We start from the raw sequence: 125,450 nt of genomic DNA on the forward strand, positions 1-125,450 counted from the left end.
GCACACCTGAGCAGAGCTGCTGTTGGGGTTTTGTACACTGTTCAAAATGTATATAAATGACTGTATATTGTAATTGTCATATGTACAGTGCTTTTGCTACATTGTATTTTGTTATGTTTGTACCAATAAAGCTGTTTGAATTTGGAAAAGAAAAAGGAGGAGAGAGGCCAGCCAAGCTGTAGTGATGTAGCTAACATAGCATTCCTGAGGACACTGCTGCTGCTGCTGGTAAGCAGCTGATGGAAAGTGTGCCTAAATGATTTCTGCATGGTTTGGCTTAAAAAGTACTTTACACTGAGGAACAAATTAACACTGACTGTAGGCAGGTTTCTGCAGCTAGCTTTTTAGTGTGATCTCACTCAAAAAAAGAAAAAAAAAAAGAATGGAAATAAGTTACCTTAAGGAGATCAACTTGCCTGGTGGTGAGTTGATAAATCCACTTTTGTGCCTTGTGAAAATGTTCCTCCTGTATTGTACACTTTGCTTTTGAAGAGTGGTATATTTTGCATCAACAGATTATCTTTTGATCTGAATTCCCCATGTGCATCATTCATGCATGTAGTTGTATGGTTGTGCATACATAGGTGAGATTGCTCACCATGTCTCAATCTCCACATTTTGGGCAAATTCAAAGTCTCATATACACTTACTGAATGTCTCTGTTTGGGGTAATTTCCAGCCTTTAACGTTATGAAACTTAAAATATATCTCTGTCATTGTAAATCTGGCTCACTTGAGTCAGTTCATGACATCTGTTTAGTGTTTCGATGAAGCTTTTTGAAGTCCTTAATGGAACAGGACGCTTTTACATGCATATTAAAGAAATACATATAAGCGTACCTACAGAACCAATGAAATGAAGGTCACTGTGCATGAGATCGACTGTCACCAGTTGTAAATACGCAGTTGTGATGTGTTTGAGTGTTAAACATAATCCCTAATGACCTCCACTCCCCTCCAGGCTTTCAACATCAATAACAGAACCAGGGTGTATAAATAGCATTAAAAGGCATCAGTGAGTGTCAGCATGCTTGATTAAGCTGGACTCCTGGCCAATGAACAAAACCAGTTGACTTAATCATTAAAAATACATTTGCATGGCATGTGAGAGTATGGGTGTGCACCTGAGATTTGGCACCAGGCTCAAAGGTAAATGAGTGTCAGTCTTTTGATCAAAAGAGATCACAGCCTGCAGAAACATAAAAAAACAGTATTAAATCATCCATCTTTTATTTGACAAGGAAATTGAACTCAGTGGAATGATCACTTTGACTAACAGTGATAGACTCAGCCATTTCGAATAATGATACCGGTATCTGCTTCAGGCACAGCTACTGGCAGCTGGGAACAAGTTTGAACAGCAGCAGGAGAACAGAAGACAAAAAAAGCATGTTGACTGAGGAGAAGACAGGGATACTGAAAAACTACACCGAGACCAGAAGAAAGGATGACAATGAATGAAAATGAAATATACAGACAAAATTATTTTCTTTTGCAGCAAGGCAAGTAAATGCAAAGTTGGCCTGTTGATCAGTCAGTCCAGCCACTTTGGTCCCAGTTAAAATAGCTACAGAACTACTGTCATGGGTTCAATAAAGCCATTCATGGTTTCCAGCGGATTAATTTCAGTGACATTGGGGATCCACTTACTTACATTAGGGATTTCAGCACAACAAAGTTGATATTTGTGGTTTTTAAGTCTTTCAATTTTGGCACAAACATTCATGTTGCCCTCAGGATGGATTGTGATTGTCATTTAGGTGATATTTAACTAAGGTTTAATCAACAGTATTGGATCCAATACAGTTGCTTTATCCAAGCGGCAGTCTCTAAGGCTAAAAAATGAAGACAGTGCCGGAGTTTCACAAAACTGCAGTTCCTCTAATGGCCACTTGAGGCAGATACCAAAAGTGAATCAATCCCTGTAGACGCCCATGTTAAACTGCCCATCTTTACAGAAGAAATTAATATATTTACAGTCCGCTACAGTTACAGTTTTGGTCTCTATAGATAATTTCTGCATTCATAACAACAGTACGGGGGCTGAATTTTTATACAATTCACATGTTTATATTTTACTAAAGCCTATAGTTATGCATTTAAGGTCAGGACTGCCTTGAATGACAGACTGACCTTGGCTTCTTAGTCATATCCACAGCCCCAACATCCAAATATGGTCACTCCTGGCCTCAAAAAAAAAAAAAAAAAGAAAAAAAAAAGGCAACAGCTACAGTGCGGAACTCAAGGCTTTAATTAAAACAACATGAACCAATGGGTGACATTATGGTAGCTTTGTCCACTATTTTGCAGTCTGTTGTTTAATCCAGTACCAACAGATATAATGACATGCCCATCAGACTCAGCTATACTTTGTGTTTAGTGCCAATTAGCAGATGTTAGCATGCTAATACTCTCCCAGACCTGCTAGCATGATTGTAATATGTAGCTTTGCTTGACTCTGCAGCACCACCTGTATCGGTATCTCCTAGTGACAACAGCTATCCAAAGGAATTGCTTATTTTGTAAATAGGAAAAAAAAAATCAGTATTTTCATTGTGCATTATAAAGTCATCACTTGTCTTTTAATTTAATGGTATAAAGTGGAAACAAACCACTTTGGGTTTTATGAGAAAATTCCTGATCACAATTACAGCAGCCACATGTCAGGTCTCTATAATGTCATGTCATGTTAACAAAGTAAGGATAAAAGAAATATGTTCACATTTTTCTCGAGCAACAAATGTCCCTTGCCAGGCCCTCTATGATAAACATTTGACATTGCCACAGTGTCACCAACAAAAACACCTTTAAATAGACAGTGATTAATCCATATGTCTATAAAAAGGTCAAATGACTTGAACTCTCCATCTGCCGTAACATATGGAATTGCGAGGACGTGTCTTCAGCCCAAACACACATCACTGTTTTTACTGGAATTAAATGAGAGGGATGTACACAGACACAAGGACCATTAGTGTGCTGATATATACCACTAATAGAGCCTCAGATACACAGCTACTGGTGGTCCCTTTCCACCGATTAAGACTTTACACTTTTACTCCGCCACATTTCACAGGGAAATATTGCATTTTTATACTCCATATTAATCTGACATCTGTGGCTCCTGCAGTGATTAAGATTATGATTTCTCATTCAGTATAGATATAGAAGCATAAATGTTAATGTGCAAAATCTATTATGTCCAAAATGTCATGACCTTTCCAGCTTGATGAACATGCATGTTTATATGACATTATTATATCTAGAAGAATTTGAAACAGAGAAAGAGGTTAGATGAATTCCTCCAGTCTGTAGAGGAGCGTGTAATCCTTCAACTAAGCATAAAAATCCCTTAAATTGCAGGTTTTTACATGACAGCAACAATATGCATTGCAGCAGTTTAATCTTCCTAACTGGAATGAAGTACCCACACTCACTTGGACCCTGTCCATTCATCCATCCATTATCTATACCTGCTAAAGCTTTGCAGGGTTACTGGGGGCTGGAGCCTGTCCCAGCTTATTCTGAGCGAGAGGCAGTTTACACCCTGAACAGTCTGCAAGTCGATCACGGAGCTATAAGTAGTCTGATATAGCTTAATGTGTCAGTTAAAAAAATAATTACTGACACTTAAAGCCAATGCCGTAGCATGGATAAAACACCATTAAATTATTAGCTTTTATCAACATGAATAACAAATAAATTCCTAAATGATAACACGTACGTGGAGTCTGACTTTGTTTGTTATGGACTCCCTCACTTTTTTTGTCTTTTTTTTTTTTGCTTTTTGCACTTGAAAAAATGTTAAATAAATATGCTTAGGCCAAGTTGCACAAATAAAACATGCTGTGCTTTTAATGCATGGTGATCTGTTGACCCATTTTAAATAAACTGACACCAAAAAGGTATAATATTAAGAAGATTAGACAAGAAAAAAAATCATGGCAACTAAGCGAAATTCAAAAAGATTTTAAGCAATAATGTGCTGTAATACAAGTTGGTATAATTTATTTTATACAGTGAATTGAACTTATTTTTATCCAGAAATTTAGTAAGATTATATCAATTTCTATGGAGCCCCTAAAGGGACATGGGTGAGAAAAAAATGATAGCAGAAAATTTCAACTTGATAATTACTTACTTTAAACTAGTTTTACTGTTACTTAGTAAATCTAAATTAATTCGGCTTAGATATAGTAAATGCCAACTAGTTTTGCTCATATATTTTGTTAATATTAATTAGTTTTGCTCAGAAATTTTGTAAATATAAATAAGCTCTGCTCAGATACTTGTTAAAATTGATTTAATTTATGATATAATTAAAGTTGTTGTACTTAAAATCTATTCGATTACAATACATTTGACTTTGTTGCCATAATAAATAACCATTGGTCACACCTTTTATGGTGTACTTGGACCCTTTGCAACATTAAAATGAAGCTATGAAACTGACAGTTTCAGTAGTTGATTATTGGCTGAAAGCTGTTGTAAAATACTTTAGGATTATTGCCCAAATTAATCACCAATCATTTTTAGTCATCTGTCATTTGCCAGGACGTGGATGTCAGAAGTACACAACAGTGTCATTCAATAAATGCAGAAAAAACAACACAAAACAAAAAGATGCTGTTTGGAATTGTTGAAATCTGATACAAATGGCAATTTGGTGAACACCTTGTCCGCCTTCTCAGCAAACTGTCAATCAAAGTTTTCATTTACATGGCAAACAAAAATATCAACACATTATTAATGTTGATAACTCGACTGGACAGATTACATGAAAATGTGAATTCTTGTCATGATTCTGTCCTTAATGCCCCTTTAAAATGTTTAAACGACTCCCTCAGAATGTTGTGACATGCTCAGGAGGATAAATGGTTTAGGCTTTCCGATTAATTTTCTACCTGAAAGTCATGACCAAGAGAGATGTGCAGCATGAATAGTTTGACAGAATTGCAATTACCTCTGATTACTTTCCTAATCATAATCAGACAGGCACCATGTTGGCCGTGACAGGGCTGAACTCAAACAGTGTCCTTGTCAGAGAGCAGCTCCTGATAATGATTGTGGTTTTATGCTTCAGGTGGGAGAAGGTGTGTTGTTCGTTTCGAGGTGTGTTTACTTCCCACAGCAAACGCGTCCTCTATCAGATGCAGTGATCAAAAATGAAGTTATGAACTTGTTTTCCCGTATGAAATGATAACGGCTGAATGGCACCCATTTGTGTGAATCGCCCACATGTTAATTGCCTCCAGCTAGTCTAATACACATGTAAATTCAGTTTTGTAGTTCATTTACAATAATTCCCAACCATTTAGCATCTTGTCTGTCCGCCTGGTATTTTGAAATGGGCCATCTTTAGCTGGCTGCAGTGTGAGCATGATGGTGTTGTTTTAGTGCTTTTAGAGATGTTGTTAAATGGCACAGTTACCCTAATGGATTCTGCTAGAGACCAGTGCATCCAGCCAACTCATCAGCCTGGCGAGGCAACTCCAACTACTGTACCCAGTAGATGAGATTTTGGTTAAAAGTGATAGTCTTGGATGCAAATGATATGAGAATAATAGCTAATGGTGCATGATCTGCATCCATTCTTACATTCTGCTGAGGTGATATTGTGCTAATGCTCAGATTAAATGATCAAAACTTGGATCTCCCCCTCGACTCATTATGAGGTTTTGGTTCTTTGTAGATAAGCTCAGAGTGATAAAAGTTTTTCTCTGACTTCTCTATGGAGATATAACGCAGAGGGAAGCGAGTGATGTGGTTAAGCAAAAAAAGAAAAGAATTTGATGTCCAAAGGTCAAGGTAACGGTGACCTTGCATCAGTCTCATTCTCGTGGACGCAGAATCTAAAGTTGGCCTTGAATGGCCTCCTCAACAATACAGACTGTAAGTGCACCTTGACTGGTGCGTACAACTGCATGTCAGTTTCTAGTTTAAAAATTCTTTTAACGTTTTCCTCAGCCAATTTTCTTTTAAATTAAAGGTAAGGGAACTTCGGCTTAATTTTTTTTTATTGAAAGATTATACATGATGACTAAAGCTGAAATCAGATAGAGCACGTTTTGCAAGACGCACTGCACAGCTTCTTTTTTTTGTCTGCCCTGATCAGATCAGGATGTTTTTTCCGGCTTTCTGCATCTTTTTCTTAATTGTTGCTAGAGAATCACCAAATCCCCGCTATTATTCTTAACCACTTTTTTGCTTTGACACTATCTCTCACATCTGTACCTTAAAATCCACATAGAAGTGGACAGGGGGAGGGCATATGTTCTGGCTTTTGTTGAGGGTGAGAGGCTGTTCCCAAATAGGACAATGTTCACAGGGACAAGGAGATTCGTGTGGGTACATAAAACCCTCAGAAAGAATAGAAATCACAGGAGGTACCACCAGCTGGTCGAGGAGCTTTGCCTGGATGACGGTCAGTTCAAGACTTATGTTAAGATGAATCAGTGTGAGAGTTTGACAATCTGTTGTCAGTAGTCAGGCCCAATTACAGTTGGTAAAATGTCAGAAAGAAGTTGAAGTGACAGTTTGTTTGAGATATGTCCCGCTGCTTGTCCACGGCCACACTGAGAGTGAGATTATGTTACCTTAATGCGCACTGCCCCTTGTTGTTATTGCCAAAAAATAAGGCTGACCTCTCAATTTATCTGACCATCGAAAAAAAATGTCAGTGACCTGTGAAACAGAGAATATATATATATATATATAACCAGTGTTGGTTATATATGAATTGTGGTGCATTACTTTTTGTTGGTATATACAAAAATAGTGCATTAGAGCAGCCTGGTTTAAGATTTTATTCTGCTGAGTGTAAGCATATAGAAAAAAAATGTTGGCACCATACAGAAGAACTGGCTTGATAATTCTAAGGTGAAGGAGAGGTAGATAGAGTTGGACAGACAGCTGATTTAATTTATGGATGGCTGTAATTTCTTTCCACAAAGCTTGCAAATGTCCACAGTATGCTAATTAAAGTTGAAATTAGTGCCTTGTGCAATGTCAAGGTATATGAGGTCATCCACCATGACCTAAAATGTGATATGCAATGTTTTATGCAGAGAAACAGTCATTGTTGTTAATGAGCATTGTGAAGATGTCATCTGCATATTTTTAAGTAGTTTGTAAAAGGCTGGGAATTAGCAATAAAAGATCCTGATGCTGGTCAGTTTCATTTGATCACTTATTTAATATGAACAGTGATATTTTAAAGGCGCTTTTCTTGCCAGCTGCCCTGTCAGAATGTATTAAATATTTGATACAGCTTGCAGATTCATAAATTACTACTACAGAGGTCAAAGACAATGGGCAGTAACGTCTAGGGAACTCTATATGATTTTTTTCCCACTCCTATTTCTCCTTCATTTAAGATCAAAAAGAGCCAATGAATTTGTAATATGTTTTCTCAAGACTGCATCAAAAGAAGGCAGTATGGTCCATGTTTATTTAGCTTGTTGCAAGCATGTTATGTTTTTGTACAGGTTTTCAGAAAATTTGAATATTTACTGGGTTTAAATTGAAAGCAGCACCTTGCAGCTCCCTACAGTGAAGAACTTACTAAAAGATGCCCTTAATCTATTTGTTAAAAAAAAAAGTCTTTCGTGTCAACATTGGTGGGGACACATATGGAGCTGGTGGTCGACCCTCAGGAAATTTTGAGCATCAAACACTTCATTTCCTGCATCCTGGTGCATTTGTATGCACTATTATATGTCTTGATTTATGTGAAGGAAAACATAACGTTTAGCCAGCAGGTACCAATCTAAAATAGAAAACTATAATGGAATATAATAGAGTAAGGCTCTCAGGTATTCAGCATTGCTTTCAAATATTTATTCTCCTTTAAATCAACTTTTTTTTCATTTAATTTTATCTCTGCTGAATCAACATGCATTTACCCTCCATTCCTTACTTGTGTCTTTTGTTTGGGCAATCAATCTATGCTGAAATATTATGCTGTATTCAAAATGTCAAACTATTGTTGCAAAAATGTTTTGTTAAGGTTAAGGGACCTGTATTCCGTTGGTTGAAATAATAATAGAGTCACTTGAATGTTAACACACAGTATGTCATTACTGGGCATTTGCTTAAATGATTGATGTTGCTGTTTTTCTTGGAGAGACAGGCTCATCTTCCATGTTAAAAGTCTTTATTATTACATAATTAGTTATTGATTGGTCATTGACATTTGTTTCCCATTCTGCTGTCTGGTTGCACTGACATGTCACAAAATTAACTCTTGTCACACATGACATGTAAAATCTGATAAACAATCAAACATGTGTCAGGCGTCACAGACATTAATCAGCTGCGTTCCATAATCAGAAATAAAATTGAAAACCTAGGTATATTCACTGAATATAGCCAATTACCTAGTGCCATGAGAAATAATCATTTTTGTCCCTTCCTCCCCTCAGAGAGACAGCAGGAGCCTGGAGCCAACTGAGCTGTCAGATAAGCTGCAAAGAAACAAACATGTTGTTGTGAGCTGTTGATGGAATCTAACCATGCACCTAAACTGACACATTTCTTTATTACCTCAGTTTGAAAGCTGAAACAACCAACTTTCCACATGCTTGTGCCCTCTTCAGTGGCAGAAGTGAATATGCTACCAGCACCTTGTGTCGCTAAACCAGTTGAAAAAACAAATGTCTTCTCAGATTTTTCATCTTGTTAATGTTCACAGCCACCAGCACCAATCGATACATTCATATTAAGAATGACTCAAATTATTTTTAACGAAAAATGATCACTCTGTGAAAAACTAGAGCCATGTCAGTGTTCAGACTGTTCGTAATTCTGAAGCCCTAATAGTGTGTAAAGTCCGCTGGACCAAAAGGATATTCGTCTGATAGCATGTTACTATGAAAACAAAAGGGCCATTGGCTTTGATAAACCGTTCTCCAAATATACTCTCCAGAACAGAAGCACCTGGCTGGTTATTATACAGAATGATGTCACAGCAGCTTCCTACTATAGGAAAGACATAAAACCTAAACCCGACCAAGCCAACCAACAAAGGCAACAAGAACTAGCTAATTAGAGGGAGAGTAAGGTAGGTTATGCCTAATCATAGTAGGAAAGTCTGGGTAATAATGAGCCATGTACTTCTGTTTGGGATGGTTCTGGTGGAGAAGCTGCGCTGGCTGACAAAGTAGGTCCAATGGGACATTTTTTTAATTATTGGGGTTGCAGAATTATTGGCCATTAGAACAATGGACAGTCTCTGAAAAAAACAACCAGCAAACAACTCTGCAGTCCCCCTCTGGCTTTATAGAGCATTTTAGAGTCTTCCAGGTCATTGTTTTGGTTCAGTGTTACCACTCTCATCAGGCAGCTGTTTTCAGTGAAAAGTACAAACCTTTACTATGTTACCCACACACAAAAACAACAGGCCATGTTGGTGAAAATAGTCAGTGGTACCTGAAAGCCATACTTGAGTAAAACTACCAATATCTTACAAGAAAATTACTTTGGTAGAGGTTAAAGTTACCTATTAGTTATTACTTGAGTTTAAGCCTTAATATATCTGATATTTGCAATGCTTAAGTATTAAAAGTAATTTTATGAGATAAACTGTAAGTATTGAAAGTTAAAGTACAAGTTAATGCTGGTAATAGAAAATAAGTGGTCAGAATTTTGAGAATTGTCAAATTTATCCACCACCTTAAAAATGGAGCTGACATCATACTGAAAGAAACTTTTTCACAATTTACATGATTTAAACGATAAAAAAATCCCGTTTTTACTTTACTTACATTCGTATGTCTGTTTATTCAGTCCTACCTCTATTTTTTTAGTAACTAAGATGTTTGGGGGAAATGTAGTGGAGTAAAAGTGAAAGCTGACAGAATTATAAAAACTTCAGATACTCTCTAGGTACAGCTACTCCCAAAAATACTTTCTGTAATGAAGCATTTACTTTGTCAACTTACATCTGTGGTGTAGTGATGGTTGATGAGGTGGGTTTTCTACTAGGTAGATGGGTAAGTTACCGAGGAGAGAAGTGGGTATACTTTCCAAAATATTCGTATTCCTTTCTAACTAATATGTGCATATCTGTAAACAGCCAGAAAAAGAAGTGTGCCAAAAATAGAGAGAAAAGTAGAGGCAACTTCTGCTCATGTTCACCCAAAAAACTGTGTAAGTCAGAGTTGGAGTTTGCAGTGGTTTCTGCAGCCTAAGCAGTCAATTAATAAGTTAATGCTGCTTTAAATGCCCCTTGACAAACTCAAGCTCTGCTCTCATTGGAAGATTGTGTACAGTGACATTCTGACTGAATATCTAGCTCAAATGCCATTTCAGTAACTAACACTGACAGGAAAACTGTTCTGTCTTTATGAATATATTGCTGTATATCTGTTCTCCCTCCAGTACTCATATTTCTGTTTAACTGTTTTGCAATATACTTTGGAATTCTTGTGGGTCCTTTTAAGTGAGTGTTTTTGTGTTTGATTTTTTCCTTTTAATATCAGATTACACAGCTTAATATAGCTTTAACATCACAAAAACATCAATACATAAGCTTGTGTAACAGGGTGGGACGTTAGAAACTAAATAATAACTGATATTATGTCTAAATCATGAAGCTGAGATCTTATAATTGGTGTTGTGTTCTCATTTGCTGTGTTAGAAATGGAGTCAGATGATAATATTCCCACATCCCTGTAAGGTCACACTGGTACACGGGACACATTATAGTCAATAAGGCCCCTTAAAATAAAATGATTAGAAATGTGTGTTGCCATTAAGGAGAACAGCAGCAGTTTCCTGTGAATACTTGATGACTTGAGGCCTATTTAGTGTAAAGAAATGATGAGCTGCAAATTTGTGGACTGCAGGGATTCTCCTTATGGCTGTTGGAGGGGATGGATAGATGCAGGCTTGTTACTGATGACTTTGTGTCATGCTGTGATGAATTCTTCTTTGACTTGAACATTTTAAAAACTAAGGACACAGCAATAAGTTTTAGAGGATTACCGCCCACTGTAATCGAAGCCAAGGAAATTGAGTTTGGTGGACAGCTATAAATATCTGCAGTTGATAGCAAACTATGCCTGGAGAAATGTGCAGGAGCAATCTGTACAGACGCTACAGCACTGCTCGTTTTTCCTGCAGGAAATGATCTCTTTTAATGTGGGTGATAAAAGATGACCTCGCTTCATCAGAATTTCGTTCAATATGTTTTGACATCTTGTATGATAGGCTGAATTGACATGTTGAGTGTGTATAAATCAGACTGAGGGGAAATATACAGCCAGAAAAGGTTAACTGTGAAACAGGGACAAGTTAATGATGCGTTGCCATGTTGACTGCACACTGTCTTCTCTCCTCATGTCAAACAACATTAGTGGTACTAGCCGTCAGTCCTAAAGTTATTTCCTAAAAGACAGTGTATAGACATAGCAAAGTAGTTGCACTCTATCATCAATTATGATCCACTAAAGGATTGCACACAGTGTATTTATCCGCAGAGACCCTGTCCTCTGCCTGTTTTATCTGATTTTCTTCTTCTTTTACTGTGGTCAGCGCACAGGCGAGGTTGGACTTCATAAAAATGAAGACAAAGACCATTGATAGGGGGTGCTCTGTGGATCCCTGTCAGATGTCAAGGGGAGTGACAAAGCATTGGTAATCAATGACTTAATAGGATGGTAAAGCTGTACAGTGCTTTGATGTCAGCATGCTAACATGCTAACAAAGACAATACTATTATGCTAATGTTTAAGGGTAACATTTAGTGTGTGCAAAATTCTTGCTTAGCATGCTTGCATCTGCTTATTCGCACAAAACACAAAATAGATATAAAGCTGTTCGGATTGTTCGGATTATATTACTTTGTTTGTTTGTTTTCAAGTCTTTTTGGTTACAAACCAAAGTGTTGGATAAACCTAAATGAGAAACCTTGAGATAGTTCTCGGGGAAAAGTAAGGGGCTGAGGTTGTCAAAATACAACCTAGAGGGAACTTTGATAGCTGTACAAAATCCTATGGCAGTTCTTTCTTCAACTACAGATATATTTCAGTCTTTACCAAAGTATTCAGCCGACTGTCCGACCAACACTGACCTCCTTAAAGCCACATTACTAGCATGGCAAAACAAAAACAAAAACAAAAAACCCTCCCTAAGAATTCCAATTTCACTGCAGGCATATTCATATTAATTTACCATGGCTGAAAACTGCCAAGATCTCTATTTAAAATCTTAAATATTGCATTTTGGCACCATTTGTTTGGCAAACTTAATCCCGCTAATGTGTTGTGAGATTTGTAATAAATCTTTTAAAGCTTAGCTGTGTTTACTATCCCTTCTATCTGTTTAAAATGTGCCAAAATGCTGCCAGCTGCGATAAGGGCTGAACTAAACTACATTAGGGCAGGCTCCTGTGTAGCAACACCATCTGTCTGTCTCTATCGCGCTCACACACATTTCTTTCTCCTCCTCTTTGCTGCACAGAGGTGCTGCTGTCTCTTCCTCTTTTCACTAACTTCCCCTCCGCTGAAAGGCAGATGCCCAAAATCAATTGCATTCACTCAATTTATATCAGCTCGAGTCACGGCGGCTGAATGAAATGGAGGGACGTGCGCTGCTCACGCCGGTCTAAACAGCCGCGACGCTCTGCTCATCAATAACACAACTGATAGACATCAAGTACAATGAAAGGGCACAGAAAATAAACATCACTGTTGAATCATAGATAACAGTATGCTTCATTCTCCCGAACAGCACTCAGGCAATTCAAATCAGACTATTATGTGTACTATCACTTGCTCTCACAGCAGCTGCTGTCCTATAACTGAACCCCGCTGCAGTGACAGTATCATTTCAACCCCATGGCCAGGAGAAACGACATGTGATACACTGTAAGGAGGAAAATAAAGTCTCGCAATGGAGAATTCAGACTTACTGTGAATGTTCACCCAGAAAACCAGAGCCTTGACTGAAAACAAACAAAAGTGAGATTTTATTTAAATGAGGCTCCTGGGAGATCCTTGGATGACCTTATTCAGATGTACGCACTTTTCCACCCAGTTCACCCGACTCTGAAATGCTCCGCCTATGAGCTAAGGGTTGTCTCCTTATGCCTCACACCCAACAACTTTTTAAGCAATTTCACTGTGGCAGAAAAAAAATTTCCAAATTCAGAAAAAAAATCTATTAATCTATATAATATATATAATAAATCTATTACGTCCTTATGTTACGCAGATGATCCGCATATGATGCAGCCACAGTAGGTGCAGTCCAGCCATCCTGTGGCATATAATGATACTGCGAATGGTTTGGTCTGACCATGTTCTCAGCTGACAATGTCTAGCGGTGTATTATGCTGATATGAAATTTTGGTGTCGGAACCTTGTGCCAAAAGCATCGTGAAATGCTGTTATTTGATGCCTTCAGAGTGAGAACAAGCTGGTAGGGCGGGGAGTATTTGAGGTGGGTCGGTTAAATAGAACCACACCTTCACTTAGGACATCAACAAAAGCACATGATGCCGTAGATGGTTCGGAGAGGGCAACACCGGCACGGATGGTTAGCGCGATGGAAAAGGGCACATGGTAAGGTGTAGGAAAAAAAAATATCATCATATCAAGACAGGAAGCAAACACCGGACTCCTGCATGAAAGTCTGGGGTTTGTTGGATCCATCCACCATCCCTCCCATCTGCCTGCCCTATCAGCATCTTTGCACTAATAATGTGTTGTTACCAGCAGCGTTTCAACTTGAAGCCATGCAGCGGCACATCATGCCGACACGACAGGTTCCACCTGCAGCAGCTTCTGTCCTATAAGTGAACCCCATGGCAGTGACAGTATCATTTTAACCCAGTGACCAGCTGGTGTTGAGGTGTACGATGGTCATAGAACTCAGCTGAGCTTCCTACGTCTTTTTCTCGTCTTAACAGTCCAAAAAAATCAAAGATGTTTGCTGTGATTGTACATTTTTAGTTTTGGCTCATGCAAAGATTAAAGTTTAATGATATGAACATTGTTAACAACCAATAGCTGCACTCCCTAGACAGTAAACATGGAGGGGACTCCAGGGGGGCTTAAGAACGTGAACAATTCTTGGTTCTCTTTTATTGTGGAAAAGAAGAGGAAACTGGTGAAGAAATTTTTAAAATGGTTCAACTCATGGTTCCTCCAACAGTCTCCACCCACTAAAACAGCAAAAAAATCCCAACGCACATACAGTTTATCTTTATATATGCCTTTTATCATGTTTGCTTAAAATTATGTGTTTTTGCAGACATGTAAGGAATGATATGTCAGGTCTGAAAGGGGATTGTGTTTGATATTGTCCAACAGGAGCAGGATGGGACATAATCTTAAAAGGAATCTAGTTGTACTCTTGAAAATGGTGACCCTGCAAGATATTTTCTTTGCAAAAAATCAAAACTGTGTGTGACTAAAAGCTCACATTGTCTTTAGATGTGAGAGTGTCAGACTTTAGTCTCTCACAACAAGTTGTCAAGTGTTGTTAGGCATTAAAAACACCTTTTTAAACATGCTTTTAACAACAGCTTTTACAAATCTTGTCTGCCACTGTCTGTACTTGAAGTGTAATAAGCTTTTATGCCTGATAAATTTGCTTTTATCTGGCACTTTAGGTCTAAAAAGATAAAATATAAAAACAATGTATGGTATTATTTTTTCTTAATGTATATGCCCTTGCGTTAGTTTTCAAGCCACTGTTATAAGGATGAAGCTATTATTCCATTAATAAATTAGTTTTTGTCCATCTGTGGCTGCTTGATATTGATATTCCAAATCCTCTCTGACTAAGAAAAAAAAGGAAAGGAAAGATAGATTTCTGGATCAATAACTCACCTGCTCAAGAAATATTGAATTATTTGACAGTTGAGTAAAATATCTTTATCACAGCAAGCCACAGAATTAAGTGATGCAAAATGAAGCAGGTTTGAATTAATTCAGAGCAACCGTTCCTCCTCAAAGTGACATGTGTTACAGAGAGCAAACTCTGTTTTGCCTTTAAAATATTCAGAGTCATAATGTATTGGCAAACACAAACAGCTGATGCAAGTGTTTGCTTGGGGATATTGGGCTGGAAAGGGAGCACAGCATCTTCCCCTCGCGGGAGGGAGAAATTCTATTGAAGGATTTGGAGAAAATCCTGTCGGGTGAACTGTGTCTGCTCCAGTTGCAAATGCAGTGTTCTCCAGCATCCTATTGTTTCCCTCTGGGCTCTGTGCATATGTGTGTGTGTGTGTGTGTGTGTGTGTGTGTGTGTGTGTGTGTGTGAGAGAGAATCTGTTTTTCAGACTCTGAGGTGAGGGGGCGGCTTATAAAATCAAAGTTTTAACTTCCCAAGACCTCAAACTGTAAAGAGAAGTGAAAGTAACAACTGCTCCATTTCAGGGAAATAAGAACACATGTACATTTTCTCTAGTTTTTTGCAGTAGTGATTGAATCGATGACTATAAAGCTTTTAATAAATGCTGTTGAATATTACCAATTTATTCAAACACACCTCAAAAGCAACCCTGCATGACAAAAGCACCTTATATAAAACCATGGAATGATGCTAGACTGTGAATCTTTATTTGGATCACAAGCTCTGTAGTCGTCAAACGGTGCCACTTTTGCTGTGATCTTAGCAAAAGATCTGGACACCAAAAACAACCTGACGGCGTCAGCTGAGAACATGTCCAGACGGCACCAGCTAGGCAGCATGATATGCGGACAAGCATAAGCGACATCAGTTGAGACCAGATCCTTTTGTGTCCACATGATATGCTGCTGGACAGCATCAGCCCAAAATGAGTCTGGATAGAACCGTTAGCGGTTTTATTATACAATTTGGACGGCCAAATGGCACCTGCTGTGGCAGCATGATATGTGGTCCAGCGGCGTCAGTTGAGAATGCTGCTTACGGATGCCTTTACCGTGATGTAAACAAATGCGCTGGTGGGATGATGCAGCAAGTCATTTTGATTACACAACATTACCACATGGCAACACATGGTTAGGATTCAGCGACAGAGTCACGAATGGTTAGGTTTAGGCAAAAGAGGCACGTGGAAAGGTGTAGAAAAAAAACACTCACAGCCACACAGGGCGCAAACTCCAGACTCCCACATGAAAGTCTGCTGTTTGTGGGATCCATCCCCCACCCCCACCCCGCCCATTTTATAAGCATACTCACACTCGTTATATTACATCATCACCAACCATTTCATGCACATGCAACAGGTTTGGTCCAGCTATATTTTCAAGTGACGCCACCGGTGCGAGTACCATGTGGACGTACCTGGTGCCATCCAGCCATCCGCCGGCATATAATAACAATGCCACTGGTTCTGTCCAGCCGTGGTCTCAGCTGATGACTTCCAGCCGCATTCTAGATGGATGCAAAAGGTGGCCTTTGGCATCATGCTCGCACGCCAAAGGCATTGACAGAGCAGACATATTTGACAAGTTCGGAATGAGAACAAGCTGAACAACCTCAGCCATCACTGTGATGAAGGCAAGAGACAATACTGTTGCTCTGTATACTGGAATAGAGCTGTGCAACATGTTTTAAAATCAAATGACTACACAGAGACAGAGACAACCGGCCATTGTAACCCTTAACTTATATCTTCAGAATTTCGCTGACACAATCCTGAGGGGTCTCTGACTGTAATGGTAGAAAAGATCAAAGTCCTCACCACCAATCTAAGAAGCAGACATTCTCTACTTCAATGTTTGACCTGCAAATACAAGATATTCCTCAGTTCCTGAACTGATTATGTATGATTTAAAAGCAGTGGTAAGAAGGAGGTACAGTACCTTTCTTTGTTGTTTGTCTAAGATAAAGTTGAAGAGGAAGATGTGAGGGGGCGATGCAAGGGTTAGTGAAGGACAAGAGAGTTTGAAGAAATGGATTCCCTTGTGCACTCTTTGTAAGAGTCAGTATTTGATGTCTTTTATGGAATTTTTTATGAGGCATTTACAGTTGCTTTATTCTTCAGAAAACCAAAGCACGCTTAGTCTGGAAGTGTCAGCCTGAATGAGGAAGCGGGGCTGAAAAGAACGCCTGATCTCTCAACGTGACGGAGACACCAACATTAGCTCTTTTCTCCTTCAACTGCTCACTTGTAAATCAAGCACAGAGTAAGGGTGTGAACATGTTTTGAGTTGATTTTACTGACACATTGTAACACTATATCTTTTATAACAGTACAAAACGAACAACATGATCTAGTATTAGAACCCCTTTATGCAAACGCTTTACCAACATTTGAGAAACGCAGATTTTTTTTTTTTCACGTTTCCTCCCATTGCATCATATTGAAAAAATATTGTATACATACTAACTGAAATGTATGATTGAATTAAAAAGGCTGTTGACATTTGACTTCCATTTGTCCCATCCTCTCTCTGATCCCTTCTAACTGTATGTCAGACCTGGTCTGAGGCTGCAGTAAACTAAGAGAATGTTAAGGGCTCCGCGTCTGAGCCTTGTTTTTGCATCTTTGTATCCATAGAAATAATGTCCACATTGGACAATCCCACACCTTACAGTGTCATGTGCCACAGTTCAGGGCCGGAGGAGGTGGTGTCCTTTATGTATTGAGGCAGAAAGCAAAAGTGGGGAGGTTGGGATGTTGGATTAATGTGAAGCAAGTTGACAACTTCTGCCTTTTTGTTTACTATAAGCATAATTTTTCTCCAGCCATTACCAAGTGTTCTACTTGCAAAATCAGTTCCTTTTCCATAATGGTTATCTTTCCCTTATCTGAACCATACAGTTGCCATGTGCAGATATTACAGAATGTGAGAATTCTAAAAATGGCAACATATGATGAAAATACTGTCACTTTAGTAAATTCAGGCATGAACAATGTGCTAATAGGCCTTGGAGGTGGGAATGAGAAATTTAAATTATGGTTCACAGGACCAAACAACACATTCTCATTCAACAGGTCATAAGACATCTCGTTGTCACATGTTGCCACTTTGCAGTGGACTTCTGCATATCGTGTTTAGGTTTCAGAATGGCACGACTGGAATGTCAACAAATGCACATGGTGGGATAATGCGGCACGGACATTGCATTCAGAAAGGAGGGGGGTTTGGTTTGTATGTTTAGATGTTGTTTAATGTTTTGAACTTGTGAAGCACTTTGTGCTACATTAAATGTATATAAAGTGCTCTATAAATAAAGTTTGATTTGATTTGTTTTGATTTGATTTGACTTCCTCATGAAAGTCCACCGCCCATTCTGCCCAACCTACAGGCACCCTCATGCTCCTTATATGTTGTGGTTCCTGGCAGTGTTTAAACCAGACTGCACTAAAACACTGTTGGGAGAAACACAAAGAGAAACTTGGTAATACCCACTTTTAGTGCTTTGCCTCATAATAGCTTTAAATAAACGTTGGTACGTACTTTTCAACAAACCAAGGATTTTGTTGGGCTCTCTTAATTGCCAGCATGAATGGGACAGATGAATATAGCGCAGAAAGCATGTTTCAATGAATATGGGCACATTTTGTTCTACAACAGACTTGTAAATGCAAACTTTACTTTCATCTGACATATTGCCCCAGGAAGATTTTGGCTGGCCCTGTGTCCAACTTGGCATTCGGTTTGTATGCATCATTTCTTAAGAAAATTATGAGAAAATGCAAGAGGAGCAAACTGCCTCAGGCATTGATGAAACAATGAGATCCGGGACGTCCAGTCTGGGCAATGGTCCATGGGTTTGAAGACTTATCAAATACAAACACTGCAGAGTGGTTCGTAATGATGTGAGTAATACTGCAATTGTCCAGTCTACCCACAGCCCTTTGCTGCTGCCATCGGACAGCTCCACTTAGATTTTGTATTCTGGCTGTTGTGTCTGCTTGAAAAACATTGACTGGCTTTGGAGAGACACAGAATGCCAAGAAATACTCAAACCTCCTCTCCTCAACAAACAGACAGTGAGCTGCCAACATGACGTTTTCACAATCTGTTTTCTTCTCACACTTCTGTTTTCAAAGTAAACGGTTTCACAGGAACTCCAGAAGTGCCTGTGGTCGAGCTGCAGCTCCATATGAAATCAGAAGAGGAAATGCTGCAGCTGGTCTGAGCAAACACAGGGACAGGTGGATCCTGGCTGCCACCCAGTGGCTTCCCTACAGCACCACATTTATCTAGCCATCTCTTGGTGTAAAGGCTGTGAGGACTTAACAATTACTTTTCGTCTCACAGACTAAAAAACCTTTTGCAGTTTTACTGGTGCAGCACTTAATTTATTTGTTGTCTGGCTTTACGGCTGAACAACACCTGAAGAACAAGAACATACAAATCTCTTGGTGAAGATTCTCAGTCATGTAGGTTAGCTTTTTTCCAAACCTCTCCTCGAGTACCACAAATCATGCATGTTTTAAATCTCTCCCTGCTGCAACACAGCTGAATTAAATGATGTCATCAAGCAGCCTCAGGAGTTCATAAGGAGTCCATCATTTGAATCAGCTGTGTTGGAGCATTTAGAGATCTTAAACATGTAGGACTAGTGGCACTTGAGGAGAAGCTTGGGAAATACTGACTGAGGTCATGGTATTTCTAAGTGCTATATCGTAGGCAACTGGACTTGCTTGAGTTTTTTGAAGACTTTTCATCTCTCATCCCAGAAGCAAATTGCTTTACTATGAAACTGTGGTGAGCGAGAGTGGTGTGGCACAAAGCTAGTGGTACCTGCAGCACCCAACTGTGTCAGCAGAGCTTGTATGAAAGAGTGGGCTAAATAAAGTTAGGCTAAAGTTTTGCATGGGATCCCGCTCACCTCCTTATAGTCAATGTACTTAGTCAAATTAAACCTGTAGATTTATATTTTTAAGAAAAAGAGCAACCGCAGCAATGAGTAATTACTGACATGTATGCACACATACAAAACACAATCAAACAGGATTGTTTTGGAACTAGACATTTTAACTATACCAGTATTAGTTTATGCATGTCAGATAATTAGTAATATTAAACTTAAAAATAAAAAATAAATGAAATAAAGTATACAGGTAAGTGATTCCTCAACTCTCATGTTGACATACTTCTCAACTAACCTATGCATAGCAACATCATCATAAAATTCCTGATATTCAGTTATAGCTTTCGGTTTTTGTTAAGCCACCCAAAGATTTCCATTTGCTCCATCTGGCCTATGAAAGCTTTTTTGGGGGCGCCACTGCTTGCAAGAGGTTTTAGCTCTTGTCCTCTTGGATTTTGCTTTTCTTACACAAAAGAGAACATAGAGCCAAATCATTTCAAGTTTTTGTCTTCATAGAAATGTTACTTTGTGATTACTAAATTGATGCTGCTCAGATGTGTAGGATTTTTATATCAAGTTTTACTCCCACTTAACATCCCGGAACTTACCATCACAGAAGAAATTTAATGGCAAATTTAAGGTGAAAAATCCTCAATACACAAGACAGCCCAACATGTTCTGCAGCCTACAGAAACCCTACAGATTCATCACTTCAGTTCTTCTCCACCTCAGCCTGAATCAGTGCTGTCAACTCCTCTTCCTGGGAAAGCACAGTGTGTGTAATTTGTGCTGCTAATAAACTCCCTGGCCACCAGCTGACCTCCATCAAGGGCTTGCCCAACATTGGAGCATTGGAGCACATCACTGCTGACCCCGCATTCACAGATAAACAGTCCTATTCCATTAAAGTGGCCCCGTGGCAGCGACTGTCAAGACTGTCAACCATCACTGGCTTTGTTTAGATTTAGATTTTAACTCCGATTAAACAAGTTGTGTGGAAATAGCTGGGAGCTACGCATTAATGAGAACATTAGAGTTGTAAATGCTTCCCAAGGCTGTTGAAGGTCAATTTAAAATTGCTTGTGGAGCAACAATCCTGTTTCTGTGTGCTGTTTAGACTCCATAGCAATTTATATGAAAATTAGACAAGGCAAAATTTTCTAATGAAAGTTTGTGTGTTTATTTATCAGTGTTTAAAACTATCAAACCAGCCATAGACTATAACAGACCCAAGGTAGGTCCTTTTACTTACAGAGTAATTCACAACATGTGGACAGGTTAACAGGTTAATCCACGATTTAATCAAAAATAAACAGATTGGTAGTTGTCATAAGAACTGTTTTGATGGAGCTGATGCAAACAGTTATAAAGCTGTTTGAGCTGACGTGATAGGCTATAACTTTGCAACACAAAAACCTTTAAAGTCATAAAAACATTGTTGTTGTTGTAGGCAAATACCAAAGATTGATAGATATGACAAAATGTATTATTCTCAAAATATGATACATTGGTTGGTTGCACATCCAGATCACAGTGACTGTCAAATTTTCAGGAGAATTCATCCCCCGAAATGACCATTTGTATACCAATTACTCACCCTATGTCACAACTAATAAGTTAAGAAAACTTTGCTTTTCCTGCGTGTCTCAGGTGATTTACGAATAAGAACATTTTGAAGAACCTTGGGAAATAGAACTTATAAGGTGTCCACTTTTAACAAGAACAAAACTATATTAATATCTGTTTATAAACTGAAAATATAAGTCATGCAGTTCACTCAGTTGCATGCTCAGTAAGACCTCACAACTTCAGAAAGCGGAACATATCTATGCTCTCTTCAAAGCAAAAATGTTACCTTGCTGAAGACAGGATTTGCTTATATACTGCTGCCTTGATTGGTTTGTTTGTATTATTGTGAGTTTGGTGATCAAAGGGGTTAGTTCAGTTTCACCAAATTCACACAGTAATGCAAATAAATGCAGTGGTAGACTAGCAGCTCCAGTGTTCAGTGACGCAAAATTACTGTTTTCATCAATATAGTCTGGCTTTAAAGAGTAAGTTTTACTTTCAGTTTAGTTCCGCGTCATAAAGGGCAGTCTGTTTGGGAAACACTGAGCATACGACTGGATAAATGAGATTTGGATTATACTGCACGAGTTGTGTGTGAGTCTGAAAACTGATGCTTACATATAGTTTAGCTGTTGTTAAACACGCACCCCTTTTACTTCAATTCATCAAGAATTTCTCATTTATTGGATTCCTCATTTAAGTTTTGCTCACAAATTCAATGTAATACAGATAAGTTAGTAATATATTCACAGTAATTTGGAAGAGTGAACTCCCTCAGTCAGCTGATAGAGTTAGAAGCAGAAAACAGACAGAGAAATAAAAAATATAGTAGGCATGAAGATTGTCTTCCTGATTGAATTCACGCTAAGCTTCATTTATCCACAGTTTGTCACAACTCATTCAGATGCAGTAGTTTGATATCACACTGTGATAATCAGGTTGAAAAATACTGTTGCTATATTTTGTATTTACTGAGAAAGATGATGACGGCCACATTGAAATGAATGTATCTAAAACAAACTTTTTACTCCTATGCATACTTTTACTTCATCTTCTGTTATGCATTGTCTGTGATAAGGATCAGTCCTGTAGACCTGTGCAGCAGGTGTTTTTTTCAAAGCCAAGACTCCAGACTCCCGATGAGACATGTACTAAAATAGAACTAGGCTATATCAACAGTACGAATAAAAGTTCCCTCAAAAAAACAAAAACTGACACCATGGGCTCTACTTTCGTGTTGGCGTAGTGATATTTTAAGTGGGAGGCATGGTTGAGGGTGTGGTGATGTCAGTGTAGCAGTGCACTGTTATCTCGGTGCCAAGAATGAATGTGTCTGACGTGGTCCGCCACCCGCCTGCATATAGCGGGCTGACAGCTCAGCCGAAATGTGTTTCATAATATTTTGGTTTCTTTATTTGGTAAAAAAAACACACCTACATAAACCTCACGTACCATTTATGTTTGCCTTGCTTTCCACTTACAAATTATCCATTTTTAAATCAGCTGACATTTTACTCAAAATATGGCATTAATGCCAGTAAAAAAAAAAAATTTAAAAAGACTGAGTGATTCTTACCCTAATGCACAGTCTTTAATCAGCAACAGTTAATGGCCTACAGAAGGCTTTCTGCATTTACTCTGGTCTCTTTTCTCTCTTTACTGCCATCTGAGACAGCAGGTATCCGTCTGGTCTCTCATGTTTTGTTCTTGTTTTTTACATCCCTGAGTTCTTCCTTGTATTCCTTGTGTCATCTTGTTTGGTTTGTATTTTTTTCTTGTGTACTTTTGAGTTTGTTGTCTGCGTGTTTTTGAAGTTTTTTTTTTCACCACCATCCTGCTTATCTGCACATGTATGTGTTCTGCGATGTTGTCCCTTTTCTCTCCTGCAGCTCCGCCCAGGTGTCCTGCATTGCCTAAAGAGGTGCATTGCTTGACAAAGTGCACACTGCCTGGGAAGGAGCTGCATTAAGATCGATATACACTGTGTGATTTTTGGACTGTCCCAGACAAAAGATAACCATCATTAAAGAAAACGTGGCGATATCTTTGGTCGTGGCTCTAAAATGGTGGTCCTACCTAGCACAGTGAGGGAGGTTCAAGCATGGCCATTGTCACGGTCTTGCGATCAAAGACAGCCTGGGATAAAATTCAGACAGTGTCAGAAATTTGGGGCAAGGATCTCACTGTGTGACTGCTGTTACGACCCACGTCTACTAACCAACCAATAAAAATGCTGCATGAAATGACTGAGTGTTACAGCCCTCCTTCACACCATAACATGGTAATGGGTATATTCTGTATACCCACTAAGAAAGCCTTAAATGCGCAAGATTACATAACAATAGCGTTTTGCAACAGAATATTCACTTTAGCTGTTTATTTTCTCAAATATGCCACGGGGTTGAGAGATGACAGCAAACTGAACAAATGCTGCGGATCATGCAGAGACTCGTCATCTTTCCTCACTCAGTGTGTCGTGTGTGCATAGTGAGTGTGTGGCAGAGCGAGAGAGGGAGACGGTGACGGGAGATGTGCTGAGAGCAGACAGGTGCTGGCGATAAGAGCAGAGAGGAAATTAACAGTAAATTTGTCAAGTGGTAGTAAATGTATAGTGTAGGTTTCACTTTGGCCATGAATAGAAGACTGCAGCTCATCAAGACCTGAGAAAAGTTCCTGTGTGTTGCTTTTCAGCTGCTGGGTAAAATGAAGGGAGTAAGATCACGAACCTACAGACAGACCATTTTGAGGAGTAGATGCCAGAGCACTGCTCTTGTATAAAACAATATATTGTTTGACATCATGTGGCCAATAATAGCAAGACAAATCAAGCAATTCCACTGTAGCCGCAGTGCAATTCCAGTAAGTTACAGCACTTTGAAGATATTATTGCCAGTCTTTGCATATTTCATTAGTGTGTGTACTTCAGCTGGATAGAGTCCATGCTGCGTGTAAATTATCAGAATTTCATATACGCTTGGCATTAAAAGGCCAACTCAATTATCCACATTGAACTGAACTGGAAATTTTAATTGCTAATTGAAGTTTCTGACACAGTGCAAAATTCTTATTTCCACAGGCTACATATTTTGACTGTAATCTAGAGGACACAAGAAGAGATCTAACACTGCTTCTATTTTACAGTTACTTCGTTATTTTCCTTCATTAATAGGCATTATGAATACATCAGCTGCTTCTCTGTATTTTAATTGTGATGCTGGCAAGCAAGCTACACACCATTGCATGAGTGTCAACCCTTTAAATCTGGATTATTTAAAAAAAAATCACACTAAGCTTTTGCATTCTATCATTATTATTCTATTATTATGTAAAGCGGATTCTGACAGGATGTCTTTTAAATGGCACCTTGTCCTAGATCCAGTGAGGACAGTTTTGGTTGTAGAATATTCATTTGTGTTTCCTTTATTTGATTATTATTTTTAGTTGGATATCGAAACTCATTGCTGCAAAGGTGTCACGATTTTAGGTTTTGTTGTTGTTTATATCCTGTTTTACTTTGAAAGTCAAGCTCCTCATGTGTCCTGTCTTACGTTACTTCCTTCCTTTGTCTGTTTCCCTCCTTTTTTCTGACATGCCTGCCCTCTATCAGTCCTGTTAGTCTGTTCTAGAGATATAACAATATTAAAGTTTCATATCACAAAATTATCGCTTCATCCTCCAGTGTGCACAGCAAATGCAGGACAGCAACCGTTGAAAGACGCAGTGACGGAGTCACGCAGTGACGTGACCGCGTGTGCTGCAGTGTTACAGCTAATGGGCATCTCACCCCTCCACCATTCAAATATCCGCAGTCATAGTTCAGAGGTGAAAATATAGCCCTATTGCTCCTCAGATTTTATCCAACTTAATGGCAGACCTACAGGCTACTGCAAGACTATAAGTGTGTTTTTTGTTTGTTTTTGGTTTTTTTTTTATAGAAATCAAATGTTCTGTTCATTACATTGCTGAGTTTTGCTAAAATAGGCCCTTTTCCCCACCACAGAACCTAGGCTTAATAGACAGATAATAATAATAATAATAACTTTATTTATATAGACACACTAACTGAACTTCACAATTTTCCTTGCACATTCTTCACAATTTCCCTTGCACAATGACCATCTCATCTCGCAACAACACCCTTTGACGGTACATCAACAGCAGTTGTACTTTAAAAAGCATGACTGCACCCCAACCACACCCCTTTTTCTGACAGTGTAGTATGGTAGTATGAGTATTGGAACACACAGACAACTAATTGCTTAAAGCGCTCACAATGTATGTATTAATGTATTTTTAGTGTATCTGTGTATGTAAGGATTACAAAAGTGAAAAAACTAAATTTCCCCATTAAGGGATTAATGATTAATTTAATTATTGTATCAATATTGATTCAAGCTAAAAAAAATAAAGAAGCTTAACAGACAGTCATGGCATCAACATGCATGTGGTTGGCTTATCATTCCAAGAGATAAGCCAACCAAAAACACATAACAGATTTTTAAGAAAATGAAAACACTATATATCTTATTTGAGAGAGATGATCCAGAGATAGAGATAAATAGAGATATAGTTGGAAAGACGAGGGAAAGACAATGTAGGGTGATATTTGGAGGGAAGGTCATTGCATAGCGGCCATTAAAGATAACCAAAAAGACATGTTCAGCACGGCGGCCATGACAGATAATCAAACAGATCGGTCAGCACAGCGGCCAACTAAAAACACAACACAAACATGAAAAAATAAAAATGGCACTTACTTTTTTTAGACCTAGCTCAGTCAGCAGGGACTTGATGTGGAAACTAAAAGATGGTGCCTTTGAGCAAGGCACTGAAGCTCTAACTGCTTGGAGCTCTGAGTATGTGTCATCTCCTCAGTCCAACATCTCCCTGCAACTAATGCATGTCTATCCTGTGTGTGCATGTGTGTTGTGTATGAATAATAATAACAGAGTGTAATATTCAATTTCTACAATTATTGTTTCATATAGATCTAAACTAATAGATTCAAGGTAGATAACACTGAGTAATGGCACGCGGCCGTGACAGATCATCAAACCAACCAAACAACACAAATTGCAACCTCAGCATTATATCTGACATTTTTGTCAAAGTTATTGTTCTTATTCTGTGACAACTTAACATTATGTGAGGGTGTTTTCATAAACGTTATATTATTTTTTGGGACTGTATTTATTAGAAAACAAAAAAGCTTCTTATAATTTTTGCAATTATGAATGCAAATTTTGAAGCTCAATATCTCACAACCACTCAAATGTAGATAGAAACTCATAATTCTAAGGTGGCAAAATGTGAAATGACACTTGTATCTCACAGCAAGATAGAGGAGACATATATAGAGATAGCCAGGGCATGGCGGCCATATATAGATAAAGAGGATGAGGAATAGAGTCAGACAGAGAGATAGAGAGGTAAAACCAGAGATAAGGGATAGCTACAGAGATGAGAGGTGGACAGTAATGGCACGGCGGCCACGATCAATAATCAAACAGATCGGTTGGCACGATGGCCAACCAAAACCACAAAGACTTAAAGAAAATAAAAATGGCCCTTACTATTCGTAGATCTAGTTTGGAGGCAGTAGCTCAGTCTGGTGTGGGAACCAGAGGTGCTGGGCTGGAGTCCAGTAGTCCAGCGTGGACCATGTTATGGAGTGTGGACTGGTAGAAAGACAAAGAATAAGATAAGATAGAATTAGATGTAGAGGATAGTCGTCACACAGCAGCCAAAAACACAACTCAGAAATAAGGCCCATTCACATGGGTCTATTTTTTATCTAGGGACCTAATGTTATGTCGAAATCCCCCCCCCCTACATCTGTGTTTCATGGAGCGCATTCACACAGCGATGCTGTATTTATCCCAAATATATTAATATAATACTAAAATTAATTATTATTAACGTGTAATCACAAATCCCATGGTTGATAATGAGGTTGTATTTTTCTCTCTCAAAATGAGACAACTGATAAAGTACTTATAAAACATTTATTGATATAACAACCAAAATGAGTCTATTTAAAACTATTACAATAAAAAAACAACTTTATGTACACCCCCCCCCCCCAAACAAAAAGGGAGAATCAACTAAATAAATATGTAGAAAAAAATTAAAATAAAATAAAACAAACAAAAAAAAAACCCATAAAACATATTCCATTACTTAATTTTTGGGTAGTAGCCTCCACTGCCAGACCACCCCCAGCAGGTTAAGAGATCATAATGCTTGGTAGCATTTACGTTTAATTGGTTAACCTTAAATCATTTAACCTCAACATCAGTTTGTCACCAATTTTAAGTGAACCTCAGCTTATCAGTAAATGTTTACTTTACAACTGAGTGTATGGAAGTTGAGAGTGATTCTGGTTTGTAAGCATGGTAACAGCAGCATACCTTATAGAGGACCTTCTAAAAACAGAGTGTTTCTTCATGAAAAAAGGTTCATAAAAATTACAAAGTCATCTCTGTGTGATGTTACAGTTGTGCATGAGCTCTCCTTTAAGTTTACTAAGTGGGTAGAGGTAAATATTAAGTTCACAAAACAACTTTTTTAGGTTATGGCTTGTGAGGAGTTTAAGTGACAGAAAGGCATCATTCACGCTGAACGTGAACGCCCCGAGCAAAACCCTACTGTTTTAGTAAAGTTTCGTCCTTTTGTTCCACCATTAGCCAATGCTACTTTAAAGTTACATTAGCTCGTTAGCTAGCTAGCTACCGTTAGCTTAACCACGACGCAGCACCGTATCAAGCACGTTCATGTCAGTGGTAATGAAGTTACTCAAAACAGTTTCAAATTGTCCAAAATATACTAGTTTTCCAATCACAGAGAAACAATTTTACCACAGTATAACATTGTAGCTTCAAGTACATCTCTAAAAGAAAAATAATACTGCCTTTTTTCACCACAATAATGACACCGAAAATGTTGGAAGATTTTCGAAATACTCACCAAAAGAGAAGGATTCCTCCTGAATGTTAATGGTCCAGAAAGGTCCAGAAAGTTAATGGTACACCCAAGAACGGATTAACCACCGGACTGATCCGTGCCCGGGGGCCTCCGATCTCTAGGGGGCGTCCAAACCCCACCAAACCCGCCTTTGCGTCTTCTTTTTAAAAAAAAAAAAATTTAAAAAAAAAATACTTTTAAACTTTATGCTAGTATCTGTGTTCACGCAGATACTTTTTTGATAATAACAAAAGTTTTTTTGATTGCTTTGTTGCTGTGCCTGTGATGATGACGATGAGTCATGTGACCGTGAGAATCGGAAACATGGATGTATTATCGGAAAGCGCCGAGATCGTACAGTCATGGATAAAAAAAAATGGTGGACCAGTAGAGCAACAAAGGGAAAGGTGAAGAGAGAGAGGGACAACAGGGAGCTTAAAATATGGAAAAATATTTCCTCAATTTCGGCTTTTTTTCCCCACACTCGTATCTCTGGAAAAAAGCCAGAATGTGGCGACGTGAAGGACGTTATTTTTTGCCTGATACTAATGTGGAGTACCAGCCGGCCACCGAAGCGGACGGCGGAGACCCGTTGGTGGGTAGGCAAGGAGTTTAACAACTCTATACTATATACTTTTTGTATTTATTTCAGACTTGACAGTTTTAACTTACTATTTAAACCATCAAGGCCAGGCGCCACCCTCACCTAGGGTCACTTTTCATATAGAATAGGTCTGTTTTTGGTCATGTCTTTTTTAATCAGTCTCTGCTGCCTCTCTGTCGTTCTCCGCTCACGCGGGGCTTCGCCCCAACACGCACGCGCACAGCTCGTACGTGTAGTTACGCTCATTGGGGTGGAGGCAGCTCTCTGTCTACTAAGCTTAGTGGCGTTGTGTAGCTCAAAATGAAACAAAGGAAGAAGACAAAGATAAAACAGTCAGGTGATAGTGCTGAACTGACCTGGTGATCATGATGTTGGAGGTTAAAACAAACAAACGGAGTGCGCAGTGTGTGTGGCACACAGTTCTTACCACTGAACATCCAACATGCAGCAGCTGTTTAGAGAGTCAATACAGAAAATGCACAGAAATAGTTACTTTTTTGTTTTTGGGAAATGCGCCTAAATACAGACTGTGTGCCGGCTGTCTAGCATCAGAGGGACAACACAGTGCAGTGACACAGGCAGACAGACTGCGATTTTTCCTTTCAGCGCCGCAGCATCTGAACAGTAACATGTTCAGTGATGAAAAGTGACTCCAGAATACTACACAAGACTTAGTTTTGGTCTCAGTTTTAGTCAGACTTAAGATGGAATCCTTTTTAAATATGATGATGCATCACTCTGTCTCTCATCCAGCGGGTCTCTCTGCGGCTCCTTTTCATCAGGGGCAGATTTAGTGATTTGGGGGCCTGGTGCCGCAGCCCTAAGTGCTTTTCTTTGATTTCACCCATTCTCTTAGTGGGAATGATGGTGGACTTTTAGCAGCTGTAGAAGACATTATGCTGTTCTCTACACACTCAATGTAACTAATATAGACTAGTGCAGGTGATGAAGAGTTGAAGGAAATTTGTTTAAAATTACATTTAAACACAGGTCACACCACATGATGACAGGCTTTCATCCAGCTTGGCAGTCAGAAAGGAAATACTCTCGAATGAATGAATGAATGAATTGCTGCAAATACAGTGTGTAAATCCTGTATGACAGATGACATCTACAGGTGTTTCATTCAGGTCACGAACACAAGCTGTAGCCTATGATCACAATTTTTGTGTCTAAGTCCTGTATAAACTACAGCTGTTTCCAATAGATTGTAGCCCATGCAAAAACCTGTAATAGTAACATCATAGTACTATGTGTGTGTGTGTATGTGTGTGTGTACTCCGGACATCAGTCCGGACTCATGACATCTATCTGTGTACTATATTTATGAAAATATATACAGTATGATTGGTATCTTATAGAATATGTATACGAACAATATCCAGAAGCATATGCGACGGATATTTTCCAGACATCTATGGATATGTGAAAGATAAAATTGTATACCACTTTCAGGCCAGCTGTAAGCTCCGTTGTCTGTGTAAGATTTTTGGGAAAAATGACACCTAACCTTGTATTTGTAACAGATTGTACTATAGATAAATATTACAACATTAGCATCTTTGACAAATTAAGTTTAATGTTAAACATGTAATCCCTAACATGCTTGTGTAAAGATCTGTACTCGACCATAGCTGATCTGATTTTTTGGCCAGCTAAGACAGTATTGCAGATCCGTGAATATGTCAGTCAGATTTCTTTGTATCTGCAGTTGTCTGAAAATCAGTTGATGGTATTTCTCCAGATCTGCAGTCTTTGTGATACACAAATCTGAAATCTTAATGGATATGTCACAGATATCATATGCGGAAAACATCATATTTATGGATCTTCTACGGATCAGATCTTCCAGGATACTCTTTGAAAATGTTATGGATATGTGACAGATCCAAAAACTTATTTACTGTTAGATCTTTCTGGATACAGGTCCTTTTCTTCCAGTGACCATTTAAAGTATTACATCTTGTCATTTTGCAAAATTTTATTTCCTTATAACAGCATTATAAAAACAAGGAAAAGTATTGCTTACAGTCGCTGGGACAATTAACCTTCATGAACATTTGTTGTCAGCCATGGGCTTTACAATGAAGCTGAATCCACTCGTGCTGGACTGAATAGCTCTTGTAAAGGTAAATACTGTCCTCTGCAGGACAGCCGGGGCACATACACTACTGCTTTAAAAATTCTGCCATCATGTGGAAACACACAGCTGCTTGATGCAAAATCTGTTGATTTCTTCATTGGCTGAGAAAATCCTGCATTCACTGTGTCTTTAAAAACAATTCCAAGAACTCCCAAAATCAAAAATAGCAAGGGGTCTAATTTCCTCAACATTCATGAAAATAAAGTCTCTGCAAAACAGTGATTATATGCTTCTGCTATAATGCCAAAAACACTCCAAGCAGTATTGGTGCTGCTCACCACAATAACTACATTTTTCTGCGGTTGGGAACCATGTTTTTGTATTTCAGGCAAAAAGAAGATTAGTTATTGGCTGCAGGTATTCAGTTTGCCACCAAAAGTTAAACTGTCCCCAACATTAAGTTTAGCCGCACTTTGCTGCAATGTCTTTTTTAACATTTTTATTTGTGTTTCAAGAATCAAACAGCCACAGCTTCCAATTTAAATGGACCTTTTTCTCAAGGCAGACATTTTCACTTGTCATAGTAGGAAAAACGAAGGTGAAACTGATTACACTAATTAGTGTCATTTAGCACACATGTGCTTTCCCTGCTATGACTTGCCAAAAATGTCTGCTGTGAAAGCCGCGCTTTGCTACTGCTTAGTGTGTTTTTGTTGTGAGTATGGTGATATTATTACAGCTCAAAGTGTAAGTCACGTCAGGCTCCCCAGGTGGTTGAACTTATACGTAACCTCAGTTATTTGAGGCTACTTGTTTTAGGTTCTACACTCAGGAAAATATCGATACAGGCCAGTGGCACGACAGCATCATTGAATCCTCAGAGAGAATCATTTCACTTCACTGAATGTTCTTTTGAAGCACTAAAGCTCTGCAGCCTGTGTTGGATCGTCGATTATTGATTTCAGTTCTGCTTGCAACATCCACCAACACGTCTTGCTGAGAAAGCTGTCCACCTAAAGATGAACCCCCAATTGATCTGATGGTATCACTCTTGTGAAAAAAATCAAAGAGGCCATAATACGGGAAAAAAGTCCGCTCAGCACTCTCTGATATAGCAGTAAGCAGTCCAGGGGCTAACCAAGGATGTACCAGTTTAGCCTTTCTATTTACTTTTTAATGCTTTGAAGCTGAAGTCAGGTTTGTAGACTAGTGTGACCACCGTCTGCAACCAGTCCTCCCGATTAACCATTTGAAACCTGAACAAACTGATTTAAGTTCTGTCAAAAACATAGGAAGATGGCAAAGAGCAACTTCAAAAGAAATGATCCAAGACATAGTAGAAATGATCTAAAAGTACAAGAAACTACCTGGGGGAAAAAAGAAAAGGAAAACAAAAGCAAAATTTAAAATTATTTTTAAAAAGTTTTTTTTAAATAAATAATTGCATAACACTGTTTTCAATATATAATTATGATTATTATAATATTGTTTTTGTGACATTTTTACCTAGTTTACTTTATAATAACTGTCTAAAGCTACTAATTTCTTGCAATTGTAGGTGGCTCATTGCCCTTTTCCCCCTTTTTTTTTCAAAAGAAATCACACCAATTTGGTAGTTAGATAGAGGGCAGTTTACCACAGTTCATCTACACAAACTACCTGCATACATACATGGATACATCTGCATACAAAGTATGTTGAAAATTGGCAAAGTATTCCTTAAAGAATGTGTACCTGTCCCTCTTTTCAATGCAGCAGTTTATTCAGTTATACTTTATTTCTTTGAGGAGACAAGAAAAGCCTTGAACCTTGACCTTGATGAAACCATAGTGTATTTTTATTAGGTGTATTGTTTTTTGAGTGCCATCTGTTTGTGATTTCTTCCCCTACTTCTCTATTGCACTCACCTGAAAGAGGACAAGTGCAGACAAGTGCAGATGAGCAAAGAGCTGGCAGGAGCCGGACTAAGGAGTGAAAAAAATAAAACAAAAGGTATACTGCGAGTGGAGATTATAAACTGTAGATGGAGGGATGTAGGAGCTTTAAAGGGGTTCTATGCGAAATTCAGATCATATGAGTTGTCTGGAGGTAAATGAAACGGTGGCTAGCAGCTAATAGTGCTAATTCCATAAACAGTGCTAAACAACAGCTGCAGTGCTGAGCTACAGTATTACGTAATGGTGGTAACCAGGGTGGAACTGTAGAGTGGGTGCTGTGTTTATGTGATGCCCCTGTCTTGATATCGTGCATGCATAAGCGCTGAGATAAGCACGTGCTTTAATATGCATGCACGACCAGACTAGCTTATACCACAACAAACCACAGAGAAGCTCGTATTGCAACACACTTAGCGTGACTTTATGACTTTAATGGACACCACTGCATTATATTTTTACAGAGCAAATAGTTGTTTTCTGCTATGTTAATGCTCTAAATGTTGCACATTAAAACTTTGACTAACATGTACTCCAGTAAGTAGACCTACATACAGGTGATAAAACTGGAAGGCCAAACTGGGAATTATCTGCTTACTAAAGGGTGTTTAACGTAGCAAACCTTTAATTGGTTGAAAGACATTTGTCTCGCTATCCTGTATATTACACCTTTTGTGCCCTAATTGCCATTTACCATATTATTTCATGAAGCATGTGTCACACCTATAGCGTATTGCTGTCAAATTAGTGGCACCTAAAATTTAAAGGGTAAATTATTTATTTTTCAACCTGGACCCTCTTTTTCCATATTTGTGTCTAAGTGCCCAATAACAATTTTTAAAATTGGTCCAATATTCAGGAAGAGCAGTGCGAGAAAAAAGACTGGAAACCAGTAAAAACAGCTAGCCTAGTTGTCCAAAGTTAAATAGAGGGTGGAAGAAAATCTGTTTCTTGTTCAAACAAGATGTTTTTCCATGTTTTAACAAGAAATTCACTTTATTACATCATACAAACATATCTGATTGCAACGAAAAAACTCTCTTTTATTGTTTCACTTGATCATTCATTGTTTTCACGGTTATAACATGATAACTTATTGTTTTAATGAGAAGCTCATGTTTAAATGAGGAAATGTTGTGCGGAGAAGGATAAATTGAGGATTGAGCTCATTTACATACATGATTTGATTAAACTTCACTTCATGCTTGGCGAGATTTTGCTGTTATTAAATGCGGTGGATGATATTGTGATAAGTAAGTGTATTGTAGGCCTACACTAAGAAGGATTTGAATGATTCTCTGTGGAAACACCTGTTTCTTAGCTCCTTGTCTTGAGGATTTGAACACAGAATCTGTTCAGTTTCATTCAAAAAGTGCTCTGCAGGTGAGGAGTTGGATTGATTAATGTGTCTGATCAGTAGGTGATATGGAGTGGAGGTGATCAAATGCTTCTAAAAATATCCATAATATCCCTAAAAATATCAGTAGCCTAAAAGTATATTGATAAATTCATGGTGTTGTCCGTGGTCCTGAAGTGGCCTGTTTCCACCCTCTCTCCTGATTGGGAGCGGCCATAGCTGTCTGATTTGCCAGTAAATAGCCTACCAGTAACCAGTGAGACAGTCTCAAACAGTGAGGGGGGGATGCTGACATAGCGACACAAAGTTACTGATCAGAGGGAAGATGCTACACTGCATGCTGAACTTTTTACAAGTCAAAATAACTGGAGATACTAGCTAACACTGGGCTGTCAAAAACTGCGAAAACATGCACATGTAACTTGGAGCTACTTTTTCCGTTATAACTTAATTCTTGAAATCTAAAATTATCATTTTTCAAACAGCAGCGGCCTTTATACTCCATGTGGTTGACAGACTAGAATTTCGCCTTTTAATGTATCTTTCTCTTGTTAATTTGCGACTGTATTGGAGAATCTTCTGCCGTGTTTACTCCAGTCTGCCCCCATGACTCCTGCAGCAGCAGACAGCTCTCACTGTGTGACAGCTGAGCCTTTTCACCACAATTTCCACATTAGGTCTTGAATCCTTGCCTTTATAGGTATGCTTTTATTATGAACAGATGTGAAAAACATCACAAAGTGTTGACATCGCTCAGCATAATGGTAAAGAAGAAGAAATTAATTAACATTTCCGTTATAAAAGGAAACTTAGAGCAACAGAGACATGACTATAACATGGGATTAGTGCTGTTGAAATATACATTATACACACATTTTTTTATAGTTGTCAGTAGGTGTAGCATTCTATCACTCATTATATTTGTTTTGGTCATCTCTAGATCATTCTTATTATGACAACATCTCTGTCTTCATTTCCGTCTAGCTTCATCTTTTTCTCTACCTCCCTCACAACCGTCGTCCTTCATCCCTCTCTATAACTGCCTCACCCTCAGGCAAACCGGCCCTCCCCACAGTGTCAATCACTTCTCCCTCCCACCCACAACTGCAGCAGGCACCTGCCTGTCCTTGAAAGGCATGAATTCAAAGCGGCATCCCAGACGTGCAGAGAACTCCCTGTCCCTGACAGTGGATGGTAGTAATTAGCGTCAGCGAGCCTAATTAATGTCAAATCTCCTGGACGAGGTAGAGCCCTGAGGAAACCACAGTCTGTTACTGTGGTATCGGTCAGCACACTCACGTTTGAGCCAAGTGCAAATTTGAACCAAAATGCAAAGTAATGTATTCTTCCATCCGCTGCTGTTATGCCAATATTGCGAGTTTGTTCGGTGAGATAACCAGCAGGTCCTGCTAATTCTCCAGTCAGGTGCCACTGGGGAAAGGCTGCAACAAGATGACACAATCAAAAGAGCACCAGTCAAACCTCACGCGCAGGAAAATAATGGACATCGCACGCTGGACAATGAGTTTTGAACAACTGATATTACAGCTCTGTACTCTTGAAAGAGGTCGGATAGCTTCCCCGTGTGCACACATAAGTGTGTTAACCTGACTGAAGTTTTTACACTGAAGTTTTTTCCCCCAGAGTCAGAATCATTTTTAGTAATTCTGTTATTGAGTGATAAAAATTTCAACATGCTGAAATAAAAGGGTTTTTTAATCTTCACTTATTCTTGAAAAGAGATGCTGCAGATGAGTCGAACTGGGAGGTATTAGCTGGAAAACACAGTGGGGCCACATTATAAAGCCACAATAGAGAAAGCCTGTCATGGCCTATGCCATCACAGTAAGGCATCATTCATTAGCTGAATCTATTTCCATTACACTTAATTGCATTAACATTTGAGTCATAGGTTGTTCTAGTTATCACAATGATCTTACTTTAAAAAATAATCTATTTTTTTGTGTGTAATTCTGTTTGTAGCTTTACTAACACCATTTCTGAAAAGCTCTAGACATTTACCTATTAAATATTACCAGCTCAATGTAGGATTCCAGGCAAAAGGTTAGTTCAAACACTGCTGCAGCAAAACATCGCAACAACACAACTAATATTATTTTTTTTAGTTTAGTTTTTAAATCCATTGGTGCATCCGCACAAAATAGGCTAGATGTTTGAAGTAATGAAACAATCCAATGCAACAATCCATCGATCTGGATAGCTATATCAGTTCATTGATCTACCATGCGATGTGATTGATAAAAAGTGAAAACATCGATCCATATCATCATCTCTGGGATGTGCCTTTATATTTTTGATGTAAGTTTACCACAGTTTATATACACATAACAGTTTTAAATTTCTTTGCCAAAGTTATTCTCCAACGACCTTTTCTCCATGACAAAAACAAGACGATGAGCTAAAAATCAATCTTTACATTAAAAACTAGGATGAAATCTATGTTCAACTGAAAAGGTTGGTGGTGGAATATCTAACATTCAAAATGAGAGGAGAGGAGAACAGAGCGGCCAACAACGGTCATTTGTGCAATTATTTTCGAACACTGTATGAACAGCAGGGAGATCAGAGCGCCGACTGACTGTAAACTCTCATTACTTACAGCATCAGATGTTGGTGTGAAATGTGAGCTGTGGTTCAACAGTAAATAAGCAGCTGTGTGTTTGACTGTGGATGGTGGAGCTGTTGGAATAAACTTGTGCAATTATTTAGTTGCAGTGGTGGCTGTTTGCCATTAGCTCTGTTTGTTAGCCAGTGAATCACTAAATCTACAATAGCTGCCAACATTTTTCACTTACACATACTACCCATATGGTTATGACACTGAAAAGAACCCCCTAAGGTTCCTTTTAGGTAATTTAGTCACCCTTGTGATGGAGTATAATAGCAGAGATGTTGGTCCATCCACTGGTTTGTCTATTTTTTCCTTCAGCAGACCAATAATTGCCCAGTGCATCTTTAGAGCTAATGACCAGCTGGCCAAAGAATAGGGAAATGATATTCATGACGCACAGAGACTGATAACTAATCTCCTGCATGCTAAAATGCCTCTCAGCAGAGGATCAATCATATTAGACCTTTCACCAATTTTAGACTTCGATTATTCTATATCTACCAAAATAAACTTCAAGAACAGAAAAACTGTATGCTGAATAGTTTGGTGAAATGAACATTGCAGCCTATAGGGGGTACTAACAACACCTAGCAGCAACCTCAAAAAATGCAGTGCAATTTCTAAGCATTGGAAAGGAGTAATGTGTGCGTGTGTCACTGTGGGGCACAGATAATTATCTGTACATGATGTGCTGTCTGACAGTGGGAAGAGAAAAGTTCTATAATAAACTCAGTTCACTTGCAACTGTAATTACAGAAGTTGTACTAAGTGAGAAAACTCCTCTAATGCCTGACTGACCTCACCCTGTCTCATCTCACTGTCTCTCTGGTTGACTACTGTACCAGGACCCACCTGGCTTTCTCTCCGTCTGTCAGACTTTTTTACGGCTGGCTTCCCACCAGAATGTCTGTTTTACTTTCCCCGCTCACAGAGCTGAATGACTACATCACTGCTGTCAGGGTAAAATCCTCAAAAATGGTTTTCTATTGCACTGTATTTTCACCGAGCAGCTTTTTAGCTTCATGTGCTGCATGTTTGTCTTGTGTTGGCTGTCTGCTTGGTTGTCTGTGTGGCATTCTTGCTTCTATCTTTCCATCTGTCTCTCTTGTTGCTTAACCGTCAGTCTGTCTGGAATTAGACGGGCCAGACAGCGCTGCAATCAAACACCTTGTTCAATATCTTCTGCTGACAAACTCAATGCGGTCCAACTATAAACATATGAAAACGGTGCAACAGTGAATTAGAGCAACTGGCTTTTTTTTTTCAGCTGCTTATTAAGTGCTCTTTGTTCTTTGTCTTTTTGCAGCCATGTCTCTGAGCCCCAGCACTGTCTTCTTTCATCTCTGTGTCTCCAAAGCCAGGACTGCATTATTCATTATGAAAATTGACTCTGTATCAATGATGTGGGCTTTCAAACACACACACACGTGCCCAATTACAAAGTGATTACAAAATCCTTTTTAGTTGAAGCAAAAAGAGCAACATTTGAAAGCATGAGGCAACTATGACCAGCTGATTACAAGATTTCACACTATAAAAACAGTGAATGAACAACCTAAAAAATGAAGAATAGTATTCATTTTACCATGTTAAGATGTCAGATGGGAGCATTAACCAGTGTGTTCAGTGGTTTTGGAACTGATTACTTGTCTAACCCCTCCATGAACATCAATCATTTGATCATAGCTACTGTAATCAGTACAGCTCACCTGTTAGGCCAGCCTGTTCTCATTCCAAAGGCGGCAAACACATTTGCAGTATTTTTGGCGTAAGATCCCAATGACCAAAGACACCTTTGGCGTCCCCATGATATGCCGCTGGACGGTGTCAGCTGAGTACATGGCTGAACAGAACTGTTCGTGGTGTCTTGATACACTTTCAAAAGGCAAGATGGCACATGCCACAGCAGCATGATACACTGACAGTTGGCACCAGGTGAGAAGGTGTCCAGACGGAAGCTGGCATGTGCTGCTGGAGAGTTTCAGGTTGAAATGCTGCCGGTAACAATGTAAAATAAAGTGCCTATAGGGCGGGCAGGAGGGGCGGTGGATGGATGGACTTTCATGTGGGAGTCAGTGTTCGCTTCCCTTCAGAACTTGACTTTTTTTCTCTACACCTTACCATGTGCCTATTTTGTCTAACTTAACCATGTGTGGCTGCATGTACTTTTGTTCATATCCAACATTGGGAACCATGTGCTTGCGTTATTTCACCATGTGAGTTTGTTGACATCCTGGAACGTTGACAGCAGATTCAGAAGAATATCTAGAGCGTAATATGTAGATGCAGAACTCATGTGAACAACATGTGACGACTTAGGATGAGAACGTGTTGGTTAAGCTTTTGATTTCACCTCATGCTGAAGCAGTGTGCATGTCATAGTGTTAGGGCTCTGACACACCAAGCTGAAGGTTGGGTGAATGTCTGTTGCCATAGTTTGTGCGGTGCATCCTACACCGTTGGCCCTTGTTGGCCCTTGTTGGCCCTTGTTGGCCCTTGTCTACTTTGTATCAGCCAAGTCAGCATGTTGCATCTGAGCCAGTGGAGTCCGTTGTTGACTAAAATTACTCGGTTTACTGTCCGCACTTCTGTTTCCCTTCTCGTGCACTAAACTGAACTGAACTGAATGGCGAAAGTGAAGAGACAGTGAGATTAAAACAAACTTGTTAGATTTGGTAAGAGTATTTTTTAGCCATTAAGCTAGTGTTATTGCACCCCAGCACATGTTAAACACCCTTTTTCTTGCAACGGGTTGTGTTAAAGTGTTTACTGGCTGACTAGCACCTTAAATCCATCCTGTCAGTCCTCCAGATTTCCTTTTTAAATGATGAATACAGACTGCTGCTGTCTGCTGCCATGGAGTTATTTCCTCTTAAGCAGAACGTATAGGCGGTGTATTTAGTGCGATTTTGTGGCTGACACAAAGGCGAAGTGAGACAACAAAGCAGTCGGCCTTTGTCGCCACTAGTTCTTTGATGTTGGTTTGGTGTGTCAGGCCTTTAGAGTGACGCTGTATATTCAAACAAGCAAACCAGAACTGTGTAAGGAAGGAATTAAAGAGTGTGCTTGTCTGCTTTAATGTAAACTGCTGACCCTTGCATGTCCAGCTAACTGTAGTTATAAACGTAACCTAGTTTAAATGTCAGGGCTAACTGAAAACAATACACCTTTAAAGTTCCATGAGTGCATCTTGCAGAGCTCAAGTTGGTGTGTGATTAGTCGCATAGTTTTTGTCTCACACATGCCCACCTGTCTGACTGAGCTGTTTGTCTCTACTTTGTAAGAGAGGCTCCCTGTTGTCTCAATTTTGTATTATGTTGCTCTGATCATCTGCAGCAAAGCACAGACAATGTAAAACAGTCAATAATTTTCACCTGCTGAGCTGAAATCGATGCATCTTGATGCATCTCTTTTTGTGATCAGTTTAGTTCCACAGTAAAGGTTTTAATAATTACTTCACTAATTAAACAGGTGGCCTTTGCTGCGTGATATTGCTACACTGATCATTTCCCCTGAAGCTTAATGTTATGGTTAAAAAAAAAAACCTCTTCTGAAGTTAAATGATGCATTCTTTATGCCAGGAAAGGTGGAGTGCCTCCACTGGTGCAATCATAGTGCAATATCTCGACACAGTGCATGCTCAGTGTTAGCATGATTGCATGATTTGATTTGTTCGCTCTCATCAGAAGCCAACACACATCACAGGAATGATTTTTTTATGACCTCCCAATGCTTTTGAATATCAGATGTGAATACAGAAGACAAATATAACAACAGCTCAGAGTAACTGCCACATTTAGCACTTTAATTTCTCCCCGGGCCAAAGCAAACACCACAGATGAAGAGGAGAGCCACTGTCACTGAAAACATCCATGCTGCAGCTGTTGAAAGAGAACAGAGGTCTCAGCAGGGCTGAGAAGCAGGAGGAGGTGTATTCATCCTCCTGCTGAGAGCAGAGTATTCTGCAGCGCTCCGTCTCTCACTGTGCTGTTAAGCCCAAAGGGGAAACTCCTCCATCTGTTTCCCTGCAGGGAGAATCTCATTTGGCTAAATGAATCGTCCGCAGTGATCCTGGCAGCCTGTGAACTTCATGTGATGGTGGACAGCATATGCATTTCTACCTGTGTGTGTGTGTCAATGTACACAAAAGGCACAGGCTGTTCCTATGCAGCAGCAAACTGATGGGAATTCCCTGCTCTATGCTGTTAATTATTGAAAGACCTCCCAACATGGGCTCCTACTTTTGCTTTTGTCTGCTATGTGAATTACTCTTTGTGTGTGTTTGTAGACGAGAGTGGCCAGTTTTTTGAAAGCATGCGGCTGCTGGCTGGTGATAATCGATATTGTTATTTTTAATAAATCCTGTGAAAGGATCAAATTTAACAAAAAAAACTTTTACAGACCTCTATTGTTTTCCACAACTATTGTTGCACTGCCTGACATGTTCATTGAGAACCTCCAAACTCACCTCTTTATTAGAAGCTGGGTTATCATCAGTGAGAGCTTTAGTCAAAGAAAAAGCTCCTATATAAGAAACATCACTTTATATTGAACACATTATCAAACAGGTGTGATAATGAAACTCTGAAAAACCCATAATTGTGCTGCTAAACTATAATCAAATGTTCTTAGTTTCCCATATATAAGCACATATGAGAGAGTCTTTCTTAGGTTTCATACTTGGAACTAGGGCTGGGCAATATGGCTTTAAAATAATATCAAAATATTTTTAGGCTACATTGTGATAGGAGTATATTTATTGATATTTTGAAATCTCCTCTACACTACTGTAAACTACTAAAATACAAAATGAATAAATGTTACAAATAAAGTATCTACTGCCAGCTGAATAAAACACTTATAATTTTAGATAAGCGTAAAGTTAAATAAAGTATTTGTGGATAAAAAGATGCCTGTGTGATCACCAAAATCCATGGTATTTACATAATTCACATTTCTCTCCATATGTTTTGTATTTGTTTTCCAGTCTCTGTAGGTTTGTTTCTGCATCCACAGAGTAAAGTAAATGAAGAACACAACAACAACTGCATACAGAAATAATCATTGCCATATGTTATACCTGAGGCATGCAATTCTCAAATGTGAGGATGTTAGTTAGCTGCTGTATCTCTTTGAAGAATGTCTCATTTTTCAACACTAATTATTTGGATCCATTTTAGTGAACAAAGTGATCAACAGAGAGCAACTGTGAACTGAATTCCCCATTAAAAATTTCCAATCTTTTCAGTTTTTAGGTTAGTTTAATCAATGTTTTTTTTTTCCTGAATCATTGTACAGTCCATTTACTGCTTTCTGAAGATTATACAGTTTGTCCTGTCCAGATGTCTTTGGTAAAACGGTACAGATGACGTGATGTTTAATATCTTACTGACACAGACAGACAGAGAGAGCTTCATGTTTGCTCATCAAATATGAAACAGCCTCCTTGGTGCCAACAGCTCCTCAGGATAGAATTTGAATTTTCAGTAATGCTCGTAAAGTATGTCCCTCAGTTTGTGCATGCATGTGTGTGTGTGTGTGTGTGTGTGTGTGTGTGTGGGTGTGTGTGTGTGTGTGTTAGAAAGTGAGAGAGAGAGAGAGAGAGAGAGAGAGAGAGAGAGAGGCGGGGACTTGCCCTGTACTGAAGGACAAGGGCAATCTAATCACACTGAAGAATGTTCTTGGCCAGGCTGTACCCTGCTCGTTGTTGTGTATTAAGTGGTATGTGTGCATGTGTGTGTGCGTGCATGCATGTTTCTACTTGTGTTCTTGCTGAAACAAAAGCTATGTCACTCGTAATTTTTCATTTCCTGTAAATACCATCACAGTATCTTCAATACTTGTTGCTGCTGTATCCTGTCCGGTCAAATATTTGGCTCTAATATCAGAGTCATACTCAACACAAAACTACCCAGCTATCAGGTGGTGATATCACCAACTAAAAAAGGTCCCCTAGAGTGAACTCTGCTGCAGTTTGTTTCTCTTTTGCAGCACAAAGCAGATTTGAGATGGACAATATAATATCAGACTTAATGTCAGTTATTATTATTTGTCAGATGCAATCTATTTAATCTGCAGTTATGCCTCTTATCAAACTGTTTTTGTGAGTCCTGTGAGAACCTCATGACCACCAAAGGAGATAAATAAGTCTGCATTTGCAGTGATGTGCAAAAAAATGTGCAAAAAAGTGTGTGTGGGTGCACGCGCGCACCCACACACACACACACACACACACACACACACACACACACACACACACCCACACACACCCACACGCACACACACACACACACACACACACACACACACACACACACACACACACACACACACACCCATTTGACTTCTTGTTTACCGCCAAGCCCCCAGGAAGTGTGCTGGGCTTTAGCCAACTTAACATAGCGGCCAGAAGTGGAATTACAATGTCTGGGTCCGTCACGTGATGGCATGGGGCCCAGTAAGACTTTTTTACATCGACCTCTATTGGTAAAGATACATCTGCAAAATAGTGGATACATTTTCTTGAGCGTCACAACCTCTGCAACATGACCTCATGAGCCTTTTGAAACCAGAGCAAATTTTCATTTGATTTATTTTATTTGTACGGACAACACACATTAATCATCACAATCTGTAAATGTGCCAGTATTCGCTATCTGGCTAATTTTCAACTGTAGTCCTTTTGCATGATGTTTTTCAACCCATAAAATAATTTTTTAAAAAAACAAAACATAGCAACAGCGCAATTACATTCAAAAACATGCAAAGAAAGCAATGAGCAACTCAAGAAGAAACAAGCCCAAAATTAGTAAGAAATTAGTAAAAAGTACAAGAAAATTACTTAAAAAAGAAATTAAAAAAAAAAGTGTCCTGGAAAAAGTGTTTAAAAATAATAATAAAATACGCAGATAATTTTAAATATGTATGTTGTCTTGAAGAGTTGTGAGATTAAATCATTTTATTAACAATCATGTTAACTGAGAGCTAAATTGGAAGTTAGTTTTTCGGCAGGTGGAAGAACAGGTCCCCACCCCCAACGCTGTATCGAGGTCTCTTAATACATCAGTGTTTACAACTCATGAATGTCTTGTGATAAATCAGTGTGCTCAATGACCACACTAACATTTTTAAGGTGCCTATAAGGTAAAAAAAAATGTTGTTGGGCTCCTGTTTATCCACCAACAACTGCATCTCTCCAGTCAGTTCAGGATGAAGTCTCTTTATTGTCCTGCAGTAGTCCTCAGGGTGTCCCCTCCTTTTACCAACACCACCTGATCTCCACACCCACCCCATGCGCACCTGCTCCCAATCCCCTCATTAACTCCTCACTGTCCTCTCCTGTGCGTTTGACTCACTGAGCGAGTGATGAAGTTACACCATTGATCGTGGACATTGTGCTTTCCGTAGGCCCTGGAGCCCGTCAGTGAATGAAATCACTCTGTCTGGATGTTCAGCTCAGCACACGAGAAGAGAAATGAAAGTGAGGAATGTAAACAAAGACCTGAGGTGAAGAGGGATTGAGGTTGAAACAAACTTGTTATATGAGGTAAGATTGTTTTTCTTCTGCCATCACGCTCTTAAGCAAAAACGTTTCCTGGTGGTTTGTGTTTTGGGTCACTGCTGCACGGGATGTGCTTCATTCTTTCAGCATTAGATTGTGTCGTTAATGTGCTAACTGGCTAACTAGCGTCAAGACGGTCTTCCTGTAACCCTTTTTTGAATGATGAATACTGACAACTGCTGTCTGCCGGTATGGAGGGGTATGTATGCAGGGGGCTTTCGTTACTGTTAGTTTTCTAATGGCGGTTTGGTGTGTCTTGACATTAACAGAGATAATATAAACAAAGAATGTTAGCCTTGATTTTTTTGTTAACATTAGCTAACTTGAGTGTAATGTGTCTGTAAAGGTTGTGACGGTTCCTCAGTCATATCTTTTAACCATCCTCAAAATGTGGTTGTCTAAGACAAACATAGCAAAGAGCATTTCAAGGTATGACCATAGACAGGTTCATTACCATGGCAGTTGCTAAGTGACGCATGAAGCCAAAAACTTTTCTTTTCACAGTATGAAATAACCTGGATCTTTCACATTACAGGGCCAATAGAGCAAGCGCACTATAGAATATCCTCCACTGGCTGAACAGCTAACTCTCATTTTATCACTTTGTTGACTTGAATGGGGATAAAATGATTTATTCTTGCAGCTCTTCCAGACATGCAAAATTTTATTGTACCAAATGGATCAAATCCCAAATGAATCAAACCCCACGGGGGTTATGACATAAATATATATATATCCACTGTTATATATCCATCCAAGACATTTCTTTCACAATGTAAGTCAATGGGGAAAAAAAGTCTTTCTGGCCCCCGTGGCATCATGTGACAGATCTGAACAGTAAAGTTCCATCATTTAAAATTGACTCCAAAACCCAGCACTGCTTATGGGGACTTGGTATTAAGCTTGCTCAACTGTTTTTTGAAGAGTGAATCAAAAAACGTTGGGATTGAAGAAGGGCTAATTCAGCACAGTGACCATAAATGGTCCAGCCACAGGGTTTCTGTCTAGTCCTGTTGACCCACCGCCTGCCTCTTCAACCTACTTGTTTATGCCGTTTTGGTTTTGGTTAACCTTGCCTTGTTTATTGACCATATAAATCTCGCTGCTATCTGTTTTGCCTGTGAGGAGCGCCCAGAGACTCAGTCATTAATTCTCCGATGTTGCAGTACTATCTAGCCCAGGTTTTGTATTTGTCAGTTACTCCATGGCAATGTCATCAAATATCTTTATTGAGGAATATGCACCATGTGACCACAGTCTAAAATAAAAGTCTGAAAACTTGACTTTTACACCTTGTTCGTCTCCAACATCAAGCTGCAAGCTGAGATAATGATGCATGACCTGTATCAGTTGATGATGTACTGATTTTCAATGAATCAAATTAGAATCAGGGCGTCTGGGGACTGCTGAGTTAAACTGCTTAAGTTTTACTTAAGGAACCTAATAAACTGTCAAATAACCTCAAGAACATAATGTGAAAGATAAAATCAATGTGCTGTTAGTTGCCTACATCTTGAAATATTTTTTGACTGACAGGTATAATGATTTATGTTAACACCAGCTTTGCTGCTGTGACAGAAACAAACCCTTGTTAATTAGTGAATAAGACAACTAATCTTATCAAGTATCTGTTCTTAACAGGCATACATGTGACCCGAATAAACCTCAGTCGACAGATCTGTGAAACTGTCAGGCAGCTTCTTATCTTCACTGCAATTTACTGTAAACACAGAAGAGTTAAGAGTTTTTCCTTTATACATAAACATATTTTCTTCTTCTTTTTGTCTTTCAAACCACACACACATCTGACAGATGAATCCATAGTCTAAAATTATGAGACAAATTCGAAATGATGGCTAAGGGCTGCACCTTAAAAGATCACTGTCTAGATGAAAGACTGGAATACCAATAAGCCCGTAAATTCACTTTTTAAGTCACAATAAAAATTTGTTAAAATCTAGAAAATGTGATTAAACAGAAGAAATGCTCATGTTAGACCCTATCTTAATGAATGATTCAAAATTCAAATCCTCACAGCTGATGCAAACATCTTCATCATGTTTGACCTGTAATATTAGCATCCCCCTTTGACCAGCTGTTGTTCCAGGACTCTTGGCACAGGCGTTATAGGCGGTTGCTTAGGGCGCCACCATGCAGAGAGGCACTGCGCCACCAACAAATAAAGAACAATAAAGAACAACAAAGAATCCAAATATGAACTTTTTTTTACAACTATAGGCGCCACATAACTTTGACCCAGACGAGTTTAGAACAACTTTGTTTGAGGTGTCAGCAGTAGCAAAAAGATTGGTGTCTGAGGGATGGACATGATGCACGTGCAATTAACAGACATCCAATAGTAGAGCAAAACAAGTGAAGAAGTAATGGCTGGACGCGTCAGATTTTAAAAGACGGTGATCTTGTCCTCTTATTCATCAGTGATAGAAAGGTCTTGGGCAGTGGGGGGATATTAGAAGAAGAAAGACAATGAACAGAAAGCAAAATACAGAGTTATGTATCAAAAATTCCATTTATCATTATCAAGCAAAGCTAATGTTAGCTGTTTAAGCTTAGCTAGAAGCTAAAGCCAGAGCACACCTTGCAACAAATGAATCCACTGAGACAACACCTAATGACTCTACTGATTGGCCGGCCCTGTCATCACCAGTTACTGATGCAGAAAATTATTATGTTTACTTGCCCATGAAATGCAGTACAATTCACTCAAACCATACCGTAATGTTCCCACTTTGAATGATGTTATTATCCTTCATCTTTGATTTGTTGAAGTCTGTTTAACACTGCTGATATTGCAGCTTATAAAACAGTGATTAGTTTATTGATAAGTCCAGTGTTAATAATTACAGTTAATTCAATGTTACTTCATTTTTTTCCAAAGACTAAACACACATCATCAAGTATATGGTTTTAATATCTCCAGACTGTGCAGCTGTCATGTTAGAAATAAACGGAGTGGTAAAATTAATATATTATCTTGTCAAATTCACACAATTAGCAGTTTTGTGCCAGCACTCTTCACTCGCCTTAATTGAAGCAGCTTTTTGCTGCATCCCTTTTTAGTTCCTTAAAAACTGTAGGCAGCAAGCTGGACTCTAAATTAATTTTATTTTTAAGTCCAGGAGTTGTAATTCTTCGTTCATTAAGAGTAGAGGCAGTTCTTAAAAGCTTTGGAAGTCATAAGAAAACTCAAGCATTTTGTGACTTAGCAACCAATGTCATGCTCCTTGACTTCTGTTTCTGTGGTTGGAAAAACATAAGCCAATCAAAGTGACTTTTCAAGTCTGTAACTTGCATAAGGCTGTACACGTTGCTGTAAGTTCACCAACAGAAATAACATTTGCATATTTTATCAACTTTCAAGCTTATTATCAGGCTTATATTGTAAAAGAATGTATGAATAATGTATGACACATTAGTCTAGTTTTGGAATGGTACTATGATAAAAGGTAAGGTTAATATCTGGATGTCGGTAAGATCCCACATAGTCAAGCTGTAGAGCCTTTGCTGTCATCCCACCTCAATACAGCAAAGTAGAAACGGCTTAAATTGGTACCCTTTTATACAAAATGTGTGAACTGCATTCTCAGATTAGTGCTAAAATTCCTGTTACTGTGAGATGAAAATCACGCAGTTTGTTCTGAGAGATTCGAAGAGATGGTTCGGGTATTTTGGAGCGAGATTGTATAACGTACTTATCCATAGTCAGCCACAGTGGATGTCAGCTGGCATGCCCTCAGTTTGAAGAAGCAGAGAGGAGTCTGACATGGAAGATCAGCATGTACTGCTGTGAACAGGTGTCAGCAACAAACCAAATTCAGGCCAACTAAAAAAAGTTCCATCCAAAAATATTGGCATTAGTTTAACACCACTTTACCATTTTGTCAGATGGCCCGTTCCATCAGGAAAGCTGGAAACAGCTTCTGTTCCCCATCTCTGCTCTGGTCACAGCCTCCAGACTCCACTGAGAAAAACACCAACTTTAGCTGAGTGAACATGGAAGCTGCTGGTCTACTGCCGCCTCAGTTTCTGTTTCTAACTTAGTTTGTGTTATTGTGTGACTTTGGCATTTTAAAGGGTTAAATCTGATATATCAAAGTCACACAACAACACAAACAAAATAACTGATTGAGGTGGAAGTAGAACAGCGGCTCCTGTGTTAAGCAATTAAAAACGGCTATGTTAACGGCTTCCCGTTGAAAATCACTTATAGAAAGGTAAAGCAGTGAAAATACTTGTACTAGGGCTGACCCGAATACCATTTTCTGGGCTCTGAGGCTTCGTTAATCAACAGCAATTAACTCAAAATCGGGAGTCGACGGGAGCGGGGGGAATGGCTGACAGACACCGTTCCAACACTTTGCACTCCAGGGGTTTGGGTGATGGAGAGACCTTCACAACTTCACACGTGCAGTGAGGGAGCAACAGGGTCTCATCCTGACAGTTTTCTGTGTCAGGAGAGAGAGTGCAACAAACTGTTATGTGACAGAGAGCCCTGTGTGCCTCCAACTGCTTGACAGTGGTTAAAAAAACCCACAAACAGTTACACAATGCAACAATGCAAAAATGTCCTCATTTTCCAAAAACCTCCTCACTCTGTTGGATCAAAAACACAGTCCTCACTATGTATCATGTACAATTTTTTTTTTTTAATATTCTTTCACATACACAAACTCACACATATGCTTTCATAGTTCTCACTGATGTGTGGCAATTCTGTCAACACCAGAGGCTGGCTGAAGAGGAGGAGGAGGAGGAGGACGCAGAGGAGGAGACCTGTGCTATGCTGAGTGGTGATTGGCTGTTGCCATACCAACGACGGAGGGCCGGGTCAGAGACTGGTGAAGGAGGAGCCGAAGGCTGGTTATAAAAGCCTTCCCAGCAGCACTTTCTCCTCTCCTGAGCTGTCTCTGTATCTAACATTATTTAGTCTGTTGTGCTGTCTGGCCGTTGAGGCGGCTTGCAGTGTTCTTGCGTGGAGGACGGAGGAAGAGTGGAAGGGTGAGCTGTCAGAGGAACTCGTGGGCAGATCCGTCCATTTTCCCCATCTTCCTGCCGAGCAGTCTGTCCATCACAGTGAGAGAGCTGCCTGCATCTTGTGGATTAATCCCAGTGTGAGTGACACCTGGGTAGGCGACGGAGACCTGAGTGGAGAGGCAGGAGTCTGCTTTCCCCCTCCGACCCTCCTGCGTGTGTGGATGACCTGTGCTCTTCTGTGAGTAGCTCTGCCGCAGCCACATCCACTCACATTTGTCATTCAGACGTTTTGACCTTACAGCATGGGTCAGGGGGCAGAGGAGCTAGAGACAGGGGTGCATTTTGCTGATTTGAAGCTGAACTTGTTCTTTTGTTTGTTTGTTTGTTTTAATAAGAATTCCTCATTGAATCTCTTAGCATCTGAAGGGGTTCTACTGCGCCCCACTGGGGTCTGCTGATTGCCAACTCTTCTTGGTCTGCAGTTTTATCTTGAGGTTGAACTTCACTGGTGCTCAGTATGTAATTAAATTCCAAGGTTACGCCACTGTACATAATATCAAAGTGATGTAAGTAGTATTATACTGTTGCTTGCTAATGAGAGAAATCACATATTGTTCCATGCATAACTATTAGCCATAGTCCTGTCACTAATGGGAATCCCAAATACAAGGTCATGCTGTAGCACTTGTTACTTATGATGACAGTACACACTGTACCTTAAGTTTAAGAGTGTGTCACATGATGAGCATGACGATGTAGTCTCTTTTGTGTCTGAATTTGACATGATTGAAATGTAAGTGTTGCTTTTGTTTTGGGTCCACTGCTGCCATAAGAACAGCATAAGATATCTGAAACCAACACACCCCCCCAACAACCCACTCACTCATCTACTTCTCTCTTCTCTGATGAGCCTCATGCATTAGTACACACTTGTAAACTGACTCTGGAACAGTAGTCATATAGGAAAGGCCATTCATATAGACAGAAGTCTGTCCATAACCACTGTACACACAACACTGTTTACCTGTAAGGGCCTGCGGGTTGACCTACGTAATTGGGTTTCTGGTGTGTGTGTGTGTGCGCGCATGTGCGCGCGCGCACATGCACAAAACTGGTTCCCTTTTCCATATCTTTGCCATGCGTTGCTTAATCATGCAGAGTTTAGACTGCAGTGAGTACAGAAGTTACTCTTATGGTGAAACGTGTTGCATCTTGAATACACTAAGACCTCTGAATTAATGTGTTTATTAATCATTATAAAGCTAATTTAGGGTCTTCAAAAGTATAATAGTGCTGTATTAAAGATACTTTGTTGTTTTTATTATATCTTACAACATGCAGTTTTTTTTAAATTAAGTTTTATTTTACACAGCTATGACATTTAATGATTACATTGGCAGATTGTTTAGATGACCATTTCCAAAAGCAATCATCCAATAATGACATTGCATGTCTGCCAATCTTTAGCTTTCTCAACATGCATGAGCAGTGTACATGAGGCTTTATAGGACTATATAATATCCCAAGTGTTTGCAGGTTTGTGTCAATTTTTCTTATCTTTCTATAATCAAAATACAAGAGCAAAGGTTTAAAAAAATGGATTTAACACTGTGTGTTATCTGCACTGGCATAGCTTAAACTGTTAATGTTAGCATGCCGTGCTAACTGGCTTACTTATATTAACTAATGGAGTACCATGTCATTAGCTAACTATGATGTTGGGCAATAGGTTACATCTGAAAAGTTCCCATTAAAAACAAACACATTTCCTACGTGGAAGCCAGTATGGCTATAACTAGTGTGGGGAATTACAAAAGTAATATGTTATCTTAGTATATTTCTTTTTAGCAGTAACAAAATAATATAACATGTTGCCAACAGGATTTGGGTAATTTTATTACATTTACAATGTCACGTAATGCTTTACCACAATGAATAAAGTGTTTACGTTTTTAATATATCCACAATGTGCAATTTCTGCTGGTGCGCTATCAGAAAAAATATCCCCCAATGTTTTTTTGTGTCTTGTCATGTCATTATAGTTTACGTCATAGAAGGGTGCTGGTGATTGGCACAGTATGTTGGTTAATCAAATGAATTAGACAAATGTAATTTTGTAGTTCCATAAATATTGACTGTCTGTTTCATATCTTGCATCACCTCACTACTATTTCAAGTTAAATGCAGAACACTGAATTTGGACCCCAACTATGCTGACTTTAGGATTAATACAAAATGATAATAATATGCCAAACGTCATAATGTTACCAAACTGTCATTTATTTTTTTTGTCTGTTCAATAGTTTGTCAGTCTTTGGCAGCTTTCAATCTATATTTAATGTTTCAATTGTTCATAATCTTAATTCCAGATATATGATGTGTACCTGCCTCAGTTGATAATAGTACAGTTACATTTTTTAACAGTCAGCCTTTTGCCTCTGAGAATGGTTGATACTGTAATTTTGAGTCCAAAGTAGCAATCTTTTGCCTTAAGATGCTGCAGCTGAAGCACAATGGTTATGTTTACATAAGCAGCTTATTATTGAGTCCCTGATTCATCGCGCAGCCCTGGGCCCACTCAGCCATGATAATGCGAAGATAGACCCTACCATATTTAACAATAGCCCTGGCACCAGCACTAAACCCCACTCACAGATGAACAAACACATGCAAACATTTGGTCAAACACAGCAAATGGATGGCAGTTTGCGTTACACACAGCACTGAGTCTCCCGGCTACTGTGATGAAACACTGAAAGGTTTATTTTCACAAAAAAAGCTTGTCTTCTAAAGCATTTAACCTATCATCGCCCAAATCGGCTCTTATTTGTATCCAAAAGGCATTACAATGGCTGTGTTCTGGTGGCATAGTCTGCTGTTCAAACAACACAAAGTTCACCAATGTCAGATATCTTTGTGTTGTAGTGTTTTTCTATGAAAGAGTGAACTGTGTGGGCAGTGTGCATTTGTATTTGCAGGTCACTGACACTATGAAATGCAGGTGAAGCACATTTTCTTTTATTGTTGCCATTTTGAGATGCCAGCATGCAATATTGTAAGTAGGTCCAAGGAACATTTGTGTTGTTGTAACTTTCCAATCTCTAAAGTTAATCTGCAAGAAAACGCACGCAAGCTATACCAGTACATTATTGCTCTGTTTTCATCTGACAATACTTCTTCTTTGGTTACTGCACGGTTGAATAAAGTGTAATAAACCCATTGTTTAGTGACAGCTAGCAAAGTAATTTAGTAATTTTTCACATTAATAAAGTCTCGCATGATGCACTGCAGTTTTCTCACATAGATTCACAGTTACATTTACATACAGTGTACAGTCAGTGTGTTAATGCAGTTCCTTTCTCTTAAAACATTTGCAAAGCCACTTTTTAATGGCACAATATTATCATCCATGTTTACTAGCTTGCATCTTCCTCCTTGTCTTTGTTGGCTCATAGAGAACTCTTGTAACGAGTCCTAAAACCTAGACATGAGTTAACATTTCAGCACCTTCAGTTTCCTTGTCTCAAAGTCAACAGATGTTTTTGAATGGGTTTTTGGTTAAAAGCCTGAAATGCAGTTTCTGCTGGCAACAGTGTATCAAAAACGTAAGGCATTGCATAATGCAAAGTGGAAGTAAACATTAGTACCAAGATTATATATATAATTTATTACCTACAATGTTTTGTTCTGTTATTACCCATATTTGTTTTTATCTAAAAAAAAGCATGGACCGATTACTAATGAGACCAATACACATTCTTGTTTTCCAATGATTTCTCATCCGACATCTCTTTTTTTGCCTTCTTCATCTTCTCTTTCCAACCCGTAGAACATGACGTGCCCACTGATGTCTTCACGCTTTGCACTTCAGGTTAAGAAAATCCTGCTGTTTTTTGGTTCCAGTTTAGAACCAACTTTTCTCGCACCAAACCAATATATTTTTGCTCAAAATGCTCCGAAAGGGTCAAAATTAGGAGCTGGGCGGGCACCGGTACAGAACTCATTGCATGTTGTTGGGTAAGGGGTTATAGTGTTTCTCAAGTTGGACATCACGAAGCAGACTCGTGACCAAAGTCATTCATCTCTAGAGCGGTATTTATTACTTGTTGACATAACAGATCTGCCTCAGTTGCTGTATGTTGTTATGAAAGTTGTTGTTACTACAGTATTGCACTGTGGGATATTTGTGTTGACGTGATGTCCAGTGTTTGCATACAATTGTACACCACAAATGGTGTGCAATTCATGTGCTATTGGTTTCATAGTTGGGTTTGGACACTAAAACTAAAAAAACTACTAAGGGCCTATGTCCGTTGGCATTTTCAGTTGTTCCCGTTGAGAAGCAGGCGTCTCGAGAAAAAACGTTGCACCTGGCCTTGATTTTCAGAATGCTCTGCCGTTTTTGTGCAGCCACTTCAAGCACTTCCAATTGAAAATCTTGGAATTTTTTGCAAGGCTACTAACAAAACAGAGACAGAAAGGACTGTCTGTGGAGGCAGATCAGCAGGTGGACACTGGATGATGCTGGTGAATGTTGTGCTTTTTCTCACCGTACCGGTGTAAGCTTGTTCACTGTGTTGTCAGCCCTCTATTAACGTAGTGTCATGTTAGCTTACTAGCTAATGTCATGCTGAGATTTTGTTGTCATAGAAACAAAACCCACATGCAGGCTTTTTGTCTGATTGTTAAGGTTCAACACGTCGGTACTGATGTGCTTTACACATAAAGCTTTTGTTGGCATTTTTATAATCCTCAGAGAGAGCATCATAGAAACAATTAACAGTTATCTTAGCTCAAGATCAGTTTACTAGCTTATGCAGCATTCAACCCCATTTCACAGTGTTTACTCCTACAATTGATAACTCCCTTATAATTTGTCATATTATAGTAACAGAATATCGCAAGATATCACCAGTGGTACATTTGATATATTGTTTAACATGATCAAGTTTCCTCTCAGTGCCAGATCATGGTTAGATACGGTCTTTGTGTGCAGTAGCTACTCCATCCCATTTCACTGCCGCTGCCAGGGTCACACTGAATTACTAAAAAAAGATCTAAAGGGCCTCAAGTGTTGCTGGGCATGCTTTCCTCACTCACGTCCATTCTGCTTCAAAAGCTCTTCACAGGTGGGCGGGCAGTGCATTCACAGCAGAGCTATCCAGCTAATTTAAAAATGTCTACGCTATATGTGGTTGCTAATCCTGTATAAATAATTATGTTGTTTTCAAGGAAAGCTGGCAGACACACATGCTGTAACAGGAACTGTCTGGTGGAGAGAAGCTGTCTGATAATTTTAATAATTGGTTTGGCATCCTGAAGTCAAAGATTCAATTCACTGGGCAGGAGGTTAGCCAGTGTGTTCTTTAACTGCTGGGCTAAGTGCTGTGTTTGGGCGCTTTACATAATAACATCCCTCTTTCTCCCAAGTTGCTAGTCTAGGGCTGCAGCTGTGATGGCTTATTAGAGGTTGGCTCGCGCACTGACATAGGCAGAAGCCACCTTGGGAAATGTATTATGTGTTGTGTGCAAGTGGTGTAAGGTAAGCTGTGAGTCACAGAGCTGCTCCTGTCAGAAGTGGGACCGCAAGCCAAAACCTGAGGGAAAAGTCCCAACAACTCACACGTCGGAATAATCACACACACATAATGTGATGTAAAGCAATCTGACAGATGCAAAGGTCTGAAACTCTGACACATGTTTCTGACATTAAAACTGAAAAAGATTTGTATCTGCACTATTAAGTCATGTGTAACTAATTTAATGGTGGTGGTTTGTTTTGTCTGCAGTCAAATCATTAATAAGAAATTCAGAATGTTTCTTTTAGCGAAAAAAAAAATCTCCAAAATGCAAATAGATTAAACATCTGCCAACCATGCAGAGGTTAGATTCATGAAATACATTTTGCCCAGCTGTACTGTAAGTGTTTGCAACATTAAGCTTGTGAAGATTAACCAATACTTAAACATCAGTATACAACCACAGATAAAAGCCACCTACCTCCTAAAGAAAATTCCAAATTGAGAAGAAATCAGTGATGGGCTTTTCGAATAACTTCAGTAATTGCACTGTGCTATTACATAGTTCTTGAATACTTGCAAAAAAAATGTCTAATGTATGAAGAGGAATTTATATTGGCCAAAAATGGAAAACAGGTACAATTTGGAATTTATGTATTAAACAACTAGGCCTCAATTGGCTTTCTAAACCATAAGTGCAAAGTCAATATAAGAAAAACTTTCCTTTGCTAGACACAGTGCTGAAGGACCATCTCCAAGCTGCTCTCCTCCGGGTCAGCTCAGCATCTGCAGTTTTTAACTATTTTAGATTTAAAAAAAAAAAAAAAAAAGAAAGAAAAGAAAAGAAAAGTTGTGTTAACATCTTGATGGTTGGGTGGCAATTACTCTATACCTTGACCAAATACTGACATCCAAATTGAGTACTTAAGTGCTCATGCCCACCCGTAAAAGAAATGGCCTACTCTGCTGTGTATTTTCCATTTACAGTTTGCAATATAACCACTAATCTTGCTACTAGCTGCTGGGAAGGCTGAGGTGTAAGAGCGGGTCATCCTCTAACCCGAGGGTACGAGTTCAATCCCCAGCTCCTCTGGTCAACACATCAAGGGACCCTTGGGCAAAATACTGAACCCTAAATTGCTCCTGCTGACTGTTCCATCAGTGTGTGAATGTGTATGAATGGTAAAAAACCATACCAGTAGCCCCTGCCATCAGTGTATGAATGTGTGTGTGAATAGGTAAATGTTACTTGCAGTGTAAAAGTGCTTGGAGTTCTTGAACAACTAGATAAAGCACTACACACATGCAATTCCATTTACTCCCCCCAAAAAAGTAGTAAGTGGATAAAACAATCAGCACAAGGCAATTCATGTTAGTGGTAGCTGCTAACAAAGGCCAAGGCCAAGGCCATGTTGCCTTGTTGAAAATACCACATTTACTGAACCTAATCTTTATAAAAAAAAACATTTTAGTAGAAATTGTATACTCCTTAGTAAAACAGTTTAACAGTTGGGGGGCATTGCTAATGTAGTATGTGTCCAGATATGTATCAAATTGCATGGAAGGGAAAGATACATGAATGCTTCTGAAGAACTGATGTGGCTGCCGCGATACATATCAGGGAAGAGGTGAGTTCAGGGGAAGCGATATTATCACGAGTACACACACGGTGCGACTGCTAAGCCCTGTAAGTCCACAAACACAGATGCTTGTGGCATTCAGTGTTTATGACAGGGAAAGTTAAAACTACTCAGAAAAAGTTCAGAAAACTGTGGCTGAACTTAATATTTCTTCCTGTCAGCAGGAAGTTCTCCAATCTTATTTTACAGTTTGGCCTTTTGGCCTTGCTCAAGCAATTTCATGCTTTCAGTCACAACGGACGTCGATTAGACTGAGACTGTCTGGGGATGATAACTGTCTGTGTAGCTGCTCTCCCCTCTTCCAAAATAAATAAATAAATTTCTCCCACTTTCTTTGTCTTTTTATCTCCTGACTCTTCCTCTTTGATTCCCTTTCTTCTCTTGTCCTTTACCCCTGAAACTTTTTCCTCTACAAACCCCTGCTTTTCTCACCCCCATGAGAGCAATTTGCTGTTTTGTTTTTGGGGTTATTTTGCAGCTAAAATTACCAGCAGAGACATTTTCAATTTGAGATGTGCCTCACACACCTTGAAACATCAATGACCACTTGCGTTCGTATTTTGGAAGGTTGAGCTCAGGTGTTGACAGCCTATAGACAGAGAAGAGACACTGTTAGAGACAGTAAACCAAATTCTCAGCAAACAGTAGGTGGGTTTCCATAATGGATTTGTGCAAAACTTAGGTAATATTTTGGAAATGTCGATAAATCAAATTGCGAGATGACTGAGTTTCCATTTAGTGATGTTATGTGACTTCTCACACGATAACATTCTAAGAAGCATGGCTGATTACATTTCTTTGACATTTGTATGACTGTCCGAATATATTAGCAGCCAGCAGATTTTCGAGCTTCATCATGGAGCTTTGACCGATCATGCAGGTGCTCTTTTGTTAATTCTCTGCATCTTTAAGACTTTAAGTCACCATCAGCACAAGGCTAAGGTCGAGACAGCAGGAAAACACCCACTCACATGAACTCCTACAATATGGACATATGTGCAAGAGTATGTGTGGATGCAGCAGATTCACAGATAAAAATATGTGTGAAGTAACACCAACAACATGAAAGCAACCCGTTCAGCAAGATTAGCTTTAGCCTTTATCTTTGGCAATAAGCACTTGTGTGTGGTGTTTTTTTTTACTGCACTTACCACAGGTTGTCTGATTTTTCAGGCATGATGACTATTACAATGTTGCTCATGCTGTTACCTACTTGGACTTCTGACTGACCCACTTCAATTTTTGTCCATATAAATGGACATAATACAAAGCCAATGTGCAAATGTGCTTTGTGGACATGCAGGTTTATGACCATGTCCACAAGACACAGCCCTGCTTCAGGTCAGGTATCCAACATGTATGAAATGTCTCAAAATAATAACTTTAATGTTCTGCCTAACTGAAATTTTTGAACAGCGCATGGTTATTATAGGATTTGTGGTTTCAGGTTGGGCCACAGATTTTGTGCTGACTGGTCAGTGTAGGTTGCGCAACCAGTTCGTCATATGTGTGGGTGATGAGGCAGGTTTGTCTTGAAAATCAGACCCATTCAGGATTCCACCTCAAGAGTTCTTGTTACGGGGTGCTGGGGTAGTGGGGTTGTTATTAAAAGCCATTTTATCTAAGATCCATCTATGACCACATTGTTATCATTAACCATATTGTCAGCCGGAAGTCAAGCACATCCTCAGTAGGCATTGGGCCTCCAGGGTTGTGCATAGTCACTGATTCCTTTTCCAATTGTCATTGATAAAATCTCCTAGATTTGGAGAGTGTAGTAGCTGCAGGCAGTGGTAGTCGGGGATGTTTTGTTGCAAGTGTTTGCAAGTGAACTCTTATTCCTCATTCCAACTTTGGATCACTTTTAAAAATAAGGAAAATGTCATAGAGGACAAAGCTAAGGAGACAGCTCTCTGGGATCCATGCTGAGGTCCTGTGCAAACAACATTGTATGAAAAAAATATTCACTTGAAGCTAGTGTTGTGAAGCAGTTGGGTGCCAACGATGTGGGATTTGGCAAAATAAATGCGGGGTCATCCAGCAAATCCATTAAACCTGGTTCAGTCATCCAGCATTTACTGCATTAGCCATTTACTTATGTACAAGTACACATTCCAGTTACCTCAAGATGAAAAGAAAGACATTAAACTTCAGAACAGTGAAATTCTGGCCCAGCCCAGTCGCCAGAGGAAAATGTTGGTATTGTACATTTTTGCAAACCATGAATATGTTCCATTTGAACGTTTTCGTGAGTGTCATTGTAAGGTGGAGGTACATGACACCTTGGCAAGATGCCTGCCAAGCTGCAAACCACTTTTCAAGACCAACAAAAACAGTTGTTTTTTAAGCATGTCATTGCTGTATCTCCAGTATATTTTAAACCATCAAACAGGGATGTTTTTTAAGACGTGTTGCTGGATTTTCACTAAGGAAGGTGCCACAAAAAACATTGGTTATTTCACCAAGATATCACAGCATTTCCAGCTGAGATTTTGCCACCAAAACCTTGTATAACTTGATCCTTTCGCAACCATAACCAAGTAGTTTGGGGCCTAAATCTAATCAACGTTAAACATAACATTGTTGAATCGTGAAGAAACGCACAGTTTCAACATATCTGCTGCATAAAAATGTGCAAATGTTAGGTAGCATGGTTTGCAAAAATGTGTAATGCCAACATTTAGATGCATGAATGGATGATTAGAATTTACTCTGATGCACCAAGCACATGGGAGACAGAAACAAAAGAGCTACCATGACACGTGTGGCCTGTTGCACAAACCACGGTGGCCTGTGATACAACAGGCCAGTCTGATGTTGACCCCGGCGCTGTTGTTATTCACTCACAGCCACTGGACACAGTGGGCCTACTGTTCACATGGGAGCAGGGGGTGACATGCAGACGGACACAGAGAGGAAGACAGAGGGTTTTATTGTTGCTGTCAACACTGAATTTTTCTGCCTGTGACAGCTCCATTACGATATCCTCAGTAAAACTGTACTGAGCGAGAATCTGAGGAGAAGCAAGTTAAATGAGAAGCCAAGGATTTTGAGAGATAAACAAATGAAGAAAATACGAGGCAGAGAAAAGCAGAGTGTGATGTATAGCCATGTAGCAAAGCAAATAATGCAGTGATTGTTGTCTAGTGAGGCCTGACTGCAACAAAAGAAGGGATGGAAGGAAACAAAAGCTCATCTTTATTACAGCACGGACACAAAGAGAGAGAGAATGTGACATCATATTTCTGACTACAGTCTTTGTGTAACATATAACAAAGATGTCAAGCAAAAGTGTGCTGGAGTTTTCATAATTGATTAGAGGGACATGGGCACAAGCTCAAGGCTGGTTACTATCTGTCAGGGCTTTAGTTTTTCTCCACAACACTGCACAGAGAGGTGTCTGGCAGAATTGATTATCAGAGTAGGACAGTGGGAAGGGTTTCATCTGTCTCTTGAATCATCGCACTCATTGCAGATGGGGCTGAAGCCAAGTCTCTGTAACATGCATAAGAAGAATGTTTAGGGTGCAACTGCAGCCTCTAAGGTAAAAGCAAGGAATTCAAAACTGGCTGTAGTCCCAACTTCCTCTTTAGTTGGACTATGTTTTTTTAAGCATTTTTTAAGCACTGTATAAAGATGGACGACATACCAACAAGTGTAACTTTTCAGTCTTGATCGCCCCCTGGTGTCAGACTGCAGTGTAGGTCATAAAGCCCGCCCCTCCATGTTAGTGAATGGGGCATAGGCCAAACTAAAAACTCAAAGTACATGCCAAATGCATTTTTTCTAAGGATGGTTTCTGTCACTGAATGTAGATCTCATCACTCTCATGTTTGTTGTTGTTATAAGTTTGGTTTTAATGAGTTATTCAGTCGTTCAAAAGGGGATTTTCTGCGATGATTGACAGCTGTTACAGCCAAACTATACACATGCATTCAATGGGGCTGCTCGCGATTCTTGGACAGATGTTTTGGCGTCAACTCCCCCACAGTGGATGTCGCTACTGCGCAGACTTCTCTCAATGACATCACCATTGCATCTTGGATATTTTAACCCCACTAAAGCATAGTGGGGGTAAGTGGGGGCGTGTCATCCATCTTTATATGCAGTCTATGATTTAAAGGCAACAATCCTATTGAGGGCAGAGTTTATCTCAAAGCTTTGTTTTGAATTCATGAGAATATAATCTGCTGATGATCTGACCTTCACAAAGCTCTGTGTGTTATGGACTCAACACGGATATGATCATCCACAAACTCAGCTGATGTTCAGGCGTTGTGGGTCTCAGTTTCTTTGACCCCTCCTGCATCAAAATTCTGTCTAATGGAGAAAATGATTGCTTTCAGATGACAATGTGGAGGGTGTTGCTTGTCGTTGTCCTGCCATGCAGTTTCCCTCAGACCCACTGACCCTTTTAGCATTCTTTAAAGTTTTTTTTTTTTTTGCAAACGCTGCTCTCATCAATCTTGTTTGCAGCAGCAGGCAGCTGTTTTCAGAGAAAATGCTCTCAAGCATTTACCATGAGACTCACACAGTTGAAACTCACATGAACAGACAGACAAAGTGGCACAGCACAACCTTCACTTTATTGGCAAGAAAGTAGGTGATATGCGTGTACGTGAAATTTTTAGCTAAAGCCAGCTAGCTTTTGGCTAAGCATTAATACTGGTTGTGGGGGAAACAGCTAGTATGTCTTTTTCCAAAAGTAAAAAAGTAGCACATTGAAAGTTCACTTATTATCACATTTTGTTTAATACATATGAAATCTAACAGAACCTGTTGGCTATTACCTCCCGTCCTTATGCTAAGCCAGTTTAGCCAGCACATATCCCGAGATGGTTTTCCTATAATCTTTATATTTGCAACCAGAGAAAAGCACAATTTGTACATTTGTTTTCTCTGTCAATGAAGTCAAAAACTTCCTTGAACAGAATTCAAAAAATAGTCTTTTAGATTGTAATGAAACATGCAAGGTCTGCTATACAGAATTATTTTAAGACCTGAGGCAAACTTCATTCAGCCATGTACTTCATGATTCACAAAGCTAAGGAACTTTATCTCAGTTACTTACAGAAACAGCTGAAGGCAACTCTAGCTTAACAGTTTACCTGCTGATTTAATTTATAAATTCTGTATGAACTCTGTAAGCGCCCATTATGTAGTGGATTTCTGTATGTTATTGACAAAGACCTGCATTATCTCCATTATATGTCTGTGTTGTTGTTGGACCGTGGCTGGATAATGGCAGCAAAAATTGGATTAGCTGCATTACAGACTAAACACACCAGCTGTTTAACCGTGATTCTTTCTCACCACTCTGGTTCTGTGAAGCAACGCTGTCACCACCATTCGTCTCCTTTAGGGAAAATTTGTCTGCATGTGTGTGTTTGCATGTGTGTGTACACACACAGTTGCACAAGCACAGCTGTATTTTCAGTCTACATGAACTACTGGAGCACACAGTAATGTAACCTCAGGCCCAAGGTCAGTTTTAGTGCGTATGACCCATCGCGCACACACACAGATGAAACAGACAGATGTGTGCATGTGCTTCTCTGTATATCTCTCTCTTACACTCACAGAGACACGCACAAATTGTCCAATGGCATTGAAAAAAAGCAAGGTATGAGAAAAATGAGAGAACAAAGCAATGTTAGGAGGATTTCCTCACATTAATTGTGATGAATTCATTTCTGAGTGATGTAACTAAACCACTCTTTGCTCGCAGTCAAGTGTTTGATCTCTGTTGTGAGGCTGAAAGCAGCTCTTGCTCATTTCTTTTTTGAAGTCTGAAAAGCTTTGCACATGAAACAAACATATGACTGTGTCATTAAACATTTAGATGCATTCCCTCCTCACTTAGTGTCTCCGTGTAGGTACAGTATAGCCTGTCCATGCATCTCTGCTGTTAAAATTTTACTTTATAGTTTGTGTTACTGTGATGCCAGGTCACAGCTGAAATGTTTTTTAAACCATCAACATAAGTACCTCAAGGTTTTTACTATTATGCGTCCTTTTCCATTGCACAGAAAACCCACTAACATCTGTTAACATCTGGATTTTTAATTTAATAAGAAGGTTACAACCAGCATGAGTATGACTCCACAGTTTTAATGGGTATTTATCAGCTCCAGCTGGTGAGATGCAATGAAGTATCACCACAAAATGCTGTTTATGCCCAAGCAGCACTCAAAAATCATTTCAAACTTAGTGTGCACTGAGTTTGAGAGAGAGGCTGAATAAGTAACAGATAAAAATAGAACCATCGTAACATTTTCACTGGCTTCCGTGCTACTGTTTACTTACCTGTTTTCCACCCTGTCAGTGACTTTAAGGGTGACACACTAGTAAAAAAATAAAGGTAGAATTGCACATATCTCTACTGCTGAGCCGTGTACACTGCTCCAGTCTACTGGCAATGGGAGGGAGTCCATCGCCTATTTTTAATTTTTTTCTATCTCCATATTTTCTGTATAGGCACCCAATTGCAGAGGAGAGATGTAGATGGAGTAGATGCATGTCGGTGTATGTGAATGGTCATGTGATTTGCATTTTCAGACATATTAGTATGGACGGAGATTATTTCTGAAACAGGGCTTCACTTTCAAACAGTATTTAAAAGTGAAAACATAGTGTGGATGTAGCCTTAGTTGCTCCCTGCATCTCTGTCTTTGCTCCCTCCCTCCTGACCCTCGCAGAGATCACAGCTTGTGTTGGCAGCCCGTCGGGCTGTCAGAAACAGGAAGCTGCTGTGCCAGGTTTCGCTGGAGAAACACAGCGGTCAGATGAAGCTGTGGTCTCACTGTTAGTGGGCTAATGGTTTGTCCTGTCACTGCGCCAGAGCGTTTTTTTCTTTTTCTATCTTTTTTTTTAATGGAATCTCAGGGTCAATCAGTCATTCATTCAGTTTCATCAAACTGGGCAGAGGGGAAAAAAGGGAAAGAGAGAGTTAGAGAATATTTGCCTGCGGTTTTAAATCTGAGCACATGCACATGTGAACTCATCCCTCAGCATGAGTCAACGGTTGTGTATCCTCATGCCTGTGCTGTATGCCTTATATGTAGATAGATTGTTGAGTGTGTCATATTTTCTGATGACTGTGCCCACTGACCTGTATAAAACAGTGAAGCCCATCTAAACAGCCCCGCATCTTTTCCATTAGCTGGCCCCATTCTAAATGAGTACACATGAGGGGGGTTGTGTATATTCATTTAGCCGGAGCTGCATGGGTCACTGGACAAATGACATATGGCTTTTTACTGAATCAAACACACTCCTCCTCGAACCCCTCAGAGGCAACCACCACTGAACTGCTCCACCAGATTTGGTCCTTGGCCAAAAGAACAATATTTTGTTTGTATAGGGCAGTTCTTATTTTTATCCATTCCTCCCACTGCAATAGCTCCAAGTTACTCACTGTGTTTTCATGTACTTATGTAACTGGGTTACTGTTGCATTTCAGCATTTCTTTAACGTCACAAATGAGAAACCTGGTTTCAATGAGGGAAGGGCATGATACTCAGAGCTAGATATCTCCTTGAGAAAGTAGTTTTCTTCTTGGCAAACTTCCCTTTCTTAAACTTGAGTGTCCCTTTTTTTAATTATTCTTTGTCCTCTCTAAATTTTAAATTTTGCGGATCTGTGAACGCAGCACAGACAGAGCTTTCCATGAGTTCTCTTTTCCCTCAGGAGCAGTTTGAGGAACTTGAGTTGCTGGGCAGATCTTTCTCTAATATTCGCTCAGATCAATGGATAAGAGGGGCAGCCACTGCAGAGGGAGTGAAAGCAAACTTTTAGACACAGCACAAATAATAGTGATGTTTCACTTTCATGTGCCTGACATTCTGCTGCTCTGTCTGTGCCCAGAGTACGCTCTGTGCCCTGAGAGGTCCAACGAATAACCAAACAGTATGTATAATCCATTAGTGCTCCTAATGAACAGTCCAGCACCAAAAATATAAAATCAACACAGGGTAGCAGAAGTTTTGAACATGGCCATAGATAAATGACGAGTTTGGAATAAGAAAGAAAGAACAGGCTGGACAGACTAACACTCTAATGTGGTTTTCTGTCAGTCGTTAGCTCTCCAACTACAGTAGGTCACCAGATGTGTGTCGTCCCCATGTCCTTAGGTCACTTAAACTGATTTCCGCTGGTAACCTGGCTTCTTGTGTGAATGTAAACATGATTTGGTGGGACTGTACTTGCGTTGTCACAGTACCTTGTGGAATTACTAACTACTATACAGTGTCTTGAAAAATATGAATATTTAATATCATTTTGATACAGTATCATAAAGTTGACATTTAGGGCATGACATTAATTTCTTTTAATTAACAGATAAATATAACACAGCTATAACATGACAAGAACGTGTCTTTTCTTGGTTAGTAGCAAAGAACAGCAGAATGACTGCAGTGAACATTAATAATAAGAGAGAGCAAGAGACAAGCTAGTGGTGTAATCATACTGCTGAAAGCGAGTATCAGAACAGTTTCAAATCATCAGAATCACTATCAATACATCTGTATTTGCAGACAGATTGTACATTTACTTCAAAACTACAAAATAATCTCATATCAGTAAGTTTTACTGCCTCTGATGAATAAATGTGGCTAATGTCTGTATTTTCACACTAGAAAGTTACTGATGCAGCCCAAACTTCAGTCAAAGACACGCAGCAGGGCTGTTGCCAAGATTCTAAAAAATGCAGAGGTAATGAGTCACAGTACCCCCATTACAGCCTCACTCTTTTGAAATTTTGCCCAGACATAAAATGCCGTAAAAAAGAAATGTCTTATCATCTGAGCTGTTCAATTCAGTTTTCTGTAAACACTATTTCACTAAATGAGGTCTACATGCTGCTTCAAAGCTTTCTCCACATTGCGAAGAATAAAATGATAGTTAACTTTTTTTGCTGTCCTAAAGACATATGTAAAAAAAAAAAAAAACAACTACAAAAAAAAACCCCTTCAATTGGCCCTTAAAAAGTTCCACTATTTTAAACTGTGAGACCTCTAAACAAAACAACAAATTGAGCCTCTTAAAACAACTCATATAAGCGTACAATGCTTCATTTAACAGTGTGCTGATTTTCCACTGCTCAATTTAAGTGTTCAGCACAAAAACAGCTTGATGTTAGGAAATGATTGTGATCATGGTTAAAGGAAATGTTCACTGTTGGTAGAACACATAAATACTTAAATTACCACCTGGTGGTTGTGTGCCTCAGTTCACCAGTCAAGTTGCACTCACAGTTTACATCCATGTCTGTGAAAAGATGGATGCTTCACACACAGCTTCCCCCCAACAGCAAAGAAGATCTGTACAATCAGCACATTTTCAAGGTGGGCACCCAAAATTAGAGTCACCAATTTAGTATCTGACTTAATGTCTCCCCTTCTGTTCCTGAGATATAATGTTGAGTAATGGCCAGAGAAGTTTCGCAAAACATTATGATGTCACAGTGAAGTGGACCTTTGACCCCTCGGATATAAAATGTCATTACTCCTTAATTTTATTTAATCAGACATCTGCTGGAATTTTTAGCACATGAATATTTACATGCTTTATTAGGTCACATTAACCTTGACCTTTGACTCTTTTAACATCAAATTCTAATCAGTTCATTCTTGGGTGCAAATGAACATTTGTGCCAAATTTGTGGAAACTTCCTCAATGTCTTCTTCAGAATTTGCTGTCACAAGAATGAGGCAGATGCAAGGTCATAGTGACCTTGACCTTTGACCACCGAAGTCTAATCAATTCATTGTTAAGATTGAGTGGACGTTTGTGCCAAATTTAAAGATATTCCCTCAATACATTCTTGAGATATCAAATTCACAAGAATGAGACAAATGCTGCAGCTATATCACTGTCTACAGGCAGGTCGAACAGTGCTTGTTTTAGCCATTTCCGAACATAATTCTTCCTTTTATTTAAGATTATTTGCTGAAAATTTGGAAGTCTTGGCTGCAGCCTTGTGGCACTTGTCCTCAATGCTGGGAGTGTTTTCCGTAAATACACATCACATGACTGTGCTTTTATCTGTAATATTAGAGATGCTTTTGTATGAATGGCCCACTGTCAACTGACTGTATTTTGGAGGGTTGTCATGTGAAATTCATGAGAAAATAAATGAAAGTTAGATACATCCAGCAAACATTTACAAAACCAAACCAACCAAACAGAAAGATATAAACCCGCATGGTGATGCATGAGATGGTGATAGCAGCTGAGAAAGACAAGCAGAAATCAGAGAGGAATGGGGATTGAGATGAGAGTTGGAGCAAACATGATGTAACAAGTGACATGTAGTAACATGAAGTGATTCAGGCACGAAATGGCCATCAGGAAGGTCGGGAATACTCCATGGGATTGTCTTGTGAGGGTTTGTCTTTTTTTCCCAACCTGGACATAATATATATTTTGTAACAATTTATTTTGAAAACCTCACACGTATGATTCCACTTACTTTGCCACGTCCGTCACTAGCTCTCCCCGTCAGCTCTGTCTGGGTTAAATGCATATATGAGTGTCAGTATGTGAGCGGACTACAGTTGTAGGCTGATTTGACCACAGAGATGCAAGTGACGGCTGGCTTGACCGCAGTTATTTTAAGAACGTGCCCTGCAGGCTACTCATTGCCTCTTTGCAGGCGACGAGGCGCTTGCAGGCACCATGAGCACCAGCTAAGCAACTGATTTGTTGAAAACTTAGTGTAATTATTATATTTGAATATGTAGTGTGAATAAAGTGAGCCTCCTGGTCTAATTTATTTTTATTTTTTTTACTTTGAGAATGATACTAAATACTGCTGATTGACTACAAGCATTCAGAGCCTAAAATTGTACCCTTTTTCCAAACAGAGGAGTCTGTTGTCTACAAAATAAATGAAGCACACCGCCAGTTCTCCACACACGCTGTCTGTTGCCATCAGTTGTCTTACTCATGACCCTACCAATTAAGTTGTTCAAGAGGGCAAAAAAGAGAGGAAAGTTAATAAAGAGAGGCTCGGAGAGGGGGCTGGTACATTTCTTTGTATCCTGTTTAGAAAAGCAGAACTTTGGATCCTTTTTCAAACACCAGAGCTGAGTGTGGATGAAAGGAGAGAAGAGAAAGCAAGTGAGGACAAGGTTAGTGTAAAAAGAGAGAGCAGTCTCTGTTCTGGGCGAGACCCTGAAAACAGCTAACATGTTGCATGTTGACCACTTCTGGCTGAACACAAACATGCAGTTTTGTTGATGGCACATATTACTCATTCAAAGGTGGGCAGACCTGTTAAAAGAAGAAAAGAAATTGGTTTTGAAGATTCTGTTTGGATTACATTCTTGGCCATGACTTGAGTGTGAACTGTAAACAAGAAGGAATGTCTGCACAGTGAAACTCACTACATTTTGAGTCATTTTTTAGTCATGACTGACAAATATTTGGAAATGAAGTTAATTTAGATATGCATGTGTGTTTCTTCTGCTCTCATCGAACGCTGCAAGGAAAGCTTTATTGGTCAGTCTCCCATATTAATATTTACATTTGAAACATTTTACTGAGGCTCTCATTTAGAGAAATCAGCATTTTTCAGCTTTCATTTTTCAATGTTTGGTGCTAATCTCTAAGCAGGGATTTAGTGCTGCTGGAGTGCACCGGAATGATGCTTCCCCACTTTATAAACAGACCTTAAGAATTACTATTGTCGGCACATTCAGTTTTAAATCCAAATTTTTAACCTAAATTTTGGTGCCCATGAGTCTTCTCTAAACCTAAGAAGGCTTGTTGCCCGATAAATGTTATGTTCCTTACAATCCAGATCCCTAAAATTTAAGTTGTCTTTTTAAGGAGTGACTAAACCCCCTTAAGTGGGAGAGGAGGCTTAAGTGCCTCCTCCCTGGAAAGTGAAAAAAGTTGCAAAAAATGATGTGCAGTTCTTGGAGGGAGGGCTAAGACATGCCTGGTCTCCCAATCATGCTGCCTCTCGATCCACAGCACCTCCCTGCACCCACACAAAGTAGTGGGTTGGTGAAAGGGCGGTACATGATGGAGACAGGGGGCTCAGTTGGTGATGAAAGCAGACTCTTGCTACAAATTAAAGTAGGATTGTTTAAGAAAACAAAATGTTATCTTTAATCATTTTAGTCTATGCATATCAAATAATTAGTCATATTAAGTGTGAAATAAGACACCAAAGTACATTAGTAATTACTTGGCAATTACTTTTCTCACATACTGCCATAGTTTTCAACTTTATACTACAACAGCCCAGTGGAATCCCTGATATTTAGTTATAGCTTTTGCTTTTGGTGCCAGCCCCAACACTTTAAGTGGGTCCATCTGGCCACCCTTGTGAAAAACTTCTAGAGGCGTTATGATGTGTTAATATAGGGCCATTAAGCTGCATCAGTCTTCCATGACCAAGAGAAATTTGAATTCAAAAGTTAGTGGAAGGTTTCAGTGCATGAAGGTGTGAAATATTACATACTGTCCAAGCCCACTATCAGACAGAAACTGTCAGGGCCAGGTAAAACAACACTACAAAATTAAAGAAAACTTAAGCAGCATAACTACACCTAAGAGTATGATGTTAAATAGGATTCAAGTGAAGGACATTGGTTAAGTGTTGGATTTTTTTTTTCTGTATGTATTTATTTCCTGTAAAATGTTTCAAGGATGAGGATGATTAGGTCATTAGATATATTAATATTATGATATGTCAATTGAAACATCTACACGTGTCTAAGTAACAACACAGTTACACTTATTTGATAGAGAGCACTGAATAGAAAACGCACAATATAACGTCAGTGAAAAGATCCTGGAACAGAAGGTTATTTTCCATCAACATTATAATAACCACAATCCTCCTCCTCTTCCTCTGACAGATCACAACAAACCAAACTAGTGAAAGACTGCAGCATTGTTATCCAGCTTTTGACACAAAGAGGTCTTTGTACTGTTGTTTTTCATACAGATGCCAATTTGCTTGAGTGGATTACATGTTTAGACCACAGTATCAACTGCAGTGTGCTTTGTTAATTCGGACTCCTGCATATGTGCTGCAGGTACCCCTTCCTGCAGTATAGCTCTACCCAGCTGAGACACAGAGGAAGTCTGGCTTCATAAAGGCCACCTGGTGAATTCTCAAAGGGAAAAACATCAGCCACAAACAGAACAGCACTTTAGCCAAGCAGCCGGGTGGTATTGATTTCTTTCTGCACAGTAAGCCTCTTTCCTCCTCCATTCTCAATTCCCTAATCTACTTTATCTGATCGCTTTTTATTATACCCATTTCCTAAACTTGTAGGCTTTTCTGATACTGTGTATTTTGTCTGATAGTTAACTGATTGCCAAGTTTTTATGTTCATTCTAGCCTTCATCATATAGTATTATCACAATATTAATTCACCGTGCGCTGAAAGAAAACTGCCACACTGCAGTAAATTATTGCTGCCATGACATCTGTATGTTTGAAATAGATGTTAATGACACCTTTTCTGTCAAGATGGATGAAGTCACACGTCCCTGGGCCATGATTGTGTGTTATTAACGGCTTATAAAGGATGACGTGCACACTTTTAGTAGGGATGTAGCAGTTGCTTTGCTATTTTTTCTGCCAAGAGCACACTCCCCATCCATCCAGTCACATAACATAAATTTGATTCATCTCTAAAGGCTTCTCCTTTTCAGGATTAGAAAACCTCCTTTTCTCTGAATTGATCTGGGGATTATTTGCTTCCACTATCGCCTTTTGAGCTGCCTCCTCCGCTCGCTGTTCAATTTATGGCTGCCACCCACTCTTTTCTGGCTGTGAGAATGCCTTTGTTATTTTCCCCAAACTACCAGGCCTCTGTGCACATGTCACATACCTAGCTTTCAACTCCAGGAATGAAAATACATAATAGGTTTGGTGCCTTAATGTGATGGCTGATGTAAAACCAGATAAAGAGCTAACTATCTTTCACATTAATTCAACTTTTCCATTTTATATAACAGGAATTTATGATAAAATGGCACCTTTTGTTGATTAAGGAGGGACCTGTGGAGCCCTGTCTTGTAAACAAACAGAAGCCATTACATTAAGTGTATTTGAGTGTAGTTGAGTGCATTTCCTTCTTAATAAAAATTTTAAACCGGGTTTAAATCCAGCGTTGTTTGCCTCCATGTTTACCTGCTAGTGCTCTTCTTCTTTCCTGCTATTATTGGTGCATTGCTGCATATCTTGGAGTGTTGTCATCAGTGGAATAGTGTGAAACCAGTGGTAGGATGGTGTATTGCGTCAGCTGCTTGAACGCATTATGCATCCTCATGTGCAAGATGAAAAAAAAACCCAGCTTCATAGGACGACTAGAGGTGCAAAATCCCACAGGGAACCCGTGAAGTGCTGTCATTAAATGCAGGTTCTTTAGGTGTAAAAACGTCTGTGGGAGACCGAAATATTAAATTGTGGTCTTTCTTCTAGTTTCAAAGCCATGAAAACTATAATTTAGTAAACTTTACCGTTTTTCATCCAGACTTTGTCAGGACCCATGTGTGACCCTCTCCTTGACTCCAGCTCATGTTATTTATTCACTTCTCTTTAGAGATGCACTGATCAGTCACAATTTTTAGCTTGATTGGCCATGACCAATGACCAGCCGGTCAGTGTCAGATGTGACTGATCCTGTGTCGATCAAATTGACATAAATGTACTGCACCGTTTGCAGTTCATGCTGCAAATGGTAACTGGATACTGTCAGGGCCACTGCAACATGTTCTCTAAAGCTGTTATTTATTCCCATGCATGCTGTACATAGTTTGAAAGCTACTGTGTTAAACTAATGAGCAGACGGGGGCACTCCGCCCATATCTGTACTAATCATGGAGTTGCTCAAATGTGTAGCATAGCAAAGCTAATGCTGGCCAATTTCTGTAAATGAATGACAGATACCGAAACACTTAACTTCTTAGTTCAGGAGGTATAACTCAATAAAAACACGAGATTGATTGGTGGTCTACCCGAGTCCACTAGGGTGATGGATAAGAAGCTCAAAATGCCCACATAGAAAATCTAATGCTAACAGTATCATTTAAGTAAAATGCCAAATACCAAAATGATTAGCGCCATGTTCAGAGAGGTTTAATTGAAATAAAAACACAGTTTTCAGTGGTCTACATTAGTCTGCCAGTCAGTCTGGTTAGCTTTCTTACTGAGTGGAGTCCATTTGATAGATTTGGTAGTTTATCCTGTGGCAGCAAAACATTTTAATGCTCACTGGAGCGGAGAGGGAGCTATCAAACTGATCTGATCACGCTCCTGCTGTCTTAAAAAAATAGTTTGGCAAAGAAATTGCATTCAGCGCATTTGTACAACAGTGAGTGATACCCGCTGATGAGGGGCACCAAATGACAAAAAAAGGGGAAGATATGGCTTATGATTTGTGGCTTGGTAATAATGTTGTGAAGTGAGCAGTGAGGATGGTGAGACCTTGGATATACATCGCAATGAGGACACTGTCAGTCATTTCTGTTTGCTTAAGCGAACTGTCTGAGCCTTTCTTTGATGCTCCTGTTGACTGTGGGATTATTTTACTGTTGGCGCCTGCTGAATTTTCCAGGTAAAATATCCTTGTTACTGTTGAACACTTCAGTGCCTGAAATTAATTTTTCAAAATGTGTCACACAGGAGGATTTATATACTTTGGAGGAGGTTTAACTACACTTACTACTGCCTTATCCTATAGATTGCATTTTGATGTTCTTCTCGGGATTCTCTTCACTATATCCATTGCTGTAATGTGTTGTGTCTTCCTCTTCCACTATAGTGGTCATCTCTTTGAGCTGCATCGGTGTCCTTAGTCTTTCTTTTGGTGGTTGCCTCTTCTCTCATCTCCATGCTTTAATCTAACTTACGGCTAACTTACGGTTTAGCGATCCACTAACTTCAGATGGGGATAAAATGATTTAATTGTGCAGGTGTTCTAGATTTTCAAAATGTTCTCAATCCAAATGAATCAAATCCTGATAGTGAAATGAATCATTTCGTAGAAGTTGTGGAGCTCAAAATAATTCACCCACTGATTTACAGATGTCTCCTTCCCAATTTAAGCCAATGGGAAAAAGTCTTTTTTGGCCCAGTGGTGTTATGTGATGGACCTTGACAGTGTAGTTACATGATCTAGCCACTGTTGAAATGGTTTTAAAGTCCTGGACACTTGCTGAAGGCCAGGTGTGCTGTCCATGGCAGAAGTCTGTATTCTACACTGGAGCCAACATTGGCTAAAATTTATTAGACAACATTATGTATGTGTGTGGAAATGTCCCATAGTACGAGTGGTACATTTGCAGGAATTTGTGAAATTATGCACAGTACCAGCAATCCTGCACCTAAAATCAGGCCCTACTCTTCCAGAAGACAAACGTTTTCTGCTGGCGTGAAGGGAGCAGAGTGGTTTAACATGATTGCTAGGTCAACTAAGATTTATAGTTTGAAAAGAGCCTTAATTTACCCAGAATTGATTGCAATCAGTCCTTCCGGCCCTCTTAGAATAGTCAAAAACTAGACAGCTGTGCACAGATGATAAATTAAGACATCTGAGATAAAGGAATCTCTTGCGCGTCAGCCCCTCCACAGGCGGTGGTCGGTGTTCACAGAATGGCCAAATTACAGCAAACAATTGAATGGACCACTTCACAAGGACTGCACCCAACGAAAATATTGAAGCACACAGTTCATTTAGATATTAAATAAAGTGCAAATGACGTTTTGATGCACAGTGTTCATCAGTCAAACAGTCATGGTACAGAGGTTATTTACATTTTTAGGGTGATAGTATCAGTACATGCATTGTAGTATTGATGTTGTTGACAATGTTGATGTCAGTGTTGTAGTAACAGTACATATTGTTCTTGTGTGCTATATTGCAACATTGGCCTTTATGGTGCCATACCTGATGCTACATTATTGTGGCTGTCATGACCCATTGATGGTGATGTATACTATATTATAAATGGTTTACGTTATTAGGAGTTGTTTGTGATATTTAATGCTCACTGTATTATTATCATAGAAGGTAGAAGGTAGATTTATTTACATTTGTCCTTAAGCCATAGTTTCTATGGCGTTATGGTGGACACTTATTGATCTACTCCTGTGTAGCTTGAATCTACATAGGTGCAAGTCATCCTGTGCACTGAATAATGACCACTGTTGTATGTTTCTTTGTCATATTATTTGTGCTTTATGTGTTCTATTATGTTTATGTTTAACACTTGCTGCAACACAAATTGCCCTCTGGGACAAATAAAAAAATTGAATTGAATTGAATTATATTGTCGATCTATATCTACACAAAGTCGGACTGTTAGGAACATAACAGGGTGGTTTCCTTCTTGGGAAATTGAACATTTTTTCACCATTGAGTTGATGATTCATGCCGTTTCAGTCGCAAATATAACCCTCATAAGAACATTAAACCATGAGCTGCATATTAAAATCCCATTATTTGACTTGGTTGTGTTATGTATAAATTGTATTATTCCATTATAAGTAAGAAGCTCACCGCTGCTAGTGGCAGCTATTGCATGTAGTTGGATTATTATGACGTAGCTCTGGATGCTGCACTCAGTATTTTAATTACATTTCTGCTGTGCATGTATATGTGCGTACAGTATGTGTATATGTCATTTTCCTGATAGGACTCGGAAAGCTGTCTGACTTGCACTGTGCAGGTATCAAAACAGGCAGGGCCATCTGATAAATACGCTGGGATTGCTCAGACATAGTAATACCCTGATGGGTTATTGAGGCCTAAAAATAACAGTAGGGAATGTGCAGTCTGGCTGTAATTGAACCCCCCATACACATCTCCTCAGGCTTTCACAATAATGAGCAGAAACACACACATATGCACAGATCTGTGTCACTAAAGGAATCACGCAGACCCCATGACATCGGTCTCTGCCGCAGACAGAGAGAAAGAGAATAAAAAGAGGAGGTAGAGAAAAAAGTGCAGTAGAGTGATAACTAACTAGTAGGGCTTGTGGAACCTACTGGGGGAGAGAAGATATTGATCAGCTGCTTTCCTGCTGTGTCTGCCTCATTATCAGACACAGAGAACTGTCTTTGGTTAAGCTGCTCATAAAAATCCACCACAGCAGCGTAACATGCTCTGCAGCTCGTGTTATGTAGGCAGTGAAGCAGGGACTGTTTACGCTTTAGTTTCTTTAATTTATGGTACAAAACATGTTCTGTGCTTGATGAAAACTTCAAACCTGTTTTTCTAAATGCTTTGCATCTGTAGTTTGTATTACATATGTAACAAATATTGAACCTTTCTTTTTTTGGAAAACAGAAGCATCAAAGACTGTGCGGATGCATATACTGCATGCATTGATGGATCAGATTAATTGTATACCTTTTGATGTATGTCATTCTGTTTGTCTTTTTTTCTCCCAGGGTCTGTTTTTTAGCAACATGAACAAGATGAAGAACTTTAAGAGGCGTTTCTCTCTTTCTGTTCCTCGCACTGAGACCATTGAGGAGAACGAGTTCACTGAGCAGATAAATCAGCTCAATATACGGCACACTCAGGGTAAGAACCCACATTTCACTTACTAAAGTGTCATTCAGCCATGGGGAACCCAAATGATATACAGTGTGGGCCTCAAATTTGGAGAAATTCTAAACTTTAGAGAAAATAAACTATGTTGGGTTTCATTAGTAACACAGTGTTGATATTAAATGATTCTGCAAAACCCTGTACTACAATCAATGACAGCATTTTCAAACATATAATGGCACTATTTTTAAATAATGAATAAACCTGCAAAATCTGAGCGTGGCTGTACAATGTTTAAGATCTGCTTAAGGTTAAAGCTGCTCTAATCAATATTTTTAAAATATGGGCTGTTTCTAAAACAATAGATTGTACTAACCTATTTCTGTATGCCTGCCACCACCACGGAAACAAAGTGTAAAGAAGCTGAGACGGAGAGAGAGAACGCCCTCTTTCTCTCTCCTCCAAACGCAGAGCAAACATTAGGCAGTTATTATCAAATATAAACCAAGGCGCTGTCACTGTGTCATAGTGATGGGCGGGCCAACCCGGCCCATTAAGAGAGCCAGTCCACTCCACCCGACCTGTAAACATATGTGTCAATCAATGACCTAAACCCGAACAGCAAACCTGCAAACCTGAGCTGAAATTTTCTGGTAATAGCCTACCTGTTGATGGCTATATTCTATGTAATTTCTAGTAAATATCAGAATATCAAACTTGTTTTCTTGTACAAACAGAAAAACAGCAAGTTCTCATCCATCTTTTAAGAGTTTATGTCTTGAGGCTATGATTTTGAGCACACAGCTGATAACCTACCTGGTTTGTTGATATAAACACACAGCTGATCGACACACTAGTTTGTTTACATGTCGTTACAGAAGTGCATATTCAGTGCAGACTGACATACTCCTGCTTGCTGTGAGGACACGGTGTGAGGCCAACATATTTGCAGACTAATATATTTTTACCAGACATGGTGACCAGAGAGATTTTAATATGTTGGCCTTCAACATATTTTCCTCATTAAAAGCCGAATTAAGGATAGCCTGAGCGCAGCAGCACTGATGATAAAGCTGCCTGTTGAGAGACAGAAACAAAGAAAGGAGTTAGATTATTGCAGAAAGTTATCAATAAGTTGCTCAGAGCACTGCTTCGTCACTTTATGAACTGCCCTCCGGGAATCGGTGTTTTCTAACAAGCTTACCCGAACTAGCCAAAGCAACCGAACCGCCTGACCCACGGTTTATGAGTTTAGCTGTGCATCACTACTGTGTGGCCTATTTCTTGCATAAAATATCCTCATAAATATATTTAAGAGCACTGTTTGGCTGTAATTCCAGAGTTTGTGAACATGTATCGGGCTCCGTACTGTTTCAGTATTGTATAAAAATGGAGGCTAAAAAACTGAGATCACACCGTAAAATTAAGCAGTTCTGATAAAATAGGAACCATGATTTTGTTGCCTGTTTCTTGCCTTGTTTGATCTGAGTGTAGGATAGCACGTCTGTCTCTCTGTCCTGATTCACTTCTATTCTGTTATTTTGTTTGTGCACATGGTGGCGGGCATGCAAAAATGAGTCAGTACAATCTAAAGCGCCCTCAGGCGTATTTTTGCCAGCAAATTAGCAGGAAGGTCTGGGCGGAGGCAAGATTAAAGGAAGTTTACCACAGTTCATTTGCACATGCTACCCACAATATTATGATGCAAAGCTGGCTGAAAAGCTACAAAGTATCCCTTTAAGCCACTGTTACTTTTTACAGGTATTCTGGTTATGTAGATTGCCATACAAAAATGTTTTTGTAACTCCATTCTTACTTGAAGGACTTCAGTTTTGAAAGGGTGGCCCCAGTGGCTGAGAATACCATTTTATAACCAATAAATCATTTGTTAATTAAGCGCGTTCAAAGTCCTGAACTCTGAGCTCTACCTCTACTTCCTTGTGTCTTTTGGTCGCTGTGTGAATGAACAGCTCATGTCTAATAATAGAGCACAAACTGCAATCTAATTCTGTTTTTTTATGCCAAATACAAAAGCCTTCCTTCCTTTCCTGTCTGTAGACCCTCGCAGATTAACTGGGGTTTTTCCGGCTACGACTGGTACCACCACTGAAGCTTAGCCACAGAGGATCAGCAGGCTTCAAAGGGAAATGAGGGCTATGGTGGGATAAGTAGGAGTAGATAATGCAAAGGGACTGAATGCAATCAGAAGCAGGGTTTTGAGTGTCTCTGCTTTATAATGTAAAGTATGATAGTACAAAGAGATGGAAAAACATAAATGAATTACATAAATATGTACGCACCACTAGATCACAGAGCTACTAGAATGGTTAATACTTTCAACCCAAATATCATCACTGTGCATTGGTGTTTATGGCTTCTTGTTGTAAGGTGATGAAAAAAAGGTTAGAATTGATGATTTCTTTGTAGAATAGATGCAAATAGGTAACTCAAGGTGAGTTAAATTGCTGCCAAGTCAAGTGCACAAAATAAATGTAGAGCAGGTTGTACTGTGATGAAGTGGTTTTATTAGACCTGTTTGTATACAGTAAAACTGCAAAAAAAACCAAAAAAAACCCGGGCTATGATTTGCTTAAACATTAAACTCAAAAGGCTTATATTTGGAACAGGCGTCTATATGGGACATCTTTTAATTCCTTTTACACAAAACTGTTGCTCAGCAAAAAAGGCAATACAATCAAATTTTTTTTTAACCCATTAAAGATGGGGAAGTGGGCTTCTTTTTTTTCGCTTTTCAAAAACATGGATTGAGGGTAATGAGAAACAAAAGAAGTGATGACCCAGTAGACAGCAAGAAATCTGTGAAAAGTATAAAAATTGCCCTGAAAATTTGCCCCAAAACACAAGAAAAAAAGAGAAAGCAAAACAAAAAATAAAAAGACAGAAATTACCTGAAAAAAAAGTATAAGTATCATATAAAAGTATAATATAATAAGTATAAGAATTTTGCAATGTAGCTTTAAATATATAATCATAAATATAATCCACTAGACATTTTTCGTTTGATTTTTTTTTAAACTACTCTTCTACATCTACTAATCTCTCTCTGTTTTTGTGTGTGCGTCTCTCTTGTTTACTGTACCGGTAATACTGTCTTCTTTGCTGCTCATTGTGTCAGTAAAAATAACTGAATGATTGAATTGTGCAGAATTTTTAAAGCTTAGGATGTGTATAGTATGTCCATATTGACAAAAGTTTTAACATATATACATATTTTTATGCTTGATTTAAGCAGCTAACTAAGGTTATCTCCAGTGAGTGGCCAGCAACCCAGTTTTATACATAAGAACTTATATAAAAATAAACTGCATGGTAACCAGACCAGGCCTCTAATTGAGACAGGTCTTTATTTGTCAAAATGTGATGCCACACAGGGCTTGTAAAAGGCACTGGCCATTCAGTTGGGACTAGGCTTAAATAAGTTTTATAGTATTATCACTTGATTCAGTTAAAAATCAGGCAATTAAAGCTTCTGTCTGCTGTGTGAACACAGAATTCAGTAAAGTGAGGCTGTTATTCGTCTGCCTAACAGAGAGAGAAGCAGCTGGATATGTAGTTTAACCCCCCAGAGTACATCTGTCTGCATCACTGTCTGCTCCTGAAGGTCAGGGAAGAGGTAACCAGAACGAGACAGACAGAGAGAGGAGGGAGATATGGAGATAAACAACTTAGTGAAAAAGAAGAAAAGAGATACAAATAGAAACTGAGCTTTGGACCTGAACGCAGCCAATGTTTACACTCCTTTCACATTTTTTCTGTGCATCTCTCTCTTCTATCTCATTCTCCTCTCTCCCATGTGAAGGATTATATCATGCTCCCACAGTGTTATGCCCAGCATATTCTGCTGATTAAATGGAGAACATCATCATGCGTGTTTGCAAGGATATAATCATCACACGCTCAGAACAAATGGTCCATGTGTTTTATTAGTTTATGCACTGAATATTAAAGATGGAAATTTATTATTAAATAGGCTGTAGAAAGATGCCAGTACTTTTGAAAGTGGTGCTGCATGATCAGAGAAAGCAGGGCAAAAGGGCTGTGGCATTCACTTTTGATTAAGAGGAAGAAAACCGACAACTACCAGAATGCATTGTGCTGAAAGCTTGCTGCGTCTGATAAAGACGCTAAAGGATGCCTTTGGCATCAATATGACATGCCGAGGGCCGTGACAAAGCATTAGTATCTGAGAACCTGGGAATCAGAACGGCCTGTTATTTGACATTTTGGGAAAATGCTCATTAGCTTGACTGCAGAGAGTCGATTATCATTTTTACATTTCTGTTTGTGCTCAGATTAAACAAACCGACTATAACATGTTAATTAGTGAGCATTATAGGAGCAGGTAGGTGGATTTTTGAGAGAGCCAGCTGTTTCCCTCAGGGTTTTTTGCAGGAGATAATCAACAACTGTGCAAACAAATCTTACTAAATATACAGCTCATGCTTAAGTGAGTTTAACTCATTCAGTTTTATCAGATTACTGGATGTCATTTTTTCACATTTAAAAACAAGAGCAGCTGGATCAAACTGACAAAGACAGTCAATCAGTCTCACATCACTGAGCACGATGAACTAATGAGCATCCCCTTAGGCACACACAAATACACACAAAAAAAAAACCCACGCATAAGATACAGGAAGACATGGACACAAAAATACACAATTTCATTACTGCTAGTTTAGTCAGATGGGATTTTTTTTGGTACGCGCAAACAGAGGTATACTCTCAGGGCTTCAAGTGTGTGAGGATGTGTGTATGTGTGTGTGTGTCTGTTTCAGTAAATGTTAGGGGTAGCCACGACTGCCACGACTGCCTGACAAACCACTAATATTTTACATTAGGCAGAATCCCCTTGTTCGCTTACCATTTATTAGTCCATTAAGCTGTTTTGCTGAGCTCCCATATGAACGTGAGAGTAATCACATCAGCCACGGTGAAACATCGGCGCTCTGATGAGAGCTTCCTCTTCTTCACAGTTGATAAGTGTGTGTCTGCAGAGAATGTGCTGCAGGAAACAAATCCTGATTAAAGGAACAACAAATCTGTTATTCAAGTCTTGTGATTTACATCAGGTTTTCATGACAGTGAGTTGGTTGAGTCTTCAAATTTAATTAATCTAATTTCTGTTTTATTTTATAAGGGGTTGATGTACACATAATCAAAGAAATGTAAGTCCCTTTACTTGATATTAGTAGATATCCTAAAATAATAAAATTATTACAAAAAGTGCAATAGTCAAAAACATACATCATTGTGGTAAAAAGACATTCTGTACACACAAGCTACAGTTAAACAGCATGAGCAGATGAAATCCAAATAGCAAACGCTGTAGGTACAGTATGAGTACAGTCATTTCAAAGTTAAATTAAAGTAGCATCAACACTGACATTGTTGGGCCTCATAAAGCCATTTCAAATGATCAAACCCTCTGGCACACAGTTGCAGAATAAAAACAAAGCTTTTATTACCAAGCAGCTGAGATTTTCTTATCTTGGATATGTTGACTGGCTGTTGTCCAAAACACACTGGCATTTGATTTTACAGGAAAAGCACCATTAGCCACCGTTCCCATAGATCTACCTCATAACCTGCTTGACCATATCATAGTTTTAACTTTGCCTTAGTTAACCCGCACAGTTCTCTTGTAGCTAAAGAAACAGAGTTCAATTTTGCCAAGTTGAGTCAATGTATCAAGACATAAACACAAAATTGACCTAGCTTACTATAACCTTACAGGCTGTTAAGGTCAAAGTGTTAGCAGACAGATTCCTAACTTCACTTCCATCAGACACAGATCAGCGTTAACGTCCATTTGGAGTCACGGTTCTTTTCGATCCAGTCCAAAACCCAATCCAATTCTCACTCTGTTTTTGTCTCCACTCCTGAAAAACCTCTTCAGCAGCTAAATAGTCCACTTCATTAACTTGCTTATCGTTAACTTTACAATAAATTTGGTGATCTCTTAACTTTTATTGAAATTCCCTTATCAGGCCATATATATTTGATACTTTTACAAACAAGACTTTTCCCCACAGACTTACATTAGGAAACAGACGTCTATCATCGGATACATTTTCGGGAGCATTGAAACTCCTGCGATATGACACCTTTCACTCAAGATTTAATCCATTCAGTTTGATAACATTTGGAAAGTCTGACAGAGTCTGAAGATTATATTATGTGATCACCATTTAAGCTAGCAAAACACTAAACCAAAAGTCAGTCGCTCCACCGGTGCATGCTCTATGGGTCCTGTAATGCGGACTATCAGGGCACCTTCATACTACAGATCAAGTGTTTTTTTGCTTCATGCATCACCAAGCAGCTCTTGGAGGAATGAACGGGGCCCCCCCTCTGTGCTGTATCCAGATTTTCTTAACACAGCCATGAATGAGCCTATTTGGGATATGTAGCCTACGAAATTGGCTGCATTGCTTTACAGTGGGAAAGCGTACAAACAGTTTATGAGAACAGCCTGCAGTAGCATGGCTGTAGACTCCTAGTCTTATGAAATATTCTCAGCAACAATGTTTGTGACATGAGTTTTGAAGCTTATTGACGGTATTGACTAGCTTGTGGGTGCAATTGTGTGCAGCTCTGTCAAAATGTAAATATTTGCAAACATAGACTCGGGGTTAATTCTGCCAGTATTTGTTAACCTTATTCCCCAGCACAATGGCACAGTTATTTCTGACTCCTCTTTGCCTGTGTTTCCGAATCACTGTAACCACAGTTAAAGAAAACATCATGTGGCATACCATATTGGATTGCATTTTTTTCCTTATTAGATGTCTTGCAGGCATCCATTCATATCTCAGCAATCAGAGACTGTGTGTGCGTATGTGTGTGTGTGCTCATATCAGTGACACGTTCACTGGCCCTAATTAGAATTGGGAGATCAAAGGAGCGTTGTAGCTGTGATATTCAAATGACTAGCAAACTGGTTGTCATTTCATCCTCCCAGCCCATTTAGACTGTCAATCAGTCTGACACAAAGTGGCCTGTCAGAAGCCTGTGTGTAGCGCTGTTACAATCGCTTTTAAACTCATCCAGGCGTTTTTATATCTAAGATCCACCTTGGACACTTTCTGTCTGCCTTCTTTATCTTGTTGTTGTCATTGCATGTTTTATGTGATGTGTGTAGGTTATGCAGTTAATATTAATGTGTGTGTGTGTATACATATAAATGTTTGTTTGTGTGTGAGTGAGGGGGAGGCTTTACAGAGATACAGTATTTGAGATATTCCCCTTGACACTGAGACCTGCTTCCCTTGTTAGCCAAAATCTCCATGGAAACAAGGAGTTAAAGCGCTTTGCGCTTCACCCCAGCAGGAAGTGGTTCTAACGTAGACAAACTATGCCTGGAAGCAGCCGATAACGCCTAGACACATGTTCACCTCACACCCTACACTTGCCATTCCAGTGAGGTGGCCGACGCACCACTGAAACGGGAGATCAAACTGCAGCAGGTAGCATTCAAAAGACACCGACCAGGCATCAAACACACATCACAGTCAGTGTTGTATGATGATGATCAAAGTCCATTCTGCTCACCACAGTGGTTGGATAGTGCCGGTGTGCTTACAGAGTATAATTGTCTGATTCAGCAGTCTTTATGATCTGCTCTGTAGTCTTGATGAGCCTCGTCTCTGAAAACAAGAGTCCATTCAACAATCGATAATCTCAGCCCGCATTTTGTAGACATGAAAGCTAGCAACCAAAGTATTGGATGAAGTACCTGACAGCCATACTTGAGTAAAAGCACATATGTCTTATCAAAAAATGACTTTGGTTGAAGTGAAAGTCACCAATTAGAATATTACTCGAGTATCTGATATTCACTGTACTTAAGTATCAAAAGTAAAAGTACAAGTAACTGCTGTAAAAAAAAAAAAGCAAGCAGTCAGAATTATAAAGTTTATCTCTTCATTACATGTGCACCACCTTAAAAATGTAATATGCATTACACTTGAAGAGAAACAAGCTTGGGATTTTTTTTACAGATGAAAGGATTAAAGAATCAATATTTTCTTCTCTTCCATTCCTTCATTTAGCGATGCGTCCCCTCCTCCCTTCCAGCCATATTTTGAAGTAACTAAGATGCTTAGGGAAATTGTAGTGGAGTAAAAGTATACATTTTGTTTAGAAAATGTAGTGTAATACAAGTAAAACTTGACTGAAATATAAAACTCAAGTAAAGTACAGATACAGCCAAAAAAAAAGTACTTTTACAAAGAATTATTACTTTACATTACATTACATCATTGCAGCCTCCATGTTGTTTTGCTGTGGATTTGTACTATAGTTGTGTTTTTGAAAAGGGGCATGCCAACTACAGCGTAGCAACAAAGGCTCCATTAGATCAGATGTCAGTCGGAAGTCAGAAGCTAAACAGTGTCCTGCTTTGGACTAGCCCTGTCTCCTAGAAATGCTTACATACAATTAATTTGAAACAGCAAATGCATTTTTAGACAAAAATGTAACAACCAAGCGAATTACGTGTTATATTGGCATAAAGAAGAAATATTGGTAGTTAATGTACCCAGCAGGTCGCAAAATGTATAAGCAAAATGTTTACTGAGAATGTACAGTCTTCACAGTTATCGGTTTAATGTTCACTAACAGCATATTTCAGAATTCAGAAGAATGTTCAGTGATTTGTATTCCAGTTGTTATTGGCTATAAATAGGCAACCTAGCCATACAATATCCACCTTACAGCATTAATTTTATTACCTTTTTATGACTATGTGCCGGCCATAGCTGTGTCCTGAGGCAATATGTTTTCAGGTTGTCCATACATACATTGCATTTTTGTGACCGCAATATCTCAAGAACGCCTTGTGGGAATTTCTTCAAATTTGGCACAAACATCCACTTGGACTCAGGGATGAGCTGATTAGAATTTGGTGCTCAAAGGTCAAGGTCTCAGTGACCTCACAGAACATGTTTTAGGCCATAACTCAAGAATTCATACACTAAACAAAAATTTCACATAAATTTTAATGGGATATAATGAAGAGGTTCTGACATTTCATATCCAAAAGGTCAAAGGCCAGTCCTGCAAAAACACTTTTCTTTCTTTGTACACCCACCATTCTCTCTAACCAGCTCTTCCTGATGCCTGCGAGGCACATGAATGTAGTGTTTTGTAGTAACATACAGATGGAATTGTGCAGAGAAAGGTTTGTGTTGATGGAAGCAGTAGCAAAGCATATTTTAGCCACCAAAAAAAACTCTACCTAAAATAATCAACATCAGTATAAGTGTATGCTGTATCTAGAATATTGCCATGGCTTTACCTTACCACCAGACAGCCCTTTCTCTTCAAAGAAACCAGACTCCACTGACAAAAACAGTAATTCTGCCTCACAGAACACTGGAGCTGCTGGTCTACCACTGCCTCGATTAGTTTTTTGTGTTACCTGGTAACTTAGGTGAATCCGTACTTACCCTTTGAAACACTACAGTCACACAATAACACAAACAAACTCAATGATTGAGGCAAGTGGAGACCAGCGACTCGTGTTCAGTCAGGTAAAATTACTGCCACCTTGTCCCAATTTTTCACCAATCTGTACTTCTGCAAATGTTGAGTAATAATGTTCTTTTTCTGTCAGGCCTGACTCCAGACAGGCTGGGTCCTCCATCTCATGATGCCAGTCCTTCAAGTCCTGAACCAACAACACCAGGAGCTCAGTCTCCGTCCCACCTCCACTTTCACAGCAAGGCCCAGCACAGACGTTTCTCCATGGAGGTAAGTCACAGAGGGTCATAGAACAACTGTAGACAGGCACAGGTTAATATAACAGATGAAGGGTTAACAAACTAGGTGTTCACCTTGGTTTCTGGTCTTGGTGTCGTCCCATGCTGCTAAGGTTTTCTTCAAAAGTACTTTGCGTGTTGCCGAAATTAGCACTGATAAAAACTGTCATGGTTCATGTGCACATAAAAGTATTAAAGTCTAACACAGACATCAGCAATGGCCAACGTAGTTCATTCCCCAGGAGTCACTTCTCCATTTCCACCTCTGCCAGCTCAATGAGATGAGTCACCTCGGAGGCTTTTGTTCCCTCGCCAAAGCACCAGACTTTTTATTGGAAATGTGAGAGAGTTCACAGTTCCACCTTTTCAGAAAAAGTCCCTGTTGAGCGAGTGTGATTCACTTGGAGTCTGTCTCATATTCCACACAACTCGTAGCAGACGGTCAAGTGAAGCTATGCCAGAGGGAAGTGAGTGCTCAGGAAGGACTCGGTGCTGTGAAGACAGAAATAATGTTGCGACAGTGAGAGGGCTGGGAGCTAGACAATCTGGATGGCTTCTTTCAGCAAGCATAGGAAGTGAACAGTATGTACCTCCTAAAAAAGGATTTACAAGTTATGACTATGGCTGTATCGTTAATTAATGCCTTATAGATCAGTAAAGCCATAAATAAGGACAATTTTATGGTTGCCGAGATGTGAAAAATCTCTTAAGCTGGTGTGTAAAGTTGGCTTTTTTACCTAGACCTTTTGCTAATTCATCAGGACGACCTTTTCTAGTAGACAGTTCAGCCACTTATCTTGGGGAAAGAGCCACAGAGCATTCAGGCCAAAATTGATTTATTAACTCATTAACATTTACAAGCCCAGACTTGACTTGTTAGATTAAGAGCCCTTCATTAATTAATGACTTCTTAACATTTAAAGGCCCTGCACATCCATAGTGCATCCACACAGGTGACTGAACTTTTGACTGAGTAACCTCGTCTCCTGTGTGTGGAGTGAACCGACTGTGACATGTCAACATATTCTCACTCCCAGCTCATCAAATACCAACGCTTCATCAGTGCTCCTACATGTCAAACTATAACACTGTAGGTACACCTGTCGGGTGGGCTTCGGACGCTAAGGGACAGCATGTAAAATTTTGCTCATTATATGCATTGTGTCTCTTCAAATACAGTAGTTTTTGGGTTTACCTCATTTGGTTTAAGCAACAAAAGCATGCGGATGGGTTTAGAAAAATGGTTTAGCTTAAAATACAAAGACCTGAGTTTTCTACTAACATGCTTTTACATGACGTGACATGTCATGTGACATACTAGCGTAGTATGCTGCACATACTAGTATACTATGTTGTTATTAAAAACTGGGTTGACTTTTGGTTTCACACAGACATGAACAGCAAGCTCTCTGTTAACAGACAGGAGTTTATTTGACCCTTTTATCACCCCTCCTACCCACCCTATGCTGTCTGTCTTACTCTTTGTAGTAAGGGCAGTTGCTTGAAGCATCAAAAAATGTCACCGCCTTGTGCATCTCTATCGCTGCTAAAGGGTGCATCAGTGCATCAGTATCTGATGCAGAGGACAACCGACCAAGCATCAGTTTTTCATGAATTGGGAGTAAGACTGGGTTTCATATGTCATTTTCATCATAGATCCACTCACCTTCAGTGAGTAAAGGATCAGTCAGTCAAAATACAGCTCAGAACACATGTGGGGGTGTTTCAGCCTTGAATAGTGCACACATGATGGATTATCACAAGTAGGTATAGCTGTGTCTGTAGCAGCTACACAATTAGCCCCCTTTGCCCCTTGGTCCATCAGCAGAAGTCCTGAAGAAAACGCATAAGCATTTAGCTAGCTATGAAGTATTAGGTTAAAAAAGGGGAGTTAATGTGAGGGTAAGGTTAATGTTAATCTTACAAGGTCAATCACGTCCTCACGTATAATAAATCATTTAGTGGCTCACTGCTACATTTAGCCTTTTATTTCATGGTGGGTTTAGTTTTCAGGGGCATGTCATGCATGTCAGTGCTTTGACATATAGGCTACAACACAAGTTGGTTTACTTTGGCTCTCTTTCTCTACGGTATAAAACCAGGACTCTAGCAGCCTGCCAGCTGCTGTCAGTCATCACAGACACCAACACACCCTCCTGCCAGCTAAAACTTCAAGGAGCATGTCTAATATTTCTCCAGGGAGCTTTTTTTCCTCTTTTTAATCATTCAATATATATATATATATATCAATAATACATTTTTAAAAATGGCATTTTTGACTTCAAAAAAGTATGACTTAATGTGGTTTCAGTTGGATTTCAACACAAGTCTGCAAAGGCCACTCAGTAAAAGCAGCACGTTATCAGAGGAGAAGCAGCTTCAGTCTTCTAGGCAGGGTATCTTCAGGCAAAGTATTTATTGTAGGTCATCTGCATTTTTCCAATGCTCAGAACCTGTTAAACAAACTCTGTAGTTGTGCATGTAAAATGAAAAAAGAAAAAGAACTGAACTGTAGAGAGCTGTATTGATTAAGGTAGATGCTTATTTGTTCCCATGCTTGTGAGATACACAGCTGAAAAATGCACCAGAAACATCTACTGTGGAGTAAAAGCTGTGAGTGCCTGTATATGTGAACATATTGAGCAAATTTGCTCCCTTTCCTGCAGCCAGCAATTAGATGTCTTTTGTCTTTTTGCTACAGCCAACATATTTGAGGAGTATTTTTCCACTTTTTTTTGGGGGGGGGGGGTTCTTTTTTTCTAAATGATCTATTAATCATTAATAAGGCCATTAATTACAACTTATGGTACAATGTGCAGAAATGTACATTTGCACGTTGCTTGATATAGGTCTCCAGGGTATTCAGGATAACAGCAAACATGATAACTATTAGCTGAGGATAACTTGTGACCGTATGTCATGAGGTTTGAGTGTCTGCACTACAGATGTATAGTGTAAAAAGGGGGCTAAACTTTACACCCTTAATCCTGCAGGATGTCAGCAAGCGCATGTCTCTGCCCATGGACATCCGCCTGCCTCCAGAGTTTCTCAAGAAGCTGCAGCTGGAGAGCGAAAACTCACCGCTCTGCAAACCTCCCAGTCGCATGTCTCGACGTGCTTCACTGGTAAGTGCTTTATATTACTCCATACTTATCTATCTGAAAAATATAATTATATAACTATATACTGTATATATAAAGTATTAAAGGGATACTTCACCCGCAAAATAAAATGTGTGTATCAACCACTCAACTGACATTAAATTCATGAGGAAAACTTTTTCTCACGTGCCTCCATAGTGAACGAAGAATCCAAAAAAAGCAAACATTCATCATAAAGTAAAGTAAACAGGGACCGGATTTCACAATAGCAAAATTATATCAACAAAGGAAACTTTAGCTCAGGTTTTTTTGGGGGATTCACTTTGAAGGAAAGCAAGAATAATGTTTTCTCCACAAATTCACGGTAATACATGGTTGTATTTAATCTCATATTAAAACTGATGGTTGATCCAATCCAAATAGCTTTAAATCTCATTTTAGCAAGCAGCTGGCCCCTCTTGTTTGTTTTTTTTTTCTCACTATTCATTTGATAGATGACTCTTGAATCAGTGAGTGTCTGGGCACATATTACAAAGTATATTTCTCTCTGCAAAGTACTAGTCCTGTTATCTTGCCTTCCTGTTGTGATTATTATTTTGGTCTGTATGTATTAATATTAGCTAACACTTGATTTGGATAACGAAAACTGGGGGAAAATAATGGACTCATAATGGCGAATACTTCATTTGAATAGTTGGCCTTCAGATCATTTATAGAAATTCGTAACATTTCAACATCTATGCAGCATAAGTTGAATGAATAGTTCAACTATATTATTTTTAGAGTATGTAGGTATGTTCGTGAATTGTCACATACTGTATATACTTCATAGATAAAAATCTACAGCAAAAAAGTGAAACAGTTGAATTGTTGAATCTCAACTAATTCCATGTACTCTCAAACTATCTGTAGGCGGACTAATCAAATAAAGTGTTATCATAATGTGTCCATTATTTTCTCTCAAGTTTCCCCCCATTTTCCATTATGAGGTGTTTGTTTGCTGTCAGGTTGATAGAGTGAAGAAGGATTCGTGCTTAATTAACTTTGGAAATAATTAACCAGTGTCTGCAAATATGATCTTTTGACTGTTTTCGTGATTTAATCAGAGGAGAGAATCATAGCAGTGAACACTATAAAAATCTTGTTCTTCTCGCCTCCAGTCTGACATAGGCTTTGGGAAACTGGAGACATACGTGAAGCTCGGCAAACTGGGAGAGGTATGTCTCTACCAATTACTCACACATTCACCTTTTGACAGTTTTCAGAGGGTCGATAGAAATAGCACATATATATGCAGCACAGTGAGAGATGAGCATATGACTCCTACACCTACTGCATCCACAGAGCAATAACTGAAGCTAGAGCGAACTTTATCAGATTCAAATGAAGCGTCTCTCTGGTGTATAATGTCAGCCACGCTGACCACAAGTTGTGTGCGAGTCTTCATTATTGAAATCAGGCTAGCTGTGAGCCAAGTCCCTCGGAGGAGAAAGGGGCTTTCAAAATGGGTACGGCACATACAAGTTTGTTTGTACGCTCAAAGAAAACAAGCTACAGCATATCCATGTGTCTGTTTTCTTGCTTGGCCAAATTAAAACTGTATTTCTGTGTTCTGATTTGTTGTGCTCTGTAGTATCACAATGCTTGCTAGACGAGGGCTTCATAGATTGCACAACATGGCCAGTGCACCTAAAACCCTTACCATTTATCTGAGAACAGTTATTGCCTTAAGGAGTTAGGAATGATTAGTGACAGAAGCCGTCTGCCTTCGCCTCAGTCACAAGGCTCAGCAGCAGATAACAGCAGCAGAGAGAGATCAAATAGAGCGGCTCATGCAGTCAATTAACAGAACTTATAGTTCACAAAGGCATGATTTGGTTTATATATGGAAGACAGTGTTTACCACACGTGGCCATTATAAAAGTATCTAATGTACTGCTGTTTGTTTTTTCAGTAATTAAGTTTTGCTTTCGTCTCAGCCTGCAGTAGTTGGCATACAGTTATTAGAACGCCTACAATCAACTACATAATGAAAAAAGGATTGTCAGCAGGTCGAAGCTACTGTATGGTATATGAAGGATAATCATTAGATGTAAAATCAGAAATTACAAGTAATCAGATCTCCAAGCCAAAATGTGCATGAAATGAATAGATTAAATCTAAGCTAGTGTGAGAAGCTTGCAATACATTCATGCTATGTTTTGAGGCTCCTCATTGATGATAGCAAACTCAGTCGCACCAAAAATCACTGACATTGCACATATTTGCAAATCATGGATATGCTAGATTTGTACACTAAAATCTAGCAGCTTTATGTTCCTTTACACTTCAACAACGCAGTGGTTAACGCATGGTTAGGTTTAAAACCATTTGGTATTGGTTTGGAAAAGATTATGCTTGTCACTGTAAAACACGGCCGCTTCTTGAAACACTATCTCAGCGAGAAAAACTGTGACAGGTTGCTAAGAGTTTTTGGCTAAAAAGCCACTGGACTACAGCAATCGGTGGCTAAAAAAACATGCATTCTGTGGAACTATTCCCACTGGAAAAACGGTTTTGGGCCCCTTTAAAATTAGAAAAAATAGATATGACATATGACATGAATATATGACATATTTGGTGGCTAAAAATTGCTTGAAAAACATCAACTGTTTCTTGAGGCACTATCCCTGCTATCCCCAAGCCGCAGAAGAAACCCCATGTTTGCTGGCTAAAAAAAGGCAGGATTAACAATCAAGGGTGGCTCAAAAACAACTGCTTCGTTGTGCACTATCCACACATTGGATACACAGTGATGGGCTTCTAAAAAAAGAAAACGTTTTTTTCTAGCTGAAAAGCCGTTGGAAAAACAGCAATAAGTAGCTAAAAACAAATTCTTTTTTTGGCATAATCCCCACTGGAAAAACAATGACAGACAGAAAAAAACCCCACATCTGCTGGCTAAAAAGCTATTGGAAAAAAAAAAAAAAAAAAAAAATCCAGTGCTTTGTGGCACTGTCCTGTTAGAAAAACAGCGATGGGATGGTGTCACACCATCCACCATCCCCTCCTCCTCTTGACGACAAAGTCAGCTCATGTACTACCTCATGCTGATATGATTCATATGACACATATCAATATAACGTGTGGTTTGCAGAAACATACAATGTCAACATTTTCTTCTGCCAACAGGGCTGTGTAGTAGTTAATATTTCTAAACTGTGTCTGTGTCTGTGTGTGTTCATAGGGGACATATGCCACAGTGTTTAAAGGGAGAAGCAAACTAACAGAGAACCTGGTGGCGTTAAAGGAGATTCGGCTCGAGCATGAGGAGGGAGCACCTTGCACTGCTATCAGAGAGGGTACACACACATCAGCCGACACACACACACACACACACACACACACACAGATTTTCCAGTCAAGGTAGGGTGCTCTCAAGTTGATAAGAATCCTATTTTTGGTCTAGAAGGAAGTGACTGTAGCATATTTTAATCTTCTACTTTAACTGAAATCATTTTTGCTCAGGAGGTAGCTGCATCAGTAAATAGATTGTTAATTCTTTATCTGACATCAAAAATAAATTGATGTAGATGAGACACTTCTTACATGTAATTACACAGTGGCTGTTATACATTATATATTATTACATATAACATTTTGAAGTTTCTGTACAATAAGAATTGGTATATACTATATATTGGATTAGTATGTTGTATGCAATAAAGATACGTCTGCAGTAGCTTTAACTTCAACCTTAGAAACTATGACCTCTAGTGGCATTTACAGGTTCTCTCCAGAATACAGCAGCTGAGTTTAAACTGCAGGAAACAGCGATTGGGTTTAAGAGACCAGGTTATTTTTTTAGACAACATAACTTTAACCCTGTTTTTAACCTGAAGTTGTTGTTTTTTGTCACAGCAGCAGCTCCAGGGTGTCTGTGGATTGCTACATGGTGCATGGTGTTACTGTGCTGGAGTTACATTTTGACACTGGAGAAAACACTGCATCTCATCTCTCTTTCCTCTGTCCACTCAGTGTCTTTACTGAAGAACTTGAAGCACGCCAACATCGTCACGCTGCACGACATCATCCACACCGACCGCTGCCTCACGCTGGTGTTTGAGTATCTTGTGAGTACATTTACACTTCAGCGTGCAAGGGTTCAAAAGATGTTGACCTGGATAGATTTGACACTGTGGCTTTTGTGTCTTCCAGGACAGTGACCTTAAACAGTACTTGGACAACTGCGGGAATCTCATGAGCATGCACAATGTCAAGGTGAGCCACATGCATGAAAATGACTGAGCAGCGGCTGTCAAACACTACTGATTATATACCAGAGAGAGAGACTTGTATTGGTTTGTAAAATTACATAAAATTTACCAGCATCATGCATCTGTTTTATTCAAATTCAGTCTGTCATGTAATACAGTTTTTTATTCAAACATTGCCAAGTTCCCTGCCACTACACATACACATCTTCAGCATCTGCAGCTGCTTGTCCTCAAGCCAAAAGAGGATAATCAAGCAGAGTTATTTGTTAGTATGGAAGCCATGAAGACCTGGAATTGAAACAATGATATTAATTGCGTCTTGACTGTGGAGTTACTCAGGGGATTAGTGCAGAAATTAAAAATGGAATTGTTAAATGGAAATGTTTCACCCTTAGTGTATTACCAGTAGTTTGTCACAGAGCTAAGAATGCAGTTTTCTGCTAAATAAAAACCTGGTCAATTTTATTTTTTTATCCAGATGGTTGAGAGAGGATGATTATGAAATACTTTTGGGACAGCTTTAATACTATATTTGGTAATTGTTATAACATTACTTCAAAATGCATAAATAAGTCATATTTGTGGAAACTGCCACGACATCCACACAGTAGCACATAAGACAGTCGATGAAAAAAATAACAATGACGTGACAATACAACGTGATATCTTGAAAATTCTTAGGGAATTCATTGAAATTTGGTGCAAACATCCAGGTGGACTTAACAAAAAAACTGATTAGAATTTGGAGGTCAAAGGTCACTGTGACCTCACAAAATGTGTTTTTTGGCCCTAACTAAAGAATTCATATGCTAGTTCTAACAAATTTTCACACTAATGTCTAATAGGATGTAATAATTAAGTGATGACATTTTATATCTGAAAGATCAAAGGTCAACTTTACTGTGACCATAAAGTTCTGCAGAAAGACTTTTTTGGCCATTACTCTATATTAACTCAGGAACAGAAGGGGAGACATTTGGTCAGATACTGAATGGGTGACACTAATTTTGGATGTCCACCTTTAAACTGTGCTGATTGTGGAGTTTGTTTGTTTTTTTGCTGATGAGGCGAAGATGTGTGTGAAGCATTCATGTTTAATGGACATAGATGTAAACTGCAAGTACAACTTGAGTGATTTGCAGAGGCATACAACCACAAGGTAATTCAAGTTGTCAAATCATGTTTAGTCTAATGTACTTCTGTGAGGATATAGTGGTAATTTCAGCTCATATGACAACAATTATTTTGATAGAAGGTACCATTCACAGCTTTACGTGTCAAATTTTGACAGGTATACATTTTTAGCTTAATCAATTTTGTAGCTCTGTGAGTAAAGTAAAGTAAAGTAAAGCTAATGCATGAAAGGCACACAGTGATATACTACCCTCAGTATTATCATCATTCTACAACTCTGTTGGATTGTTAATTAACTCTGTTTTGAAAATGTGAATATATATTTTATTGTTTCAGTTCCAGAGGACAGGACGAGTTCAGGGCCTTCCACAGCAAGAACGATAACTGTATCAATTACTATAAAAATGTAATTTTAGAAACTGTACTAAAGTTGGATAGCAAAGTCCAGATCAACTATAAAAACACCAACAGTGGCAAATGATCATGTTAAGATAACTTTTGGAACCATTTTATAAACAATTTTATTAATTAATTTTATTTTATAAACATTGACAGCTAATCATTTTCTAGGCTGCTAACACAGCTGGACCATATCACGCATGCCACGGTTTACAGAATGATATTATTTATTATTGCCGATGCTCCGATGGATATGGATATGGTTATGGTTATTGTTATAGTTATTGTTCTTGGTGTGGGCAGTCTTTTAGAAGGGGTAAGGGAGGACTTCAATAGGAGAAGGCAATTTATGATGATTTCTTGATGAGGCTTGATTAAGGTTATAAGTTGGAGGCTACCCGGAGTAGTTTTAAAATCTATATTTCATTATAATCATACAGATGTCAACTTTTTTAATTATTCTAATTTTTATTTTTCTCCTATAGATTTTTATGTTCCAGCTGCTGCGTGGTCTGTCCTACTGTCACAAGAGGAAAATCCTCCACAGAGACCTGAAGCCTCAGAACCTGCTAATCAATGACAGGGGCGAGCTCAAACTGGCCGACTTTGGTAGGAGAAAAAGCATGTGCACATACAACATACATCAGCAAATGCAAATGTGGTCGCAAAGACATAGACGTGTGGGAATACGATAGCAGGTTTCCTGCCATGATGCGCTTCAATTATATTTTACTGCCACTTGGAGATCGTCTGTCCTGATTACTTTAGCACCCTTACTTGCTGTATCCTAGCAACTGTGCCCCTTTCTCTGAGTTTTCACATTTTTTTGCTGGAAGTGGGTAGATAAGCCCACCAGTGACTGTTTTTCCATAGTTTGAACTAAAGGCAGCATATGAGTTAATAGAGAGAATACTCCAAAGTTTAATGATAACACACTCCAAAACAGTCTAATGCGCTGATAGGGTTATATGAGACCTACTGCATCACACCGATTCATATTATACCTGTGGAGACGCACCATACTTGTTATTTACAGGTAACTTTGGTGCAAAGGCAGTACCAAAGTGTCTTTGTCTTATGAAGAAGCCATTCAGCTGTTACTAAGGTTTCACATCATTAAACTCCGACCATGTTGTGTTTCCGAGGTTTGGCAAGGGCCAAGTCTGTCCCCACTAAGACCTACTCCAATGAGGTTGTAACTTTATGGTATCGACCCCCTGATGTGCTGCTGGGCTCTACAGAATACTCCACACCCATCGACATGTGGTGAGTACTACAATATAGATTTATGTACTGGCCTCCCAACCATAGACTGTAAAACTAGTCTACCTAACTACGGTGACATTATCCAGTGGTCTTAAATTTGCCATTTTGACTGCCCCCACCTTGGATGGATGGATGGATTGTTTGATAGATCTTTTTGAGAGGAAATCCAAACATGAAAGCAGCAGGACAATATGACAAAAAACTGGGAAACATAGCTACCCAAACTGATACTAACAGGTATGTGGCAAGTTGGAGAATCATATTTGATTTGACAAGACTTATAACAACATTGATCCAGTAACTAAATCTATTAGCTGCTTAGGGAGTGAAATCTCTCCGTTTACAGGACATACGTAGTTGTTCAGGACTGTGACACATTGTATGATAGGCCCAGATCAGGACTCACTGAGGCCAAGTTACAATGTCTTTTTATCTTTGGAGGTTCAGTGTGATATTGATACTTTCGTACAAGCACATTAACTTACAAGTTGAAAACTATGACCTAAAAATCCAAGAGACCTTCCAAGAGTAGACATTTCTGATTCTACTTCAGTGTTTCCCCTAGAATTTTTTCATGTGCGGTGGTACACAATGAAAAAAAATCCTTAAAAGACCACTTGGTCTTGAGAAGCAGCAGCATTTATTAACTGAAAAATGTTACTCACACTGAACATTTACTGCTGAGCAGATCACTTTTACTGCTAGGTAAAGACCCATTTCTCTGCTCTGCCCCGTATACATTCACTGACACTCGTGTCACCCGCTCGCACGCTTCTGCTCAACCTCTCACACCATGCACTCACACATGCACACACTGCCCTGTCTCTACAGGAGCCACACCACTCTTATAACACTATCTAACCAATGAAGGCACAGAGCACAAGCCAATCAGAGGCAGAGTAGGGTGGGTCATGACTTCTACCTCCTAAGTGGAAAAAATACAGTGATCTTCACCATCCTATGCAAACTTTGCAAATATTTAGGCCTGGCAGGAGGTCTTGCTGGCCTGGCGGTGCTCCGGGCCTGTTATATTGTTAGGGAAACACTGTACTTGTAGTATTATTTATCTCATCTGACCCAGTAAAACTGAGAACAAATAGGTTGAAAGAAACACATGCTGTATACTCCACCAACCTTTACTTGGATTGTCTCATTTTTCTGTGACCTGACTATAGTCTTAACTTGGACCTGGATCTGAACAAAGCTGAACTCTCTCAGGGAACCTCAAAGTATAATGTAGGGCCCCAAACACTGGTGCCAGCCTAACTGAGCACAGCTATTAACTTGGCAAATCAGATGAATGTCTAACAAATTGACAATCGTCCAGGATTTCCCATGAATAATGCAAATCTATTGAAATGTCCCTGGTTATTAGTAGAGATGAGTCACTCTTCATACAATGAAGCGTAATTCATCTGGATTCACTTTCCTTATGTATTTTTGCTCATTAGTAGTCTGCCATGGTAAGAAAAACCCACACAACTCACTGAGGAATAAATGTTGCTCTCAGCACGACAGCCTTTCATAAGCTCACCTAGCTACATGTCCTCTCATCAGAGCACAGGGCACCTCTTCACCACGCCGTGCTCTCTGGAACAAAAGGCTGCGCTGTGCCCACTCACACCACACATGTTTGCACTTCTGATCAGCGCTCTTTGAAGTGTGCATGTTTGTTGAGCAATGGCCTCACACAGAGTTCTATAATGTTGAAGGACCGTGTCTTCATCTCCTCCCTCCCGTTCCAGGGGTGTGGGCTGCATCCTGTTTGAGATGGCAACAGGTCGTCCAATGTTTCCTGGCGCCACAGTGAAGGAGGAGCTACACTTAATTTTTAGACTTTTGGGTAAGATAACGGCATTGTGATGATATCCCACAGGTCAGACTAAATCAAGTAATATATTAACTAAGAAAAAGGGATAAGAGCAACCTGTGAGAGAACACAACCATACATTTGTTTGTTTCTTTGTCTTCCAGGCACTGCAACAGAAGAGACTTGGCCTGGCATTAGCAGTAATGATGAGTTTAGGTCTTACCTCTTTCCTCAATACAGACCTCAAGCTCTTATCAATCATGTGCCCAGGTAACACTAACAGGTTTTACTCTACACTACTTTATGATAAATACTTAAGCTGTTCTCATACACTGTTTGCACATGTACAATACCTTTGAAAGAAATGCACCTGAATTTGTATATAACCCAAGTTATCAGGGACAACGCAGTAACTTGACCATTGTGCCGACTTGAGTAAAGAAGGAAGTAGAATAAAGAGTGAAAGTTCATTTAAGGAGGCAGGTTTGGATGGTTTGGGGTTCAAACAAACACAGAACTTTGACCCAGGAAACTAGTTTTTGTGTCCTGAGTGAAAACAAGTAAACTTTGAGTTATTTTTAGGTATGTCTTCATCATGTTTCTTGTCCTAAACCTAACGTACACAACATTACTTTTAGTACGTAACTTAACAGTCAGTACATAACTTGGTGATACCCAAACAAGTTTCTTTTCCTAAACATAACCCAAGTAACTTTGGGTGCAAATTCATTAGATATCATTAAAAAAACTGTATGAGGATGTGCTTTTAATTTAGGCAGAGTTATAAGCTAATGACTACAAGTGTGTTTTATCAAGATGACTTTTGAAGATCTCAAGAGTAGGGGAGAATTTGGATGGTGGGAGAAAGAGAATGCCATAGTTTTGGATACAAAATGAAAAAATTAAATGAAAGTGAAACAAAATATATTGAGTTGGTAAGAGGACATTTTTGGCCAAAACTAAGCTGGTCTCTAACTTTCCTGTACTATTGTCTCTCGACACAAATGGATTCATGAGTAATGAGCAGGCTTTTGGTTTAAGTGCACTGATGACGTGGCCTTAGTTGGCCTTCTTTAAAAACAATGAAGCCAAAGTCTTTGGCCCGACTAATACACTTGAAACTGTTAAACATTTCAAGTGTCCTGTTGTTTTCAGAGAAACTCAATGAGACTCTAAACTCTAGAAGTGGCTTTCAGCAGCCAAATATATTTTTTAGCTAAATAACAAAGTCAATCTATTGCTCCACAGAACTTTATATTATAGCGTTGTATTGTGTGTTTTGTCAGTATTTAATTTGTATTTGTACCAGTGTACAATGTGTTATACCATCTGTGGTACTTTGTTACCATATAGATTGTATTCAGTGCTAATGTATTAATTATGCTTTTATGTTTTGATGAGCTAAAGACAAATTTCCACTTAGCTGGAAAATAAAATTTTATTCTACCCTGCTTCCACTGCATTTAGATTAACAGTTAAACTGAATATTGCTTTAATTAAAAAAAAAATCAGACCATATTGGGATCATTTGGGAAAGAATAACACTTGAAGCAAATTGTGTCCTCTGTATTGGCTTTCATTATCATTATCAGTGTGTAATTTATCCCTGAATAGCCTACTCATAACACAAAATTAACTTTTGTTTCTGTCTAGGTTGGACACAGAGGGGATCGACCTGCTGTCTGCTCTGCTGCTGGTACGAGATAAAAGCACGACAACCTTCACATACCTGGATATGAGACGCAGCTGAACTGTGATTTCAGAGATGGTCTAATGTGCTGCTTTTGTGTTGTGATTGCAGTATGACACCAGGAGCAGAATCACCTCTGAAGCCGCTTTGCGACATCCTTATTTCCTGAGTCTGGGGGATAACATACACAATTTGGCAGACAGTAAGGCTGCATTCACACCAAATCAGGTGTTGCAGTGAAAAACGCCATCCCCACATGTGAATTGAATGTTGGTAGTGCGTCAAGGTGGTGGTGATGGGGCTGCAGGAGATGCCTTTAAAAAACACAGCAGAACAGAATTAAGTTTTGGAGGAACTTAATCCGACATCAGGCTGCCGTGCCCGCTCACGTAACTGCCAATGAGACCAAAAGATGCCTACAGTTCACGGGAATTTTTACAGTTTCTCTCTGTTTTTAAATATTACAGTGAGTAAATCAAATAAAGTATATATTAACAGCTTGTGTGTATTAGCCTACAAAGGAGAGCACTTGCTTTGTTTCTGTTTGCGTGCACGTCTTTTAGTAGCAGAAAAGATAATGATAATCAAAAGGAAATTTACAGATCTTTTAATTCAACATGAACTTTCACCCTCCAATCCCCTATAAATGGGCCATTTAAGTGACAATCCCAAACCACCACACTACACTGCAGCTAATCACTGCAGCAGTGGATTTGGTGTAAATGCAGCTTAAGCCTTACACGTACACACACACACACACACACACACACACACACACACACACACACACACACAAAAACCTCTTGGGTGTATTTTAGGTCCATAGCTTTTGGTAGCTCTGCTTGTGAATAGTGGACTGTACTAATACTGTAAATGTACTACTTAGCCATCTTAGCTGTGTCCTTTCTAAAAACCACAGATGACTCGTGTTGTTCGGCCAATTAGCACACTTTGACCAAAAAGGTGCATGAAATTTTTATACTGCCAACAAAGAAAAGGGGTTGGAAATGGTCTGGCAGAAAACTCTCGTTGTAATTAATTAAAGTGCCTGTCTCCGCAGTGCTCTTACTAAATATTGTGTTAGCATGCACAACCTCTTATACCCTGCATGTGGCTAATTATTGCTTTATTAAGGTGTTTTGTGAAAGGTGACAATTATTTGCATGTAGCCTGTCAGTATTAAAATCAGTACTTTTATTGGTAGTATTACCTGTTAAATGCCATGACAAACTTGAAGGAAGCAGAAGGAAGCAATCTTTTTTAACTCGCCATAACACATACTAATAATTATATACAGTTACAAAGTAGTAGTTCTGTATTGTTTTTGTTTTGTTTTTTTTGGGTGCTTCTAAGCCATTCTCTCTCCCCTCTTTGTTTTAGCTGCTTCGGTGTTTTCCCTCAGAGAGGTGCAACTCCAGAAGGACCCGGGCCACCGCAGCTCAGTGTTCCAGCCTTTAGGTAAGGTTCCTGTTCCTGTAAGATCTGTAGATGAACTGTGGGTTGCACATAATTCAGTTCTAGCTTTAAACCAGGTATTGAGAATGTGGTGCACAAGATGCACGTCCTGGGTCAGGCTGTTCTCATGCACTGTTTGTACTTTGAAAAGGAATGCATCAGAATTCACATATAACCCACATAATCATAAAGGCTGCAATCATGTGACAAATGTCCTGATGGGTGTGAAAAAGGTATTCAAAGAAAATAGTATAAAGAGTAAATATATACATGAGGAGTAAGGTTGGGGTGATGAATGGGTCTATCAAACACAGGATTTTCCCCCAGGAGATGGGTGTTAATGTCACAAACCTAGTAAACTTTGAGTTACTTTGTGAAACCAAGTGAACTTTGAGTTATCTTAAAGTATGCTCTCACGTTACCTTAAGCACATACCTTTATATACCATGCATAACATGACAACACCCAACCTGGATTTTTTTCCTAAATCTACCTACCTTTCCTAAACTACGTAACTGTACTTTCTGAAACCTCACCTACGAAACTTTAAGTTAAGTCAGTAACTTTACATTAAGTGTGGAACATGATAATGCCTAAACTAACTGTTAGGGACCCCAATTCGTTATGTGTCATATGAACTGTTGTATAGGACACATGCCTGTGTGTAATGCTTTGCATTAGCCCTGAACAACAATTTTCACATGGTTTTCATGAGGTGAGGAGGAGAGGAGCAGGTATATCAACAGGTGCAAACAAATCCCAGCACACTGTCGAACTTACACAAATCATATATTTTCAACAATTTAGTGTTGACCAATCAAGCAATTGATTTGTGACATAGGAAGTAAGAAGCCATCTTAAATTGCAATTGGCTGTAAGTCTCCAACTGAGCAATGACATAGCACACGTGCATTAGGGAAGCTGTTGATGTTTGGTATTTAATAAATATCAAAAAATGACTATATTACAATCTCATTATATATATATATATGGAGCCAGAACAGATCAACTCTGTGCATGGTAACAAAATGTACCCAGGATTTCTATAAAATGAATGCTTAAAGCCCCAAAGACTGAACTACATTCTCAAAAAAATAAATCTCCAAATATTGCAGTTTGCATTTGTAGGTGAACCCAAAGGATGCATTTTTACATGGTAAAAAAACTACCCTACACATGCCAAGAGGTAATGGCAGTCAAAAAATTTGCATATTTAGCAGGTTACATTTGTGGATGAACCTAATATAGCACTTTCTTCCCAAGGGCAGCTACCACTGCGGCATTTAAGCACAGTCTATTAACACCAAGAAAACTAATAATTTCTCGGGTAAAACATTTCCCATTAACACCTTCATCATTTGTGTATCCACACACGTTTTACAGTATGATTAGCTGTACCTGTGAGTTTGGGGAAACCACCAGAAAACTGAAACAAAGGATCATTGAATACAAAAGCACAATGTGCAGAAACAATTGGGATTATCCCATAACTGTGCATTTTCATGATGCTCACCATGACATCTCTTCAATACGTTCCTGTGATATTGAACAGGTCACCCTAACACCACTGGGTGGTGGCCATGACAAACTACTTAAACAACATAAGGCATATTGGATTTATCTACCTCAAACATGGCTCCAAGGGCACTGATTGATGATTGATCCTGAAATCCCTTATATTGCATATTTTCGATGGATTTTTGCGGCCTTGGTGTCTATTGTATATATTTTTTGTATTTAGGCCTCTAAGGTAATGTGTTATTGGTGTTGATGTTTTATTAGAGCTACTGTATGTCAGGTTCATCCACAGATGTAACCTGCTAAAGATGTGCATTTTTTGACTGGAGTTGTCTTTATCTCTTTCATCTGTCTTGGGGTCTGTAGGATATGTTAATAGGTACTTATTTCATTTAATGTATGCAGTCTTGATAGGGTAGAGGTTAATTTGATTCCTGTTACTTAACATGGATTTACAGTTTGTCTATTGGAATTTTGTCAGGTGTTTATTATTTTTATTTATTTTCTGTTTTTTTTAAGTTTTCTATTTATTTATGCCTGTTTTTTACAAGAAGGCATTGAACTTTCCAGTCGTCTCTCCATCATCTCTGTTAAATTTGTGTTGAACTTGTGCAAACGTTTAATTATACAAATATTGGTTGTGCTTTTTGTGATCGATGTTGGATGGTGGTGGCATACTGCTACGTGTTTCTCATTTGAATGAGAAAATCCACTTACAGCTCTCCTGCTGCTCACTCTGCTACCTGGACGGTCAAGGTTTTCATCAGTAATGTCAGTAAACCTTGACAAAAACGGTGGAGAAGATGGGCACCAGTTTGGATCCCGACCACATGCAGAAGCAAGACCATCTCTGCATCCATCTCTGTACGATGGAATGAAGGAAACCTGCAAGCCAGTGTTGGATGATAAACTGCTTCCTCCACGCCTGCATCAGTTTCAGTAGAATATCAGGAGGTGATACCACATTCTTGTTAGCTCATGTCCTTTGTTTTACCAAAACTTGGCTGCATCGTGGAATCCTGACAGAGAGGACTCTGGCAAGAAAACAGAAAGCCGTATGCACTTTATGAGTAACGACTGGTGTGACAGTAGGAATATTAAAAAGCTGTCCCACTACTGTTCTCACTGTGCCACAGGGGGAATGGACACTCTGGATCAGTGCAGTAAATTCATTCGGCCATTTTGCCGAGGTTAAAATATGTTAACAATTTTGACAATTGCAATGATGTGAGAGTTGAAGAAATCATCAGGACAACATGAACGACTTTAAAGCAGCAGTCTACAGTGTAAGAGGAGCAGTAAAAAGGATAAAAAGGAATTACATTTCAGTGCACAAATTGGTAAGGTGTTGTCGCTTGTATGAATTCATGTGACCTGATTGATGTAAATGTACCCCTACAGGTTCATCTACGAATGTAACCTTCATATTTGGGAATGTATCCTTTTTTAGAATGCAGTTTAGCCTCTGGGTCTTTAAGCATTCATTTTCTACCTATTTAATCTAAGCATTTTAGGTTACATTTTGTAATTATAAAGAGTGTTTAACTTTTCTAGCTCCATGTGTGACACTGGATAATGTAATATAGTGAAATGATGTTTGATATTTATGCTCTCTTATTGCTCATGGGGAATTTGATTGGTTGCAGACTAACAGCCACTCCCCATTAAAGATGGCCTCTTATTGTCACAAACCACTTGCCTGATGAATGTCCAGTGCTGACACGTCACTAATAGATGTATTTTTGCAAGTTAAACATTGTGCAGGAGTTTGTTTGCAACTGTGTGCAGTGCATTCACATTTGTTTTTCTGTATATTTTCATAGCTGATAGTTTCAACTGACCAATTAAAAGTTTTGAGTCTCTAGTTATAATTGTGGTTTAGACACTATCACTATAAGTTTTCTGAAGTGTTTTGTTTCTGACCACAACATCTGAAAAGCTGAAGTGTCTGCAGATGTACTTTGCTAATTAGCAAAGCTCTGTAAGAAGATAGGATACTGACTTTGTGACACAAATAAAAATACCACAAAGTAGAGTCTCTGAGGAACTTAAAAGAAAAGTTAAGTAAATAAGGAAGATTACTGTCACCTTTGTATGTACTCTAATAAGCTCTTACCTAATAGGACTTGATTTCCCCCTAAATGGGCTTATAAAGCTTTAACACCTAACTATTCACCCTTAAACAAGCAAGTAGCATCCAATTGATTATTGTTACAATGAAGGATGATTATATTAAATGTGGCAAAAGTTTCAAGTAATGAGGTAAACATATATAAAAGTAATCCCTGTAAGAAAAAAACTCAGGCTTCAGACTCTTCTGAATACTCTATTTTCAACGTTTCTTTCTACTTTGGCTATGTTGAGATGTCACAGTGCACAGGATTTTGTTATGTGGTCATCTGATCCAGGCCTGCTAATGCAGGTGTTTATGTAGCCTACACTGCTACATGTAGCTACATGCTAACATCAAGGAATCATGTCTTTGTTGCAGAAGTTGTGAATTTCTCTAATCATATTCCTGCTGGAACATGTCTAGTTGAGTTTAGAAGCTTATATTTATGATTTTTTTCATGGTAGAAAGTGCCACTATTCACCATTACAGTTATTTCCTGGCTGCAAGTGCACCGCTAAAGTACATGTAGCTACATGCTAACATCTGGAAAACATTCAATTTTGGTTGCTGATGATGCCAATGTCTCCCCGATTTCAAATTGTATGCCTGCTCGAACTCATCCGGTTGTATTTAGAAGCTTGTATTCAGGGATTTATCATGGTAGAAAGGGAAGCTGCTCTTCATTAGAATGATTCCCCGGTTGCAATGTCAGTGCAGAGATCATGGATGTATTAAGAGAACTGGATACAGCATTCGCAATGCGCCGCTGTTCATTACTGTGAAATATAGTCAGTGGCCAAAAAAGCTCTATTTCTACTCACATGAGAGGCTACTGCTGGTTTAGCATTTTGCTAACTTGAATGAGGAAAAAATTATTTAGTCTCACAGCTCTTCTAGACATTCCAAATGTTATGGGACCGAATGGATTAAATCTTGAAAGGAAAACAAGTCATTTACGCCCTCATAAATGTATCCACAGATTTACAGATGTCTCTCTCACAGCATAAATCAATGGGATAAAAGTTTTTTTGGACCCCATGACATCACATGATTGACCCAGGAGTTGCAGTACCACTGTTTAGCCAGTATGAAAATTGGCTTCAAAGTGTGACACCAAGCTAAGAAAGACCCACAAACACTGAGCAATCAGAGCAGACTGGGCTTTATCTGGAGTGGGGCTTAACCCTTTGAGACATGGACAAATAGGCTTAATTTCTTTCAAAAACATGGGAAGGTTTTTTTTGTTAGTAAAAGAAAAAAAAGTTCAGATTTGCAAAAAAAAAAAAACCAAACAGGGAAAGTTTTTTAAAACCCTGTAAAAGACTGTACTTTTTGATTATAAATTATAATAATTCTTGAAAATAGTTTAAATTCATATTTATGATAAGGAATATAATTATACTTAAAAAAGACCAAAACAAATTTCTTGCAATTTACATGATTTTTCTACCAAGTTGCACATTGCCCTTTTCCCCATGTTTTTTAAAGACAACACATCAATTTGCTGTCAGGGGCTTAAAGGTTTAGATACTTCTGAAAGGTGTCTGAATGCTACACAAGAAAAGTGATGTCAATCCAGGTTTCAAAGGTTTACACAGGAAAATTAAGGGTTTCCATTGAAGCATTCAAACATGTTAAAAAAAAAAACCCTTAATACAAGTATGAACCTGAAAATTAGCATAAAAGGTCCTGTGCAAGATAAAAGTATGAGTCATTGCTTGCTAGAACATATTCTGTATCATCTGTTTTAATGGGTGCCTGTTAACACTGAATAATCATCATATTGAGTGCTCATTCTCAATTTGTCTCTTCTCAGGTCGAGGAAAGAACCGAAGACAAAGCATCTTCTAGACAGCACATTGGAGGATCAGAGAGACACAAAGAGGAGGAGCTGCCTTTTCAGATCACAGCACAGAGGCCGACACTGCTCAGCACATTCACAAGCATGCTCATCTGTGTGCACTCACCTGCATGTACACACTGACTCATGTGCACACACTTATTTGTAAGGCAGCTGGCCACGGAGACACACAGAGTTCCTGGAAAGTAACCTGTACTGCGCTTGAAATGACTGAGCTGAGATACACTCTTCCTCCAGGCCCACATGTATGAATTTGCACACATTTGCACAATCAGCGACACGGAACATGCTGCCACGCACCAGAGATTTAAAAGTATCCGGCTGACACACACATAAGGTTCAGCCCCAAGATTTCAGCTTTTTGGCCCCTAAATAAAGCTGCTTTGCCTTAGTGTGCACATATACACAAGCTTGTGTAAAACCCATTCAGAGCACACCCAGGGCTCTAGCCATTTACGGTAGCTACCACATCTGGAGCAATCATATAATTGCAGGTGTACAGACAAATGCGTTGTGCTGTAGATTAAAGTCTAAGCAAGTCAACTTATTTCCAAATTTTGCTAAATGTTTGTCTTTCTAAATTTTTTAGGTTGTCTCTGCACCAAAATGTAGCTTAAAGATACACTCTCCGATTTTTGCCCAAAGTTCCCCCAAGTGGCTTTAACCTCCAATTTCACAGAAAGAAAACGGTAATGATGACTAGGGCCTTGTGTGCTGATTAGGCATTTGCTAAATTTGAGAGGTTGAGCATTTGAAATATTTATGCCTTTGTGAACTATGAGCTAAATGGCTAATATAGTAGTGACATGTGAGCACAATTGCCAGAAGAAAATGTCAACATGTAGATTTCTGCAAATCACAGATTAATTACATTCGTACGTTTCATACATACCAACATTTCTAAAGTGGTGTGGTATATGACCTGACTTTGTCACAGCGAGGTTGAGAGGGATCCTTTTTTTCTAGGGTGATTGCACCCACCCACCAAAAGTGGGTATTTTTTAGCAACCCACTGCTGTGGTAGGCATGACCCATCACTTTCAGTGGGGATAGTGCAACAAAAAGCTTTTTGTTTTTGTTTTTTAATCACAACATTGTGTTTTTTTGTTTGTTGTTTTTTTTACTCCCCTCGCTCTAGAGATAGCCTTTGCCAGAAACGTCATGTTTTTGGGTTGTGAACATGGTATCTCAAAAACACCATGAGGAAATTTCCTCAAATTTGCCACAAACATCCACTGACGCACAATAAATTAATTTGATTTTGATAGACAGGTCAAGGTCACCGTGACCTTGTGTCTGTCTCGTTCTCATGAAGGCAATATGTCATAAATGCTTTCAGTAAGTTTCCTCAAATTTGGCACAAACATCCACTTGGACTCATGAATGAACTGATTAGAATTTAGTGGTCAAAGGTCACTGTGACCTTACAAACCATATGTTTGGCCATAACTCGAGTTCATGCACTAAATGGCAATCACAAACTTTAACATAAATATCCAATAGGTTATATTCATGAAGTGTTTAGATTTTATATCCAAAATGTCATGTCAATGTTAGGTCATCTTCACTGTGACATCATTATGTTCTGCAAATATACTTTTCTGGCCATTTTTCAACATTTCTCAGGAACGGTAGGGGAGACATTTGGTCAAGAATTGATGGCCGTTATCTTGGGTGCCCTCCTTGAAACTAGGCTGATTGTTTACAACCGATAGTCAGTAATTCCAGTTTAATGAGACATTGGTACGTTGTGCCTTGAGAACCTGATATTTTAACCCAAAACATGATCTTTCCTTAACCATAACCAAGTCTTTTTTGTGCCGAAACCTTACCACACGTTGACTACAGTGTTGGTGAAGTGTAAAATTTTCACACATCTCCTGTATAATAACGTACAAATGTAACGCATCCAGGGCTTGTGGAAACCTAAAATGTCCATAGTCATTCTGGTGATTGGGTTAGAAATGTTACCATAAGGCTGCCAGCCTCTTAAACAGTCCAATAAAGGTTCAGCCTCAGACAGTATGTTTGATAATGTATAATATATTGAGCGAGTGATGATTAGCTACCAGGATATGCCAGCTAGCAAAGAAGATGATGTAATTTAAACAACTTACAATCAAACAATCTATCAGTGATGGAATAATAATAATTAGAGTCACCTTTACGGTAGTTATGGGTGTGCTATGTCACTCTGCAGTCTTAAAGTTGTACATACACAAGTAGTCTAAACACTGAAGTCGTAGCAACACACTGCTCATTTACAGTACTTCTACTCACATCAAACAAACATTGAAGGTACCATCAAATCTGACTCCATCATGAACATAAAACTCCACTGTAAAATGGATTCATGTCAACAGGCTTGCCTTGCTGCAGTTTTGTTTCAAACAGTGTTTAGAGCTGACTTTCACTCCAGTTTTTGAAGTTGCCTTAGTAAATTGTGCATGATATTTTTGGCTTGTGAACAATCTATATTTAATCTAGTGTAGCCAACGTGTTAGGAGGCAGTTGCTTTGTGTGTGTAAATAACTCACCATGAGTGTGCGTACTTCTTAGTCTCCTATTTGCACAAACCAGAAGTGTCCTCTGAAGCCTGCTCCCTTCCCTTTGTTTCTTTCCTTACATGGTTCCAAAATATGACCCCATAATGACCCAAAACCCCTGGCACTAGACTGGGAAAGTGTCTCCGACAAGTACTTTCTGGTAGCAAATGACTCTCAGTAGAACTCACCACTACCCCTTATATTTTGCACAGCTCTGTTGCATCTATTGCTAGGGAGCAGCTTTTGACTGTAGGACCATAATAGTGTATAAAGGTACATTCAGTATAACTTAAAAAAACTATAAAAGTATGCGTATCTGCAGAGGTGAAACTTTTAGAGCTGAAAGTCCTTCACAGTTCCCTTGTGACTGAGTCCAGAGGTTATGATCACTGTATGCCCTAGAAGACGAAATGACGTGCAGACACAAAAGTGATGAGGGCTTGGCGCTAAGCTGCTCCCCTTCTCTCCCTTTTCTGCCTTTACTCCCTCTCCATACACAGTATATCTCTGAATATTCTCGGTCACCAGGTCATGTGATATCCAGGAGTGGCTTTGAAGGCATTTTGCCTTTCATCTGAAAGGCTTCCTCAGTTCTGACCGACCTGTGGGAAGTAAGGGTTGGGGCAAGCTAGTTCATATTGTGAAACTTCATCTGAGGGCAAAAGCTGTTCTGAACAACCACAATCAAAAGAAGCCTGTTATTATCATTGAGAGGCATGAGATGTGATAATCATTCTATTGGGGACCAGAGAAGACAGTCCTTCCTCAAAGGCATTCATGGTGCTTTACTGTTTGTTGACTAAAGAGAATAACAAAGACGCTACGTGAAAAAAAAAAAAAAGAAAGAAAAAAAGAGCTTTCGAGTTAAGTTCAACTCTGATGTACTGTCTTGTCTTGGCACATCTGGTCAATCACTGCGTGAATCATACATACTTCTCAGGTGATTTGCTTTGGAGCATTCCAGAAATTGCCGAATGCAGTCCTGCCAGTTTCAATGTTAAAAGAAGTGATCTTGAACCATGGATGTATTAAGAGAACTGGATACAGTGTTGGAGGCAGGACCCTGTTCATTCTTATGAAAGTTGCTCAGTGGCACATGATGCAAAAAGTTCAACTGCTGTGTGTAAAATAACTCGTATAAGTTGGCTACCTCTGGTTTAGCACTCAGCTAACTTGAATGGGGATAAAAATATTAAATTGTACAACTCTTCTAGACTTTCCAAATGTTATTGGATTGAATGGATCAAATCTTGATAGTGAAACTAGTCATGACGCTGTATCCACTGATCTACAGAGCAGTCAATAGGACAGTCTTTTGGGGCCACGGGGCATCACATGACAGATGTAATTACACTTTTTAGCTGCTATGATAACTGGCTTCAAAGCCTGGCACATGTCCTGGGGGCCTGACTTAAAGACCTGATTAAACAGCATTTTGAGAGTTTCTACCTTCAGCACTGTGACATATTTATAGGCAAAACAGCATAGTCAGAAGGATATAAAGTTGGGAGGAATTCGACTTGATAGCTGAAAAGATGATGTTCTATAACAGTGACACTGCGACGGTGTAACGCCAGTGGGCAGTGGAAACCGTCAGGTCCATCATACACTCCATGTAATGTTAGTTGCTGAGGCAGTACTGTTAATCCTTTGCACGTAATCTGGAGTTGTCACAGATACCACTTTACCTCAAGTGAATCAATTCTCGAGCAGCGGGTCGATAACCATTGTCGGGGAATCATTATGGAGAAAGCAAAGACGCACTGATGTAGCCTTCTGTTGCTAGCTAGCTAACTTAATCTGAGCTAAAAGTTGCAGATTGATGGATGGGTGGATGTTATGATATTAATGGTTGAAACTGGTTGATTCAAGCTTATGTTAGCATGTCATGTTTTGTTTTGCAGGAAAAAAAACATGGCTGGATTTTGATATATGAACATGGAGGGTTTTTTTGTTTTTTTTTTACATATATTGTTAGATATAAAGATAGATGCACACAATGGCTGGGATGTGATCTAAAAAGATTAATAAAGCACTTTTTTCTTTTCATCTCGCCTTCAACAACTGTCAGTCTGTGAGCGACCCTACAGAGGTTAAATGTGTGTTACTCCCCACCGGTTATTCAGAACTGAGGAAGCTTCTCCGATGAGGGGTTAAAGAAATCTACAGCAATTTCTCTTTGATTTAGCACTAGATGACTGGATCCCATCCAGAAATGAACAGGTCATCTGGTAAGAGCAAATGAATGACGCCTGGCTACTGCTCAGGAAGACGGGGGTAGAGTTATTGGTTTGAGCCTGAAAAGCAGAGTGTTGATTTGTTTATGAGTAAAGAGATGAATGAAAACTTAATGGCCAGTGAATGATATTTCTACCACTAAAGTGAATGACTCTGATTGAAGGGTTACCATTCAACACCCTGTTCACCTGTAAGCAAGTGTATGCAAAGGTGAAGGCAGCGAGGAGAGAAGTTTAGGGCGAACCTGCTGGGTCTTCAGAGGGATGTACAGCTGTGGATGTTACACTTCCAAACCCCACCCTCCCCTCTTTCCCTCTGGCAGAAGTATTACTGTGCGTTTAGTTGTGGTAAATGAAGCTATTTTAAATACTGTAATGAAAAAGAAATAATATATATGTATTTTAACAGATGTTTTCATCTTTCTCAGTGAGTTTTATGCCATTAAAAATAAAAAACATAGAACACTGTATTTAATTAAAATAAAATAAAGAAAAAAAACCTGCAGATGTCTAAATGTTTTATAAAAGATAAGTTTAGATTTTGTATGAGATGTGATATTTTGTGTGATTTGTCTATACTGTTATGAAATGAGAAATTGAATGTACTGTGGCTGCCAACGGGCATAAAATTGATTGAATAAATGAATAATTAATGAAGAAATAAACTATTGAAATTCTGGCACACACTTAACCTGCTCAGTGTCTTTTCTCTCTGTTTATTTACATAGCATATGTAAAAAATACATAAATATTTGCAGCTGTCATTATTGTAGTTAGCATTGTTATCGTTTTCATTGTCGTTGTTGTTGTTATTGTTGCTGTTGTTTTCAACAGCAACAATAACTCTCTCTGTGTCCCCCAACCTCTCTCTTTTCTCTCTCCCTATCCACTCTAACGTTGTACTGTCCGGTAGCCTTGCCAATAAATCTCAGTACGGACTGCAGCAGGAAGAAGTATGTCAGACTCCTCCTTTGCAGAGCAAATCTGTTATGGCACCTCAGGGCATCCAGACCTCTCATACTGCATGCCTAAGCTGCCGAACAGGACAGGTTAAAAGAAAAAAAAAAAAAAAGTTTTGATAAATAACTTTATTTTGTTATCTGATTTATTAAGATAAGTAATGTAATTAATTTAATGCTGAATTCATTAATTCACATTGATATTGTTTGAAGTTGGTCCTGGTTTAGACATGAGAGATGTTTAGGGATTTCACCCTTTAAAGTTAAAACTGGAAGAAGGCAGCCTTACAATATTTTTAACATTTTATTCTACTTTAAAAAGAACATAAATAATCTATTTATTGAAATTAGAAAATTATTGTATATTTCCCATATTTTTTTAAGTCTTTTTAAGTCTCAACTTTTTCACTAAAAGTCCTAAGTCAAGATTGACTAATTTTCAAGTCCCATACTTCACGTTTTGAGTACTAAAGAAGTCATAATGCTTCTTGACCAAGTGAAGGGCTATTTTGACAACAGAGTGATAATATATTAGAATTAATGATAATAATAATAATAATAATATTGCTCCTTTTAAAATTTGTATTCATGTCATGATCTTGAGTCTTGATTGTATTCCGTCACCTTGAGCACTTTGGGTTTGGGTGGGGGGGGGATTCTGTGCATGTTTTTTCTTGTTATGTATTCATGTTTTATCTGTTTCCTGTAGGATTAATTATAATAATAATCATAATAATATTGCTGCCTGTAAAATTTGTATTCATGTCATGATCTTGAGTCTTGATTGTATTCCGTCACCTTGAGCACTTTGGGTTTGGGTGGGGGGGGATTCTGTGCATGTTTTTTCTTGTTATGTATTCATGTTTTATCTGTTTCCTGTTTTATTTTGTAGATTGGTTCCTCATGTGTCATGTCCAGTTTCGGTTGTTTTCCCGCCTGTTTTCTTACACACCTGTCTTCAGCCTCACCAGTCCTTCCCTGTTCCCAGAGTCTTCCCTGCACACCTGTTCTGTGTTCCTGTGTCTTGTTTGTTCCACTCTGGTGTCCCTGCCACACCCTTGTTGTCAGCCAATCCCTGTGTTTCCCTCCTCCTGCCCATGTCCACCTGCTCCAGCTGCATCCTGTTCTACAGATTAGTTCCTCTGTATATAAACTTGTGTCTTTCTCTTGTCAGTTCATCTGTGTTTCGTTTCCTGCTGCATTCATTGTTGTATTTTTATAGCATGTTTGACATGTGGTGATAATACATGCGTTCGCTTTGTGTCACAATCAGTGTTGCTACAAATCACTGACGTATCCCAGCCTGTGAGAATAAAAGAAAAAGGAAAGAAAAATAAATAAATAAAATAAGAGATTTTTTTTTCTAATCTACTTCGCATGTTTTGTATTGAAAATGATTTTTTTTTTTTTTTAAATCATCCAAAAAATATAGTGGTATCATGATAAAAACCTGGCAATTCAAGGGTTAAAAATCTGAATATTAATGAATATTTGATATTTATTATTAGGATTGATGTTGGTTAAATGTGAAATATTTGAAGCTTGATTTTGAAAAGCGCATTTTGTGAGCAGAGGGATTTGATTGTGTTTAGTCTAAGGGTTAATAATAATAAAAAATGTGACCAAAAAAAGCTGCAGTGAAAGAAAAAGAAATACTGAAAGATGAGATGTATTGTTGAATGGGGGTCACGCGGACCAAGGGGAATTATAATTAAGCGGTACTTTCCGTTTCCTGTAGTTGTTTCCAACCGGACGTATTTTTATAGCAACACAGCCACCATGGACGCTTCATCCCAGCGTGTTTTGGAGTATCTGACAGAAGTTGAGGAGGCAGCTGAGGATGTTCTCACCACTAAACAACAGGTAGCTAAATATTGACCTGGCGACAATAAGCTGTTGATAATGACACGCAAAGCTCGGACTGTAGGAGGACTAAAATATATCCCATAATGTAAATATCATTGTTGCGGAGGAGCTAGTTAGCTGTTAGCAGCTAGGCTAACTCACGGTTTAAACGGTGTTTATTTCTAGCTACATTTAGAGTTCATCGTCTTTATCTATAAATAAATATACCTTAACCCTAGGAACGTGGTTTGGCGGCTCTATGATGATATTAGCAGGACATAATATTACGAAATACACGGAACAATTGAGAAAAAAATATTGTACAACCCAATACAAAGCAGTAACAGTACCATAAATGTTTAGTTTTGCACGTAATACTAATACTTACTAACAGTTAACAGATCATGTTTCTAAAAAAATCATGTTATGTTTCATGTTAATCTCAATTATTTTTATGACGGGTCACAAAACAACATGCAATAAAATGCATTTAATCCACAAATGTCACATTTGACACAATGTTTATTAGGGGGATTTTTAACACAGGAGTGTTGTATTGTACTGTGATGAACAAAGCCTGAGTTTTTTTTTAGACTCTCACTCAGTGTATTGCAATTGCAAACATTTTAAATAATACCACCTGGCAAAGCCCCCATGGCAGTAATGCAGGTATTTCGTCCCCTGTGAAGACTGTTGTATATTGCATATTTATTTTACAGAACTTTAATATAATAAAAACACAACTCTTGTCTGTGATTCTGGTCCTATTTTTCATATCAAGCCAACTGGTTGAAAATTTGAATGAGCTTGTTTTTGCTTTTTCACATTCCATAAAGAAAAAGCAAACTGATGTTGAGAACTAATGTCTTCTGTGGATGTTTCAGATAGTGGACTTGGACACAAAGAGAAACAGGAACAGAGAGGCACTAAGTGCACTGAAACATGACATGCCAGATGCAGGTGAATGACCCTCCATGACAGGATGTTGTCAGAGAGGAGAAAAAAAGCTTCTGTGCATGCATACATTTCTCAGCGCAAGCATTCAAACAGTAATATCTTGGACTTATTGACTTTGGTCATGAAAACAAATATCCCTGTGAATATGCAAAAATATTTGTCATGCTGTTTGTTGACTAAACACTGTTGTCATGTGCAGAGAAAGTGAAGGTCTGCTTTGGAAATATGTTCATCAAATTTCCCAAATCGAAGACCAGAGATATGATTCAGAAAGGTAAAAGAAATCCATTTCATAAAATCCAAATTCATTGGATAGATTTCCACTATGCATTTAAATATATAAAGAGTTGTTGAACACATATAGCAGCCACATTTGAGATAATCCTGAACTCTGATCATTGTTTCCCACCTGCAGACCAAGAGCAGCTGGACAAGGAGATAAACGACCTTCGCAAAGGACTGAAGGCCAAAGTCAATCGTCTAAATGAGATGCAAGGTATGACGAGCTTTTCAGCTGTTCAGTTCGCCAGCTACAACATACGAATTTAAAGGATTAATTTGACACTTTGGTTAATACGCTTATTTGCTTCACGCTGAGAAGATCGAGGCTCTCATGTGGATGTTAAGAGCTTGTATTCAGAAGGTCCTCATCAGCATTAAGACTAAAAGCAAAATTAAAGCTCACTGGTTACCTGTTGTTCCTGTTTATGTGTAATCTGTATACAAGCATAAGTAAAAACAACACTTTTTTGGTTTTATGAGGAGCTGCATTTTTTTTGCCAAACAGCAAGACACAGTGGCATACCAGAGTCTTGTTTTCACCATGAGGCAATCTGGAAGCCAGCAGAGATGCTGCACAGAGCTTCTCCTGCAAAGTATCTGTTTTTTGAAACATATCAGACCTTTTGGGTTTTGATACTTTTTTCAAAATATGGTGTCAGTTTCTTCTTGATACCCTGTTATAGTGTGTACATGTTAGACAGTTAGTGCTGCCCGCCCCAAAAAACGTCAGTGCATGTAGTCATCATGTGTGAGTTTAGGATAATAAAGATTAAAAAAATTCAATTCATGCACTTGTTTGTTACATGATCGTTAGAGCTCAGTATGATTTTACAGAAATGTCACTGAGCAGCAGCCTGTTGGTCTTTGAGTGGCAAACAGCAGCTTTGAGACAAATGTTCTTTCAGTCTTGTTCAGTGAGTGTAGCTGTCAGGGGATCAGGCTGTCAGTCGCCTCCTGCAGCAGACAGCATGAGCAGTACCCGATGATAATGGTAAATGGGAAAAGTCGGGAATTTGTGAAAATCTGGATGTTCGACAGGCTGACTAGGTACATACTGGACACTAAAGAGTCATTCAAAAAAATGTGTTCATTTGCAGCACATTAGCTGATTTTGAGCTTAAATCAACATACAGGTATTGAAACAAAATCTAGAGCTTTTAATAGGCAGCAACTATCCTCTAAATAGCTTGTATTTGTCAGTCTCGATTAGTCAATCAATCAATCAGTCAGACTTTATTTATATAGCACTTTTAATGCAAACAAACTGTAACACAAAGTGTGAGGAAAGACCAGACAGGATAAAACCTATCAATAGAAAGATAAAAATAAATAAATAGGTAAATAAACACATAAATAAATAAGTAAATAAAATGATAGTAGTAATAATAAAAAAGGATCAGATTCCATTAAAAGCTAAACTACAAATGTAGGTCCTCTTGAGTTTGTTTTTAAAGTTATTAACCCCCTCTGCTGCCCTCAGGTATTCAGGGTTAAGGGGTGTTTATGGCTTTTTCCTTCGTATTCATTTGAAAATTTCTGAAACTTTTTACTTTAACTTTTTGCCCTTTTGGGCCTGTGAAAGCTGAGAAGATAGATAAGTAGAGAGCACCTGTTATGTGTCTGAAATATTTCTGCAATCACTCACACACTGGAAGAATGTCACCAGTAACTTCTGTTCGACTTCCCCTGAACGCTGATGTGTCTGTAAACTCTGAATGTCTCTCAGTGGTTTAGGGAGTGTCTGCAGCTCAATCATTACTTCTCAGGTAAAGCAGATGAAAAGGGGAAACCCTTCATTTCATTTCTATTTCAGCTGCTTATACGTGGTGAGTGATAAATCCTTAGGACTTGATGACAGCTGAATGTCCTCCCAGCAGTGTGAGCATGATGTGTCTTTTTCTTGTTTGTTTGCAGGCAAACCTGAGCTGATCGGCTACAATCTCTCTCCTCTGTCTACTGACGAAGTCAAAGCTATCAATAGCCTTTTAAAGAGGTGACATCAGATCAGCTGAATGTTTCTGAGAACAGAAGGACAAAGAGGACACGTTTACAAGATGCTGAAGAGCCTCAGTTGTGCAGACGCTACCATAACGTGCAAACTTCTGGATGATGTGATGACACGACATCAGCCCTGTGGATGCCTGACAGCAGGGGTGTAAATCACATCTTCGTCCACTGCCTTCAGGACATTTTTGACATTCTTGTCAAACATTGTATTCTTGGTCTTAAATCTACAGAAAGACAAACTATATTTCGCCATTTCGTCTTTTCTCCCACGTGTTGAATTTCCACTTGAACATCTTGATGAGCTTTATAACAGCGTCTATTGAGAGGCTGTGGAATGAAAATAAAACCCCAGTTGTGAGAACCTGTGTTTTTCCTGAGTGATCTTTACAAATAAGATAAATGCAGAATGCTCTGTGAGATTAGACCCAACGACTATTTGATAAGACCTCCCGTCGAGTTTGAGTGGGATCTCAGGCTGTGTGGTTGTTGAGTAACCACGAGATGGCAGTGTAGTGCACGTGTACAGCAGCAGGACGGAGCCTGCATTCACTCTGCTGCCTGTCCAACCCCACAACCAGTCCTCAGATACCCTGCTACTAATGCAGCACTGCTTTCTAACAGGCCGTGTGATGCACACTATGATTCATTCTCATAACTTTAAACTTTGAAGATGTCTGCTAAGTTTCCTATGCATGATATGAAATGTTTGTTTTCATCATGTGTAATCCTTTGAAACTTGAGCAAAGTGCCTTATTCCTTACAAAAATATGGGATGAAGGCAATGAGCAACAAAATCAGACCCGAAAATCAGCAAGAGATTAGTACAGAATAAAAGGAAATTACCTGGAAATTAGTTAAAAACAAACAACAAACAACAACAGGGAAAAAAACATGAAACAAACAAGTGAAAAAAAAAGAAATTAAAAGTGCCTGAAATGTATAATAACCTGTAAGGTCATTTTAAATATGTAATTATAATATTTATATGTATAGTTTTCTAAATATATTCAATTCTTGTGATTTGTAGAACACTTTTTTTCCCATGATTTTGAAAGAAATACCCATTTGCTCAGGGTTCAAAGAGTGAAATGGGTTGAGTTGTATTCCTTTTTTTCCTGTTTCTTTCCTTTTTCTTTATTATTTATTGACTTTGGAAATGCACTTGAAAGGCATCCTTAAGCAAGACAAGAAAGTTAGGCTCCAAAGGGTTAACTTTTTCTCAGGTTTTAAATTCATAAACCCAAAAATCAGACCTTAACTGCAATTCAATTAAAAATGCATTAAGTGAAAATGTGAAGTGTATTAAAAGTCTTCAAAATAACAAGATGGGAGGTAGGATTTTATGAATTTTTTTTTTTTTTTGACCCATTACTGTAAAATCACACAATAACTGGAAACTTTCTTTTTTAATAATATACCAAATGCCTTTTGCTTTAGTGTCAGACAAATTATGATAGTGGAACCAACAACTCTCACATTTTGTCTTTTGCAGAGGACCAACTGTCTGTTAGCTTTCACTGTGCCCCAGATGACACGGGGAACTACAAATTCAAACAAAAATTGTCTATTTTACCAAGATTAAACAGCATGGCTAAAAGTGGAAAGATTTTTAGACTCGACACAATAGGAATCCAGGCAGTGGAATCCCATATGCAGAGTGAGAAATATAAAATTTCAAAGAGATATTTCTCAGTAGTGTTTGACCCTCATCTTCAAAAAAAAGCATGTTTTATTTCAGAAAAAAAGTCCCTAACCTTAAATCTTTCATGGTATTCCAATGGCATCAAGAAACACTCAAACTTGCCTTAAGCTGTAGGAGCCCCGATTCCGCTTATTACACAGCTATTTACCAAATAAATCAATAATTTGAGACAAAATATTGATTTGAAAATGACTTTATTGCTTTTGAAAGGATTTTTTTCTGTTAAGTATTCATGAACAGAACAGCAACCATACTAACTGTTTCTCATAGCAGCTGTCTGCTACTGATAACTAACAGACTGTAGAACATCGTAATCGACCAATTAGCATTGAGTATTTAACAATGCGGAACATGAAATAAATGTATTCAGCATGTTCACAATTTTGGGTGTTTTGGGTTTTTTTGTACAGTGTAAGCTCACAGCTAAGTCACTATTCCTTCTCTATCAGTTTTTGTTTACTCTGTTTTGTTTTTTCTGACACTGAGACATACCAAACTTAATGAGCATGTAGTGTGAGAAATAAACCAGTGTGCTGTCCTGTGTATTGCCTGTAATTCCTCGGTCTAACATGTCCCAGACTGAGGAATGTCTTGTCACTGAGCATGAGAAGACATGGATAGCCTGAGGTGATGGGAGACAGGAACAACAGTCACATTGTAGGTATGATTGTTGGTGTGTGGTGGTTTTGTTTCACTCTCTCCTCAGACTTTGGTTGCGTGCCACCACTCTCAGACCTGGGACCAGCTCTGAGTGATGAATTTATGAGTCAAAGGATGGGAACCTGCTTATCACCTCTAATGTTAGACAATTATACCCATCGAGGCACGCAACAGCACTATGTTAAGATCATGACTCACTGACACACAGCATTTCTCCTCCACCTGTGGAACTACAAACTGATGATTGATTAGTCCATGTGTGCCTCCGCTAGATTACAATAGCTAATTTGTCACACCCGAAAGCAATAAAAATGAATCGATAAACTATGTATAATCATAGTAGCTTTGACAATGTAGCATGGAGATGTATCAATGTGCCTCATCTCTGTTGACATTAATCATAGATGAAGGACAGTCACCAGAATTTGTTATATATCATGAACATATCCGAGACTTAATTTTCAGACTCAATTTTTGAGAGAGAGAGAGAGAGAATTAAAATGGATCAGCTTTTATTACAAATATTCATAACTACAAGAACAGAGAGCTTTTCCTTGGCATGTTATCCTTTGTGTGTGTGTGTGTGTGTGTGTGTGTGTGTGTGTGTGTGTGGCTCTCGCTCCTTCCTGCTGCGAGACTGAATTGTATTATGACTTTCTAGAGAAAAGTTCTCATTTAGCTGTCATTCCAACCAGAGTAATGATTTACTGGAAGTTATTGGCTGTTTGTGCGTGCGTGCAGAACCTCAGAGTACGTGTTGCTGAAGAGCTGCAGAGCTAAAAGTGAAGTCAAATCTTGATGGAATGAGAAGAGGTATAAGTTTCACGTGTGCAGCAGAGATAATGTATTTTGACAGATTTAGATTGTGACTTTAGTTGTCAGTCAGAGGCTATGTCAAGAAAGAAGGTTTGTTCAATATTGTATCTTAGAGTGTTATAGTCCTTGCTTTTCCCAATAAAGACTAATTCTCAGCAGTTCAAATAAGGTGTCGGTGCACCCAAGTAAGCAGCTCGATCCCATTCCCATGATAAACCAACAGGTAGTGTCAGTCCAGAACGTGGCCAGATGGATTAATCCAAATTAGACACCACTGGACAGTGTCAGGTCCAAATGCTGCCAGTAATGATGCAATGTAAGGAACACAAAGGTCACTTTAGGGCAGGTAGGAAGGTCCGGTGGATGGGTCCAACAAACCTCCGACTTTAACCCTGGAGGTCACTACGTGTTTTTTTTCTACACCTAACCATGTGCTCTTTTTGCCTAATTCTAGCCATCCGTGCATTTGTGGCATAAATCCTAAGCATGTGCATTTGTTGACTTCCCAGTGTTGGTTGCTATGTGCTTTTGTTGCCTAAACGTAATCTTGTTCTTTTGAATTTTAATCCCACCATCTGCTTTTGTTGACATTCCAGCATCTGTAGCGGTATCCTGAATGTCAACAGACACAGAAGGATCCCTTAGAGGTTTATATGTAGACACAGAGGTCCACTGACAAAGTGACAACTTGTGATGAGAGCTGGTTGAAATAATCAAAAATCTAGGCTGTTTTCAACTCACGCTCAGGGCTCTGTCACACCAAGCCAATGCTTGGCTATTGATCAATGTTGGGCTTTTGGTCCTAGATTTCATTGGTGTGTCCCGCACCATTGGCCTTCGTTGATACTTGGCAGCTGTTTTTCAGCCGATTCAACATGTTTAATCAGCGTTGGAGACAGTCGAGAGGGAGTGAGATAAAAAAATAAATGAATAAAACTTGATGTATTTAAGATAAGTTAATTTTTTTAGCCACTGAGCTGTTATAACACATTGTCATCACACACTGTCACATATTGCCCCTTTGCACTGGACCCCTGCATCAACATATTATGCTCAAGTATCTTTCTGCATTTGATAGTGACGTTCTGGGATGTCAACAAAAGTACATGGTGGAATTGCGCTGCATGTTGTTATGTTTAGGCAACACAAACACATGGCAACCAAACATATGGAGGCCAATGCCAGAATGTCAACACAAGCTCATGCTGGCACTGATGTTTAGGTTTAGATGATGGAGGCACCTGGTAAGATGTAGAAAAAAAACCCATCACATTCAAATGGAGAGCAAACACTGGACTCCCACATGAAAATCCAGGGTTCAACCTGATGCTATCGAGCGGCGTATCATAAGGACGCTGAAATCACTGCAAAATCAGCAGTATATGATGACTTTGGGTGGAGGCCCCACAAGGCCCGCAACTTTAATGTTTTGGTTAACACTCATAACTTGGCCTCCAGCATCTGTTTTTAGTGGAAAAAGTCCTGAGAAACTGTACACTACCTGCCTAGCACCAAACAACTGACCAGGTTAGTGATTAGCTGGTGGGTATAAATGAAGCATTTAGCTGCTAACACACCAGATATCTATCTGAAGAGTGGGTGGCAGCCAAAGCAGCGTTAAAGGGAGAGTTTTGAAGTTTCATATCTCAACTCTGAAAGAATAATCATGTTGCTTCCTGTCAGCCAGATATTTAAACTGGCAATTTTGGAAAGTTTTCATGGAGAACAGTTTTCTATAGATATACGACCTCATAATTTGAGGTCAACACTTCACTTTCAGACCCAACAGTTCTGGAGATTCCCTGAGAGGACTTGTCCACTGGGGAGCTACCCTGAGAACTACAGACCATCAAGGGCTTATTAATATCTGTTTGCATTCACACCACCAATAGGAGCACTGAAGTGAATTAGGTTGACTGGTGGTTGGTATAGCAATGTTACCTCTGCACTATGAAACTACATACTACATAACTGAACTACACTGTTGGGCCATTTGTACACGTTTTCTTCTATTTTGTATTGTTAGTGTAGTTGTTGATGTTGTTATGAGCTGTTGTTTGTGTGGTTGGTAACAGGTCTTTAAGAGTTGCAGTTGCAGTGCTATATTGGCTCATGTGTTTGCCCATTCAATGTGCACTTACCTCAGTCAAGCTTCTTCTTGTTGTAGGAGAATACCTACTCTGAAGCAAGGGCTAGAGAAGTCCCTTAAAACAATGTTCAAGAACTATAATCAGACACAATATTTTAAAAAATCAAGTTCTTGGAACTATGAAAAAGTTCCTCCGGCCGGAACATGCTGATTGTGATTTGGATGATTTGATTGAATAAGAATTCTAAATTAGCAGACAAGGCTGGTTCATGTGTCAGAATAAGACTTGTTAGCCAGTGTAATCAGTTTCACACAGCAAGACGCTGAACTTGATCTTCATTCAAAGCCTCTTGTGTAATGAGCTTCTTGTCTTCGGGCCAGTGATTTCTTTGTGTGTGGTAGGGGCTGCACGTTCTTTGGCAACCCAGCAGGCTTTTGACAGCTGTGACAAAACCGCACTGCTTGAGTTACGTATAAATCAAAAAACAGTCCACAAGAGCCCCTCACTTCGACTTTTTATGACTTTTTAGTCTCTCTCTCTCTCTCTCTCTCCCCCTTTGCAGGAGGCTAAGTTCAGCCTATTGCTGACTAACCCTTCTGACCCTTTCCACAGTTTCTGACACATTTTGACAATCATGCTCACACTAAGCTTGAAATGGATGATGCAAGGATGTGTAATACAACACTTCTTGGCCAAACTGCTACGTCCACAGGATTCTGGCAACAAAGTGAGGAGAACCCAAACACAGATGGACCAGGCAGACAGGATGAGTTCAGGGGTTTATTAACAAAGTGAAGATATATCGGCCTACTGGTGTAAATATTAGGTCCAGATTGAAGTTAATGATAGTCCTTGGGCAAACAGGAAATGTGAGCAGGTGGATAAGAGAATGGTGACTCAGAAAGACTCAGACAAAAAGATGCTGATACCTACACTTTCAGTCACCACCTTTGAAATGCATCTGCAGGATGGTCCTTACACTGTTTTTTCAACATCTTGCTCTCTTTTCCCATGTTGCCCCACTGTTGCTGGTGTCCTGGTTAGTTAAAAGGAATGGAAATTGTGTGCACGTAAGGCACAGATACACACAACAACAACAACAATAATAATAATAAAAATAATAAAAGTAATAAAAATAATGTTAATAAACAGATTATTAAACAGAGTCTGTGGGAGAAAGTACATTTTTCTGCCTTCTTGTAGTGCTACTAATTGTATTTGCAATTATCCACTGCGCTTAACAAAACCAACCAACCAGAGCTGAGGATTCTCTAACCCAACTGTCAATAATGTCATTCATTGAACTGCATTCAAACTGTTTTCAACATAAGCCTCATCCCACTGTACAAAAAACCTGCTTACATCTGTCTTTTTAATGCCGTGAGAATGTGTATGATTGTTATTCACACCTGGGTCAGATGACTCTGTAGTAGACACAGGTTTTTATCGCCTCCAGCTACAATCGGCATTGATGAGCACACATCACCTGGAATGTGGTCATTTCCGCTCCTTAAACGGCAAGATGCAGTGATGCGCTGTCACTAATTACTCTCCGTCTCCTCCTAAGCAGCACTAAAACACCGATCCAAATACATCTGCACATTGTAGATTGAAAGAGACTGAATAAGAAAGGAAGCTCCTGAAAAGTTTTCAAAGACCTCATTTCCTTCTGCTGTCTCCTGTTCATCCATTCTCTGGCCTGTCCGTAATGTTGCACTGACACACCGATGAAACAACCCAAATGCACACAAACACACACAAATGGACAGAAAGGCAGACTCATGTGCTCCTGTGGTGCACTGATGTCAGTAAGCTGGCTGTCATCATTCTTTTATAGGTTCTATTTTTCTTTTTTTTTTTTTTACACAGCTGTTTTAGGTTCAGTCATCAAAGAACCCTGTTTTTTTTAACATAGTTCCTTGGTGACTGGATGCCATACTAAATGCAGCAATCAGCTGAAGGATAGTCATCGGATGTTTTGTTGGGTAAATCTTACTATAGAAATGAATTCTCTGTTACTGTTGTGCCAGCTAACCAAGGAGTGCCCATTCAGCCCACCATCTCGCCATCTGTGTAGCAGCATTAAGTCATACAACATTCAGAAAAATGTAGTGAAGTATTATAAATACAGGCTACTCCAATGCGCTATCCATACCTTTTCCTATGTAAACTAATCAAAATTCATACATATCCTGTTCAATGATGAGCAAATAATTTGTGTAAAACGCACGTTTGGGAAGACCACGATCTCGCGATCAATGCCCTGATAGGACTAAAGAGGGAAGTGCTGGGTGGTGGATGGGTGAACTTTGAGTCATTTTAAATTACATCATCACCATCTTTCTTTTCTAAAACCTAACCTCCGTAACTTTATGTTAATTGCGCAACTTAAGAATGGGTATGTAAGTGCCTTCTTGGATCATTAATTCGTAGGATATCACACAAACTTTTGTATGATGGTACATTGATCAATGATTGTCTTATTTTATTTAGTAGATTGCCTAAAATAAAATACTCAATAAAAGTACTAGTAACCTATTAATTAATCCTTCTAATACCCATGTCTGTTACATGCTAATGTTGAAACTGCTAATGCTACTGTACCTGCAATAAATAATATTACTGTATTCTCAGCAGAGGTGCTGACGACAACTGATGAAGGCCAGAGAGCTGAAGTCCCGTCCATGATTTATTAGGCCAACGTATGACCCCAATACTGCACTGTGAGATGGATCATACATGCAGCTGTTTAAAGGAAAGACTGTTCAGAGTTTGTGACCTCATGAGGTGTTCCTGAGTAGTTGTCAAACGCCTGCATGATTTCATTTTCTGGACCATGTTATTTAAGCTAAAAATATCTTTGTGGTATTGTGGTATATAGGTTATTATGGGGTCGAATGTTCATTTTAAATTAGATTTAAAATTTCAGCAACAGAAGCATCATTTTCGTCCGAGAATGCAGCGTGAAACTTTTAAAAGCAGCTTTTCAAACCATACCTACAGTTCTGTGTTAGCTCATGGGGGACAGTGGTTAGTTTCAGCAACATATGGGATGTGGTTTTCCTGAATATGTTAAGATAACATTTAGCATTCCACACATTCAAAGCAGCTCAGTGGTAGAATTTATGATCACCTATTGACTTTGCATTGACTTCTATGTCCTGACCTCTTGCTCACCCTCCCTGCTCTGTGGAAAATCACAGCCAGACTCAAAGGTTTAAAAAAACAAATATACTGACACATAGAAAACACATGCTTTAACACTTTGTTCAAGAGACTGCTGCATGCTAAACATGATAGTCTGACAGACAAAAAAATGTCTTTGGAGACCCAGAGCAATCATTTATCCAAACATACTGTAGAGTCCCAGTAGTCTCATCAGCATAAAACATAACTTTAAAAACATTCACAACTTGAGCATCACGCAGATTCAAACCACCAAATAAGGATCTGATGTGTTGATGTGAAGGCTTTGCACTTGTTGGAGGGCACATTTGACAAAACTGAGCAAAGTACTACATCTTAATATCAGTAAGGGAATTCAGTTTTGCTGTTGATTAATGAGTAAGTGATTGTATTTTTCAAGTAACTTGCCAAACACACACACAATATTTATATTGATAGACTGATGCATGACGATTACCCCTGAGACAAGTGACTATCTCCCATTTCTTTATGAGCATCTCTAACGCGATTTCCCTTGTTATCTTGTTTCCGGATCATGCTGGGAGGTTGTTGGCACACTCTGGCTGCCGCTTCCCCCTGTTTAAAGTTTTTTTGGTAATCTGACTTGTTTTCTTCCAGTCCAAA

At 39.0% G+C, this 125,450-nt stretch overlaps 2 protein-coding genes across 5 annotated transcripts; both read left to right on the top strand.

The window, feature by feature from the left end:
- Positions 1 to 49,468: 49,468 nt before the first annotated feature.
- On the top strand, positions 49,469 to 106,775 carry cdk18 (cyclin dependent kinase 18). Of its 4 annotated transcripts, none has more exons than XM_042499583.1 (16): positions 49,469 to 49,700; positions 75,049 to 75,184; positions 84,792 to 84,928; positions 87,930 to 88,061; positions 89,198 to 89,254; positions 91,264 to 91,378; positions 92,055 to 92,149; positions 92,235 to 92,297; positions 94,312 to 94,435; positions 94,972 to 95,092; positions 96,805 to 96,935; positions 97,067 to 97,172; positions 98,556 to 98,598; positions 98,704 to 98,794; positions 99,973 to 100,050; positions 105,495 to 106,775. In XM_042499583.1, exons 2-16 carry the CDS (start codon positions 75,067 to 75,069, stop codon positions 105,527 to 105,529), a joined length of 1,446 nt encoding a protein of 481 aa, XP_042355517.1. In that variant the 5' UTR covers positions 49,469 to 49,700; positions 75,049 to 75,066; the 3' UTR covers positions 105,530 to 106,775. The 4 variants fall into 4 exon arrangements, with proteins under 4 accessions (XP_042355517.1, XP_042355524.1, XP_042355502.1 ...); XM_042499590.1 differs by having other exon boundaries at positions 96,838 to 96,935; XM_042499568.1 differs by lacking the exon at positions 105,495 to 106,775 and adding an exon at positions 102,285 to 102,952.
- Positions 106,776 to 112,851: 6,076 nt separating this feature from the next.
- Positions 112,852 to 116,733, top strand: pdrg1 (p53 and DNA-damage regulated 1). The gene is made up of 5 exons (XM_042501564.1): positions 112,852 to 113,144; positions 114,011 to 114,086; positions 114,283 to 114,357; positions 114,499 to 114,579; positions 116,280 to 116,733. The coding sequence occupies exons 1-5, from the start codon at positions 112,944 to 112,946 to the stop codon at positions 116,360 to 116,362; spliced, it is 516 nt and encodes a 171-aa protein (XP_042357498.1). The 5' UTR covers positions 112,852 to 112,943; the 3' UTR covers positions 116,363 to 116,733.
- The last annotated feature ends 8,717 nt before the right edge of the window (positions 116,734 to 125,450 follow it).

The sequence above is a fragment of the Plectropomus leopardus genome, chromosome 2 (assembly GCF_008729295.1).
Source record: "Plectropomus leopardus isolate mb chromosome 2, YSFRI_Pleo_2.0, whole genome shotgun sequence".
NCBI lineage: Eukaryota > Metazoa > Chordata > Actinopteri > Perciformes > Serranidae > Plectropomus > Plectropomus leopardus.

Coding starts and splice junctions, on each gene's coding strand:
- cdk18 (XM_042499568.1), top strand. CDS start 75,067: ATGAACAAGATGAAGAACTTTAAGAGGCGTTTCTCTCTTTCTGTTCCT. Junction 84,929..87,929: donor ACAGACGTTTCTCCATGGAG/GTAAGTCACAGA, acceptor TTAATCCTGCAG/GATGTCAGCAAGCGCATGTC. Junction 95,093..96,804: donor TCCACACCCATCGACATGTG/GTGAGTACTACA, acceptor ATAATGTTGAAG/GACCGTGTCTTCATCTCCTC.
- pdrg1 (XM_042501564.1), top strand. CDS start 112,944: ATGAGATGTATTGTTGAATGGGGGTCACGCGGACCAAGGGGAATTATA. Junction 113,145..114,010: donor TTCTCACCACTAAACAACAG/GTAGCTAAATAT, acceptor TGGATGTTTCAG/ATAGTGGACTTGGACACAAA. Junction 114,580..116,279: donor TCGTCTAAATGAGATGCAAG/GTATGACGAGCT, acceptor GTTTGTTTGCAG/GCAAACCTGAGCTGATCGGC.